Source organism: Gymnogyps californianus, chromosome 1, assembly GCF_018139145.2.
Source record: "Gymnogyps californianus isolate 813 chromosome 1, ASM1813914v2, whole genome shotgun sequence".
Classification (NCBI taxonomy): domain Eukaryota; kingdom Metazoa; phylum Chordata; class Aves; order Accipitriformes; family Cathartidae; genus Gymnogyps; species Gymnogyps californianus.
The window spans coordinates 29147775-29276815 of NC_059471.1; the positions used below are offsets into that span (position 1 = coordinate 29147775).

At 41.8% G+C, this 129041-nt stretch overlaps 5 protein-coding genes across 7 annotated transcripts in view; 3 read left to right on the forward strand and 2 right to left on the reverse strand.

Annotated features, from left to right (window-relative positions):
* The first annotated feature begins 1606 nt into the window (after positions 1-1606).
* Positions 1607-15265, forward strand: NEK3 (NIMA related kinase 3). The gene is made up of 17 exons (XM_050900332.1): positions 1607-1633; positions 1892-1956; positions 2737-2965; positions 3785-3878; positions 4095-4192; positions 5219-5302; positions 5964-6031; positions 6151-6237; positions 7326-7380; positions 9354-9554; positions 9908-9977; positions 10581-10627; positions 11540-11639; positions 12039-12185; positions 13244-13378; positions 14034-14160; positions 15108-15265. Exons 3-17 carry the CDS (start codon positions 2849-2851, stop codon positions 15172-15174), a joined length of 1497 nt encoding a protein of 498 aa, XP_050756289.1. The 5' UTR covers positions 1607-1633; positions 1892-1956; positions 2737-2848; the 3' UTR covers positions 15175-15265.
* Positions 15266-18920: 3655 nt separating this feature from the next.
* NEK5 (NIMA related kinase 5) lies at positions 18921-46756 on the forward strand. The gene is made up of 22 exons (XM_050910456.1): positions 18921-19037; positions 20841-20937; positions 21952-22049; positions 24025-24108; positions 24216-24286; positions 26618-26704; positions 27811-27865; positions 29383-29583; positions 29675-29756; positions 31372-31505; positions 34961-35160; positions 37078-37144; positions 37522-37641; positions 38896-38979; positions 39084-39188; positions 40917-40997; positions 41829-41897; positions 42716-42842; positions 43042-43173; positions 44243-44380; positions 45973-46087; positions 46502-46756. Exons 1-22 carry the CDS (start codon positions 18921-18923, stop codon positions 46752-46754), a joined length of 2517 nt encoding a protein of 838 aa, XP_050766413.1. The 3' UTR covers positions 46755-46756.
* A 1552-nt stretch (positions 46757-48308) lies between these two features.
* On the reverse strand, positions 48309-53739 carry ALG11 (ALG11 alpha-1,2-mannosyltransferase). The gene is made up of 4 exons (XM_050902817.1): positions 53702-53739; positions 52367-52600; positions 50713-51644; positions 48309-48602 (listed from the first exon to the last, which is right to left on the reverse strand). Exons 1-4 carry the CDS (start codon positions 53737-53739, stop codon positions 48331-48333), a joined length of 1476 nt encoding a protein of 491 aa, XP_050758774.1. The 3' UTR covers positions 48309-48330.
* A 22184-nt stretch (positions 53740-75923) lies between these two features.
* On the forward strand, positions 75924-101233 carry ATP7B (ATPase copper transporting beta). 3 transcript variants are annotated; one of them, XM_050915005.1, is made up of 20 exons: positions 75924-77152; positions 78711-78925; positions 80074-80237; positions 81155-81316; positions 82801-82877; positions 83243-83417; positions 83995-84228; positions 84421-84512; positions 84652-84779; positions 85909-86063; positions 86276-86410; positions 87139-87333; positions 88879-89061; positions 90619-90769; positions 92165-92311; positions 93626-93768; positions 96232-96435; positions 96546-96663; positions 97452-97554; positions 99025-101233. In XM_050915005.1, the coding sequence occupies exons 1-20, from the start codon at positions 75927-75929 to the stop codon at positions 99287-99289; spliced, it is 4272 nt and encodes a 1423-aa protein (XP_050770962.1). In that variant the 5' UTR covers positions 75924-75926; the 3' UTR covers positions 99290-101233. The 3 variants fall into 3 exon arrangements, with proteins under 3 accessions (XP_050770962.1, XP_050770970.1, XP_050770954.1); XM_050915013.1 differs by having other exon boundaries at positions 75924-77106; positions 78689-78925; positions 86276-86356; XM_050914997.1 differs by lacking the exons at positions 78711-78925; positions 80074-80237; positions 81155-81316; ... (3 more) ...; positions 84421-84512; positions 84652-84779 and having other exon boundaries at positions 75924-77106.
* Positions 101234-127949: 26716 nt separating this feature from the next.
* CCDC70 (coiled-coil domain containing 70) overlaps positions 127950-129041 on the reverse strand; it is a 1574-nt gene continuing 482 nt past the window's right edge. The window contains 1 exon segment of the mRNA XM_050915146.1: positions 127950-128617. Within this exon segment, the coding sequence (XP_050771103.1) occupies positions 127950-128617 (668 nt within the window).

Here is a 129041-nt window from a genome sequence, read left to right on the forward strand (position 1 = left end):
ATGAGCCCACGCTGGAGCAGGTTTGCTGGCAGGACTTGTGACCCCACGGGGGACCCACACTGGAGCAGTCTGTTCCTGAAGGACTGCACCCTGTGGAAGGGACCCACGCTGGAGCAGTTTGTGAAGAACTGCAGCCCATGGGAAGGACTCACGTTGGAGAAGTTTGTGGAGGACTGTCTCCCGTGGGAGGGACCCCACGCTGGAGCAGGGGAAGAGTGTGAGGAGTCCTCCCCCTGAGGAGGAAGGAGCAGCAGAAACAACGTGTGATGAACTGACCCAAAACCCCCTTCCACGTCCCCCTGTGCCGCTCGGGGGGAGGAGGTAGAAAGTTTGGGAGTAAAGTTAAGCCTGGGAAGAAGGGAGGGGTGGGGGGAAGGTGTTTTTAAGATTTGGTTTTATTGCTCATTATCCTACTCTGATTTGACTAGTAATAAATTAAATTATTTTTTTCCCCGTAAGTTGAGTCTGTTTTGCCTGTGACGATAGTTGCTGAGTGATCTCCCTGTCCTTATCTCGACCCACGAGCCTTTCGTTACATTTTCTCTCCCCTGTCCAGTTGAGGAGGGGAGTGATAGAGCGGCTTTGGTGGGCACCTGGCATCCAGCCAGGGTCAACCCACCACATACTACAAGGAGTAACACGGGATCAAATACATCCCAGTCAGGACATGGCCTAGGCAGGCACTTCTGGTTCTCTGTTGTGGAGGATTTAACTACTGCATCTCATGGTTCATGTGCTGACCAGGGCATCTATGTTATGCCAGTTCTGGTCTGTCATGGGCGGTGACTGGGGCTGCATGGAGTCAGGCTCAGGATGGGGGTTTTTTTGTTTGTTTGTTTGTTTTTTTAGCCTGGAAGTCTGTGAAGTGGCAATGCTTTTTCCAGCATGGAAAACAAAATAGTGGAAATCATTCTGTCAACAGAACTGCTCAAGACTTCTATGTTTTGCAAGCAGCTTTAGCCATTTTTGTCTGTCTTGAGACATTTCCTTATCTTTTGTTACAGAATATCTTGTAGTTAGTTTACTTACACTTCCTTATTTACTGGTTACGCTTCCATAGATAAAAACCAAGGTTAAAGTACAATTCATGTGGCCTAAGGCTTGCTTTATTTCAGTCACTAGTGCTAAGCTCTGGCACAAATTAGTCTTGTCGCTACAGTAGAGAAACTGACTGTGAAACTGTTAACAGGGATTTTACCCTGGCTTTTGTGCAACATGGAAGCCCAAAGGGACTCTTGAGGTATTCACAGGCCTCTTACTGAGGTGCTGGGCGTCTGGGGGTGCTGTTTATTGTTAATAAATACAGGGTATAAGCCCCATTAGCATGTTCTGAGGAACAGAAGTGAGAAAACCTCCCTGCAGGGTACGGCCGCCATGGCCGCACCCGGCGCTGCCTCGGAGGCCGGGCGGGAACGGGGACGCGGGCGGGGCGGACGCCCCGCCCGCGTCCCCGTTCCCGCCCGGCCTCCGAGGCAGCGCCGTCCTCTTTCCCGACCCTCCGCCCCTAGCCCAGCCCGTCGTGGGGAGGCTGGAGGTGCTGCCCGGCCCGAGTGTGGAGCAAGCGCCGGGCCTGGCCGAGGGCCTTTCCTCAGGCGCCGGGTGGAGGCCTCGGCGGTTTGCGCGGCCTTCTGAGGTGAGTGTCGCCTCCGCGCCTCGCGTTGAGGGCCCGGCGGGGCTTGAGGGGCTTGGGGCGGGCTTCGGCTTCTCCTTCTCAGGGTAAGGGAGCCGTAGCTACCAGGTGTAACTGCTGTTAATGTGAAGCACACACGGAGTGCGCCCGTTCCCCTGAAAAACTTTTATTCATCACTTAGGTGCCTTCAGAGTTTTCAAGTAAATTAATCAGTGTGTTTATTTTTCAGGCTCTGAGTAAATTGGCATTTTATCCTTTCAGAAACAAGCCCTGAGATGCCTTCTAAAAACAACCTATCAGCCCATTAAAACACTGTGTGCGCACAGGTATATACATAAAGTGACGTTTGAATCGTGGATCGCTATCTTAAAAGTACCAACGTTTTGAAGAAAGTACATAGTCTGTAAATCCAGTGATAGGATGTGTGGGAATGGTTCAAAGCTGCATCAGGGGAGGTTCAAACTGGACATCAGGAAGCATTTCTTTACCAAGAGGGTGGTCAAACACTGGAACAGGCTTCCTAGAGAGGTGGTCGATGCCCCAACCCTGTCAGTGTTTAAGAGGCATTTGGACAATGCCCTTAGTAACATGCTTTAACTTTTGGTCAGCCCTGAAGTGGTCAGGCAATTGGACTACATGATTGTTGTAGGTTCCTTCCAACTGAACTATTCTATTCTATTCTATCCTAAATCTGCCAATTGTTGACGTCTTTGTGTATGAACATGAGTAACTTTTTCCAGTTTGATTCTGCTTATGCTGTTTTAGGTGAGAATTGTCACTGGAAGCTTCAAGCTTATTGTTTATTTTATCATGTCTGTGAGTTTTGTTTAGCCTTATGAAACCACATGCAGAAGTGCAGGTAACAAAAAGAAGATGCTAAGTTGTAGGTCTATAATTTACATTTTCAAAGAGCTTTAGCATTCAGAATTAAAAAATGCAGAGATATGCTGTATGATACTTTGAGTTGAACTTTCTGAAGGCCTCACTTTCAGCAAAGTCACGGTAACAGTGGTTGGAATTGTATTTATGGTAATGCTGAACAGTTGTACGTACCCACATTTATCACCCATTCTCATTATTTTGTGTGGTTTTTTTTCCTCATGCAGCTTATATTGACAAAAAATTTCAAAAAATGAATCAAGGTCATGACAAAGTTTAGAGGATCATCCTGTGAAAGAGAGTGTTTGAAGAGAAGTGTTGGACCTAGGCTTATAAAGCATGGAAGAATACAAAGTGTTGAAAGTACTAGGAGAGGGATCCTTTGGCAGAGCTCTTCTAGTTCATCATAGAATCAGTGACCAGAAGTATGCAATGAAGGAAATAAGACTTCCTATGGTAAGCGTGACATGTACATCACCTCACCCACCACTTAAAAATTAGAAAAAAAAAGATAATTCTGGATATATTTTTGAAACGCTGAACACTTTTGCTGAGAGTTTTGTGTATTAGACAGTTGCATGGTATGGCTGCTCTATAGCTATGTCTGAGTCCATGTTGGTGATAATAAGTAAAGTAGCAAAATCTGATCCGTTCCAGAAGGTGCGTGGTTACGTTTGAGGAAGTGTAGCACATAGGAAGACACTTACAATGAAACCCTGTTCTTCTGATGCCCTTGGCTGGATTCCCATTGATTTCACTGGAACGCAGATTTCATCTGCAATACCTTATGAGGAAATTAGCCTCATATTATTGCTGGTAATGTTATTCAGGTTACCTTCTCTGCACTTAGCTAACCAAAAAAATCACAAAATGGGAGGCACTGCCTTCATCAAGGCTGAAGCTCAGTTAATACCTGTGCACTTGGCTTTATACTGAGTTCATGCAGTGTAGACTGTCAGCTGTTGCAAAGTCAGTGTGTGCTGCTTTGTTACATAGTTCTGTGTTGTTAAAATAGAAAAAATCATTAACTGAAGTTGGAAAATAACCTCTCAAATTAAAAAAAAAAACAAAAAAAAACCCCAAACCGAAGAAGTCTTCAACTAGTAATAAACGATAGATTAAAAAATGATGGGGTTTTCAGGTTTCTAAATGACTTTTTAAAATAAATGAAGAACAATTCTTAAAAATATTTTCCTTTTGGAAAGTGAGGTGCATCATGTGTATATATGAAAATCCATTAGTGTGACATTTATATAAGTGTACTTACCTTTTCAGTCTTCATCTGCTGTAGAGAACTCTAGGAAGGAAGCAGTTCTTTTGGCTAAAATGAAACATCCAAATATTGTTGCCTATAAAGAATCGTTTGAAGGTAAATATAAAAACTTAGAATATCTTTATTTTGTTTAAAATTGCATAATCTTGAGGGATCAAGATTACTTTTTGTGTTTTTTTATAGTACATTATAAACAAAATACGTTTACTATAATACATAATACATAGCATGTAGTTGGAGCTTTATAGTAACAATAATATACTTACCCTGCTAATGAAATTACTAATCATTCTTAAATTACCTAAAATTTAGCTGATGGACATCTGTATATAGTGATGGAATATTGTGATGATGGCGATCTAATGCAAAAGATTAGACACCAAAGAGGAAAGTTGTTCCCTGAAGATACGGTAAGAAAAGACATTGTTTTGAACCAGGGACCTAAGAATCCTTTTTCATGTAAACTGAAGCACCCTGCACCACATAAAACAAATTATAGATATACGAACACCTTCAAGTACCTTAAATGAAACAAAGTCACTTATAAATAGAATAGAAGCATTATTTCTTTGATAATTTCCAGCAGAACAAGATGAAAATTGGACTGAAAGGAATAAGAAGGAAATTGCTGTCTGCATCTGAGAAATGTGCAGGCAATGTGAAAAATACAGTCAGGTTTGCATGCATAAATTTATGCAATTAAGTAAGAATTTAACACAAACTTCAGCCTTCAGAATTTAAGCACAGTAAGAGGTACTGCTAATGAAAAGTAAATATAGCACTCTGGTGAGATAAATTAAACTAGCCAGGAGACTAAATGCCTGCATATTATGTAGCAGTTACTTGTTTAAATCATTCAGCAGGCATTAACTCCTTTTGTCACAGAGGCTATAAAATTACTTAGGAGAAGGTCCAAAGTGACATTGTAGTGATTGAAAACTACTTCCTGCCACAGTTAGAAGCATCATCTTAGTTAAAATGAAAAGACCAGAATGCTCACCTAATCTAATATTTAGATCGGCCAAGCATCTCTAAGAACTTTATTTTGTACTCGTAAAAAGAATACTTTTCCTTTTAGAAGCAGTATGTTATCTCAGTGTGGTTTTTTGGTTTTGTAATTTGCTAATTTACTGTGAAATTGTAATTGGCATGCTTATAAAGTGCCATGTAGTGACTCCCTAGCTTCATTATAGTTATATATTATTAGGGTTTTCTAGACACAGGTAGCAAACATTCCTTCTGCCATGTTAAAATATACTTTATCTTAAAGAACTCAGTCTTGCATGCTGACTGGAAGCCATTACGCTAGTTACTTTTAACTCCCAGATATTCTGAACATGTTTTTTTTTTTTCTTTCTTAATGTTTTTTTATCTGTTAGTAAAGTATTCATTATATACAGCGTTGAGCTGTTATAACTCTTAGTTACTCTTTTCAGATCCTTCACTGGTTTGTGCAGATGTGCCTGGGTGTGAAGCACATTCATGATAAACGTGTGTTGCACAGGGATATCAAATCCAAGGTGAACAGAGCAAGTTTTGTTGCCATTAATAAACTCTCTTCTGCATGCAAAAGTTCAACTCCCTGTTTCATAACTTCCTGTTACTGCTATGTGCTGTGTTTTTCATTTATGCTTAAGAATATGAGGTTAATGAAATTGTTGAGTGTATGGGATGATGTAATACTGTGGGCATAAACATCATCTAAGTATAGCTATACCCTTCATATCCACACTGCTGATAGCGCTAATTCCTTGTGACAGACTGCATATAAATTAAAACAATAACAGAAGTATAAAATGTGTATGGAGTATGCAGTTTGTAAATATCTTGCCTCTAATTTTTTCTTTTTTACTCTTTCCTAGCAGAAAGATAAAAATTCAGAAGAAAGTGTGACCTTAGTAGTTTGAGTACAGCATAGGGATTGAGGCATTTCTAAGCTCTGATTCTTCCTCTGCTACTGATGCTGGGGCTTTAGGCCCATATAACCTTTCCATCTCCCTTTAAATACAACATAGTTCTTAACTTTTGTTTGGTAGAAGCATTAGGAGAAGCAAGTAAAAGGAAACACAAAGATAAAATATCAGAAGTGATTGTCACTGTGTTTTCTGTATATACAAACTACAGAAATGTTTCCTAGAAGAATATTTAAGTATGTAAATCTGTCCTTCTCTTGAAATGCAGAACGTCTTCCTCACTCAAAATGGAAAAGTCAAGTTGGGAGATTTTGGATCTGCGCGCCTTCTTGCACAGTATGTGGATATGTTCACTGATCTCAGTGGTGTAAAGTTTTATTTTACTATTGATAAATAGTAGAGATCTCTTCAATAATTGCTTTTCATCTGGCGTTTCTTCTTTGTCGTTTTAATAGTCCAGTGTCATATGCTTGCACGTATGTGGGAACTCCTTATTACGTACCTCCAGAAATATGGGAAAGCATGCCATACAACAACAAAAGGTATTCGTGTTTCAGTGGTCATAAATAATGCCTGACCAATGTGCGTCTTTTTATTGTTGTCTCAGTCTGGCTTTGTGGCTTATCCATATTTGGTTTGGAGAAGATATTGAGCTGAGGAATATTTAGAAAGAGGTAATTACAGTTTTTTTAAGATGAAAAGGCCTAAATTCCTCTTTACTTAGGTAACAGTGTACAATATCTTGAGTCTTAAAAGTTTGAAAACTGGTGTGCAGACCTCTGTGCATTTGGGAGAGTAAATATATACATACAAACATACACACATGTATGTATGTATGCACATACATATGTATGTGTTTGTGTCTTTTGGCTGGTCTTATTTTTTAAGCTCTTCTTGCCACTCCTGATAATGTAGGGATAATGGCTACAGAACTGATGACTTACAGAGCCCAGTTATTCTGGTCTTTATGCAAGAACTTCTGAGAGCGTCTTGATAGTACGGTGCTTACAGCTTCCTCCTAGACTCCAAAATACTAAGTCATTTTATATCCCCTCCCCTAGATCTGTTCTGTGACCCTAGTTGTACCTGAACCAAGTGACTCATTTTCCACAGAAGGGAAGAAGCCTTCTAGTGCTGAAGTTTTTTCTGCTTCTCTTGCAAGAAAGGCATCAGTTGCTGCTTGTGCAGGTGGCAGTACTCACGTTGGGTGGAAGGTGATGGGTTTTTTTCTCAGTAGGAGAATTCTCATTGGCAAGGCCAGAATTCCAACTCTCAGAATTAGGATCGTGTGTCTGCCGTCTGATGTTAAGGGCTGTGGAATACAAATGCTTTGAAGTGTAGAAGGATAAATATTGTTGCAGCAACTTGCTTAGGAGACATTCTGGGAATAAAAAGCCAACCACAACTGTATGACAGTCATTCTTTTTTACATCAGGGTGGGATAAAATAAGCAAGATCATTTCCACTGGAGAGGTTAAACACATAATTGTATTGTATTTTATGGTTACTTACATTTGTTTTTAGTTTATTCAATTCAGTTATGTACATGTAATGAATTTCACTTTTTCTAGGCAGGATATTAAATTGTAATTTTTGGCTCAAAATTTCTCATCTTTCTCTATGCCTACAGTGATATATGGTCTCTGGGATGTATTCTATATGAGCTGTGCACTCTTAGACATCCAGTAAGTATAGCTTTATTGCTATCAGAAAAGTTTTGGGATTCCTTAAAATTTAATTAGCAGTTAGCTGGAGTTTGATGGATTCACAGTCAATTATATATTTGACTGACATGTTTGCTGCTGCTTCTGAAAGAGGGAAGTATTGCTCCACCCTTCCCACCCCTCCTCCATTATATGCTTTCTGTTTTTCAGCAGCTCTTCAGACCTACTGGACCCTTCTGTAAAACACTCAATTTTCTAAATTGTTAGAAAACAATTCTTTTTTTCTTTCTCGGTTAATTTTCCTCAATATCAGTGAGGTGATCTGGGGCTTATTAAGGAGTCCAGCAGGTGCCAGACTGGTTCCAGATATCTGCAGGGATGTTGCAATGAGCATTGTGTTTTACAGGATCAAGATGACCACAGAAGATGGAGGCAAGGACACTCAAAATCTTTGCTAATGAGAATATATTGTGTGCAAGTATAGCAAAATATAGTAAGGAATAAGCAATTTTGTACTTCGCATCAGTGATATACCTATTTGCTTATTCTTCAAATCAAACAAGTCACTGTCCAAGCACTATCCTCCTATTGGGACAGCGGGAACCTTGACGGATGGTTCTGTCTTTCTGTCATTTCTGGGACACTGTCTTTTACAGTGTTGATGCTATGCTTCTTATGTGTTAACTTCCTCTGGCTTCTATATACAGACACATGGCTAACATGAGAGCCCTTATCAGGATATGTTTGTTTTGCAAGAAAATGAGATCACCCTAATTTAAGGTCATTTTGTCTTAGTTTTTTATAAGCAGCAGTTTCCTTTCATTGAGCTAATACTATACCTTGAAATCCTGTGTATCAGCAGAAGGTTCTCTACAGCTGCAACTGCTAGCAGTACAAGAGTTTAGAAGTTTATACTGTTCGTGACTGAGTGATAAAGGAGTCTGTGCATAGGTGTGTGTTAGCCTAAGTAGGTCTGTGGCAAGGCTTTGGCAGTGTCACAGCTGTTCAGGGCAGTGCTCAGAGCTGGGATACCAAGGAGTGGAGTATTCTTCCCTTTTTAGCAGCAGTGAAATGTTATGTATCTGGTTTTATGTGATGGTCACGTATGTTCTTGCATAATCTGTCAGAGGTGATATAAAAGGATGCCACACGCTGTGGATGCTTGGCACTTTGCAGCCATGCCAGCGGGGTGTACCGTAAGAAAACTTTCTGCATGGAGATAGAAGTTCTCAGCCATTTTTGCTCAGGCTGTTGCCATCCATGGTTATAGCTGTCCCTGCTGATATTGCCGTCATCTGATGACTTGTACTTGGAAGCAGTAATTCCTGACTGAAGACTGGTTAACAGTCAGCTGAGGAAAATAATAACTTCAGCCATTTCATGTAGATTTGCAAGAGGATATTTGTACCTTGATAGGCTACTTTTGATTATTATTCTTTTTTTTTTAAATTGGTCTGCATCTTTCCTGGCTTACAGTTTCAGTCTTGCAGTTTGATTCTGATCTCAAGTATATGAAGTAAAGGACACTAAGATGATCCAAATTTTCTCAATGCTATATTCCTACAAAAATAAAATTTGAACAATCCTGAATTTATAGGAGTAACTTCCACCTGGTTTCCAGTTGTACAGGTTATTGTTTGCAGTGTCCATTATGATCTGGTTTTAGTCAGAGTTTTTATGCAAACTGTGATGTTTTCATTCTCAGCAAATTATATTTCTGTCATTGTTAACATAAATAAATGCCTATGTGATAGCCCTACAAAATGTAAAGGAAAGTTACTGATGTGTTCATTCAGGGTCATTATTCCACACCTGAATTAGAGCCCTGAAACTGTCAAACTGGGAGCCAAATCAGTATGGTAATAGCGAGCCTACATAGATACACACCATGCATTTTTATATAATAAATGTTAAAGTTGCTCTTAAATTATGTCAGCTTCCTTTTACCTTATGCTTAAACTTCATGCTCTGATGTTAATTTATTTTTAATGCAGTTTCAAGCCAATAGCTGGAAACATCTCATCCTTAAGATATGCAAAGGGTCCTACAATCCACTACCATCTCACTATTCCTATGAACTTCATTACTTAATAAAACAGATGTTTAAGAGAAATCCCAAGAATCGTCCATCAGCCAGTACTATTCTTGCAAGAGGTTGCTTAACCAAACTTATCAAAAATTGTTTGCCTTCTGAGGTATGGTATATTCTTTGTCTCTAGATTTAAACAATAGTATCTACATTTTAGATACTAAATCAGTTTCTTTTGTAGTTTGTTAGTGTATAACAATATGAAATGTAGTGTTGTGTATGTCCTACTCTAAAACCGTAAATACAGTTGTAGACTTCTCAGAAAACTGAGTTTTTAGAAGGGTTTGTTTTGAAAAGAAAAGTTGAATATTGACATGATGCTGCTAAAATTAGATATTGTTAGCTGTTAGCTGTAACAGTGCTTTTGTATAGTATGTCTATTTTTAACAAATAGCATACACAATAATTTGAGAAAGGTTAAAATGGTACAGTACTTGCATCTCTTCATACACATTTCAGATGACAAATGAGTTTGAGCAGGTATTAAAGGAAACCAAGAAACATGAAGGCAATGCAGCAAGACCAAAGGGTAAGTCAGCAACGTTTTTCTTGGTGTAAGGAATGACAAAATGACTAGGAATTGTAAGATCTTAAATACAGCTATAAAACATTAGTGTTATATGTTCAAATCTACTTTTAATTATTTCAAAATCTAATATTATTGAACTTGTATGGAAAAATGCTTGAAGGGCGTAAATTATATTCCAGCATGAGAAGTACAGTGCAGAGCTACAATACATACATGTGAGTCTTAAGACTTGTGCTAGAATTAAACCTTTCAATTTTAAAATGAGCAAAACTTTTAGCTGTTGCATATATTTTTCAATATGACAGTGCTTTCTTTCCCAGAATATGGTGAAACAAGTTATTTTCATTATTTAATTTTTAGAGAGAATGTTGGATTTTCTTCTTCTGCATAAATTTAGCTACACCAAAATCTGTACACATTTGGAACTGAATAGTAGAGGGACTCCCTCTTGAGAATGAGCTATGTTGACAGAAGTGTGAAGAAGCTTTCACATAATTGTCATTGCTTGGTTCAGTGGTGTTGCTGTCACACCTCTGGAATACCACTTTACCACAAATGTTTGCTAAAGGTATTAACTCTTGAACCTGTTCCTTAATGTATCAGGTAATGTCATGGCTGGTGGAAGCTCAGATAATAAGAAAGAAAATAGGGTAAGTATTCAAATATAAACATAATATTTGTATTTTAGTAATTTAGAATGTTCTGTATTATAGAAAAGTTCATATGGAAAATGCTATTAGTATGCTAAACCACAGATCAGCCTACTAGGTCAGCTGTCATCTGTGTTCAGATTGCAGAGTTTTCCTGTGCATTTCCCACCGCTGTAACTTTTTGATGCTTCCCACATTTAGTTTAGTTCCAAAGTGGATTTCCTTATAGCCCTGTCAACCCCCCCCCCCCCCCCCCCCCCCCCCAAACCCATCTCCTGTTTTTCTAAGTTTTGGGACACTGCAAAAATTGATGCATTTTCTTTGCTTTAGGGACACATTTTGAACAGGCTGCTGTGGAAACAGTCTAGTCTGGACATAATTCACCCTAGGTTTTAGGGCCCATGTGAGATTTCAGGTGAGGAGAATTAAGTCACATGTAGCCAAGAAGTCACCCATGGGTACATTATAGCACAGCCTGGCTCAGCCATATTGAGTGTATTTTTCAAAACATGTTGCCAGTAGGGCTTTTTTTTTTTTCTTTTAATAGACCTGTCAATCTGAGAAGCTTAATATTTGGGTACGTCTTGTTGTCCCTGGCAATATGACTTATCTATCTTTATATTGCTACTGTTCTTAAATGTAAAAAAATAAAACCACAAATTGCATCAAGTAACTACATATGTGCTTAGCTTCAAAAACTGAGATTGTCAAAAAAGGGCACGCAGCATGAAATGCTGTGCAGTAATAGATACAGTGCAATTGCAGTCGGCTTCATGGTGTCAGTGGTTTAGCTTTCAGATTTTTAGGCGAGCCATTTAGTAGCAAAACTAAAATAATTAATGCCATGTTAACATTACTGCTTTTTTTTTCTCGACAAGGATAATGATTAATACAGTCTTTATTCTTTTAAAGCAAAGTAAAGGTGAAAGCAAGCATAGCCCCTTAGAAAGGAAAAATATTACTAAGGATTTAAGTGAAAGCACAAAGGAACAAAGGAAATCTGATGACGAGGGTAAGTTTTATAGTTTTAAGGCTGATGCATTTCCTTCTGTGTAGTGATATCTAAATGTCAATGATCCAGCCATTTAAACAGGTAGAGCATACAAGTCTGCACCTATAGAAAACCATGCCACTGTCTGTTACTTCTGCAATTATATTGATTCTTACTGCTCATCTGAGATTAAAAAAAAAAATTAAAAAAAATAAAAAATCTTGGCCAAAGTGTTAAAAAATGACTGTTTGAAAACATTTGGTATAGAGTAAATGTATGGGGAACTCTTACCAAGTTCAGACTTGTACCCACAGAATCAAACGTCACTGTTAGTGAAGTGCTGTATGCTTAGAACTAGTTTGCATGGACAGAGAATCAAGTTAGATGCTGGTTATCATCCTTTTTTTGTTGCAATCACAGTAGAAACTTCTGATGTCCTCCCAGGAATTACTGATTTGTCACATCCTCATAGGAGGCAATGGGAAAAGAAGATATCCAATACTGTAGTGGATGTCCTGGAAAATGCATCCTTGCTTTCTTCTAGTTTTGCATCTGAAGAGGCTAAAAGTAAGATTTAATTAAATGTGGTTTTAATTCAAGTAATATCAGTGGTTCTTTACAGCTTTTAAAAGCCAAAACTTTACAGGGCATATTTAAAATGATGTAAAAATAATTTTAAAATATTTTATTAACAAACACTCAAAAAGTCCACTGTGCTGAAGAGAATTTCTTAGTGGTCTTGTGTGACAGGAGGATTGCAGAGAGTGATGAAAGCTATTAGCAACCCTAAAATTATAATAATTGCTAAGAAATTATCCTACCAACCCTCCTCTTAATATGCCGTTTGTGGGGGTAACACTGAGGAATTCACTTGACGTAGAATGCAGCTGCCTGTCTTTCAAGTACAGCATACTATTGGGAGCACATAACATCCGTACCTCTGCTTCTGTTGTCATGTAACATACAGATAATGCCAATGACAAGAACAATTAATGATGTACCTCAGATGTGAGGCAGAGATTCTTCTTCCACATCAACAGCTTTTAATTAGAACACTTAACATGGGGTTTCTTCTGAAAAATGTTTCAATTTTAAAATGCCCCACACTCTATGCGATTGTTACAATTATTTCATGTGATTATGGATATATATTCTAAGTAAATGTGAATAGACGCTATTGAAATAAATAATCAAGATATGAGTAGTCAGAAAATTCCCAAGCTGTAGTAGGAGCGTTACATGATAATTATATGCAGGGCAAGGGAAGAGGACAGAAGAATGCATGTATTTAGGTGTTCTGCTATTAAAAGGCACAAAAGTGGCCACAGGCTCCATTTTGTGAGATTTATAGAGCCACCAAATACGCTTGCAGAGACTCTGACTCCTCATACCCCTCAGCCAGTTTCTGCTGGCTCCCTGCTAGCAGAAGGCTCCACTGTGGCCTTCTGTAATTTTCTTTCCTCTTAATGCTGATGGTGTCAACCTCAGCATGTTGAGAGGTCAGCAGTGCTACAGATGGAAACATCTAGACTCTTCCTGTATTTCTCTCTTGAATGTGATCTTTGTAAGCCACACTGCTAATGCAATTTTGTCTAAGTAGTATTTATTAATGATTTTATACCTAGGTGGCTGTGTTATAAACTACAGTGAAAACAAGCCACGTAAGCAGTGGAATAAGGAAACTCCTCACACCCTGATGAACATTCTCAGTAACGCAGATGTCAGCTTAGCATTTAAAACATACACAATTTACAAACCAGGTAAGTCCCCAGTTTGCGGGCAAACATTTTTGCAAACAGGTTTATTAATAAATACTTTTTTTTTTCCCCACATACATAGCCCCTATGTATAGAGCTTGTGCACTTGAGTTCATGTGACAAGAGGCTGTTTTGTTTTTTTTAAAGTTTGCCAAATGAAATGTGGGCTTACAAAAATCCAAGCTGAGAATTCATGAGTGATTATACATCTCCACTAGATCTCTTTATGAAGAACTGTCACTTGCAGCTCAATAGCTGAATAAGGATGTGACAAAAATGCAGCGACTGCAGAGCCATGTGTTCTCCATCCTGCTAAGCGGTCTGGTGTATCCGTTAAGGAGGTGCCATAAATAGGCTGTAGCCCCATCAGCTAAATCCATCTTCACGAAGTCAGTAGTGCCCTGTTTTGAAGACAGGATGGTAAGATGGCATGGCACAAGATAACTGTAGTCTATAGATGTGCACAGCCACAGTCATAAATACTTGCTCTGCACCTCAGTTGCATTATTAGTTTATCTCCCCACTTAAAATAGGTAACAGCTTGTATTGGAATCTGCTAAGAACTGGGGACAAATTAGAAAGACTATATTGTATTATATTCTAAATAATTTTATTTTTAAAGTACTTTGGTGACATTTTCATCTTTATATTTTCAAAGCTTCTGAAAATATATTAAGAGGTCCGCTTTCTGATGAAACTGAAGCAGCTGATGAAGTAGATGGTGAACATGAAGCTATTGTCATAGATTCTGAGAGACTTGAGCCTAGATCTGATGAAGATGACACGTATGTCCAAATGACATCCTTGTATTTTTGTTTTCTTTGGTTCCTCAAAGTGATTTTTCCAAAAAGACATTCCCCTGGGAAAAAAAAAAATTCTCAGCATCTAAATCCATCCTTCTCTTACATAACGATACTAAAATTTAGTAGCATTTGATATCTTACAGGTTTTCTTTGCTATTTTTATAGTTATTGATGGTGTTGAGATGAAACAGGTTGCTTGTTATTAGCAGATATGCTAATAATTTGCTGATGACTTTGCAAAAATGAAAGCTTGAGATGAAATTAGATCCACAGTAAAGTGCAAAACCTTCTTGCATCAAACATCTTTGTACTCTGACCTTAAAATCGGATAACCAGTGGCAAAACCACTTGCCTAGTGGTATGTTTGCTGTGTTTGTTATTCTTCCTACTCTCTCATGCATAGTGCAATAAAGTCACTTTGGTACCTACTTATTGAGACATATTTCTAGAAACTTTAACTTCTGTGTTCAATTTATGTTAGTGACCCACTTCTGTTTTTGAAAGAGCAGAGTGTACATCAACACATTCTGAACAGAAATACTGTATTTTACAGATGTGTGTATGCTTTGGGGGGGTTCTTGGATTCTCAGAATCTCAGTTTATGTCATTGTTTATTTTTGTGGCACTTGGAGATGAACTACTTAGGCATGTGTTAGTGCAGTTCAGCTGCAAGCTGTTAATATCAGCACATTTGCAGTCTCTTAGTATATGCATTTGTTTTTGCTTTTGATAAAACTTATTTGGGTAAATTCAAAAGAGAACATCTATTGGTTCCTTAATCACAATGGTGCAGGAAATAAGTCTCTCGTGTTGATATTCTTAACATAATTTCTCCTAGTTTTAGGGTAATTTTAGGGGGAAAAAGGCAAATAAAGCTTTATAAAGTTGTATTTTGCTTTGCAAAATAACGTTTTGAAACCTATTTTCAGGGACTTCGAGGAAGATGACCCAGACTGGGTGTCAGAACTGAAAATGATATTGAAACACAGTGACTGAAAACTTGAATTTACCTACAATAACAGAAGTTAAGCTTGCCAGTATTTATAATCCAAATCGTTGTTAACAGTTGTATTTATTAATAAAATTATTTCAGTCAAAAAATTCTGAGTGGGCATGTTTTCTGTATCACAAAACTGAGGGTGGAAAATGCATAACAAACTTTTTTAGCTAGAACACTTGCAAATAACTAAACAAGTCTAGATATTAAACGTATTTGGAGTTGGTAGTAGCTTTGCAGAAATGTTCAGTCAAAAGCATTAGTGCTAATAGCATTGTTCAAATTGCCTCCTTGTCATATTTCAAAGAGGTGGTGTAACACTATTGGAATGTGTAAAGTTTTTCTTCCTGACTACATACTGAAATACTACATTGTGGTGGGTTGACCCTGGCTGGACGCTAGGTGCCCACCAAAGCCGCTCTATCACTCCCCTCCTCAACTGGACAGGGGAGAGAAATAAAATGAAAGGCTCATGGGTCGAGATAAGGACAGGGAGATCACTCAGCAATTACCGTCACGGGCAAAACAGACTCGACTTGGGGAAAAATTAATTTAATTTATTACCAAGCAAATCAGAGTAGGGTAATGACAAATAAAAATTAAATCTTAAAAACACCTTCCCCCCACCCCTCCCTTCTTCCCAGGCTTAACGTTACTCCCCATTTTCTCTACCTCCTCCCCCAGCAGCACAGGGGGATGGGGAATGGGGGTTGTGGTCAGTTCATCACACGGTGTTTCTGCTGCTCCTTCCTCTTCAGGGGGAGGACTCCTCACACTCTTCCCCTGCTCCAGCGTGGGGTCCCTCCCACGGGAGACAGTCCTCCACAAACTTCTCCAACGTGAGTCCTTCCCATGGGCTGCAGTTCTTCACAAACTGCTCCAGTGTGGGTCCCTTCCACAGGGTGCAGCCCTTCAGGAACAGACTGCTCCAGCGTGGGTCCCTCGCGGGGTCACAAGCCCTGCCAGCAAACCTGCTCCAGTGTGGGCTCCTCTCTCCACAGGGCCACGGGTCCTGCCAGGAGCCTGCTCCAGTGGGGGCTTCCCATGGGGTCACAGCCTCCTTCAGGTGCATCCACCTGCTCCGGCATGGGGTCCTCCATGGGCTGCAGGTGGATACCTGCTCCACCGTGGACCTCCATGGGCTGCAGGGGGACAGCCTGCCTCACCATGGTCTTCACCACAGGCTGCAGGGGAATCTCTGCTCCGGCGCCTGGAGCACCTCCTCCCCCTCCTTCTTCCCTGACCTTGGTGTCTGCAGAGTTGTTCCTCACATATTCTCACTCCTCTCTCTCACTGCAATTGCTGCTGCGCAGTAACTTTTCTGCTTTCTTGACTATGTTATCCCAGAGGCGCTGCGACCGTCGCTGATGGGCTCCGCCTTGGCCAGCGGCAGGTCCATCTTGGAGCCGGCTGGCATTGGCTCTATCGGACATAGGGGAAGCTTCTAGCAGCTTCTCACAGAAGCCACCCCTGTAGCCCCCCCACTACCAAAACCTTGCCACGCAAACCCCATACATACATAGTAGGAATAACTGATCTTTTCTGAAGGGCATATTATGGAAAACATTTAGCTATGCTAAATATTTGAGGCTTTAGTTCATGCAATTATTAATCCTCTGAAAAACCTTGAGCCTGAGCTTTTGCCTTAATTACTTCAATGAAAAGGTTTTTATATATGCCATTGCATGTGTGGAAGGACGCTAATTTGTTCATAAATAAGGGCGAATTTTCCGATTTTGATGAGACACATTTCTGCTGCAGAAAGCATTATGGGCAATGTCATATTTGGGCTCTGTGCTGGGTACTGGGTACTAGTCATTTTACAAAAGGAGCATGGCAGGGGAGAGCAGAAACGCTCTCAGCAGAATTCTCCTGGGGAAGCTGTTCTGGACAGTGTCCATGTAATAAATAATATTAAAGAATAATATATAAGAAAAGCTTTAGGAAATCTGTAGATTTGGTATGGAGCTATTTCATACCTCACCTGCGGTGTTGCACATAGGCTGGTACGTGAGGCTCCGCCAAGGATTCAAAAACTTGAGGCAGCCGAGATTTTCTTTTGGGCCACCCTACTCCTGTTACTGACCACCCAAAGCAAAAGACGCTCGTCGTGGGAGGAAGGTGCGGTTTGCGTGAGGGAAATAAGGCTCCGGCTCCTTCCCACGGGCACTCGCCGTTCCTGGCGGCCGCTCCGTGGCTGCGGGCGCTGCCGCCGCCCGGGTTCAAACGCCACACCTCCGTCCCGGGGGCGCGGAGCCCGGGGAGGGCTCCTCCTCCTGGCCCTGGGGGCTCCGGAGCCGGCTGGGCGCACGCAGGTATCGCGTCCCCCCCCGCGTTGGGCCAGGCCGGGTCTGGCCGAGCCGAGCGGAACCGGGCCGGGCCGCAGGGGAGTGAGGCGCCGGCAAGGGCTGCCCGGCTGGTTCGCCCCGTCGCCATGGCGACGGCACCACAGCCGGGGCGGGAAGGGCGGAGGAGAGCGATCCCCCGGGGGGGCGAGCAGAGCGGAACCCCGCCGGCTTCCCCTTCCGGTGCCACCTGAGGTGCCTCTCCCCCAGCCCCGAGCACCTGTGACTCGTAGACCACCACCCGTGACTTTGTGTAGGTCCTGCTGCGAGGGAGGCGGTGGCCGCCTCCACCGTCACCCCCGACGGGTGGTGGCGGTCGAGCCCCACCACCCTGCCCGGGGTCTGGCCCTGCCGCCCTCACCTCCCCAGCGCCCCGCTTCCATTAAGCTGCCCGCTGAGGCAAGGCCCTGGGCGCTGAGAGGCCTGGATGTATCGCAGGCCGAGGGCAGCCTGGTGGGCGAGGGGGCCGGGCCCTGGCAGGCAGCACACCCCTGTCCGAGGGCAGCTCGTCACGCCTGTGTGAGAGGCCCACCTGTCCCGAGTGGCTGCTTCTCACCGCTGACTATGAACAGGAGCTGGCTCTGACCCAAACACTTAAATTAGAAATGCCTGAAGGTCACCCTGCTTGAGATGTCAAAGTGGTCCTTGGAAACTGCCGGTCATGGAGCCCACACAGGCTCCCGAGGTAGCCTGTGACAGAGCTTGCCTGGCCTTCCTGACAGGGAAAGACTAGTATCTTAGCAAATCTCCCTTGCTAAAACTCAGGCCAACTAGTAAGAACAGTTTTATAGTGTTTGCTCATATCTAGCTATGTAAGTTTGCTTATGGATACGTTGCAAGTACCCAGTGACATTACCGTTCCTGCCAGAGGTTTCCAGACGACTGCTCGTGCCCGAGTGCGCTTGGCTGTGGTCTCCTGCAAAATGCAGTGGCTTTTCATTTTGCTGCCAACATTAAATCACATTAGTTTAAACTAAATCAACATGAAATAGATTATAATTGTATTTTTTCTATTAAAAGAACAATTCTGCAGTATTCTTAACTTCAGGAAATAATGAGTCAGACTTTCCAAAATCCTATCATAATCTTACATAGTACTTTCTCCTACCTTCTCATGTTTTAACTTCAGAGTGTACTAGGACTAAGCTTCAAGCTTTTCTTATGAGACACTCATAAACTTCCTGCTTATTTAAAGTTCAGATCCGCAATAATTTGCAGACTTCCAGGAGATGACATTTTTAGGAAGAAGCAGCAGCAGTAATAAAAGTGTGATAAAAATGACAGTCTTAAAAGGTAGTGTCTATTTCAGTAGTACAAACTCAGATATTACAGCACTGACTACATGCAATACTAATTTGGGGACTTTTTTATTTTAGACACTGCTTTAAGACGAAGACATCATGGATAAATATGAAATAATTAAAAAAATTGGAGAAGGATCTTTTGGCAAAATATTCTTGGCAAAAGGAAAAGTGGATAATGAGCAGTGTGTTATCAAAGAGATCAATTTAACTAAGGTAAAACAATAAAACCTGGATGATAACGGTAGTCATTTACCTGATTGTGCTAATTGTGTTTAGCTGGGGTATGAAATTGGGTTATGTTTTATCTCCTTTGTAGTTCCATCTCGATTATATAAACTTTCCAAAGACTGTACTCTTTGCTAATTTAGTGGTTTTACAAGCACAGATGAAATACGTATTTTGATATTAACAGTGTTTACTCTTTACTGCATTTTTGTTCTTTTCAAAGCTTCTCTCTACCTACAATACGTGACACTACCTAATTCAAATTTTATAATAGATGATTTGACTACAATGAAACTATTGCCACTGAAATAACAAATCACAATTTTGTGATACATTTCTCTAAACTTTTTAATTTCCTTTTTTTTTCCACATCCATATTTTCAGATGTGAGTAATTCATAGCGGAGTCTTTCCAATCCTCATGTTTATGGCAGTTTGATTCATCTCATCTAATTTTAAATTTCCATTCTGTAGCTGTCAGCATCTGAGCTGCTTGGCTAGACTCACTTTCTAGGAGAACAAGAGAAATACTACATGTATTTTTAGGAAGCTGTTGATTGTGTGTGTTTTAGACTTCTGTTTTAGAATGAGCTGAATCAGGCCATAAAAGCACTCTCTTTCTTTCTGTTGACTGTGAGGCAGGTTAGGGTCACTAGCTCAGGTATCAGAGGAATACCACTCCTGTATCTAGTTCCAGAAAGACAGGCAATTAAACTCCCTGTGATTTCAATACAGGGGTTTCAACAGTCAATTTCAATGAGTGCCTACATGCTTTTTACAGGTCTTTTGCTATTCTGGGCCACACTAGTGAATTTCTAATATATTAGAGAATTATAATAGAAGAATGAATTTTTATACATCAGTTCTAGAGAGAGCTGTATAACTTCCAGATTCAAACCCAGAAAAATTGATATGCTAGTAATGACAGCTAAATAAAAAAACAGTTTCTCTCTATGCTCATGACCAATAAAAACTATGCATTTCTAATTTTAGATTTTGATGTATGCAAAATAGAAAAATGGAAGTTAATAAAATATTATTGTGGATCCCACTTGTTCAAAAATCAGGAGCTGGATACAGAAAATTACTACTTTGAAGTAATAAGGTTTTTTATATGGTAGAGTGTGTTTCATTCACTTCCTGATTTTTGAATCTTTGAGGATTACATTTCAAAATTATTTCTTAAGAATGAGGGTAAGAAACTTTTTATAAATACAAGAGGACATTTTGATGGATGGATACTCAGAGACATGAATTTTTAAGAAGTAATATTGATGAAAGTGTGATCACAATGAACGATACAGAAGTTTTCCATTTAGTGTAACAGGGCAAAGAGTTTGCCCAAAATGTTGCAAGAACTCATAACACCAGTAAAACGAAGGACTTTTTTTCTTTTTACTTTATTCTTTCGAGATCGCCCATATTAAGAATACAGAATCATCTAGATCCTTATTCTTCAAATACTTAAGGGAAGTTTAACTTTAGAGTTTAACTCTATTTGTCAGCTAGCTTAGCAATAGCATTTATGTAAAATGCTTACAAACGTTTACAAACATTTGCTTGCTTGTAAAATGTCATAATTTGGTTTGACCAGTAACATTCCAATATATTTCCAAGCATACACTGCAAATTGATATTTTACATTATATATACATCATATTTTATAATATTTCTGCATCACATTGGTACACAGTCTTTTTGTATTTGCAGGAATGGTTTCATAATGATGCAACTGTTTTTGAAACGAGTTAAATATATCATTGCTAGCATATAGTTTCTTAATTCTTTGTAGATGCCTGTGAAAGAAAAAGAAGCCTCTCAGAAAGAAGTCATTCTTCTGGCCAAGATGAAGCATGCAAATATCGTAACCTTCTATGCTTCTTTGCAAGGTTTACTTTTAACTTTTTTGTTTTATTTGTGATTATAGGAGTGTAAGGCAGCAAAACCTACGTTGTTAATATTGCCCAACCTTAAGCCTGTCCCCAGCCCTTTACTTACCAGCGGGGACAGGTCCCAACTCCTATCAAATTCAGTCATCACTTGCCCTCTTCATGTGCGTGGGTGGGACCTAAGGTATTGTGGCATGAATGCTAGATCCTGGGGTGTCTGCATTGCTTAAGATGAACTTTAGTCTTGATCTTCTATAGGAGTCCAGAGTTTAATGAGACTTTTCTAGGAGTTTCAATAGAAGAAGAGAGCTTTTGAGTATAGCAAGAAATAGGTCCTGTTGGCCTTTTGTCTTGAGCCATATTTTGAGGTATCACTCAAGGATACAGAATTCTTCAGGACTGAAAGAGAGAGAAGGAAGTCTGTTCTCCATAAAAGCTAATACCCTATATTTATTTTTCCTGCTGACATCTGTCATAAGCAGTGCCTTATGTAATAAATGCTATAGTTACAGCTTGTGTTCAAATTGTTTTCTGTGATCAGGACTGTAAATGTTTTAAGGGACACGTAAATCTGGTAGTCTTCTGGACCCCAGAGAGGTAAGAATAGGGTGAATTTCCATATTAAGTAGCCCCTGCTGTTTATTTCTACTGTTTGGACACTGTCTACTTTTAACCTTTTCCCTAAGCCTAACTGCGTACTTAGTTATTATTGGGGAACAATCCCAACTATGAAGCATTCTGCTAAGAATTGCCTGTAAGAACATCTATCTTGCTATCAGTGAGGGTTTTCTCATGTATTTAATATTTTGGTGAATCTCCATTTAAATATATTTTCACGTCTTAGTTTTGCATGAGGTTTCACTGGAAGTATCCATTTTTTCTCAGTTACTCTTTGAAATGGAGGAGTAGGTAGAGGATTAACTACTCCCTTTTGAAGAAAGGACCATATAAAGTAAAAAGAATTTATTGCTGTATTCATGAGTAATAAAGGAAAATTATACTTTCCCCTTGCAGAAAAGAACAAGCTATATATTGTGATGGAATACTGTGATGGTGGAGATTTAATGAAGCGGATAAATATGCAGCAGGGAGTGCTGTTTGACGAGGACCAGGTGAAAGAAGTTATCTTTAGAGGAAAGGACATATTATGTAAAACACATGGTTTGAATTATCCAGTACTAGCTACTGTTTCTTTTCTGGCCTGTTAAAATAATTGAATGTTTTAAAGAAACTTCGGTAATTTTAATGGGAGTTTAGAGTTTGCTTTTTACATTGCTTTAAGATCTTAAATTAATTCATTAGCAGTATTTTGATGCCATTTTTATCCCCCCTCCCACCCATTGCTCCTTCCATTGTGGATGCACTTTTTCTTTGTATTAGTAGTATACCTACTAAGCCATAAAGACTTTCTTTTAAACGGTGTTTTAGAACTATTGGGGGGGATATATTATATACGAATTCTTCATTTGTTTATGCTGTTTGCATCATGGCATATCCTGCTTTATACTGAAGTCAATGGTAAATCTCTCATTCATTTCATTTGAGTCAAGACTTCTCTGATGCCATTTAAATTGTTAAACCAGCAGAGAAAAACAAGCCCAGACATCTGACTGCTTTTGGACCATGTTCACATATATTTTATTTTGTAAATAGGTGAATATGATAGGTATTGCAATTCACAGAAACAGAATTTCCCACTATTCCTTACTTATTCCTTTATTTTTTTACTAACTCTTAGCTTTCTGAAGGAAATTTTCTCTTATATATTGGACTTAGTGTACTGAACTCTGAGGTTATTTAATCATGCATAGTTTTCTACTTTTGCAGGTACAATGAAAATTTACCTAGAAACTAGATAGATAGTATCCAACCTGTTAGTGGAAATACACTCTAAAGCATAAAAGTGGAAAAAAAGAGAAGTATTGTGACTTTTCTTTTTGCTTTAGTAGTAAAAGAGGAGCTCCTTAGGGTAGAAGTCAGTTGGAAGTGAATTACTGGTTCAGTAATAATGAATTTTAAGGTCCTATTGGGAGTCATACTAGAGGTAGAGAGAACATGAGAGAAAATAGAGAGGACAAAACCACAGATCATGAAAAGACAAAAGAGAGAACCAACATACACAAACCCCTTGACAATGAGACAGAATAATACATATCCAAAGAAAGGCAAAGGAAGTATAGACAGAAGAATGGATTACAGAAACTAAAGATACATCTGCCAATCAAGAAAGGAAAGCAAATTGCCCAATTTAACATAACGTTGTTAAAATATCTTCTTATTTTCAAATGTATGCCTAAGAAAGTTTCATTTGTGGCATCAGCCCTATCCAGGAAATCATCTGCTTAATATGAAGCATTACTAAATAGAAGATTATTACTTGAATCAAAGTCTTTCATGACCATCAATTTTCCTAAATAGAGAAGCATATAAGCACATTGTACTTTTATTTCTGAATTGAGTCCAAAGGCCCTTATTCAAGAAAACACATGTCTGTTTGAAGTTAAATATATATTTAAGAGCTGTACTGGGTCAAGGATAAAGGATAAATCTGTGTGCTTACTTATTACCCAAGTTTCTTCATATCTCCCTTCTTTCACCATGTTTCAGTCCTTCATTCTTTTTTTCTGTTTTTTTCTGGACCACATTCAGTAGACTACAAATACTACAACCGAGTGGTATGACTTCCACCACTGGGGATTAAGAAGATACTTCCCATTTCTGTCTTAGTTGTTATTTGAACTCACTCATTTCTAAATAAAGGTCTAGTATTCTTACTGTCTTTTGATGTGATTCTTCAGTCCTTGTTCAAGTACTCGTCCTGTCGCAGTCAGTGAAAACTTGATGGGGATAAGGAGAGTGGAGCAGGTATCTGTTTCCATTTAGTTTTGTGATAGCACTAAAAAAGGAAAGGAAAAGTCTATGGCATTAATTTAAAAAATGTTATTTCTTACTGTTTTATATTGTATATGCTCTACATATTTTAGATTTTGTTGTTGTCTTTATTTTATGTATTTCAGTAAGATGCCCCATTGGACATTAGAGTCACACAAATTTATAGATATCTGTTCCCTTTATCTTTCACTGCAGATTCTGAGTTGGTTTGTGCAGATCTCCTTGGGCTTGAAGCATATTCACGACAAGAAGATTTTACACAGAGATGTAAAAGCACAGGTAGTAAAACTGGTACTGGAGAGGGGGTGATTTTGTCTTGTAAAAAATATGCTTAAGAAGCTCTGCCATGTTTCATTTTCACATACCAGTTTTGTTTTTATTTGCAGAACATTTTTCTTAGCAATAATGGAAATGTAGCAAAGCTTGGGGACTTTGGCATAGCAAGACAGTTGAACAGGTAAGCACCTTTTTTAATTAGTCTGTGACCTACACCAAATAGGACTGTTTCTGAATATTCAGAATGCAACCTGAATGTGCAAATTGTTTGTGGATTGTGCTTGTTCAAGAGGTCTGGGATACAAAGGGTCTGATACTACGTTTTTTTCTGTTATCCTAAAACATGCCATCCTGCGTGAAACCACAGATGTATCTAGCCTAGTAACTGGACTTCTGTTATGTATGGGACATAGGGTGGGGGAGCCTCGATCTTTCCATATTCTCTGAGGAACTGACATAAAGAGATTCTGGAGGCACAGCTCCTGCTCTTGCAGCCGTTAATAATCACTTCTGGTGCCTCATAAAAAAGAAAGTGAAGAGCATTAAAAATGTAGGCAAGAGTACAAGAAAAGAGTTTGTACAGATTTTCTTTGTATGTCCTCCCAGACTGTGTCTATATTAATTTTTAAAAAAGGGCCAGAACCCACTCTCTGGGCCTGAAAGAAAATGGCAGGGCATAGCTTGTATCCGTATGGCTAAACTCTGTTCTCCCAAAGAGGGTGGCCTTATCTTTACTGCTTTGGGGACAAGATTGGCCTATCCTGCATAGTGGCCAGGTGTTATCTAGGAGAGTGCTTTTTGGTGTGGCCAAAACATGCCAGGGGGCATGCTAACAACAGGACAATGCTTGAATTTGATCTCTTTTTGATCTGCTTGATTATCTTTGACCATGGCAGGGTATTGTGGCAAAGAAGTTCCACAATTTAATTAGGTATTGTGTGGAAAGGTAATTTCCTCTGTTGATCATTTTGCAGATTGTCCCTCTAGTATCAGTCCTTTTCAGTTGCTTTGTACTCCACCTGCCACAACTCACTTGTTAAAACTTTTCCTATCCCTGAATTAAGTCAGTGTAAGTTTAACCACATTTCTGTCTACACAGCAACAGTAAAGAAAACAGATAACTTTAACCAACATAGACAATTTGGTCATTCTCTTCAGATGTACTTAACTGTGTACGTGTATTAGGTACCCTTATGCATTCGTCACATGGACACACAGTCCATGTAATTTCTGTCAAGGCGCCATCAGATTGGCTTTGGATTTAGGCCTACATAACCTTGCAAGTTCAGCGGTACATCAGAGCTAGGAAGTCTTGCGGAGAGTTGGAGTATATTGAATTAGCATGTTTGGATAGTACCTTGATCCAAGCCTGCTCATCTCCAGGGATATGCCATGTCGCTGTGTTAGCTGCAGTCTCTGCCAGCTCTTGTACCTTTGTGGTGCGTTCCTTTGTGGAGCATAGACCTACTCTCAGTGCCTCAACTCTCCATATGTAAACTACTTACGCAGAAAGTGCCTACCTTCAGAAGTGTTCTGGGGATAATTGCTTTAAGGATTGCTCCTACACAGCAGAATAGTACATAGCAGATAGGAAGTAAACCTCAGAATTTGAATGTCCAAGTACAGACATTTTAAAGAGTATTTAATAGGTTTATACAACAAAATAATTGGTGCTTGATAGTACTTTTCCTCATATAACAAGTGAATTAAGTTTCTCGGGCTCTCTTTTCCTCCTCCCCTGGGGTATACAAAGGCATTTTCATCTCCATTCTCCACTTCAAAATGCAATAGCGTCCAGTACTTTCACTTGCAGTTAGGTGTCTGTGGCACCTCTGGCACTCAGACTTCATATACTCTATAGAGAGTGTAACTTACAACTTTTATTGACATCTAGTATAGAGTGAGAGGAATCACGCTCTGTGAGTACCTGTTTCTCTCCACTGACTTCTCAGTGACTCTTGATGACATCCACAGTGTAGATATCTAAAAGCAAGTGAAATGAATGCAACTGGTGCTATTTCGCTACACCTTCACAAGTCAGCAGCCAAGATGGAACTAGAATTCCCTTATTCCTGCTTTAGTTTCTGGACAGCACTTCCTCCTTCCACTGTTTCTGGCTTGCGTGACTGACTACCACCTACAATGTTCTTACTTCAATGAGTATGTTGGAGACTTTGAATATTTTGGAGTGTCTTTGACAGCTTTCAGAATTCTGTGTCAATGATAAATATTCCTTGAAAATGTTGATTACAACGCTGGTGAAAACTGGGGAAAAGAGAATTCTTGTGCTTTCTGTTGAAGTGCAAATGCTCTCCACTATTAAAATAGTTGGTCATTTTTACACAGAAGTGGGAAATACTTTAGTTTTTCTTGGGGTGTTCTATTATTCAACTATTGGAGAACAGAAATAATGTCCCCCATGGGCTTTTCAACTGGGGCAGAGAGGCCTCTACTTCAATTGCTTGTAAACTTTTTCAGTGTGTAAGCCTTTTTGTTCCTTGTGTTTCATTAGCACTACGGAGTTTGCCCATACCTGTGTAGGGACCCCCTATTATCTGTCACCTGAGATCTGTGAAAATCGACCATATAACAATAAAACGTAAGTCTTCGTCTTTCCTTCATATGCTCGTGCATGAGGGCTTGCAGGCATGTGAGAACTTATTTTAGTAATATCATGGTTTAAATCAGTATTTCTGCAGGGTACCAGGAATTTCGCATGTCACCCTTTGTGAAGTTTTGTATTATTGTGTACGATAATTAGGTGCATCAATCATATACAACAACTATGCTATACTATACAACACTGTCAGTTGTATTTTGACTCACAGTGTCCAGAGTATAGCAATCATGAATTTGTTGTGATTCATCTACAGGCCTAACATAATTATATTTTTTGTTTTTATAAAATTACTTGTACTTTAAACTTAAATTTTAATCTCATTATCTTTTAATACTGCTTGTCAGTAGTGGCGTGAAATGTAAAATATATATTTTTTTCCTTTGCTTTATCTGGTTCTCCATCAAATACTAAATTACTCTCTGTGTTTCCAACATGTAATAACCAATGCAAGTATGGATCTTTTCAGTTCCAAGTTTATGAATTTTTGATACACTCATTTGTGATTTATAAAAATACACTAAAATGAAAGCTGCCAGGTTGGCAATTCTGGAACTTTGCAGTAGCCACCTGCAGAAAAGACAAATAGGTCTGAGAATTGTAAAGGCTCACTCAGGCTTAACACAAAATACCAAAATAACAAGATGAACTGAGTGAGCTAGACCCCCTTCTCTGTGTGTGGGATGTGATCAGCACCAAATATCCTGGAGCCCAGACTAGCATCTCAGCTCTAAGGTGCTATTCACACAAATTTACTCCCTTATTGTCTCCTTAACTGTCAAGTCGGCCAGAGATAGCTTTGCCCTTCATCCTGCTAGGAATATTAAGCAGGCATTCTTTATGTCATGTGCCTTTTCCAATGATAATGACAGTGCCTAGTTAGGTATCATAGAAACATTGGTACCACAACTAAAAAGAAATTTCTAGTTGTTCTTTTCAGTGCATCTTAAGAAAAATTAAAAGTTGCACCAATATTAATCTGTGATGGAATAATGTTAATAAATTTGAGAGCTGAGAAGACGTGCTGATTACATGTATGAAAATATTATAGTCTTTTCCCTGAAACTTTAATTACTTTTTATTCACAGAGATATTTGGTCTCTTGGCTGTGTGCTTTATGAGCTATGTGCACTAAAGCATCCTGTAAGTACCATAGAATCAGATCATTATCATATTATTAAAAAAGATAGTGGACAGCCTGGAATAACTGTAGTAATAATAGTATTCATAGTCAGCTGCCAGAATTATTTTCAGCTTATTTATTGATAATGAAGAATGACTGCTAGTGTTTAATTTTTTGTATTGTGTCTGTTTTGTGCATACTAAAATACAATGTATTATGTTGTATTTCTACAACTTACATATATATGTGTGTGTATACACACATCGAACATATATTTACTCTTTAATAAGTACTAAACTTTTTCAAAAGGCAGATGAACAATGGAAAGAATTAAAGCCAAACTTCAAGGTTAGGCTTTAGGCATATAATTTTACTCATTTCTATTTGAAAATACCAATCTATACTTACTAAAGAGTTTGAAACCCACATTTCCCCAAAAAGCAGTTTGAGTCCCCAGAAGCATTTTCCTAAAGGTTTCATTTTGTTTGGAAGCACATTCATGTCAGAAAATAACTGAGATATACAGCATCTTCAGGAAGCTGTGTTGTCCTCAGCCTGATCTGAGCCTCAGATAATCCTCAGGCTGTGAGCATTATGTGAAGAAGGGAACACAGCAGAGACTAATCCCGACAACAGGAAAAGGATCAGATTCCTGGGCCCAGCAGAAGTTGACCTGCTGAGCTTGGATGCGGGAGAAAGCAGAGCAGCACTGATAGGGAGAGAAATTGTGCTGAGCTGAGAGCGAGGGAATACTGCTGAGCAAAAGTCCGGATTTCACGAAGTGAGAAAACATTAATATTACTTCTTATGAACATTAGCTGTTTTATTCTCTATTGCTGCCCATTTTTTTAATTTGAAGGCAGGGACTAGATGCTGATGTAGACAGGAAATGCAAATGAAGCTAAGGCAAGTTTTGGTTACAACGGCTTCAAAATACTCAACTAAATAAAATGGCAATTTTAAAAAGAAGTTGCTTTCAAAATTAGTTTTGCCTGTCTGAGGCCTTTAAAACTATATTGATGCTGACCTGTTAAGAGATCTGCTGAACTGAGAGGGCTGAGTTATCTGAGTGGCATGAGTTGTTAAAAAAATCAGATTGTGCCTTGGTTCCTGAGAGAACACAGAACGCAGAGGCTAAGTTGTGTGGAGTGAGGTTTTGAAGTTGAACACTGTGAAGATAGTATGTATGCAGGTTTCTGTTGAACAGCTTTTGGCAAAATAAATCGTCTTTCATTCTGGAAACATTGCTACTGTATGACAGCAGAGTATGAATAAAACTCTTCCAGGTACAAAAGCTATCATCGGACCTGCTGAGTTGTGCAACTGAAACAAGGAGAACATAACCAGAAAATATAATCAGAGAGTGGTTATATTAATTTTCCACAGCAAACTATGGATAGCGAGAAAGGATTTGCGAAGAGATTGCATAGCACAGGGCTTCTGTCAGCAAGTACCTTTTTTCAAGTTGGAGTGTCTAGTCCATCATTTCCAACCAGCAGTACTTACTGTCCTCTTTTTACTGTTTTCATTGATTAAGTTTGAAGGCAATAGTTTGCACCAACTGGTGCTGAATATCTGCAGAGGACATTTTCACCCAGTGTCTCCCAACTATTCGTATGATCTGAGGATATTAATTTCCCAGTTGTTTAAAATACCTCCAAGAGATCGACCATCTATCAACTCTATTCTAAGGAAGCCCTTCTTGCAGAAGCTCGTTCTCAGGTATTTGCCCCCTGAGGTGAGTGCCTTTTACTGCTGCTTGCTGAGAGAAAAAATGTATATCAGAGTAGTATAAACAGTTCTATCAGACGATACCTTTTTGCTTATAGATAGCACAGGAAGAACTCAGTCACACTGTGATACATAGAAAAAGGCCTTCAGCATCACAGCCTGGAGCCAAGCTGATACAAGGTAATGATAATAATATTATTTAACATTAGTTCTACACTAACATTTGTTAGTTATGATATACTTGATGGCTATAACTTCCTCCAGCAGTCTTTCAGGCACATTTGGACACAAGAGTTTCACACAAAGTTGAAAAGAAAAAGAGGAGAGAACTGCAACAGCAGAAACATTCACTCCAGACAGTGCATTGCTGTTCTGTTCGGGAAAAGACAACTTTAAGACCTGCTCATTAGCAACATTCAGCTAGAAAAGCTGCCATAGGAAGGTGCTGAAATGTTCATCTTAATTCTTTTAAGAACAGAATTTACAAAACTGAGAGGCTTTGGTCTAGATGCAGTTTAGGTCTGTCACATGACAAATATCCTTACTTAATTTTGCCAAGCTATGTGCAAAAATGCAAAAATCTTGCAAAACTTGCTCCATGGTATTTTACAAAATAATAAAAATGTATTTTACAAAATATTATAAATTAGATTAAATTGTGAGAGACAATGAACTCTATTTGGTTTAGTGCTCATTGGTAGATCAGGTTGTGTATGCACGTTCTTAGAAAACACAGATGAGACTAAATGGTATCTCTGTATGAATTGCTGAACATCTGACATGTTTCTGGCAGCATAACCTTTTCCTAATTTTGTATTCTTCAGTGTATCATAATTATTCCTCAAATTTATCTTTGGAGGTATTAAAGTAGTTTAAAAACATTTGTGAAAATAAACCTATGTAGTTACTTAACTATGCTGTGGACTTCCCCCCCCCCCCCCCCCCAAGTTCTTCAGTAGTGTAGGAACCCATGTTATTTTGTAAATAACAAATTTCAATGTGATTTATCTGCCCTCAGGTCTAATGCAATTTGGACAGAGGCACCTGAACACCTAAGTCACTTAGGCATTTTAAAAAATATCTATGGTCATATACTCATAATTTTCATATATTTTTTCTTCTAGACATGATACTCTTAACAGTCATTACTCAGGAAAAATTTAGAACTCCTTTAGAAACTACTTAATCCTAGCAAGGACACTTTTGCAGATAAGATCTTTGCAAAATACTGACTGACCAAACTGGAATGGTGTGTACTTTTATTCTCCTACCTGGGGAACTGATAAGTTAATTTTTTCCCTTTGCAGCCCTTCTTTCCAAATTTCACAAGTACTGCAACATTGTATAGTGATTTGTAGAATACTGAGGGCTAGGTTTAGAAAGGGGATGCCTAAGGAGCTAGACATCTAGCCTCCAATGAAATCTGAGCCTAAGAATCAGACCTCCTGTTTTCTGTTCTTGGTCCTAGCATCAAATCAGCTTTCTAGTTTATAGAGGTCTCCCTTTTATTTAGTGTGCTTCTTTGCAAAACTAATCAATAAGATCCACTTTACATGAGTGTGTTAAATCATAATGTTTTCAAAAACATGTCATTCTAAGGATGAAAGGCAGAATGCCTAGGAAGTGTGAAGTATGGCGATGATGATGATGGTGATGATGATGAAAGGACATAACAAGTGTTTGTTAGCCCAGACTGTCAGTGTTAGCTGTATGCACCCTACTATGGTTTGCAACTACATGATCAATCATGTAGAGAGCACAGAAGGTAACCTTTTAATCTTTTATTGTTAAAAAGCACATAAACTTCAAAAAAGGAGAGTCCAGGACCAAGTTCCTCCAGAATCTGGAATGGTGGTGCCTGTCAAACAGGGATTATTTCAAAGGAATGAATGGAAACCTCCTTCAAGAGGGCAACAGCCTATTTTTCAGGTACTGTGCATCCACATTCTCATAATATTTAATCATCTTCAGAAGGCAAATTCCTGCTCTTAGAAAAGATCCTTTAAAAGGCTTCATTAAGATGTATTAAATTCAGCTGAATGCCTACACTAAGTCAGTGGAGACAGTTAAGCACTCCTGAAGCCTCAGAAGAGGTGTTTTAGAAAGCGTAAGTGGGAAACACTGAATTTTGGCTGCTTCAGTATGGTCCTTTGTAACAAAAGGAGTCAGGCATGCTTTGCATTTACATTGCACAAAGGCAAATAAACTCTGTGTTTGCATTTTTGCTATAGAAGCAAATACACTGATTCTCTTACCTCAGCCCTTCTGAGAGCCCATTCATGGGCAAAACCACTGGCAGCCAGTGCCCTTGTCTCAGATACAACAAACTGGGATCAAACCCTACAGCAGAAAACCCCAGTTCTTCGGAACCATTTGTGTCCCTCACTCATTTTCCACCTCCTTCTTTCCTCAGGCTGGATATCAGCTGTATGCTGTCTCCAGCCTCCTACTTGGCATCAATTCATACCTTTATGTTTATCTTCAAGAGCATGTAGTACTGCCTTGGGTGCTGATGAACACAGAGCAAAGCACATTTAGGATCTGGGAGCTCCCAGCAGTAATTGGACATTGCAGTTACAGTGGATTAACTGACGGTAGAGTCTTGTGGGGTTCCCAGAACTGCAGCCCTCAAGCAGTCACTTGCACTACCTATGGGTAATACCTATGCAGAATATAGGACTTAGTTTTCCTCATAGTTACCTTTGTGCATATCCAATACAAATCCAGAGATACTGGTTAAGTTTTCTTTCACTGTGCACTGCTGTAATCAAAGGCAGAATTTTGTCCACAGCATTTTTATCTACAAGACGTGCTCTCATATTAACACTGGGAAAGTTCCCACATTCTTTCAGCACCCCAATGGAGCAATCAGTTTGAAGGGTTGCAGGGATACTTGCACAGTGTCATACTTTGAATGTGTTGCTTCAGGATTCACAGAATCAAGAAGGGTTGAGGTTGGAAGGGACCTCTGGACGTCACCTTGTCCACGCCCCTGCTCAAGCAGGGTCATGTAGAGCCGGTTGCCCAGGATCATATCTAGACGGCTTTTGAATATCTCCAAAGATGGAGACTCCACAACCTCTCTGGGCAACCTGTGCCAGTGCTCAGTCACCCTCACAGTGAAAAAGTGTTTCTTGATGTTCAGAGGGAACCTCCTGTGTTTCAGTTTGTTCCCATTGCCTCTGGTCTTTTCACTGTGCACCACTGGAAAGAGCCTGGCTCCGTCCTCTTTGCACCCTCCCTTCAGGTATCTACATACATTGATAAGATTCCACCTGAGCTTTCTCTAGGCTTCACAGTCCGAACTCTTTCAGCCTTTCCTCATATGAGAAGTGCTCAAGTTCCTTAATCACCATTGTAGCCTTTTGCTGGACTCTCTCCAGTATGTCCCTGTCTCTCTTGTACTGGGGTGCCCAGCACTGGACACAGCACTCCAGGTGTGGCTTCACCAGTGCTGAGTAGAGGTGAAGGATCATCTCCCTTCACCTGCTGGGAATACTTTGTCTAATGCAGCCCAGGATATCATTCACCTTCTTTGAAGCAAGGGCTTATTGTTGGCTTATGGTCAACTTGGTGTCCACCAGGACACCCAGGTCCTTTTCTGCCAAGCTGCTTTCCAGCTGGGTGTCCCCCAGCATGTACTGGTGCACGGTGCAGGACTTTGCACTTTCCCTTGTTGAACTCCATGAAGTTCCTGTCAGCCCATTTCTACAGCCTGTTGAGGTCCCTCTGGATGGCAGCACAACCTTCTGGTGTATCAGCCACTCCTCCCAGTTTTGTCATCATAGAAGCTTACCAAGTTGGTCAAGCATGACTGAACCATTGGTGAATCCATACCGACTACTACTGATGATTTTCTTCTCCTTCATGTGCCTGGAAATGGTTTCCAGGATTAGTTGTTCCATTGCCTTGCTAGGCATTAAGGTGAGGCTGACCAGCCTGTAGTTCCCTGGGTCCTCCTTCTTGCCCTTTTTGAAGGTAGGAGTGACATTTGATTTCCTCCAGTCCTCGGGCACTTCTCCCAGTCACCTCTATAATCATTCAAAGATAATAGAGAATGGCTTTGCAATGACATCTGCCAGCTCCCTGAGTATTCATGGGTGCATCCCATCAGGGCCCATGGACTTACGTTTGTCCAGTCTGTTTGTGTATTCTCTAACCTGATCCATTTCCACCAAGGGTACGTCCTCCTTGCTGCAGACTTTCCCCCTAGTCGCAGGGGCTGGAATTCCTGAAGGCTGGTCTTGCTAGTAAAGACTGAGGTGAAGAAGGCATTCAGTACCTCAGCCTTTTCCATGGCCTGTGTCACCAGGGCACCTGCTTCACTGGTCACAGTTCTCAGTCCTCTTACATTTATTTAGAGGGCCTAATTTATTCTCCCTATTGCTTGGAATTGCCATGCTTCTGGATACCATACTGTAAAACTTATTTCAGTGAGGGACAAGATAAACACATTTTGAGTTTACCTCTTCCTTGGAAACATAATTGTCAGTGGAAAATTTTCTTCTTCTATAGATATGAATTTTTATTCTACTATAATCTGGATTATACCGTAGGTAGATGAGCCTATTTTCAATGTTTCTAAGAAGGAAAACAGGGAAGAATAGTTTATGTATTTACTATCTAAGGAAGGGATACTTAGATGCTTTTTAATTTATGCAAGAAAATAAGCCAAATTCAGCATTTTTCTTATACACCATATAGTGGTTTTTAGTCTCCCACCATGGAAAAGTTTGTGAATGTCTTACCACACTTCTTTTATATCATGCAGTGGCAGTTAGACAATCACCTTCTCTCCATTGTTCTTATAAGAAATGGAAAAGGCAGTCTTGTCACAAAGTAGAAATACAGGGATGTTTCATCACAGTAAGGACTTTGAGAAATGAAAGGCAAGCTCCCACAGGCACATAATCAAAGAGATGGTGACATGAAGTAGCACAGTGCTCCCCTGAAAGCAGCAGTCAATGTGTATACTGCCCAAAACTACATCCCAGATTCCCCTTGCTCTCACATGTCAAAATAAGATTCTCCTGGAATTAATTCAGTGCTTTAGGCTTCGGAACAATGAAGGGACTCTAGGGCAACGACACTACAGGGTACAAAGCCCCATGCTGATTGACTCACACAATAATATGGGCTGCTGCTTAATGACAGGAGCTGCTGGAACATGGGAAAAGGAAAAGACAATGGTAAGATGACATACGCCCTGAGAAACTAGAAAGTTTCTGGGTTATATGGTGAAAGGATTTGGAAAACTTATACTAACTATACTGTAAACTATATTACTGTGCAACTCAGACTGGGGAGAAGGACAGGAAGTTAGTTCAAACTTGTACTGATACAAATGAGAACAGGTAAATTAACATCCTTTGTTATATTTTCAGCCACAGAGCTCCAGATTTAAGATGGCAGAAAGGCCAGAAAGTATTAGAGTACATGGCCATTATGGTCATTACTATGATAAGCTTGACAACTTGCAGAGGAAAGCTAATGCACATTATGACCTTTCTCACATCAGCCAAAGAGTTGAGGAATACTATAAACTAAAAGGACAAGTTGCACCTCCACCCCCACCACCCGACTGGTAAACTTTTCTCACTCTATTTATTAGTAGTGAACTGTCATGCATGTTTTGAGTTATCAGCCTTCCTGATTAGGTAACACTGGACATAGCTCATTCACTATAACTCCTTGTCTGCTTGGTCTTTGATAATTTTTTTACGTAAGTTTATTGCACAACAACGTAACTCCTGTTCCCGTCTATCCAGAAGTTCCTTCTGAATTTATGGTCCTGGTGTTCGAAATTTTGTTGTCAAAATGTCTCCCAAATCTCAGCATTTTCTTGGGTGAGAAGTCAAACACAGGCTTTTTGTAGACTTTCTGATTATATCAAGGATAAATGCTGTCTTTCCTTCTGTCGTGGTTTAACCCCAGCTGGCAACTAAGCACCACGCAGCCGCTCACTCACCCCCCCACACCCTGTGGGATGGGGGAGAGAATTGAAAAAAACCCAAAACCTTGTGGGTTGAGATAAAGCCAGTTTAATAGGACAGAAAGGGAGGAAAATAATGATAATGATAATAATAAAATAACAATACTACAAGAATTAGAATATACAAAACAAATGATGCACAATGCAATTGCTCACCAGTTGCCGACCGATGCCCAGTTAGTTCCTGAGCAGCGATCCCCCTTCGCAGCCAACTCCCCCCAGTTTATATACTGGGCATGACATCATATGGTATGGAATATCCCTTTGGCCAGTTTGGGTCGGCTGTCCTGGCTGTGTCCCCTCCCAGCTTCTTGTGCCGCTCCAGCCTACTTGCTGGCTGGGCACGAGAAGCTGAAAAATCCTTGATTTAGTATAGACACTACTTAGCAACAACTAAAAACATCAGTGTGTTATCAACATTATTCTCATACTAAATCCCAAAAATAACACTATACCAGCTATTAGGAAGAAAATTAACTATATCCCAGCTGAAAACAGGACACTTCCCACTAGGATCAGAACGATACAAAGACCAAAAGCAGTTCTCCACTTGAGGGAACAGAGTGGGAGGCAGGCTGTGAAAATGTTTTTTTCCTGCAGAGCTTGTATTTTGGTTTCAGATATAAAGACCCTTTCTGCAGCAGTTTGTTTACTTGAAAGCCTTTCTCTTACAAAGTCGAGGGACAACCTTTTTATTACTTTAGAGATTGCCAGTCTGTTCCATGATTGGCCATTTTAGGTGTGGATGAGCTTTGAAAACCTTGAGAAAGGAAGGTAAGGAATTTTTAATACTGCCTACTTTGGGATCCTTCCTTTAAGGTTGACTGAATCATTAATTTTCATTCAGTAACGACAGTGTTCAGAGTATTTCAGTTAAGGATCATCAGGTTTAGAAAGTCTTGTCTGAGCTAAGTTTCTAGTGCCTTATTTAAGGACAAATTCAATTCAGTTTGGCTCCCTGGGGCACAAGTGGATTCTGAAGATAGGAATGAAATAAATAGAAATCAGGGAGCTTACAAGTGACTGCTGGTTATTTTATACTAGAAAAAGAGGTAAATGTTTAGAAACCACAAAACTACATAAATACAAAGTTAGGCTGACAGAACTAGGCACAGAGGAGAAAGGAAACAGAAAAGTTGTTGAATATACAACCTCCGTTCTGACAATTTTCACTGATTTTGAGGATCTGGAAAAACAACTTTATTTTCATTAACACTTTCACATACCATTTATCAAATAAAAGGTGGAGAAGGACTTTGCTGCACTCTTCAGAAGGCTAATGTAACTGAAGTAATAGGAAGGAGAATGCCTGAAGTGCATATGTTTTCTTTTTGTTATTTTACTGTTGTTCCATATTTATACATCTCTTATCCTTATTTATATATTCGTGTAGTACAAAGAGAGCTCTGTTTGTCGTATGTGATAGAACCTATAGAGAGTTATTTGTGCAGAAGATAGCAGAGTCTGTGAAACAAAATGTAGTATATGAACATCACTTTCTTCTCTCAGGCGTGCAGAATATCTTCAAAGGCGTTTTGAAGCCCAACAGTACAAGATTAAAGTGGAAAAACAGCTGGTAAGTAAATACTGAATCACAGAATAAAATCTGTAAAAAACAAAAACAAAAACAAAACAAAACAAAACAAACCCCAAACTGAATGAAAATCCAAAAGCTGAATTGATGTCTTTCTAACAGCAAACTATAACACGGACAGGTAGAAAGTTCTGCTCTAGCGAATTCATTGATCTGCTCCACAATGTTCATCTTGAGGTTTTATTTTCTGATACAAAACTGTAGCAATGTGAAATTCTGCTATAACTTTTTCCTCCAAAAATACACACTTGCGTTACTGCACTCTTCAGTGGAACAGGGAGAGGGAATTGAGTGAGCACTGAAAGAAAGGATTCTAAATGGAAATTCCTTTGCTCTGGGATTTATTTGTACATCCGTAGGGACTGCGACCATCCTCTGCTGACATATATCATGACCAAATACAGCAGCAGAAAATAAAGGAAGAGTATCTCAAAAACCATCAGCAGGACATGTCTAGAAAGAATGAAATGAAAGAACAGGTAAATGAAATATCTTCCTTAGCTGCTTAAAGCTGTCTTCTTACACTTCTTGACAGTAGTATTCTTTACATAAGAATTGATTCTTTTCCATCTGACCACTAGGAAAATATAAGCTGTTTTCATCTGGTTCCATCTTACATAAACTGGTGAAGACTTGCACGAAAGCTGATGTCCATAATAATTTCATAAACTATGGCCTTGATTTTGATTTCACTTCTACTGAGATTAGAGGAGTTACACCACTGAACAAACTAATGTTGGAGGACAATAGATCCTCACATTTACAAATCAGAGAAATAGTCATACATGCATTATTTGTGTATGTATATTTATTGTTCATAAGTTATACTATGACATTTAGAATGTGATATAATAGTATGTGATGCATACTACTTCCCTGGTACGTTATAACTTTTGGAGATTATTTTATACAGAAACAATATACTTTTCTGGTTTTGCTTTTGGGTGACAGAGAAAACAAACTAGTACTTCTTTCTTACATGAACACATGTAAATACATTTAATCTTTCTATCTTTGATTTATAAAAAAATGCCAGAATAAATATGAATATAGTAACTTTTACATAACGGTCAGACTTTGGAATAAGAATATACTCATCATGTACATTCTTCAGAGACTGTTGCTGTTTAGTTCCACTAAGTCTGTACTAAATATGTGAAAAAATGAAATTTTACAGATTTGTCCATTTGTAACATGGGCAAATTAGGATAGACTCTCATATAAACAGTAACAGAGGTGTCCTTAACACAAAAATTATCTTTTGGTCAAATCTGAAGTTTTTGCTCTAAAGCATAGGAATGTTGAAGCTTCTCTAAGAAAAGATTAACAGGTTTTGTTTCATTTTGGGGAGCAGGTTGCAATACAATAAATATTACATAATTTTTTGTCTTCCTAATTTCCAGTCCTCTATTTTTGGATTGCAACCTTAGCATCATTACTCAGACAGTCCTTAGGTTATTCTTGGAATTAGCTGTTTTAGATATAATTCTACAGAAAAGGTAGCATGAAACAGTCTGGAAAACTTCAAAAAAGTTAAAGTCTGGAAGATATATAACTCCAAAATGTCCTCTAATAGGAAGTATCAAGCAATCTTTAAAATTGGCACTAAGGGACACTGATCCCTTTTTGTCGTATATACACAGTTTGGTATCCCTAGAATATTTTGTTTAGCTAGTGTTATTTCTGTATGTATTTCTAATACATGTGTATTCTACCTTACTGTTCTTTAATAGGAGTACCTGAAACAATTGCAGAAAATTCGGGAAGAATACCACAGCGATATAAAAGAATTCAGACTTAAAGCTGGCGTACTCCAGGTAACAAAGCTCAAACATACACACATTCATATTTCCTTTTTCTTTTTTAAGCTAGTACACTTAATTAGAAATTGAAATAAACATTTTATAAAAATGTTCCCTAGGAGCATCAAAAAATACAAGATAAAACCTATCTTGTGAGGCAAGGGAAAGCTGAGGACCAGTCTGAAACCAAGGATACAGCTGGAACAGGAGAAGGATCACTTCAGGTATCAGTACCATCTCCTAGTCTAAACAGAACTTTTTATGCAAGTCCCGCATGGTCTTTGATTCACTCTCTGTGACAAATCTGAAAAACAGTAGAGCTTAAATCTCACCTGATGCTTGCACTGTATGTGAAAGTATCCCTAGGTTCCCTTCATGAATAGCCTGGAAAGTTTCTTTGGCTGAGTCCTGACTTGTTTTGGTAATTCTTCTTCATCTGTAAAGATTAGGATGTACTTTTACTTAATTTCTTTTTGTGGTATGTTTGTTTTCCTTGCTTTCTGAGTGAAGTAAAGAAGAAGCCACTCACAGTGCAAATCTTTGTGAGAATTCTGTGCCGAAGATATAGCAATTCATGACAGCCCAGAGTAGCACTGTGTGGGAAGTTAGAATCCAGTTTTAAGTGGAGTCCATCCTTAAACGAAAATTTGGGAGAAGCGGGAGGAAGAGGCAGAGCCAAAGCTTTCCAGCTACACTACTCCTTCACTTCTTTCTCATCGAATACTACCAAAGCAGCTACTGGAATGGAGTTTTGGAATTGTTCCAGTTTTACTTTGCAATATTGGCATTGTGAACAGCAGATGAGGTTTCCAGACCACATGGAGTTCTTCAGCAAGAAGTCCACTTTTCTTCAAGTGAAATGAATGACAGCCTCAGTTTATGAAAATTAATCCCAGTGTGCAAATTCCCAGTCTATTCTGAAGGGAAAACAGCCCTGATCTAGCTACTAGGATTCTTCAGCCAGGATTTGCCTCATGTGGTGTAGGACTTCCTGCACTGTTCAGTAGCAAGGGGCAGACTTCAACATCAACTGGTGACAGACATTGCTACCCTATCGCAGCTGGAACTTGCGCCAAACCTGCCAATATTAGTAGGATTCTCTTCAGTGATTTTCTTGGATCCTGGATCTGGCCTTTACTAAAATGAATTCACACATCACTTGATGGGTTAAAGTAGGTTATAGGCAGCCAGAGCCACGATAGGACAGAAATTATATTCCCAGTGATTTAATGGGAAGTGCATGATAACGAAAAAGAAACACTAGATTTTGCACCTGCTTGATGTCACCTTAGTTCATGGGCACTCCATCTACTGGAGAAACTGCATAGATATTTTTAAAAAGTAAAATCTGTGAATTGTTGTGGTTTCACCTGAGGTTGAGGACATGCCCCAATTGCAGCAGATCACTGAAGGAGCTGCATACAATTATTTACTTTGCTTTTATCTGACAGGTTCTAACATAGGACATAGGAATATGAAAAGGAGTAATTAATTAAATTTTTTTTTAGATGTTACCAGAAAACAAGATACTATGGAACATGCCTATACTTTCTACAGGCATAGGTTTCCATTATAATCTTGATTTTCATCACTTCCAAAGTTTTCCAGAATGAAATCAGCCTGAGTCATCTTGCATATGATCATAAAAAATAGAAGATGTATTATTATTTTTTGACACAGTACTGTATCCTCCAAACATAGGTTTTTGAAAAATCAGAGGTTTGCACTTTATGCAAGGTTTCCTATTTTTCTTTTTGCCAGATAAGCCAGAATTATAATGTCTTTTACTATTAGAATCTAAATAAGGCAACGAATGGAATATTCTTACAGTTATATATACAAGGAAATCAGTGACTACATTTACTACTTAAACAAGTCTTTTTTTACAGGGTGTACACATATTCTGGTTCCAAAGAGTGTGTTTTAAAGTTGGGGATTTTTCCTCCTTCCAGGACATGGAAGAAAACTTTAAACAAGTCAGACTCCAGGATAGGCAAGACCAAAAAATCTTAGAAAAGAAACATAACACAAAGGTATCCATCCTTATTGTTGTATTTTTTTCCATTTTCTTCTTACGTCTGTATGTTTCAAATGATTGTGTTATCACGGTAGCTCTGGAAATCAAGTTATTTGAGAGTCAATTAAGAGTGCTGGTCTACTGTTTGTTAAAAGTTTATATGAGAAGATAGAATCACTAAGACAATATATGAGCTTTTCTGATCATTTGAGGGAGGCTCCCTTTAGATACTCCCAGATAGTAATCAGTCCCTGCCTACTCATCTTTATATCAAACTGCATTAGTAGTGTATGGGAACTCATGTTTACTCAAAGTTTAAGTGAAGTCAAGTTAGGCTGCTAATTTTTTAACATTTTGTTATAAAGCATTATCTCTATAGTGCTTTTTAAATTGTAGAAGGAGATGGGAATTGAATGGAAATGCACAGAACATATCAGGAAGGTTTCTGACCATAATATCATTGTGAAGTGGACTAAAGGTCTTTCGTGAACCATTGCATGGAAGCAGTACAGTATTCAAATTTTAATACTCATTGAGAACCAGCTGTAAGAACCAACTCTGTGTATTGCTAGGATTTGAATTAAATGATTATCAAAGACACCTTTCCTTAAAATCAAAAGTGGATGCAATCATTTGAAAATATCCATAAACTATATTTATAGAAGTCTATTTTTGTCCCATTTGTTCAACTTTGATCTTGTTAAATAGAAGAAAAATATTGTTAAATAAAAGTTATTTTCAATAGAAGAATAATTTTCAAGTTTGTAGTTCCATATAAACCATGTACATTAAATTAAATGTTTTTATTTAATAAAACAAATTAATGAAGCGTGTACATTTTCTTTAGGGAGGAGTAAAGTTTGAAATTAATTTAGATGTATGTGTTCCTGAGGAAGACAGCATTCAAGAAGCAGAGGTACATTGTAGTTAGATTCAAAGCATTTACATTAGTAATCTGAAACCATGACAGTAGCTCCATGATCTAAGGTTTGTTTCCATTACCATCATCCTGCACCTTTGTTATAATGAAGCTTCCTATTGAGGATTTGTTGACATATTGCATATATCTGATCTTCTTCATGAGGATAATTGCTTAGAAGAAAATTGGATGATATCTGGGTCAATCTTTCACATGGTAAAAGATGAAGGAGTGCAGATATCTAAATTTTGTAAATTGGGCTTGAGGGGAATATCTCATCTCAAAATTGAGTTAGTCTGCAAATGCCAAATTTGATTTGTAAATTGTTTAGTACATTTCCGTTTCTTTTCACTAGTATTGTATCACAAAGCAAGAATAATATTGTGGTGAACCAGCTGTTATTTAGAAAAAGTGGAAGTGAGACTACAGACAACATTATGTGATTTCATTTATTAAAATGACATTTGTGGCCAATCGACATATAATAGCTACCTATTAATATTTTTATTAGTATATTAGTATCTTTTAAAATATTTGTAACAGCAACATCAAAAATATAATTTCTTTCTAGTATATATATTCTTAATTTATAAAGCACTGTCTTGTCATTCTGTTGTTTCACATCTCTACAGAGCCCCATGCAGCCCTCTGATACACAAATCACAATGTGACTTTCGAGTTCTGCTGCTTCACTTTTTGTTACACAATTTTCCTGTGCATACATGAGAATGGCTGGCAAACACAGTAAAATGAGAAGTGATTGGTTATTGTCCCATATTTGTTTTCTCTTTCCGGAGTAACCTATTTTTTTTCAGGTACTAGATGATAAAGTCAGTGAGACTTTAACTTTTGTGGATGGTGAGAATCTTAAGGAGAAATTGGTGGAAGTTTATGAAGATCATATGGACAGAGCTTTGGAAGAACTGTCTGGATACCAAACAGGTATTTCCTGGGGAAATGCAAGGCTGAGTATTAATCCTGAAAATTACATAGGAGTTAGGTAAATTCAGTAACTCCAGGCTATAGCAAGTTTATCTATCTATCTGATGAGCTCTCTCTTTATATCACATAATATTATAATCACACTGAAATCTACTTAAAAAAATGAAATAACTTTGCCTCCTCTTTTTCTTCCCCTTAGAGTCCAATAGCATAGATGACACAAAAGAAAACAGAAAATATTGGCAAGCTGGAGCCCCTCAAACACTACTGAATTTTTTAGCTGATGCTGATGTCACATCTGTATGTCCTACTATGGCTGAAAATGAACTTGGTAAGAAAGTTTTGTTTTTCAGTGAAGGTAGGGAGCTGCTAAAATTCAGCCAGACTACTTACAGACCTTTGCCAAAACAATTCCATACCAGAACGTTCACATGATCTGGCAGGCTTTTAATTGCAGGACTTCATAATAACTGAGGTTATTGTATGTGTTAAACAATAGAATACAGTTGTCATTTTCCTGTGTCTACTATTGCAGTCATGTTGTGCTGCTCATGCATATTAAGAGGGCTGCATTTTATGAATCACTCTGTGGCCTGGGTAACAACGGCTAAAAATGCCAGTCTCTGCAACTAATCAACACCACTTTCTCGGGCCTTGAGTTGATGACACACAAGAACTAGGGCAGTCGGTTGCCAATGCCATCCCAGAGTGTGGTGGAGTTCTGGTTTCCCACTCCACGTGCCAGTGTTGCTACACAGTCACAAGTGCATGTTCACACAGGTGTGGCTGTGGTGGTGCTCCATTTCAGAAGAGGCTAATCGCTAGGTTTCTTACAGTACCAGTGCATATACTCCCAGGCAGCTAGGTATCTCCAGTGACTGGTTGCTGCACACAAGGAGCTCTTCCAGCATTCCAGCATGCTCCCAACACCCCAGACATACAGAAATAACCTGAAGAGTTTGCATGGACAGTGAAGACAAAGCAGAATATTATTAAGATGCCACTTCTTGTTCTTTCTGCCTTGGATGAAAGAGCATAGGGCACAAAAGAACTTCTTTGAAGCTTTTTCAGCGCCAAGAAGCCAACAAGTTTGAGAGCCAGGACTGCTCAGTGATGCTGCACCTGTGTATTCCAGGCTGAATAAGCAGTTACTTGAGCATTAAAACTGGTGTTAGAAATTTTTAGTGACAAATAGTCCAAACTATTTTTTCTCTACAGTATCCATCAGATCAAATACTTATAAAAAATTTAGGAGTATTCCACAAAGGAAAAAAAGTACAGGTTCCAACATTACCCAAAAGGAAGAAATCAGTGTCAAGACTAGAAAGTCTGAATCTGACAAAAGACAGTGCCAAGCTACAGTCATGCTTTAGTGACCTGAGAATCTTGCTGTTCTTCAGCTGACCATGCTATTCTGCCTGAAGACATCACGGAAAACAGGAAGCAGTGGAAACAAACACTACCAGGGACACTCCTGAACATCTTAGCAAAAGCAGAGCTGTCTAATGATTCCTTCATCTGTCTTGAAGAAGAAACAGGTAGGATGTTTGTTACTGTAAATTCTGCAAGTGTTTCTTTAGTGTATTCTTTCTTCTGCCATTGGCAGAGGGTCTGTGATGCGAACCAACATTTTGAAGCAGTTGGCAAACTAGAACACGGGCAGCCTGTCCCAGCAGCCACTGCTCTGTCCTGTAGCAGTGAAAGGCCTCTTTCAGGACGTTGCTGTTTTCAATAGCAGGGAAAAGGGCAAGCTCTACTTACTGACTATTACTTTCATATGTAATTCTTTCATTTGCTTGGGTAGATGGAGGTAAGCTCCTACTGCCAACAAGCTGCCAGGTACCACAAACCTGGATCTAGCCCCTGCAGCTGTTGAGGTTGAAGAACCCTCAACCTGTAAAAAGGATTTATACAAATAGATGTATTTCTGTAGAACAGCTGTAAATTGTAGTACATGGTGACTTACTTAAACTACAGTGGTGACTTACAACATGGTCCATGCTGATACAGCTGACACTGAAATTGATTCGAACTCACTTACGCTGCAGTGCACTTTCCTACAGTAATAGACTGTTTTAAAAATGACATTTACTTTGCATCAAAGTTGTTAGCTAAAAAGCCAGAGTATTTTCCACAGAAAGATGCTGTAAATGTAACTGGATATTGTGGTTTTATGCACAATTGCCAATCTACTGAACGTATAATTGGATTACAGGACTTTTAAGCCAGCTAAATTGTACATGCCAAGTTTCAACAATTTTAATGGATCGTGAGGAATATCTTTCATTTGCAACTGTGCCGTCAGCACTCTCCTGCTAATTATGCCTCACATACATGTTTTCTCATAGCATAACAAGCTCTTTTAAAACTGCCCCATCTTGAAGGCTAACCCAGCTAAATGTACCAGCTAAATTCCTCTCCTAAGACTAGCTTTATTGCTTACACATTAAAAAAACCAAACCCAAAAGTAAATTGAAACCACTTTTCACTAATGTCAGCAGTTCATAAGAGCTAAAGCAAGAATAAGTCACACAGGTATTCTAATTGCTGTGCTTTTACCAGTTACATTTATTATAATATGGCATTTTCTCAGTACCCAGTTCTGCCCTGCTACTCAAGCTGACATTGTGGAGTACAGTGTTACCCAAACTGACAGATTTCTGTTGGATCACATGCAGAAGTTAGTCTTTATACTAAAACAACAACTCTTAGCATTGTTCTCCCACCTTCAGGTTAGGGTTGCCCTTCAGTCTTTGAAAGCGTACCCATCTTTTACTACATCCAAGTAGTAATTTTCAGTCTTTGCCAAACAGTACTTCCTCTAAGTTTTCCACTGAAAATGCAGATCCCTGTATTGGGAACTTAAGCCTTCTAACATCAGATCGCCTTTCTTACTTAAATTTTGTAGTCCTTTCGTTATGGTCTACAAACGTACTAGGTTCCACTAAGCAGAAGTTACAAACCACTGACTAAAACGTGTGATCAAGAATAACAGAAGCATGATATTTACATTGTTGTAATTTGAACAACAACAACAAAAATTCAAGCATTTACTTATTTGCTATTACTTTACATACACTTTTATAGTTAGCTAATACACAAATTAAGGAACGTTTCTCTTCCTTTCCAGAAGGGAGATTAACTATGTTGCCTCCAAAAGAAAACAAGGAAGATGATTCAGAAACATACTCTGCTGTTGCTGTTGATGAAGGCAGACTTGAGCCAAGATCAGATGATGAAGACACGTAAGTCAAGCACATCAGAAGAAAAATCCGTACAACTGAACAGTTTTCATGAAATGACAGGTTGCATTGCCTAAAGCTTTTCCTCTGTTCTTTTAAATTCATAAATGAAGAAAACTTACTTGTTTTACAGTCTGCTAATTTAACTTTTAATTCTGTAATTTAATATGTCACATGCCAATGCTGTCATTAAAAATGTTATGCAGAAGTATTAACATGGCTTTTGCAGCTCCTGTTCTCTTACCTTATAAATACAGGTAAACAATCTCACAGAGAAAGAAGAAACAGTTCACATTATGTGTGTCACCTGTATATTCTTTATAAAGTGCTTTAAAAAAATCTCAAAGACCTTGAAAGGAGAAAAGCTTGTAACAAAGATATATTTAATTAATATAATTATCTTGTTTTACTTTACAGAAATTTTGAAGATTCTGAAGATGAACTCAGACATGAGCTGGAGGAATCTCTGGAAAAAGTGGCAACTTCTCCAGCAGAGAGAACCATGGAGTCTCCCATCCTTTCAGTAAATAAAGGTCAAAGAGATGAAGAAAAGATGAGTTTACCTCGCAAACTACTTGGAAAATCTGATGATGATTTAGAAAATAACCATGGGTCATTCAGTGTTGACACACATAATGAAAAAGGCAAGAAGGAAACAAGAGCTACCTAGAACACCAGCACAGTTAGTGTTTCAAAACTTGAACTTGCTTTAAATTTCAGCCACATCAGTAACAAAATTTAAGGATAGCTGACATTAAATGCCAAGTAAATCAACTGCTTTTCAACAGTGCTAAACGCTCAATTAAAATTAATAGAAGGTTGTTACTATTTTGTTTAAAAGGAAAAAAAAAATCAGGCTACTTTTCAGATCTCTCAATGTTGAAAAATCCTCATCCAGACTGAAATGCACTTTCATCTTTATTATTCTAAACTACCTGGGACATCTCTGACACCACTTGCTTGAGCAAATTTCTGCTTGCATACTCTCTAACCATTGTTGTATCATGTAAGAAAGTCTCCTAGTCAGTATTTTATATTTCCCTAGCTCAATCAACTCGTTTTAAGCAGCTCTCCCAGGTTTTTGTAATCTCTGTGTACTGCCAATACAGCTTTATAATCCATAGTTTCATTTACACAGTACTGACCCTACATATAGTATCACCAACTGCTCAGCAGTTTTATATAGTAGCAGTAAAAGGGTTTATTAGCACCATAAGAATTGTGCATTCCTCAATTCCTAATAAAACATGGGAAAGTAGGTTCTTCCAAGCATATTTTTTCATATACAAAATTTCATATAAGCCAGGTGAAACTTAAATAGAGGGAAAACCACATTCTAAAGTCTTATTTCAGTAGCTTTTTGCACTTCTCTTAGTTTGCTAAAATATAAAATACTGCTTTGACGGCTCAAAAAAGGACTATATGTTTTTCCATTTTTGATACAAAAGCAGATGTCCAATTTTTGAACATTTTGTTCACAGTGTTCTCAGTTTTATAATAAGCAGTAGTTTAGGGCTTTAACAGTCATGTTTGTATAGCATTTAATTATGCTCTCTAATCTAGACCCTTCTATTCCCTAGGAACAGAAAACCTTTCAATAGAGTGGGGTTGGAGAAACACCATTAAGTTGTCATACTGTGAAAGAGCATGAGGAAATAGCTAATATAAGGATCATAGACACGTGCAATTGTTACACTTATTAAAAAGCAAGCTAGGAAAAACACCATATGATTAACCTAAAGGAATCACTGTAGGTAATGAAATCTCCAGAACCACAATTAAAATCCCACATAATAGAATTTTGCCACACAACGGGGGACAGCAAATTGAAAATGTCCTACAGATTCTGGAAGAAATCTTCTGGGTACAAAAGCTATCCAAAAAAAGTGTTGACTTTAAAAAATGTGACTGTGGGTGAAGAGTCACGAAATGGGTGGAGACTGAAAGTATTCAATAAATAAAAGAACTTCCAGATGTAGTTCTGTTACCAAGGAAATGTGATGGTTCTCTGAATCTAGAAGGTTTTGCAGTGCACCGTACTGTCATGTAGCCAACACAGAAAATTTTCAGGAGCATTTCTTTCCCAGTAAAAAAATCTCTATTACATAAAGCAGATACCCTGACAAAGAAAAAAAATCTCTTTAGTGAATGGGACCAAGGGATCATAGATTAGATATATTTACAGGTGACACATAGTCAAATATAAAAATTTAATTTTATTCACATACATTTTTATTCATATACATTTATTTAAATAATGGCTCCACAGATAACAGGAATGTCTCTTCAAAATGCTGGTCAGAAAACCTGTGCACAGAGCGACGAGCATTTTCTCTGATCTCTAACCTTTTTTCAGGAGACAAAGAGAGGATATAAGCCATCATCTCAGCATAACTGTCCTCGTTTTCTGCTAGGAAGCCTGTAATATGTCCTCCATAGGGTACCACAATATCTAATTTGGGGCCTCCAGAATTGTGAGCCAGAATAACTGTGCCAGCTGCCATACATTCAACTACTCCTGTAAAAGATACAAAACATGCTGATATGAATGTGCACATCATGTACTTTGGCTTTCTATAAGGAACTGGAAAGTTGAAACTGCAGTAGAATTCACCCAGTATTATAAGCTACTATAAACTGCCGTTCTAGATCAGCTTGAAAAATACAGAGTAAATGGTCTCATAAGAAAAACAAATTTAAGTTTTTCAGTCCTAAGGACTGAAATTATAGTTTCTCTTAAACACATAAAATTGAAATTAGAAATCAGATATAATTGGTTAAGTTGTGGTTCTTGTAATATATTTGATTTACCCGAGATAGATTGTATCACCAGTATATAAGGTGGAAAAAAAGCTGAATATTGAAACAAATGTAAAGGTAAACATGGAAGGTAGCTCTGTGACAGAACACTGCATAGTTCTGTTCCGCTCTGTAACAGAACACTGCAACACTGGTTTTATGGTATGGTGGCAGCTGCAAAAAATAAAAATTAGAGCTGAACATAACTTAATTTTCTCATTCACACTGAAGACTTAACATTTAGAAAGATACTGAGAGAAAAGCTGACTATACACATTTCAATCAGATGATATTCAGAAGTTCAGTATTTTGCAGATTAACAAACCTTTATAGCTTTTGACAACTCAGCAAGACAAACTAATAAAAATTGTTATTGCTACATCTGTATTTTTGATGGAAGAAGTTTTAATGAAACGGGAATCTGACAGTAAGCTTTCCTCAGCCAAAAGCAGCAGGATAGGAATAGCATATAATGTATGCATCAACTTCAGTTCTCCTCCATGGTTCCAGAACAGACCTTAGAAATCACTTTAATTGCTGATTCTTCTCAGTTCTGATTTGATTTTTAAGAAGTTCCCCTAGCTCAAAAATTGCCAACTATAAATAATGCTCCAAAGTTTTGGAACACGTGTTTTACAGGTAAAAAGCCATTGGAGATGAAGGTGAAATCATGCTGAAATTCAAAATCACAGTGTGATTGTATCACTTTAAAAAAAAAAAAAATACTTAAACTGTTTTGTGGGGGAAAAAATATAAGAAACCATTATTTCCATTTTACGGTAGTTGCTACTGGGAGACACTTCAGAGTAAATTTTTTTATATCCAGTTCCTACAGACTATAAACTACTACTCCTGATACTTAACTTGTATTCTAATAAAGTCTGATGACATTAACTGCAGTTTAGTCACATTATAGCCAAGTAGGGCATCCGTCTGCTTGGCTGCTAACTTACCCTGTCGCAGATTTATGGCAGAAGGGCAATCTTACATTCCCTTTCAAGGTCAGGACTCAACTAATCCCAATAAACTGAGCCAATACATTAATTCTGTATGACAGCACATGGCAGACCAGGTCCCAGCTCCTCTTTGGCATTCTGCTCCATGTTACGGTGACTGATTTAAGGACTTAATTGCCTTGGCAGAGGTGCCTAGTGCAATGAGATGACCAAGGGTACCTGGTGGCATCTACGTGCGGCTTACAAATAAGAGACGGGATCTGTGGGAGACTCACACCTCTGAAACACCAGCTAGAGCCCCATGACGTATGCTAGACATTTCAAATGGCAGTTGAGGCAGGTGAAACGTGATCAAAATCTCTACACATGGATGTCTACATGTGACCTGTGTCTAAACTCCCCCAGCAGTCAGTGGAGCCAACAGGGCACAATCTAAGGTGCTTAAACAGAAGTACCTGCTGCCTTTTGAGGCTCCGTGGGGTATGGAAGGCATCTGTGTAAGGCTGGCAAACCTAACACAGGACCTTAGGGTGACCCATGACCTTGCAGAGCGATAGCGGGAGGTCAGGCAGGACATCTTGGGCAGAACAGACAGGACTAGCTGTCTGTTGAGGTGACTAGATGATGCCCGTAATTAACAGTCTTGGACGTCTACAGCGCTTCAGCTTGCGCTACAGTAGCACCTAGTGGTTAGTCATCTGAATTGGTCCTGTAGGCTTTACCTCAGCTAGATTCCCTCTGACAAGAATGGGAGCTGGACACCTGCTTGGCATGCAGACTTCTATGCTTAGACACCTTAATCATGAACCGAAGCCCTCCCCAACTGTGTCCCCAGCTGGGACAAATGGCTGAACACTGAAGAAAGATACTGACCGATCCCGAAGTGCTCATTCCACATCGTATGCAGGCCGATGGTGGCCTTGGCCAGGTGTCTCTTTAGCTCCTCAAAGGGAATGTTTATTCTGAACTTCACGTCGTTACTAACTCCCAGCTCTTCACAAAGACCTTTAAGGTTATTTACACGCTCTTCATCTTGCTGGTTACGACAGCCTCCAATTAAGATAAGCTTCAATGATGGCTGCTGCCCCAGTCTCTTCTCTTTCAGCAATTTAGCAAAGGCTCTGATTTGCAAAGGATGATCTTTTTCAGGCCTAAACTGGCTGACAGAAACAATGGAATATTCAGTGGTGCTCTTTTCCTCTTCCAGTGGAATATCCAGGAAGGTCTGAACATCGCACGGTGGATACACAATGCTAGTGTAAGCCCCAGCTCTCCAGAGGGAAAGGATGTGATTTAGCGTCCAAGAAGAATTAACCATAATCACATCACTGCAGGAACCAACCAATCCGTACATGAAAGCAAAGAAGTAGTAGTAGACAAGTTTAAATTTGCTGAAGAGAGGACTGTTTGTAATGAAGGCTGCATTGTTAAACCTGGTATCTTGATTCCTAACGACAGAAAGCATATCGGTGCTGATAGTGGGATAATGGACATAGCATCCAACACAACAACCTCCTAAATATTTAAAGAGGGGAAGCGTGAAGGCATAACCCATTGAGTCAATATAAATATCAGGAACACACTTTAGAAGAGCTTCCCAGCCAAGAAACACTGATCCTAAACTTTGTCCCAGCAAAGTAAAGTGAGGGTAAAGAGAAGCTTCCACAAGGTAGCGTTTTTCTAGAAATACAAACTTCACAGGATGAGTTAATTTAATATTGAATCTTCTGAAAGCGCCTTCTACTATTTCTTCTCCAGTGGCATCTCTATCACCAGTGTAAACAACACACGTTACATTTCTGTATCTGCAAGAGTAAAGAAAAAGAATTTCATACATTCTTCTCTTCAAATTTTTTAACGTGAAACTAAAATATTATCCATTCAAAATTACTCAAAAAGTATGTGACAACAAATGTCCGGCCTAGCTCCGAAATGATTTTAACTGAATTATACTTTTCCTTATACTTCCACAGTTTTTTCTGATCTGCAGAAAAACATATGGCTGAGGACTTGGGGAATATTTTTTTTGAGTAAAACATAAAAGGAGGTCAGTATTATTCTACAGACTTAAGAATGCCTTGCCCTACATTAGGAGATGTCTGTCTAGTGCATAGCATGAGTAAAATGCAGAAGACTGTGCAAGCCAGTGGATGTGCCAATGTTAAATCCACTTTAGATATTAACTTGTTTTGCCTCCTGCACCAAGAGGCAAGTATCAAGATTATCAGTTATCTACTGATGAGTTATCCCCATACAAAGTTCCATGCCAGTAGCAGGAAACTGAGGAGGCAGGAGGGGTTCTCCCAAGGAGAAAGAAAACGTGAGAGATGCCACAGCAGGAAAGATCAAAATCTGGGTAAAGGGATGAAGTGGAATGGTGCAACCAGGTGAAACTCAGATGTAAAAAAAATGTAGGACCAGTAGATTAATGATACCTATTTAAATACGCAAAATGCCAAAATGTTCATAAATAATACCATTGGTAGCTGAGAATGAAATACGGTATTTGATAAAGAGATATGCTTACTTTTTCTGGAGCGTTCTTATGGCACACCACAAGACTCTCTCCCCTCCACCACCTGCATTGCAATACGGGTGAAAAAAGGCAACTAGCAATGGCCGCTTCCCATCTTTTCCTGCTGAGGTCAACTGTTTTTTCCTTTGTTGTATCCAGAGCCGTATTCCCCACAGTAGTACCACCAAGCAGATACACAAAATTCCACTTAGAAATAATGCAGGGATTAACAGTGAGCACAGCAATCTGAAACAAGGCGGAAATTTTAAAATATAAAACTGCTTTAAAGAAATACTATGTATGAAATTGAGAGAGAACGGCTTACAGGTACAGCTACAGGGATTTCAACAATTTCTTGAGTTCTTCTAATCTCAGAAATCTGAGAATGATCACAATCAGAAAGTGATCTGTGTTTCATTTCAACAATTATGGGGAAAAAAAAAATCACTATTCTACATTGTTTAGCCAAAGATTTTTTTTCCTACTGTTACCTCACAATCATTTATTGTTTATTCGTGCCATATATCTTCATGTGCTAGATACACTATAAAGGTTGCATGCCCTTAGCAATCTGGCAAAACACAACTAGCAAAGCTATTTCTAAATAGGTTTGTAAGAGTTTTCTTCAGTCCAATCTCCTGTTTGGCCTGCCTTAGTGTGAACTGCTTTGGTGCAGAGCTACTTGGGCCAGCCTGCACTGTATGACCCAGAACATGCATTTTCCGTTTCCCTGAGATTTGAAGAGCTATGTCAATTGTCCAGAAAAGCTCTGAGCAGTTTCTCTGTTTAGAGACACCTGGTTCCTCAGATTTCTGAAGCACTCTCTGACAGGGGCATTCCCTTTGCTCACCACCACGTCCCTGCACAGCTCTCCTAACCCAGGAACGGGAAGTTTCTCACAGGAGTCTCTTCTTGGCCTAGAGAGCTTCACAGGCACTAGAGCCTCGGTTCTGATGCTGTGCTACGCGTTATGATAAACATCATTTACTCGACATTGAAGGGGTTGCCCACGGAGAGCCACGCATCACAACTGACACGTCAGGTAAGAAAACACTTTCATTTTCGGGATGAAGAAGCGGAAAAGCACATTAACCCATCCGAGGCCGGCGGCAGAGCGAGAAGGAGCCGGGTAGGCACCCGTCCCACCTCGTCCTGCCCGGCGGCCTCCTCTCCTCGGGGGGGGGGAACGGGGGGGGGCGGGTGCGTGACGCCCGGGTAGGCTCGGGGGGGATGGGGGAGCGCGGCCGCAGCTTGGCAGGGGGCCATGGAGGCGCGGGGTCTCCTTCTCCCCTCCCTCTCCGCTGCCAGGACGCGCCGCCCCACACACGACCCTCGCACCCCCGGTACCTGATCAGCCCACACAGACACAACCCTCCCGCCACCATCTTGGAAAACGCCGCGACGTCTTTCCGCCGGAAGGGGTGGCTCCTGGCTGGGCGGGGGCGGGACCAGCCGGGCATTGTCTCCCTCTCATTGGTTCCCGCGGGAGATAGACGGAGGGGAGGGGAAAGGGGCAGGGCCAGGAGCGGCGCGGCCCTGCCGAGTGGGAGGGAGTGGCGAGTGGGGCGTGGCCGTGCCGGGGGAGGGGGGGCCGTTGACGCGGGCTGGCAGCGCCCCCTGAGGGGCGGGAGCGGCGCTGCAGCCGGTGCCGTCGCTGTAGCCGTTGCCGCCGCCGCCACCGCCTCCGCCGCCTGCGCCGCCTCCTCTTCCTCCTCCTCCCTCTCCTCCTCCTCCTACCTCCGCCGCGGCGGGTCTCCTCAGGGGACAGCGCCTCCCTCCCGTCCCTCCGGGCAGAGCCCGGGCCGGGGGCACCGCGGCCCCTGCCGCGGGGGTTATACGGTGTGGTGTGTGAGGAGGCAGAGGGGGCTTCTTCTCCTGCAACCACCACATGCAAATTTTGTCTCTGTAAATACTGGCCCCTCTCTTTGGCCAGAAGAGGATGGTATTCGATGTCCTGTCTTCCAGCCCTGCCTTAATCTCGTGCTTGTAAGTGAATCCCTCTTTATGGAGACGTACCTGTCCGCTCTCTGCTAATGTGTGCAAGGTAACTCTGTGAGGCCGAGGGCAGGGTGTCCAAAATACCCTGCGCCTGGCGCTGTCTCTAAAAGGATCGCCGTGAACATGCTCACCACAGACAACTTCTACTGCAGGATGTCCAGGCTGTCTCTGGCTAATAGACATTGTTTCCTATTTTGTCTTGATTGGGGAGTATGTGCACAGACCAGGGGATTACTGTAGAGATAAGACTGAACAGTGCTGGTTTTTAAAATGCTACTAATGATGTGTCATTAAACAGAAAGACTTTCTATTTCTAAAATGGCTTCCCTTGGAAAAATGTGAGAAACTCATCCTGCTCTCCCAGATGCTGGGAAGTATTGAGTGAAAATACCAGACTGTAGGTGAGGAGGTGCTTAGGCAGAACAGGCCAAAACGTTTCTGATTTCCTGTCACGTCCCTAGGTGCTTTTTTTCCCCACTACATTCTCCATTAGAAAAAAAAATAAAGCTTTATGTGGCAAATTTGATCTAGATAACTCAGTCTCCACTCTCTTGCAGAGTTGAGGTTGTCCAAAATTTGAGACCATTTCAAGCATACTTTCTTTGAACAGGACCTCTCCAGAACCTGTGATCTTTCAGCCTCTTTGAGGTCAGCGTGATCTCTTTCATGTCATAGCTGCCTGTGCATTTTGAGGTCTTGAAGCTGTTAGGGATGTTTATGAAGGTCATCCTGTGTCTTCTTCATCAGAAGAGCGCTGGTTGGAAAATGCTGAATCGTTAGTTTATTTGGCCATTGCTATAGCCCAAAGCAGAGAGACAAAGTCTCTACTGTAGTGGGAATGAGAAGAGTTCAGCTTAAGTAATGGTTATTTGGTTCTGACCTGCCTGGATTGAGTTTTCCACTTACGAGGACTCACCATGTGGGAATGGAACTGGAAATGTGTCAGGCCCTCAAAGTTAGAGTTTTATTGGTTATTTTACTGGTGTTTTTATTTAAATCTTTTCACTGTCCTAAGTACCACTGACTATAGGTTTTACCAGGGCATCTCTGGCTTTATGTAAGCAGGTAAATTGGAAGAATTCTGTTGGGAGGTCCAGCAAGCATGACCTAACATTTGTTTTCTGAACCAACAGCTCTCATTAAGTAGGGTGCTATAGGCATTGGTTTCTCTCCCTTAATCTTTTTCCTCTTCCCCGACAGAGCAGTTGCCTGAGAAGCATGTGGGATGTTTGCAGAAGAGACCTTTGCTGGATTCACATCTCTCAACTAAAGACACCTCTCCTGTAATGTCAACATTTGAAGATAATTGCCTGGGTTCAGAGAAGAGGCACAGTTCTTCTAGGGAACAAGAAGTCCGGTCTGTTTTAGATGGTGAAATTTGTGTGTCTCCCCACTGACTTGAAAAGGAGCTTATGGCCACTCCCTTGGAAGGTCTGAATCTTAGATTGAGTGTCTTTATGAAGCTGAACGATCACAGGTTAGCCATGGCTTAATTAACATGAGACTTAAGTAAGGCTGAAGAGTTCCAGGAAGCAAGAAGAATAATTAATGAGGGAGGCACCAACATACCTGGCTTTTGAGTTGCCTGGGCCATAAATAGCAGATGCAGTGTTTTGGGTTTAGATTCAGCTCTCTGTTCAGTAAATCATACAGCAAAAGTACTTGGAAAAGCCTTTGGCTTCATGTGGCTAGAAGAGTACAACTTGTTCTTTCCAGTCAAGGCTCATTGCAAGATTAGCTGTACTGAAATCAGGATTTAACCCATGAAGCTTCCAGCACAAGTCCAACACTTTTCTTCTGGGTTCCAGTCCTAAGTGTCGTAAGTATGTTTTAGCTTGAGCCCAGCAAAATATCTTGCTTTTCCTGAAACCACCTAATCAGTTTCTTGGAAGTTCCCCAAATCTCCTGTTAACGAATGTGTATGTCTGTGCCTGTGGCAGCTGGAAGAAAAAGACTGATTTGCACAGTCACAATGGAAACAGCTGCCTCCTGGCAGCATACTGTATTTCCAGTGCATGAACTTTCCGGCAGGGTGAGCCTCAGACTTTATTCAGCTAGCTGTACAGTCAGACTTACTCTGCGTGCACAGCATAGCCATTGTGAGACGTAGGTCTGGCACTTCCCTGAAATATTGAAATTTTGCATGAATGCAAATTAACTGTCCACCATTAGTGTTGCACAGCATGTACAGTCACATAATTTTACTAGTGACAGCAAACTGAGGGAGTTGTTGTTGGGAGAACAATTCATAGGTACTGTTCTTGTCTTGTTTTTGCTCCCAGGGCAAACAACAGATAGGCCAGAGGAATTGTTTTGGTAGGAGCAGCCCTCTCTGATTTATATTTCTTTTTTTTTTTTTTTAAGCTTCATGGCCCTTTCCTTAGCATGTGCACTCATTTCTTGATGGGTACTTTCAGGTGGAGTATGCCAGGAAACATGATGTCCTTGCAGGCTGTGTGTGACCCGTAAGTTGTAGCTCAGGCACATGGTAATAAAGCATCTGCATAAACAGATAGATATTCTGGATCTGGATAACTTTTTCAGATCCTTACCAATGCTAAACAGGGGAAAAGAAGAGTTCTTCACAAGACAATCAGACTAGATACAAAAGGATGTGAAGAAAAGCTGCGGTGCATCTGCTTGTACTCCCTGCCTGGTTTAGATGTGTTTTTTGGTTTTTGTTTTTGTTTTTTTTGTTTTTTTTTTTTTTTCAAAAACTACGTGAGTTGCTACAGACACAAACTGTCACACAAGTTCAAATGATAATTTTGAAACCTTTGCCAGTCCTGGCACAAATTCCTCAGACCTGACTTTGCAGTCAGAAGATGTTTTGTTTGATGGCCCCTGTTTGTTCTGCAGTTCTTCCTATGTGTTTTGTAGTCACCTCCGATGGTCTTCTTTTCATGGAAGGCTATTTTTATTTTGGAAGCAGTGTTCACTTGCTTGTTGTAGGGAGAAATCTGCGTGATGATGGGAGTATCAAATAGTTTTCTCAGTTCTAATAATTTATAGTTCACAGACTCACAGAATGGTTGAGGTTGTCAGGGACCTCTGGAGGTCATCTTGTCCAACCCCCCTGCCCAGGCTGGGCCACCTACAGCCGGTTGTCCAGGACCATGTCCAGACAGCTTTTGAATGTCTCCAACAACGGAGACTCCACAACCTCCCTGGGCAACCTGTGCCAGTGCTAGGTCACCCTCACAGTGAAAAAGTGTTTCCTGATGTTCAGAGGGAACCTCCTGTGTTTCAGTTTGTGCCCATTGCCTCTGGTCCTGATGCTGGGCACCACTGGAAAGAGCCTGGCTCCGTCCTCTTTGCACCCTCCCTTCAGGTATTTATATACATTAGTGAGATCGTCCCTGAGCTTTCTCTAGGCTGAACAGTCTCAGCTCTCAGCCTTTCCTCATAGGAGAGGTGCTCCGGTCTCTTAATCATCTTAGTTGTTTTATTTTTTCTGTAGTCCATCTAGTGGTAATTAAAAAAAGACGTATTAATACTTTCAATGTTCTTTTGTTAACTTTTCTTTAATCACAGGCTATTCAGCTTCTCATTGAGCAATATGAAAACTGTGTTGCTGACAGCCTTACAGACTGCAAGGGATACCTTTAATGTGTGAATGTCCAACACAGACTAATTGACTTGTCACCACGTAACAACTTCCCCACCTTAATGCATATGTAGCAGAAGATATTGTATGCATGCATTTAGGGTATTGGCAATAACTTCAGCAAGAGCAGCGCTGAGCTCTCTGTGGTGTTCCTACTCCAGCGGTGAGAATGCTATTAAAAACCTTGTCTGTAGAAATTCCATGTGGCTGACATGCCAACAAAATTAAACTAGCCTTGTCATGAAGTCAGCTTTGTTTTCACCTTCCCAGAGATGTACCAAGTTTTTAATCTTTTGCTGCCTCTGTAAGCATTTTTGTCCTGTTTTAATTGCTTTCCTTATTAAGGTCCTTACTCTGAAGGAAAATCCACGCAAACAGGCCTTCTGAAGTGAGTGGTATTCAGAACAAATAGCAGAATCCAGTCACAGTGTGTTCTCCGCAAGCCTGCAAGGTATTTGACAGTTTTAAAGTGTGTTTTTGTAACTCTCATTCTTGCTGAGTACTCCACATATGAGTAACTTGGTAAGATAAAACCACTGGCATGTAATCACACAAAGAAACTGGATTAATATTGTGTAAGGATATTCATATGACAGTCATGTGGTCTTTTATACTTTCTTGTACAGTTGGTTACTTTCTTTCAGAAACATGCACTGTGTAGCACTGAGTGTCTCATACAGGGCTGCTGTCTTAGCTACCAAAATGCCTGGGACTGTTTTTAGCAGGAGTCTTAGATCATTCATATACACAGTAAGTTTTTCCTTTTTGCACATGTCTTGTGATAGGCTGTTAAATATTACAGTACATTTGTTCTTCATTGCATAGTAACAGGAGGCAGAAATAAAGTTGCACCAGTTATGTACTAAATATTTGCAAAGCAAAAAACAAGTATTGGAAATAAATTGTGGCACTAATATGGCTAGGGCAAAACACTATGGGGATGTTTTTACTGATATGTTGTCATATTAAAGTTGCTAAATACAAGCAATTCTACTAAAATTTTTTTAAATTTTTTAATCTGTACTTTTGAGCTAGATGTTCTACGGCACGGGTGCTCACACCATGTAACTGAGCAAAAGCTGCCCTTTTTTTTTTGGCAGAAGCAATGAAGAATTAAGCAGCTTGGATCTACACAGAATTTTTGCAAGAGCTCCTATAAACCACCTTTATTTGTATCACCAGGCAATTTAAGCAGGTTGAACCCATAGCGTTTGATTAACAGAAGATTATTTTCACACGAGTTGTCCCGGTTGGGAAAGGACCGTGTAGGAAAACAAATCAGTTCCACTGTTGGAGTTTAATCCTGTAGATTGTGCCAGTGTTTTAGCCTCCCATGGACTCTTCTGTCAGTTCTCCTAAACAGTTACCGGCAGGAAAAAGCAAAATGTCTGCCATTTTTTAGGGTGGGTGAAGGAAATATGTTCAAGCAACTCAGAGCACAGGCAAAAATGGGATGGCAAATGATGTAGCCCTCCTGATAACATCACTGAGCTTGCAAAATAACGTGTAGACTCACCTTAAGTCCCAGCTTTTTCAGCTGGAAGTTTGGGATTCTTGAGGGGCTGGGGACTATTTTTGAGTGTCTGTGATAGCAGACCCAAACCCTTCTTGCTTTTCCTTCTGCCTTATGCAGATACTAATGTCTCTATGGCCATTTGCACCTAATCAGGACACGAAGGGGATCATGAAGGACCACCTATTTCACAGTAGTACCTTAACATCTTTTTAAATCAACTATGAAACTACTCAGGAAGCTGCAAAACTTCACAGTGTGAAATTTTTACTGAGATGGGCACCTCCATCATCAGACTTTAAAGGGTTCACATATTGAAAAAGAAACACCCTGCACTAACTTGTTCAAGGCACATTTGTGCACATGTGTTTATGCGTGCTTCTCTTTGCCTGTTTCAGGAAGCAAGGGAGAGTGCTATTTGGATGAAAATCCAATTTGTTTCACATGAAGCCAGGATGAGGCAGGATTTGCATTCTGTGCTCATGTCTGGCTCCTTGGCACTGCTCAAAAAGAGAAAGGAGCCAGAAACGGGCTGTGGAGCAGGACAGAAAGGAGTTACAATTATTGGAGGAGACTGTTTGGCTAGTCCAGACATGAGAGATGCAGGCACTGTGCCTCGTCACCTCCTCTGACTTATTTCTATTCTGGGGATGAAAAAAGCTTGAAAGGTCGGTGATTTTCCCATGGGGTAGATTCAATCAGATATGCTCTTCTGGGGAGTGAACTAGGGCTGCTTAAAAGTAGTTCCCTGCCGCACTACTTTTTCTTTCAACAAGCAAAGGTACCAGGAGGGAATGATAAATGAACTAAGCCTAAATTTCCATGGATTAGCATCTCTGCTTCCCAGAAATTGAGGGCAGTTAATAAATCTCAGAAGGTTGCTCAGCAACTCTCAGGATGTTTACTTTCTTTTATACTGAGCTGCAGAATGCATCAGTTTTGACTAAATGTGTCCTTGGAAGAAACATTCTTTGTCTGGAGAACAGACTGATGTGAACTCTGGAAATGACAGGATTGCCAAGAGCTGAAAAAATCCTCCATTTCACTGTCGGAAAGCTCTTTTGTATTTCCCTTTTCTCTCAACTGCAGGCTCCCAGGAACTCTTTCTTTCGGAGTCAAATGTCTCCAGTTTCCTCTGTGTGCTCATGCAATAAACAAACACTATTTTCACGGTGAGTTTGAGTCATGATGAGCCAGTATGCATGCCGCAGAAAACAACCTGAGAAAACCCATCTGCATTTGAAAGTGGGATTTCAACTGCATATTTCAGTCCAGATGTTAAATGTTTCAGATAAAAATACGTGTAAACAGAAAGAGGTTTACTCTGTATTGCCATTTCCCTTAGATGTTTCTCAAAGCATCTGTTTGTATGGAAGAAATTGTGTAAAATTAGTAGCAGAGTTTCCTGTGTTGATACTTCCATCCCTGACTGTCACTTTAGTTTTGACATTTCCGCCTGATTCTTCCCCACTACTTGTTGTAGGCTGCTGGTGTTATTTGAAGTAATAGGGAATTATTATCAGGTATTCCAGCAGAAAAAAATAACAGCAAATACATTTTCATCTTTATTTTTTATTTCTCTGCTCAGTTTCTATAAGCCTCTGCAGTGAATCAGTATGGCTCTATCCAGGCAAGCTCCACGTATTTTCATGGTCACTTGGAAGTATGTTTTGTCCACTGATGGAAACTGGCACCTCCCTGCCTGTGGCTCTTGCCTGAGAGTTGACTGTAAGTTCATGTGAGATGTTAGACCTGGACAGGGCAGTGCTGTAATAGTTCCTAGCCCTGAAGAGCAAATAATTAACAGGATTTTTGTAGAAAAATAAGTTGGCTAAACAGCAGCTCACATACATTACAGTTTGGACCTCTGACAACTGGGAACAGCAAAGACTCTACCCCATGCGCTTGTAGTGTCTTCATCAGAGGTTTCCCTCCTCACTTCTTGCCTGCTGTGGCGGAGGGAGACAGCCAGAGAGCTGGCAGATCTTCATCCATCTCCAAATCGGGAAGAAAAACCCGCCTAAGGGCAGCGCTGTAGTTAGGGAGACCCTTGCTGCTGGACGACTGGACCCTCCTGTCCCTTCAGTCCCACCGTGAGTATGGTGATGCCGAGGTTAGTGGTGTGTCAGCAGTGCCCCGGTTTGTTCACTCATGGGAGGGCAGTAGCCTTGTCTTGGCAGCCTGTGGCAGAGCCCAGAAGGGCAAGTAGCGGAGGATAGGTGAGAAGGGCCTTCGTGCCTGCCCGGGTGGGCTGTGGCTGAGCCCCTGTGGCCATAGGGTCACCTGAGAGCCTACCCTCTCTGCAAGGGTGAGATCACAGAGAGAGCCCTAACACTCTCGTACCTTTTTCTGCCCAGTAACTGCAACCAGTCCACAGGAAGATAGGGTAAAAAAGGAGTAAAAGAACCAAACGGATGATGTAGAAAGCAGAAACGCTACTTCCCAGGCAGAGTTTTGCCTGGAACACCAAGAAAGCAGATAGGACTTTGCTCAGGACTCTGTGTTGGATGAGCCCAGGTCCTGTGGTGAGGAGTGCTGCTATCAAGCTTTCTTAGGGATTTGGGAATTGCTGGAAACTCCTCTTTCTGTATAGAGGTGGTTTCTGCCAGGATAAGATAGCCGGAAACAACTGTTAAGAGAAACTGAATTTGGGCTTGCCTTTACATATCTAGCCTGTCCTAACAAAGGCAGTATGTTTGTATTTTAGACATGGCATCTGTAATGCAAACACAAGATGCTGTTTTGTCTTTTTTTCTTGAAATGAAGGTGATTGTGATATTTGTAAATGAAATGGGATGAAATAACCTTTTATTCAGAGGCCGAGCAGTTTGACTTGGGATTAAACACTGGCTGTAGAACCAGAAATACAGGCTTAAATCAGAGTTACATTCCTTTTCTGGTTTTTAGGTCATTTTTCTTTTTTTGCATGCTTTACAAATATGATGTGCTTTATGTTATTTACATAGTGTCAAGTGTCTCATCAAAGTGAAATATCTCTCTCTGGCTGTCAAACATGACCACAAGAATGATTTGAAACAAGTGCTGGCACAGAACTAATAGCAAATTTAAATGGTGTGAACTCTACAGTCAGGGACAGTTTAGAGGATATATGTTATATGTGAATGTCACTTAATACACAGGCTTACATTCCTGATCTGTATAGGGAAAAAAATAATTGCAGATTTGGTAAGGCATCTTAGGGTCTGCTATTAGTTTGCCTTCTACAGGGTAAACAGCAGCTTACTTTGGGAAAAAAAAAAAAAAATCAGTCTTCCCATTTACTTAAATCACAATTCAGAGACTTACCACTTTGTTTATTCAAAACAAGTGTGAAAGATATTTTTAAAAATCCACAACAAATACTGAGGAATTTACAAAACAAAACTGGAATTAAGAACTTGAGTCTTATTTCTAAATGTGGATAGAAAATGTAGGTGACAAAAGCTATGATCTTTAGCAATGACTGATATATAGGTCTTTGTCTTCTCAAATTAGCCTTTAAAAATAGTTACTTTTGTAATATTACTCATTCTCAAATTATATTTGAAATACTGCAGTTAAGATGGATAAAATGTAGGTCCTTTTTCTCTGTATGGAATTCAAAAAAGCTTTTGCTCAAACTTTACAAGCCAAAACCAGCTCTGAGCAAGAGCAAAGCATGGACAATGGTCAGAAAATTAAATTGGAAACACAGAAGTGAAAATACTGGTTTTGTTGTGGCACTGCCCAACAAGTTCTGCCAGCCTTCTTTACCTGCTAGGTGAATGAACGTTACTGGAAATCTGGACTCTAATTAATTCATGCAGATTGCAATTGTTCTTTGCACTTAAACCCTGACCCAAAAGGTGTGCCTTTTCCTGTGGTAATACGATCAGCCTGCTAGTTTCCAGGCACTTGAAAACAAATTCCTGTAGTGTAAATAGACAGATAACAGAAATTAATAATGAAATCAACACTGCTAAAAGCAGACAAAGTACCAAGTCCACACAATTTGCAATCATATTGGAAGCCGTGGAATGAAAAATTTAGTACGCATTTTGGGGCCCTGTTACAAAAGAGATACTCCGCTGAGTTTTGCTGGTTTAGAGCAAACAAACCTTTTTTAAATATTTAGAGAAGATTGAGTCTGCTTCCTGAAAAACTGAAGCCAAAGTCTGAGCTGATTTGATTTGAAATGAGGCCATCAACTCTTAAGCAATTTTATTCATGGCAGGTAGGAATTCGATTCCTTGTATTTCAGAGTTATGTACAGTTTCCTTTTTTCTTATAGTGTAAGAAATAATATTACTTATGATTATGCCGCTTCATCTGTTGAAAGAAATATGTATACCATTCATGCTATAGAAACGCTTGTGTATCTGATGGCTGCCAATTTTCTTAGGACTGTAGCCAAAGAGTTATCTTTCTGATTTCATGGCTCAAAACTAGGAGCAAATGTAGGTAAAGAGGGAGTTTTGTTGCCTCTTCAATGCTAAAAAGGTATGGCCTTTTTTTTTTATTTTCTGTAATAAGTGTGTCGGTTTGGAGAAGTCAAGGACGTCGTTATGTACCATGAATCTGACCAAGCTTCCACTGAACTTTCAGCTGACTTCATGGAGGAAATGTGAGGCTTGTGTTGCTTAGTAGGACTGAAAATGGCTGTTGAGCAAGTGCAGGGATTTGCTTGAAGAAAAAAGTGCATACCTTTACTAACTACTTCTCTTTTGGCTTAAAGAGGACACTGACAGAGGAGAAATAGTTGTTTCACACAAGGGCTGGGTGTTTCATCGGTTCCCCCCAAGCAATGTTGTTAACAACTTGTTGATAACTGTGAGTTACCAGCACTGTTGTTTGTGATGTTACTAGGAGCTTTGCAATACTTTGCTTTGTTCCCTTTTTTTTTCTTTCTTAAAGCTCCAGTTCCTGCAGTTGCATTATATGTGTAAAAACCAAAGTCAATCTAACTCTGTTATGATGGGGAAAAAAATTAAAAAATTTTAGCTGACTGCATCCTGAAGACAAATTAAAAAGAACTGAAAATACTGTCAAATGTGAAATTGCTTGGGTTTTAGCCTCATATCATTGTTTGTATGCCGCAGGATGGATTGTATTTCAGTGGTTTAAAATGACGTCTGAGGAGGAGAGTAGGAAAACGATTAACGTTCAAAGGCAGACTGGATTTCTAGAGCGATGTGTTAATACTAATACATCCCTCTTTGCATTGACATGATGCGCATGTATCTGAACCGGTTCCTCCTGTCTGTCAGATTAAGGCAATATGACCCCTCTACCTCCAGGCCCCCAGTTTTTTCCTTGAACCCAAGCGTCTCATCTTTCAAGGCATTGTTAAGACTATTTTAAGATGCTTTCTTTGGGCAAGGAGCCAGAGGGATTAGATGCAGGCCAGAACATCCTATAAAGCCAGGGATGAATGCACCCAGGAAACATAATTTACCTGAAAACACATAGTTCTTGTCTGTTTATCATATTCTCCGATAGTAGTGGGTAATGTAAAGGGCAAAACTCATGTTTTACCAGCTTGTGAGGCTTTAAGTCAAAGGGATTTAATTTTCTTGGGATGTTCTGCATTTTCTGACATGAAAATGCAAACATCTCTGCCTGACACTAGCAGAGAGCTGTGAAGGCAGCAGGCATATTTTCTATTTGCCATCTAAATCTCATGCTACCAAACCTGAGTGATTCTTCCTGGTGAAACTCCTAAGCTGTGCAAAATCTAGCCTTGAACCAGGGAATGATACTGTTATCAGATGAGACGGGCAACATTGCCTTTCTCATACCAGCCTTAATGAAAATGCTCACCCCCAATTCGCAGCTAACACAGTTAGCATCAACTCTAAAGGGGCAATTAATTGAGTCAGAATGGGTAAAATAATTTGGAAACCAGTAGCAGTCTGTTGGAGTTCAGCAGCAGGCGATCGCAGCAGTTAACTCCAAGCAGCTGCCTTGCTCCCCTGGCAGACATTGCCACCCTTGAGGTGCCGACATCGGATCCCTTCCCGAACTGCCTCCTGACCCATAAGAGAGTTGTAGAGTGGTTGGGATGGGGCAGGACCTCTGAGCTTTCAGTCTGGTGTATTAAGGTAAATGGAAATTGGTTGGTTTTACAAGATGCTCAGCAGTTTCTGCTTTGTGAATGGTACCTCTTCTCCAACAGCTGCTTGTAAGTCAGTCAGCTGCACAGGTTTCATTTGCCATTGCCATATAGCTCTGCTTGAGCCTGCAGCTAAACTAGGTATTTTAAATCAGCTAGACTGGTTGAAATATATCTTATGCCCCTTTCATCTGAGGAACTATAGCAAACTTTTTTCCCAGCCAAATAATACTTTTTAATGTGGGTAAATATCTCATAAACTGAACATGTTCAAAGCACAACCTCGTGTGTTTCTTCTCTACCGCCAAATCAGTATTCAGGACTGAACACTGCTGAAGGCAAAGGACTATGGGGCACTAAGTAAGAACTTGTCTCCATTGCTTTTAGAAACAAACAGATTTTTACCTTAGAATTGCTCAGAAATTTGGGGAAAAAAAGGATGATTGAGGGGAATCGCAGAGAAGATACTTACTAAACATCTCTTTATTTTGTCAGCCTAAGTTGAGCTTTGCTGGTGAACCTGAAATGAAGAAGAAAAAAAAGCAACTTGTTTTTACAGTACGTTTCATCACATGATAATTTCATGAATGTTAGTTACTTGTAGAAACAAGCTAGGTAGGGTTTAGGATATTTTTAATAGTAAAGATACTGTCGGAGATGAGTGGATCAAGTGTATACTTTAGAGCTGGCCAGAAACTGGAATTTCTGTTCCCTAAGACAATCTAGAATTTGAAATTTCTGTTATTTGGAATTAGGACGCAGAGCTGAATTTCTGAATATCTTTGATTTGGGATCAGAGAATTGTTTTGTTTTAGAATGGCAAAAAATAGTTTTTAACTTTATAGATATATATTTAGTATGTAGATGTAGCTTTAGTATTTAAAGACATTGTACTGAAATGTTTTCATGTGAGTAAGTCAAATTGTATGATTTTCAATTGCTTGTTTCAAAACCAGTTAAAATCAGTAATTCCTCAAAATATTTTACCTTTAACACAGTTTTCTTTTTCAGAAAAGTGTTCCAGCTGAAGTCAGGTGTGTTTTTAATTGGTTTCATTGATAAATACAGACCAAACACAGATGCTTTACTCTTTGTAGTAATACTCTTTAGAAGGGCCATTTCTCAAAATGTTTTCAAAATAACCCTGTTTTTTAAGTTTAATATTATCACTGGTCTTGTATATTAAGACAATGATACAAAATAGTGCTACAACAGTATTTTGAGTTTCGCTTCATTGGCAGAAGACCTTGTTTTTCCAAAGATGGTTCTTAACTCTGGAGTCAAGAACTGGATGGTGTGAGCAGAGCGGAGGATTTATCTTTGTGGGGAAGTTATGACACGAAGACAAACCCAGGATGCTAATGTCCTGCATGGTGGCTTTCTGGACCACTGTCTTTGTGGCAGGGGTGTGAGGGATGTACCTCTGCTTTTGGAAGTAAAAAGAATCTGAATTTGTCCTGCCAGACAGATGGAGCGTCTGTCATCTATTCCCTGAGGTTTTCGTGACGTGACAGAGATACGCTGAGATTTTGACCCTGTGTGCTAACCTCTGCGTAGGATTAAATTTGGTGACTTTTTCCAACAAGTCCAAGAGATTCTGATTAAATGTAAAACAATTATTTTAAGGCTTGCCTGTGCAGTGAGGTCACTGCATAGCCAGGGAGGGTGTGAATTGATGACACATCAACTATATTGTAAAAATTCCCTGCATAGCCATTCTTTAGGTGTCCCTGTTCAGGGGTGTCTTCAGAAGTGGACTGCACTACTGTGGGGTTAGGGAACTAGAGATCCCAGTCACCAAGTTAGCACAGCGCTGTGAATTTGCTGCGGGCAATCCCAGAGGAATCTATTCAGGCTTGGCTGAAGGCACTTCTAGTGGTAGTACCTGTCATGTGTCCTGTGTATGGCTGTCTGAATTAGATGTTCCTGTAGTTGCCCACAGGACTTAAGGGGAACTGAGTTTGCCAAAGGGAATATCTTCTTTTTTTTTTTTTTTTACTTTCTCGCACTAATTGCTGGTTTAATTTTGTTTGTTTGTTTTTCAGTAAAGCTTGCTGATGGTAAAGAGACACATTTTAAAAATATTGTACTCACTCTTTTTTCTTTTCCCCTCTTGAAACAAAGAATGAATGTTCTTATGCCCTGACTGAGTGAAAGACCTTCAGTCTAGGAACCTTATCTAATGATATAATCACAGACAGGTTTTCAATGTTAGAAGGGACCACATTTTATCTGAGAAATCCCTGATAATTTTATAGAAGAAGGAAACGGAATAGCATTGCCCTTTGTAGGAGCTGTGATTATGCACATGGCCACAAGGAGCTAATGCCTGGCTGGCTGAGTTAATTATGCACTGGCTTGCTGCACACAGGTCATGTTTGACTAGCTTGTGAAAGGCAGCCTTGGCTGAGCTTGCTGCAACGCCGTGTGCAAAGATTAGCAGTGCTGAACGCAGTTCGGTAAGCACAAGGGATGCCAATTGGTGGGAAGCATTTAAACTGGCAGGAAGAGCAGGTAGCTGAGTGCAGCGAGCAGTGTACACAAGGATCACAGGTTACATCTGAGATTTCGTGATGAATGCCTAATGAGCACGTTGATTAGACGGGCAGAACTCTTCAAGCTGTTGTAAATGTAGCTGAAAGAAGCGTGGCTGATAAGACACCAAATAACCGCTCTTGTAAAGCTTTCCTTTGGCGTTGCAGTATTTAAAGCCCAGAAAGATAATGGAGAGAAAACTGGACAATAAAATGAAAAGGGAACTGTCCTGCTTAGCTACTTTAAACAACAAAAACATAACCCTGGTGTCTGTTTGTAAGCGGCAGGCAGCTCATGATGTGCCTGAACTACTGATTATTGGTGAAAAGTCCAAGACAGGATCTCCGGTAAAAGCAAGCAGTAACTTGCAGAAAGAAGAGAAACTTTTGCAGAGTTACTCCATGGGAATGCCAGAAGTCAATACAGTTGAAAGACAGGTCAGTGAGCTGGTGTGTTTGTGTTGAGACGAAAGAGGTGTTTCTGAACTGCAGAATTTAAAACAAAGCATGCTAGACATGGGTTGTATATTAAAGGAGGTTAAACCTTTTTTATCTAAATTGTCTCAATCCCCAGCATGGATGCCTGCCCTGTAACAAGCAGTACACAAATGCAAAGTCCTCTGGAGATCCTCTGAAAGTAATCTTTGAAAGCAGATGTTAATGATGAGTTATGTTGTAGTAACTGATGAGCATTTTTTCAGCTCCACCTCTAATAATATAGAGTGGTGAGTCTTAGTAAGGAAACATATTAATATTTCTCCTTTTGAATGGCAATTGCTTGAGTAGTTTGACAGCAGCTCATACCAGGCTATTCTCTGGAATAATAGAAATTGCAGAAACATTAAAAGGTCCTAATAGTAGGTAAGTAGTTTATTTGTAACTACTAAGTGGATGCTAGTCAAAGTTCTTGATAATACATCTGTGGCAACATTTTTTTTTTTAATTATTCAGTGTTGTATATAACTGTGGTATTTTTGGAGATTAACTGTTGTGGAGAAGAGGCTTAGAAAGATCAATGCTGATAAAAACATGATGAGGGTCATTATTTTAAAAAGAGGTTTTGCTATTTAAAAGGTATGTAAATTACAGTAATGTAGTTTGGATCAGTGAATATTGTGAATATTTAAGGAAAGGAAACTCTCAGAACAAATTTTGTGTCCTTTGAAACTGCGTGTGCTTAGACTGGCTTAAATAGTTAGCGTCAGACTGGAATGAAATAACAGCCGGGACAGACCAAATATACCTGAAGGCGTTTTCTGCCTCGAGTTCCTTCTTATATTATAAATGTTTGCTAGAAAACAATCATGACATAAATGACTTTGTTCTACCAAAGGATCTCTTTTCTGTATTCAGTTCACTGGGATATACGCGTTGCTTGTACTGGAGCTGTGAAGAACATCACAAAGTGTTTTGCTTTGTTTTAATTCTAAATTAGAAACAATCCGTTTACAACAAGGCTTTCCCCTTCCCCACTAAACCAAGCATGGTTTACATAGCTCCCTTTAATTTAAAAGTACCTGTTAAGGTCTCTAAGGTTTGTTAGCTACGGCGTAGGTATCATTTCAGTAAGACTAGCTGCAACTGCCTAAATCTTTCCCCATCATCTGTACTGTCAGAGAAACCTGTGCCCAGATGGGGAATAGCAGTCCCTTGGCAGAATCATTAGGGCAACTAACTTAGTATTTTGAAAACAAAAGCACCATAAAGGCTGCTTTAAAGTACTGTTTTCATTGAATCTTGATATCCAGGTGGGGAGGGTGGTTTTTCCCTTAAGACTCAGGAACTGTTTGAAAAATAACACGTTGTGTTACAAGTAGTTACTGAAAATAGTAGCTAGACGTTTGTTAATCTTCACTAAGCTTGGGGGAAGAGGGAAGGAAGAACAACCCATTAAGATCTAATACATTTAAACAATATGTGCTAACAAGATGGATGGACAAGTTGCACTGAAATTTGTTAAGGAGGATGAGGGTTGAACTTCTGCCCACTCAAAAGTGCTGCTGTTATAGGCACAAAATTGAAGACTCAGAACCTTTGATGTTCCTGAGGCTGCTCTGTCCTCATTTTGTTGTTCACTGGCTGCCTATAACAAACTGGGAAAGCATCTGAAGTATTTAATTAATAGTATGTGGCTTTTCAGTTGTGTGTTACTGCCTGCCTGAATCCAAAGCCATGAATCAGCGGGTTGTGAAAGAACAAAGCAGGAAAGGTAAAACAGCAACACAGATAAGATAATTCTTCTGCAGTTGTGTGCTTGAAGGTGAGAGGGCGATAGCTGGTTTCAGCCTGTGGAGGTACGGGGAGAGGAGCAGCCCAAAACCTTCGGAGACACAGGGTGAGAGGTTCAGTGAGAGCCGGCATTTGTGGATGAGCAGATGGGGAGAGGCAGAGGGGAAGGTGCTGAACGGGACGAGCCCTGTCTCCTCGCTGGCTGACTGCCTGGCATCGCGGTGAGGAGTCTGGCTCTTGAATTTCAGGATGTGAAAATTGGCATCCCTGCAGGCCAGGAGAAGGAGGGCGGGAGGACAGTGCCAGCCCTGGGGGGGAGAGCCTTGCTGGAGCACCAGAGAGGAGCAGCAGCCGTGTGGGATCTCGGTGTGGGTGATGCTCAGGGAGCTGTGGGGTGCACCTGGCACGGCCTCAGCCTCGTGCTGCAGAGGCTGAGCGCTTTACACTGGTGTTTCAGAGGTGGCTGCACCTCTTGGGAAGGGGAGGTGGGGGGGAGAGGGATGGCTTTCCCAGAGACAAGCCACCCCATGAGGTGACCATGGAGCACAGGGGTGGAGGGAGCATGGGGACCCAGCCAGGGGCAGCTAGCAGCCAGGGCGCAAAGCTGAGGAGAGCACAAACCTTGTTGAATTTACAGCCATGGGGTTGCATCCGTTGTCAGGGCGCTGGTCACCATGTGCACGTACAGGAGGTTGTCACCCAGTGCTGTGGTTTCTTGTTCTTTGGGTTGTTTTTTCCCAGTTCAGTTGATTTTCTTACATTTATTCTGTATCACCTCACTGCTGTGTTAAACCCTTGGCCTTCACACTTCTGAATGGGAGTACACAAAAGAAATAGCCATTTTAGGGGACGGTGGGGCAGCCTGATGCCAGGCCTCTGAGGGCTGCCCTTGATGGAGCGGTTTTACCCCATCAGTCACACAGGCCATGGACAACGACCACCTTTCCCACCGGACCTGCCACTGAACTGTGGATGCCATAACGCCAAGAGCTGCATGTCAGGCCAGGGCTTGAGACTTAGTGCTCCCAATCCAGCAGTATCTCCCTGCCCTGCTCCACCTCCATGCTTTCCCAAAAAGTTAGTCCAGCCCCGGGGCATATTCCTGTCAGATGATCTCCTTCCTGCTGGCTGGAGGCGGTCAGGATGGGGAGCAGGAGCCTCTGCCTCTTCCTGCTGCCCCCAAGCCCTGCTTTGCCCCAGGGCAGGCATGAGTGCTCCAACTCCTGTCTGGGGCAGCAAGGGTTGCTCTTCATGCTGGTGGGTTTGCTCTGAAATCTTCATATTGGGAGCTGGGCTTTAGATGCCATGCTCATGCACATCAGCAGTTTCAGTTGCTACTCGTCTTGGGTCTGGTTTAGAGCTGTCAGATAGGAATGTTTTCCATTCAGCTCTGGCACTTCCTTTAAAGCGCTCTCCAGCTACTGCTGCTTCTGTGTCAATGAGTCCCTTTTAAATTTTATTCTTTTCTTTTTTTTTCTATATTGTTTAAATGAGCTTCATAACACTGCTTTCTTTAGGGATTCTTTGCTTTCAGACTAGACCCTTGCTCTTCTGTGCATTTTGAGTTGAAACTTTTATGTGCAGAACAGGGGAGGGAAAGAATTGTCATAATTTCATGTTTTCATTATTTACATATTTTTTACATAGTTACTGTAAAAATATGCGCAAGACTGGTAGAGCAAACAGACTTGGTGTACACCTCCCCTTAAAAGTAAGCAGGCCTCCTTTGGTGTGAGAGACAAAACAGTTGGTAACTGCGGCCGGTTCTTTCACACTCCCATATGGATGTAGAGTCAGATGCATTTTCATTATTTCGTTAGGATTTCTCTCGAGGCAGAAGCAAGCAGGAGGGGCAACACCTGGGAATCCCAGGCACCTTTTTTGGTATTTTTGGAGGTGATTGCTTTTCTGATCCTCTTGCAGATGGTGTCTCACTATACAGCCTCATAGATGCCATTTTATGTGTGGGTGTTAGCTGGTATCAGGAAACTCTCTTTTGAGACCTAGGATGTGCCTGAGGAAAACATTTCTGCATGCCTCGTCTTTGTGTCCTTATGTGAACCTGCTGTTTTCCTCTGATCTAGCATAGAAACACCCCTTCTCGCCAATACACACATAGGTGTATTTGTGCCCCTTCTTTTTTTCTGAAGCTGTTAAACAATACTAAAAGCTTTGTAAATATTGTATTTGAACCTGTGCACATTTCTGGTTTTGGGGGGGAGATTCTTCAATGATTTGGCATTTGTGGGTTTTTTTTCCCTGCTTTTTTGTTTTTTTTTAAAGGGAAATAAACCTTTTTTTTTTTTTGTATCCACATCCCTTCTCTAATTTTTTCCTTCTCATTTAAAAATTTGCGTGCAAGGATTTTTCTCCTACAGAGCGTAAACATCTGGTTTTGTCAAGTAACAAACAAAATATTTTTGCCAGTTCTTCTGAACGTTGGGATAGCTTCTTATCCAAAATAGAAAGCAGCGGCCAAGTTTTGATGTTTCTGTGGCTTAAAATGCATTGAAATAGTAGAATCAGTCCTTGCTTTTATGTTTTTCAAAAGACTGGAGGATGAGAAATACCCTTTAATCTTTTTATACATTCAATTTGAATTGCCTTTATATCACTGGGTACCTAGGAAAACTGAGACGGTTGGTGAGCGTGGGGGTGGCGGGAATGCAGTGGAGGACATAAGGCCTGTGATGGTTCCTGGTTTTCATCTGCAAGTGGCTGCCAGAGACACGGTAAAGGGGAGCAGGAGAGCAGAGGATGTTCGTCTTGCCCGTCTCTTACGCTCTATTTTGCCAAAAGAAGCAGAAGGCAAATGCCTTTGTGGTATGAGCCAAAGTAAACATACAGGGTGGGATCCTGTAACTTGCCCGCAGATTTTCACTGTGCCGGGTGTTTGTGATAAGAAGAGCTGGCCACCGTGAGCAAAGTGTCCTTGGGGGCTGGGGACAGGCGAGAGGGAAGAGGAGACGATGGACAATATTGAAATAATATTTCTCGAGGTAGACATTACAATAAATGCAAGTTTGAGTTTAAGCAGCATTTGAAATGCGGTGGGTGAGAGAGTGTTTTCATTTTCAGATGGCTTCTTTTCCATATACAAAGCCATATTATTATTTTAAACTGTGGGAAGGCACAAACAGGAGGAAATAAGCATGTGGTCCTCTTTGTGTGCACTTAAACAGGGAACCACCTTTGCAGGGAGGTCCGATTAACTATTTACATTTTGTTTTGAAAGGAGGGGCTGGCTGTGCATTTCCACGTATGTTGGGGATTTCTGTAACTTCTGGGAAGGAAAGTGCAAGGAGAGGGATACATGCCCAGGGTGCTGCCAGGCCTGTGGGAGGGAGAGGTAAAAGGGTGTTGTGGTTTAACCCCAGTCAGCAGCCAAGCACCACACAGCCGCTCCCTCACTCCCCTTCCCCGCCGCCCCCGCTCCCGGTGGGATGGGGAGGAGAATCAGGAAAGAAGGCAGAACTCGTGGGTTGAGATAAGAACAGTTTAATAACTAAAGTAAAATATAATACTAACAATAATAATAATGAAATATAATAATAATAATAATAGTAATGAAAAGGAATATAACAAAAAAAGGAGGGTGGCGGGGGAGGAAAAAAAACCCCAGTGATGCACAATGCAATTGCTCACCACCCGCTGACTGATGCCGGAGCCGCGATCCACCCCTCCCGGCCAACTCCCCCCTGTTTATATACTGGGCATGACATTCCTTGGTATGGAATACCCCTTTGGCTAGTTCGGGTCAGCTGCCCCGGCTGTGCTCCCTCCCAGCTTCTTGCACACCTGCTTGCTGGCAGAGCATGGGAAACTGAAAAGTCCTTGGCTTAAGATAAGCGCTACTTAGCAACAACTAAAACATCAGAGTGTTATCAACATTATTCTCACCCTAAATCCAAAACACAGCACTGTACCATATACTAAGAAGAGAATTAACTCTGTCCCAGCCAAAACCAGGACAAAGGGGATGCTGGGGCTAAAATATTCCCATGACTCTTCTTTCCCAGCATCCCTGGAGCGTACCCTTGAGGCCAAGCAGAGAGGGAGGGGGCACGGGGGGAGAGCTTGTTGTCAGGATAGTGAGGAGCTGCACCGCAATGCTGAAGAAAGTTGCTCATTCCTCCTCCTGTTCTAATAAAAAAAGTACAGGGAAGGCTGAAAGCAATTTTCTCATTGGCTTGATGCATTTTTTTGGAAAAAAAAGAAAAAAGGCAAATTTTTGCTGCTTTGGTCATGAACCCAGACCTCATTATTCCCAGGCTGTCTAAGCGTGAAACAAAATCAAGTTAATGAATTTTGAATACTGCATCAAATGAACTGGATGCAGTCTAGTGTTAATAAGCGGTCTAAATGCTTCTCATCCGCGCTGCGGTACAAAGAAGGGAGTTTTCTTCTTGGTGGTAGGAATAAGATTTGTGGTACTGAGCCTGATCTGGTGACCCCCTCCCTGCAGTAATACCTAGCATTAGGTGCTTTATTGAATGGTGGAGAGCCCATGGCTTCGCAGGCAAGAGAATAGATTTGTCGTAGTAGCTTGCATCTAGATCTTTAGTAGTTAAAGCTGCCTTAAGTCACGGACATGAATTTTGATGTTCTTCCCATGAAACCTGACAATCTGGGGCTTGTCCCTCACCTTCTCAATCTTCCTCATCACTTGGCGCTACCAGTTTCCTTTGATGACAGAGTCTGTGCTCCGATTACCTGTTCTGCGAGAAGCATTGCCTTTATCACTAGTTTTTTTTTTAATATTTCATTTTTAATTGAATTGAGTGTACTAAATGCTAGAGTCCCAATACTGTGGAGCCTGTGATCTGGCTGACAGATAGTACACTTCTGGCTGATCTACTTCAATACTGGCCATTACATCCTGAAAATCAGTATTGCATCAAACCAGTGAGTTCTTGCAGCTCAATATATGGTCTTTCTTAGGTGCCTCGCAAAGAGGCAGATGAAACTAAACCGTAGTGGAATTATCTGCATATAGGTCTGTGTCTTCTAAAATCTTTGTCAGATAGAGATTTTAACTTAAAGATCTGTATATATGCAAACAGTCCAGGCCCTCGTGTGCACGCATATAGATCTTCAGATCATGCAACTGGTCCTCTCTGCGCCAGCTGGTTGCAGACATTTGTGGAGAAGCATTCAGCACACTCTCTGCTGTGACCCTTTGTGCAGGTGACAGTGTGCTCTGAAGAGCAGGGCTCGGGGTGCATGGTGAAAGTGCTCCGTGGCTGCAGAGAGCTCAGGTTTTAAATGATTGGATTGGGGTGGGAATATTGAGACCATTTTACTTTTATATCCATAGTGAATATTTTTTAAATTGCTGCTCAAGTGAAGTGTCAGGGGCCTGATTCATCATTGTGGGCATAGCTCAGTGGTAATACATTCAAAGTGTAAGTTAACATTGTGAAGCATTTCGGCAGTATAGACTGACTTGACAGCACTTCCAGTATGTGCCTGAGAGCACATGCAGAATATTGATGCTTTTACAGTACTAAAGATACATATATTTTATTTTTATTTTTCCTCTTACTCGTTAGGCTTTGTCCAACACTGATTCTCCTCCTGGCTGTGAGCTGGAGCCTACAATGAAACACAATTTTGCTTTTGACAACATGGGCTATGAGGAGAGCTTTGAAACCATGCCCTCTCCGTCTTCCCAAGAACACACTGTGGCAGTCAACATTGTGGGAATGACTTGCCAATCTTGTGTGCAGTCGCTAGAAGGCCGAATTCCCAAGGTGAAGGGCATTGTGAGTATTAAAGTCTCCCTTGAAGAGAACAACGCTGTAATAAAGTATCTGCAGTCAGAAATAAGTCCTGAACAGATTTGCCAAGAAATTCAGGATATGGGTTTTGATGCCAACATAGCAGAAGAGAGACTGACACCAGCAACTGTAAGTTTGTCATGCTTGAGAGAAGCAGTAGTTAAGCTTCGGATAGAAGGCATGACATGCCAGTCCTGTGTCACCAACATTGAAGGAAAGATTAGGAAACTGCACGGTGTGGCGAAAATCAAGGTGTCACTTGGTAACCAGGAAGCAATTATTGCTTACTATCCTTACATCATTCAGCCTGACGACCTCAAGAGCCATATCAATAACCTGGGGTATGACTGCACCATTAAAAGTAAATCAGCCCCTTTGAAGCTTGGTGTGCTCGATCTCGGGTGCCTGCAGAATGCAAACCCCGGGGAGACACCAGCAAGTCTCAAGAGTGATGGGGTGGATCCACCGGTCGCCAAGATGAGTGGCACAGCTATGGTGGCTGTACGGATAGAAGGCATGCACTGCAAGTCCTGTGTCAGAAACATTGAAGGAAATATATCAGATCTTCCTGGCATACAAAGTATTAAAGTGTCTTTGGAGCATAAATGTGCTGTTGTACAGTATAGCCCAAATTTAATTACCCTGCCAGCTTTGCAGCAAGCTATTGAATCCCTTCCACCTGGAAACTTTAAAGTATGTCTCCTTAATGGTTCAGAAGTTAATAAGGGAGCATGTCCATCACCTGCTTGGCTATGTGATCTCTTCAGAGAGCCGCTGCAAGACACAACACGCATGGCTGTTATTAGGATTGATGGCATGACCTGCAATTCCTGTGTACAGTCCATAGAAGGGACCATATCACAGAGACAAGGAGTGCAACGTATAGCAGTTTCTCTAGCTGACAGAACTGGGAACATACATTATGATCCAGCTGTTACTAATGGAGAAGAGTTAAGAGCTGCCATAGAAGACATGGGGTTTGATGCTTCTGTGCTGACAGGTAACAGTGTTTTTTCTTCTGCGGGTAATGTGACAAGCTGGGCCATGCGACATCTGCGTTGAGACTCTCTTCTGGAGAGAAACTCTTAAAACATCACATTGGCTTTATCTCTTCTAAGGGACTAGCCTGATCTGATCTCACTCAGCAAGGGAGAGAGATTTCAGCTGTGAAGCACCTTATTTCAGCCCTTAATAACTGCACTAGTGGGTGAAAGAGTTGAGTTACTTTATGAAGCCAAAAGGTTTGGAAGTTGGTACAAAGTCCTTCAAATAGCCGATCCTCTTACCCACTGAAGTAGGTTCCCTACTATGTCTACAGGCTGCTGTGAGTAGATCTATCAAATCAATGTTTTTGTTTACATTCCAAAATTCTAAAAAAACCCAAACCACTTAATGAAATATCTTTCATTTAAAACCACTTTTTACCAAGATAAAATCTCTTTTTAGTGTCCTAATCCTTTGACCTTTATTTCTTGAGTATTTTTACTAGCCCTACTTTACAAAGCTTTACTTTCAGCAAGGTAAGTGCCGAAATGCAGGTACTCTTTGGTGGGAGCAGGTGCTTTTACATGTCAGCTGCAGAACAGTTTGTATGTTTTGTACATGTACTCAATGTTTAAGAAGCTGCTATGGTGCACAATCTCCTCTCTAGCGAATTTCAAACGTGGCAATATTTATCTGCCTCAACTCAACAGATTTGCTTTGAGATACTGATGTAGTTTACCTGGAACGAATTAGTTTGATTGCAATAGACCACATCCTATTTGGTTTTCTCATAGGTCCAATCCCTCTGAATCTGTGGTACTGCTACAAATGAGGAGGAGTCTATATGTGGTGTTTAATTATGATTTGTTTGATTTATAATTTGTTGGTGGGAGACCTCCTGATCCATGTGTGGAAAAGGAGGGAAGTCCCTGTGTTTAACCTGTTCAGAAGCAACTCTTGCTCCTTTACACAAACCTCTGCCCAAGGGAGGCAGTTTGTGAACGCAGCTGGAGCTGTTGGGTGTCTGTTCAGTATCTGGTAAAGAACAAAAAGGATTGCAACAGGCCTGTATGTGTGGAGGTCTTCTGGGTGGTGCAAATCCTTCCACTACTCATTTTGCAGTACTTGCAGTGTAAATATTGTGCCATAAAGAGAAACCTGTTGAGAAACTTGTCCTTTTCCTTGTTTGAGATGAAGTGCTATGAGTCCTGCAGAGATGACAACAAGGACAGAATGGATGTGAGGCTGGATGGCATTCTCTGTGCTGGATAATGACCCTCTAGATACCAATATATCTTTATTGAGTGGAGGTAGCTGTCAGGTCTAGGCATTGAAATTGGAGGGAATCATTTGCCATCTGAAAGTGGAGAACCAGTTCTGTAGAGTTAAATGGTCGTGCGAGTGGTACTGGTGAGTGTATTTGTTATACACATAGTAACAATCTGTATTATTTCCACGAAGAGACCAAGATTACCATTATCACCTTTCAAACAACTAAGAGACTTTGCATGATTGATAAATGTGACCTGCTTGTAGTTTTACGTTATCCGATCGCACTGTAAATAGTATTTGTTCAGTTTATTGTGCATTTATTCAAGATACCGCCGCTGGAGAATGTAGGCACCAGCCTGACGCCAGCAATGCTGCCGTGCAGCCTCGAGCTCCAGAGCCTCCTCGCCAAGGCTGTGCCTCGGATGCTCTTCTGGACAGTCCTCACCTTGATGGGCCAAACCAGCCCAGCGGAGCGACAGCTGAAAAGTGTTTTTTACAAATCACAGGCATGACCTGTGCATCATGTGTGTCTACCATTGAAAGAAATTTGCAGAAAGAAGACGGTAATAAATTTAAGATTCCTATAATGAGTCTATAAGGGACTACAGGATGGAAAAGGTATTCTATGCAATTAACGGAAGAGGCTGTAGTACAACATCTGGAGATTAAATAGACTTAATGCTCTTTCTTAGTGCTAATGTAACTATATCACTGTTTAACTATCCTACTGCACTGGTGGACAAACCCAATGGACGTACTTGTAACAGTAAGTTGTTGTAATGTGATAAAAATTTCAAACAAGTCTCAAGACAAGAACAGAGAAATGGTTCTCATTTAGTTTTCAGGACCTTATTGCTTTACACAGCAATCCATCTCTTCCAGAGCTGTTGAGAGCTCTGACACGTTTGTGATGTGAAACTTACCCTTCAGGGCACATTTGCACAAGCAGATACAAACAAATGTGTGGCTCCAGTGCCTGGGTAATTATATTAGCTTAGGCACAGCAAAGCTTATTAGGTTAGAAGTCTGCAGACTGGAGCTGCCTTTCCTCTGGCCATATAGAAGATGAACAGATGAACCTCAGCAATGTCTGATTTAATTTGTGTAGGCATGCCTTTGGAGGGTTTTGCTTATTGATTCCTGTGCCCCCAGTCTCCCAGTGATGGTCTCACTGCCTTGATTTAAAAATCCAAGAAACCATTAGCACTTCAGAACAATTTTTTTGCCTGTGATTTTTATGTTTTGCTTTTTAATTCTAAATGTAGATTTCTGTGGGTTTATTTATTTAAAAAAGAAGAAAAAAAACCCAAAGGGAAAAACAAGAAAAGAAAAAGGCCTAGCATTGTGCTGTGGGGTTTGTTTAGGGCTTTCCAAACTTAGAGAGTCCAGGGTAGAGCTTGCAGCAATGAGTGCAAAGATTGCTTCTGAACATCCTTTTTGTCTCATTAGATCATAGCAAAACTCACCTCCTTCCCTGTGTAACTCATGCGGTTCCTCTCATTGCTAAAGGGAACCGCAGTGTGGCCGGATCTCAGTAAAAACTTTGCTGTTGTGACTAGGGGACAACACTAGAAGGAGGCAGAGAGAAATCATTAGGCTTATAACATCTCTAAGTTGTTACAGCCCTCATTGACAATCACTTGTAATATTTTATTTTTCTTCCCCTCAAAGGAGCTACATTGTCTAATATTTTTTATTATTGCCACTGCAGGAATTGTTTCAGTGTTGGTAGCACTGATGGCAGGTAAAGCAGAGATAAAATACAAGCCAGAATTCATACAGCCTCTTGAAATAGCACAGCTGATCCAGAATTTGGGTTTTGAAGCTACTGTCATAGAAGATCATGCAGAAACAGAAGGAAATGTGGAGCTTCTTGTAAGTCATATGTATTTGAAATTATGTGTTGATTTTGGAAAAGTCAGGTCTGGAAGAATCATTTTCTTGCAAATGCTTTTGTTGAAGGAGTTGTGGCTTCAGCAGGTCAGTTCTGGCTGGTGACGCTATTTTTTCTTAATTACTGGAAAGACAAAATCAATTTGTCTTAGAATAACCTGTCCAAAGGCGCTGAAATAAAAAGTGATAGTTGTATGTACAGAATAGACTTTTCTTAGCAAGAATAGACTTTTCTTAGCAAGGAGAAATGAAACAGAACTTTTCTGTGAAGGCACTTCAGTCAACAGTACAGGCTCTGAGCAACTGAGAATGTATCACCAAATACGTGTTGATAATGCCTGGGGCTTTGTATAGAGGTCTGAGAACTTTGGGTAAAATTAGTAAATTGTTTATGTGAAGGACAGATTCTTCAAAAGTCTATTTTTATTCTCTGACATATAGCTACTACAAGATAGGTAACAACAGTCTGCAGTTGTGCTAATAAATCAGGAAGTGGGAACATGCCTTATTGAAGCCACAGGAAAATTTAAGTGAGATGGTTACACATGCAGATTTTGACTTTGGCAATGTTAATATAGCTGTTGATAGAACTATATTAGCTATACTATTACAGTTAATACAATGTATGAGTGCTGCTATACAAATATATAGCTGTGACTATAACTGCTGGTTGCAGAATTTTATAATAAAAGTGGATAATTATGTTCTCAGCTTTGTTTCATTTAAGACAACTCTATAGAATCTTCATGCTGAGGCCTTGGGTCAGTACCAGCAGAGCTTGAATAGTCAGTAGTACCATTGTGACATGGGGAGATGGGGAGGCCTTGTCTCAAATTCATCCACAAATGTTGGGTGAATGTGGGGGACTGCTAACTGTACCTAAATTGTCTTTTCTTTAGATTACAGGGATGACTTGTGCTTCTTGTGTTCACAATATTGAATCCAAACTCATGAGAACAAATGGCATATTCTATGCCTCAGTTGCACTTGCTACTTGCAAAGCTCACATCCAGTTTGATCCTGAAATTACTGGACCTCGAGATATTATAAAAATAATTGAGGTAGGCTTTAGAAATTTTTTATGTATGATCAATTATAAGGTGAAGTTAAAAAGGAAATAAAGCAGCTGATATTTGAGAGGTTTCACTGGCTTTTGCAGATGACATGGTAATTGCTGTATCTTTTTATGCTCTTGTGGTGAAGCTGCTGTGCTCCACAGCAGTGCATAGTGTCCCAGGTTGTTAGTCTAAAAACACACCCTAAAAACTACAAAAAGAAGCCTTTTTTATCTATATCTGGTAGAAGTGTCATATATTCATTCTTTGCGGTTCTGTGTGTAGAATCATATGTGTCTGATTTCCAGTCATTTCAGTGAAGTGTTGATACTTCAGAAAAAAACCCTACTTTCTCTTGCCGGTGAAAGAGGCTGTAAAAGAAGTTTTGCAAGAGCTTATACCACAAGTATTACACATCTCTGTATACACTGGCATTTATTCCCACATCAATTCAGAGAAGAACTTTTTAAACTGAAAGAGCTTGTGATACAGCCACTAAAGGAAAAAAAATCCTGGCTTACTGGTAACCACACAGATCATAAAATCTGCCGTGATAACCCAGGTGTGGACAAAACTTCTTCCTTCTCTGCCCCACCAAAAGGGAAGAGAACTTACTGTATGAGGCGCACACAGTGAGTAGTCAGGAGGACAGCAGGGACTGTTTGCCTTTCACGTTCTAGAGTATTTACTCAGAAAAAAGCTCCTAGACTGCAGAATTGATGTGGCAGCAGTGATTAACATGTTAACATGTAGACTCTTCAGGCTGGCAGAGTAGTGTAAAGTGCATCTTGCCACAGGAGCATCTCATGATGCAGAGACAAAGTTTAAATGTATCGTGCTTGCAAGTGTGCTTTGGGTTTTTTGTGTTTTTTTGTGGTTTTTGGGGGGTGGTGGTGGTTCTACTGCAGTAACTCACTGAAGCGTCAGTCAAAACTGGCTTTTTGCATATATATGTTTCTGGGATGCTTTGCCCTGCAGTTTGTTGTTTTACAGGTTTAAACTGATTCTAACCACTTTGATTTTCAACTTAAGGTGTATCTACTCAACGGTAGTGTTTAGGAGATGCTTGCAAGGTTGACTAGCCCAGTGGCTTGTACATTTTTATCTTCTTTTGTGGTATTTCCCATCTCTCATACTTATTCCAGTGGAGATGAAAGGGCATAAATTTCCCTTGAGGAGGAGGGCAGCAGAACTCCAGCTGTCAGTGGGAGCTTGCTGTGCCTAAGAAACCAGGGACACTTACTGCATCTATACACTGCATCTATGTATAGGTAGCAGAAATCCTTTGCAGTCCACATTTTGAGTACTGTCTGAAACATCCTTTCGTGTTGGCAGGATCTAAAAATAAATAAGAAGTTGGCATTTGTTAAGTATGGAACAGTGTCCTTTTCCGACATTTCTTCTAAAAGTAGTGTCATTTAAATATGTTATAAGTAATATGGTTAGATTAATCAAAACTAGCTCATCTTTCCTCCCCTCTCAATAAAAAGGAAATTGGCTTTCATGCTTCCGTGGCTAGAAGAGTTCCAAATGCACATAACCTGGATCATAAAAAGGAAATACAGCAGTAAGTATTTCTCTTTCTTTCTCACTAATGAACATGTATAGATCATCTCTTGTAACTCACCTCCCCCTGACTCTTCTCAGTTAATTTAGCTTATCCTTGTGTAAAGCATATTTGATTTTACGATTTGCCATTTGGTTCAAGTACTTTTATTACTTTCATTAGTTTCAGTTTTTAACTGATAGAAGTCTATACAGTTGAACATGTAGGAGACACTGAAACTGTCGCGACATGTTGGATCTTTCCCAAATATCCTGAAGCTGTGTGTTAGTACAGTACTAATACCCCAAGCTCTGCACTGCAAGCACACTATTTGGCCTGGGTACTGCAGGGTGTATGACCAGGGATTTACAGTTTCTACTTTTCAGGTGGAGGAAGTCTTTCTTGTGCAGCCTACTGTTTGGTATCCCTGTCTTAATCCTAATGATTTATATGCTAATACCCGACGGTGAGCACCATGGGTCTATGGTGCTGGAACAGAATCTCATTCCTGGATTATCTATTTTAAATCTTCTCTTCTTTGTCCTGTGCACTTTTGTTCAGGTATGTTCACAGTACTTCCTAGGGGTTTGCTTTCTGTTCATCTCCCATTTATGTAATCTGATGTGATAAAGACAGGAGACTGGAAAGGTTTAGTGGATTCGCCCTGCCCTCTTGTCTGTACCATCTACCCAGAATGAAGTGGCACTTTTCTGCAAGTTATCCATTCTGTAATTGCTCACAGCACTTACTCCTGCCAAACTTGTGTCAGATAGTTTTCCAAGTGGGGAAGGTAGTGTTAAAATGAAGAAATACCTGATCAGCTGCAAACTAATTGGGTAGCTGTAGGTAAATCCTTTCAACTTCTGTGCCTTGTTTACTTTGCATTGCTGAGGAAAAGGATGATATTTAGCTGGCAGAGTTGTTTTGAGAACAAGGGAGGGCAAGTAAGAGGATGACAGTGGAGTCAGCCTCCTAGTAGGCTACTCCACTGAAGTTATATCAATATAAAATTTGCATAGGACAGCAATGCCTTCCCTTATCTACTACGTGTTTATAATTCTGCTACAGGCACTATCATGTTCTCTCTGCTTTCGCTGCTGTGATCTTAATACGAGTCTGTCCATGCTTATACCAACAGTTTCTTGGTGGATGGTATTTTTACGTCCAAGCTTACAAATCACTGAAGCACAAGACGGCCAATATGGATGTGCTCATTGTACTGGCCACGACAATTGCTTATGTGTATTCATGTGTGATCCTGATGGTAGCAATAATTGAAAAGGCAGAGAAAAGCCCTGTCACTTTCTTTGACACTCCTCCGATGCTGTTTGTGTTCATTGCCCTTGGGAGATGGCTGGAACACATAGCAAAGGTAACTCATCTTCACACTAATTATTGTGTATTTATGATGAGGGTAGAATAAAACTATTCAGAGGAATTTTGTGTCAGATGTTTCTGATGTTTCTGATGTAGCCTATATTACACAAGGTCATTTAGAGTTCATTGTGTTAAGTAGACATTTATATATCTCAATATATCTTAAACATTTATGTCTGTTTCTTAGAGTAAGACCTCAGAAGCTCTTGCTAAACTTATATCTCTTCAAGCCACAGAAGCCACTGTGGTGACTCTTGGACCTGACCACTCTATCATCAGGTATATATTTATGAACCAAAACCCCTTCAGCCTGCCTGGGAACACAGACTAGGGTTGATGCAGTTAATGTGAAAGCATTATTATTCTTTTGAAGCTGATGGTGTAAATAATCTGTCTGTTCTACTCGTGTCTTTTGCAGGGAGGAGCAGGTAGCTGTCGAACTGGTTCAAAGGGGTGATATTGTAAAGGTTGTTCCTGGTGGAAAGTTCCCGGTGGATGGAAAGGTCATTGAAGGCAGTTCTATGGCAGATGAGTCTCTCATTACTGGTAACTTCCCTTACACTTATGCAAAGAAGTGAAATCTTCTAGAACACTTTCTTACAAGAAAAGAGAGCAGACCCAATCCAAAAGCTGCTGTCTGAATAACTTCCCACCTTAATGGACGCTGTGCCTAGCCTTTGTGAGCTTGAATCCAAATCCCATGTCTGCACACACCCTAAAAAGCTGAAGAATTTCCACTCAGTTTGGTCACTTTTACTAACGTACTGATGGGATGGGTAGGGTCTAAACACTATTGTCATTATTCCAGAGATCTGGTGGGAGTTTCCCCTGGAATGTATTTGTAGAGATGGTACCTTCTCAGACATAACTTCTAAAGGGTGATGGGGAAATATTGCTGAGATGTTGGGGTGTGTATGCATGGGCACTGAACAGGGCTTCTGACAGGGATCTCCCAGTGAGCAAGAAGAGGGAAGGAAAGCCTCACAACTTGATGCTCATTAAGGGTCATGGGACTTTTTCAGAGCTTCTGAAATTTTCATTTCGTTTTGTAAATATAAGGATTTAATGCATCGTGCAATTGTTATAAATAAGGTAAAGAATATAAAAACTTTACATTGGCATTGGCTTACTTGTTTTAGTTATGTATTTACTTTGCTTGGGGAACAGGGACACCCTTAGTTTAAGAGAACCAGTCATTATCACTAACCCTAAAAAGAGAGAAAATAAAGATTTTGTAGAGCTAGTATTCTTGGAGAGGCAGCATAAGAACAGGAGCTTAGCCACAGAGACAATTTTTCTAGTCTTTGAAAACTGAGGGTGGTGGAAACAAAGACAGATTGCTCAAACTCCCATGGCTATGCAAAGTGTTAATTGGAGAAATTCCTAGAAGTTCCTTTTACAACCAATTTGCTGCTGGCCCTTTTGAGGGATGGCATACTGGAGAGTTAGGACCGAGGAAACAGCATTTGCTTTGAAACTAAACCTAGAAAAAGGTTTATAGAAGTATGACACCACTTACACCTGTCTTTACTAGACAGACATATACAATATGCTATTTCTGGTCATTATTGCTTAGCATACTGATTGTGCTAGCATACAACAAGCTGTGTGCTAATGGACTATGTTCACTGTTATTAGGGGTATTGGCTTATTTATTCTTACCTTTTCTTTCTAGGGGAAGCTATGCCAGTCACTAAAAAGCCTGGGAGCACAGTGATTGCTGGTTCTATAAATGCACATGGCTCAGTTCTTGTTAATGCAACTCATGTTGGTAATGATACCACTCTGGCACAAATCGTGAAATTGGTGGAAGAAGCTCAAATGTCAAAGGTAAAAATAATAGAAAAGAAAATTTTATTCACAGATTTTGATTAAATAAGAAAAAGATTCTGTATTTTGATATATTAACTTGTTCAGCAAACTGTGTGTTTTTCCAGACTTCAAAAAAGAATCAGATAAAGACTACTAGGTATTTTCATGAACTCTGCATATTTATGTGTTTTGAACATGAACATGCAAATACCTGTTTTTCTTTTTTATAGGCACCCATCCAGCAACTCGCAGATAAGTTTAGTGGATATTTTGTTCCATTTATCATCATCATTTCAACAGTCACGTTGATAGTATGGATCACAATTGGTTTTATAAATTTTGATGTTATTCAAAAATATTTTCCTGTAAGTAATGTCATTAAGAGCTGCATTTTGGTGTTAAGATATCTTCCAGTATAATTAACATACCTTCTCTGTGTAGGGTTTGATGTTGCAACCTGGCAAATACTTTTGTACAATGTGGTGTTTTCTACAGAGAGCAGATAATTATACTAAATAAAATCTATCTATCTGCAGGTATAAATATACCTTTGCATTTACCCCTCAGTTCTGCATGGATTCCTACAAACTGAAATTATTGGCAGTCTTTCTGGACCGAACATGATCTATAGCTGCATTGCAAGGAGCCGAGCCGTTCCTATCATGCCTGAAATTTTTTTGGATGTCCTTGTTCCTGATGGCAGATAGTGGTTTTGGCTTTCTTCTGTTATCTTTAGGATGTGTATTTGCTATGCTCAGCAACTGTGGGGATCTGTGTACCTGGAAATAGGGTTCTTTGCTAAGCTATAAAGGAAATGCCAACAAGTTATATTATCATCCGGGAGCCAGAGAGCAGAGTCAAGCATATGTGTGCTTAGGCAGCAAAAAATCCAGAAAATACTGCCATAAACAATTCATAACATTGACCTTTTTCTACCATTACAGTAACAATAATAGATTGCTTTCCTATACTGGAGGTTTCCAGGTAAATGTGTTTTTTGAAATGACTATGATTGATTGTACATCTATGTTATCTTCTATCAGCAATCATACATCTTTCTTTCCCCCCCCCCCTCTCTTCCCGTTTCTTGCAGAATCAGAACAAACATGTTTCAAAAGCTGAACTAATACTGAGGTTTGCGTTTCAAACCTCAATCACTGTGCTGAGCATTGCATGCCCCTGTTCTTTAGGCTTGGCTACCCCCACAGCTGTGATGGTGGGCACAGGAGTTGCTGCGCAGAATGGTATTCTCATCAAAGGCGGAAAACCCCTGGAAATGGCACACAAGGTTAATAGTTCATTCTGTACTTTTGTAGCTTACCCAGCTGTTGCTACATGAAATACAATTTCCCAGGAAATCCTGCTGGTCCAGAGAAAGACTGCAGAATGTTGTTTGGTTTTTTTTCTATTGGTTGCTGCTCATTAAGGTAAAGAAGACAGATCTGACCTTCTTTCTTCAAAGTAGTCACAGCAAAGTGTTGAGAGCCAACAGTTCCTGCAATCTCATGCCAGTGAGGCTGCTAATCTTCTGCATGACCTCACAGGTTTCTACTTTTGCGCTCTCTTTACCTCTTCTGCAAAAGAGCTGAATAATCCAGTGTTTTCCTTCTTTCCTCAGAGGGCTGTTGTGAAATGTATATTGTTCATGATCAGTAGTTTAAAATGTAGGATGTAAGAGAAAAACAGAATGATTTGAAGTTGTTTTAGTGTATAGAAAAAAGATGGAAGAGAGGCAGAAAAGCCCTTCAAAGACAGAAAACTGATGAAAAGAGGACAAGCAGATTGAAGGAGGAAGAGGTTTGACACGTCCACAGCCAGTGAAAAGAATATGAGTTTAAACCATGCTATGGTAGACTGAATTAGACGTATGCAGAACATTTTAAGTGAAAAGGATGATAAGAATAAGTTAATCAGACTGGTAATTCTTGTTCTTACTGGACATTATAAAGCATAGGACAGAAGTTTTTCCAAGGCTCTGCAAAAAACCAAAAAATGACTGCTAATTAGTGTCAGGACTTTTTATCTTTTGAATCTAAGCGAGGCTAGGGTCAGAGCTTGGAAAATTAGGTGACCTGCTGGATTCTGCAAGGTTGGTGGATTGGAATAGCTGGGAATTGAAATAGTGCCTACTTTGCTGAGTTTTTTAGTTCTTGTCTTTCTCTGTGCTATGTTTATTTTCAGGATTAGAATTGACTTTAGCTTTGGGTTTCAGTGTATGTGGGGCTGTGTTTTTTGGTTCATTCCCAATTCCTCAAGACCCATTGGGCTGGCTAACAAGTGATTACTGCATTTGGTGAATAGCATGAGGTTGGTTTTGGTTAGGTTGTTGTGTCTGGAACAACATTCTTGCATCTTCTTGCACTCTTCCCACCTGATCTATCACGAAATAACTTCCTGAGTCCTCTTTCCTCAGTGCTATTGTTAATTGTTTAGAAGAGCATTCGTAAAAGCCCTCCTTGCATCATATACGTTGTGGTAAAAGTGATTAAGGTGCCATTACATGAATCCTGCATGTGAATACATACATGCACACACAAAGGACAGTACAAGTCCTACAATGACTCTGTTGTCTGAGATCCTCATATAGGTACAGGATGATGATGTACCTTCAGTGAAATCACCGTATGGGGAATGAATAAGAAAGCATAAGGAGACTTACTGTACAGATAGTTGAAGGTACATACAGGAATCCCTACTTTTGTAGGTTTATTATGTCTTGGTGTGGATATAGTCAACTGATTATTAAGGTCTTGCCTGTATTTATGTGCCTAAAGCATATGAGCATCCCTATGCTTGCAGACCTTAGGCAGTAACTCTGGTTTATTTCTTGTAGATCAAGACTGTGATGTTTGATAAAACTGGGACCATCACCTGCGGAGTTCCTAAAGTCATGAGGGTGCTTTTGCTGGGAGACACAGCTGTGCTCTCTCTGAAGAAGGTACTGGCGGTGGTTGGCACTGCAGAAGCCAGCAGCGAGCATCCTTTAGGAGTGGCAGTCACTAAATATTGCAAAGAGGTACTTAGCCTTCCTATTTCATCTAAGGCCTGAAAGGATCTGTGCAAATGCAGCAATGTTGTATAAAATGAGCAAGTCCCAGAGGGTCAGGCCTGCCTGAAAAGTAACAGGCTGGAAAGCTGGGAGATTTTATGATTGTGCATCTTAGTCTGGACAATACCAGAAGGCATATTCTAAGCTTTGCTTTTCTGGTAATGCTGTGGAGTTCTCAAGCAAGATCTTACAAAGTTTTTCCTGAACTAGTGGGAAAATAAGGATTGTGGAATATGTGCAGGAGGAATACTTATGCTTAAAATAGCATCATGAAGCAAATGTGTGTGGTAACATTTCATATGTTACCTGACTGTAGTCACTTCTATTAGTCACTTGTTTATCTGAATAGATTAGGCAAAAAGCTTTAAAACCTGAATATTAAACTGTGATATTTGTGAGTTTCACAAATTAATTAATAGATCACTCAAGTCTTTGCAATTTTGCAAATCCTCAAAGGTCATTTATATATTGCATATGTTCCTCAAATGTTTCAGGAAGAATGAAAGCACAAATAGTAACCAAATAGGAAGCCTGGTTTAAATAAACAATTTATTTCTGCTAAGACAAGTCATTAATTGATTTATGGAAAAATTCATTGGCAAGAATATATCAAACTTATTAGTGATAGATCTTTCAGTGGTAAAATTTAGAAGTTAACATATAAATTTAGAACGAAAAAGAGAGTATGGGTAATGATTCAATTGCCACTCATATTTTACATTTTCTGTTTTCAAATTTGTGTTAGTACCCTGACACTTCTGTAGTCATCCCATGCACCAGTTATTAATGGATCATGACTTATATGAATTGCAATGCTATACTGTTTGCTAATGTTCTTACCACCTGCCTTATCTTCCCTGTGTTGTAAGAAGGTCACTGTAATTTCAACTTCCAGAGACAACCCAGAATAACTTGTTTATAAATGAATATTTTCTCCATTCTTTTTGTAACTCATAGGGTCCTGGTAATCCCTTTTCTCATCTTGAAGGTACTTACTGGCTTCTCTCTCTAGCTCAACAGAAAGACCCAGTTTCCTTGTCATCCAGCTAGATCACTCCAGGAATTAGATAGAGTTTTTCACTGTACTTTTACATATGTATTAAACGCCTGATGCCCCACAGCCAGTTGTCTGTGAGGTTAATTAGAAGTTGCATCTTTTCAGAAGCTGTATGGCTTATTGTTATAGTTTTTCTCTTTAGTTCCTAGTCTTGGCTGAGGTCATGAACCACCAATGTAACTGCTTCATCCTTGAACTACCAGAAAAAGCTGTCCTTTATGGTTTGCTGGTGCTAGGGCTGAGACCTGGATGTGACGTGTATGACTGCCCCTTTCTAGAAGTCTAAACCACAGCATGTCCAGAACATCCTTAGTTTTAGTTCTGTGCTACTGATACTCCATGCTGCTTTTCAGTCAGACAGTCATTGTCAAGAGGAGGAATGAGGCCTCTTTTCGGCAGGAGTTATCTAATATTTGTACCCCATGTGGGCAGCACAGACTGATGATGAACTCTGGTTATGTCTGCAGGAGCTTGGCACTCAGAGCCTGGGATACTGCACTGACTTCCAGGCAGTCCCGGGCTGTGGCATCAGCTGCAAAGTCGGAGGTGTTGAGGCCGTCCTAGGCACGGCCGAGGAGGGTCTTGATAAACTGGACGCTAACAGGAGCAGGGACGGCAGTGCTCTTCTGGGAGATAACGCGCTAATCACACTCTCGGAATCACATGGTATGTCTGCCCCCGAAGTGACCGCCAGTTGCAATGCGAGAGCTAATGAATCAACAGTACCGACCACTGTAAAACAATCCTATCAGACTAGGAACAACAGAAAGGTGGATTTATGGCAGAAGGAGGCAAAGAACATGAGGGACAAAAATGTGCCTTAACAAAAATTGAAGCTCTCTCTTTCCCCTACTCTCGATCTCTCTGCAATTCAGAAACCTAAATAAGAATTTAGATGCTACAGTGATGGGTACTCAAAAAGTCCATACAATACCTAGGCAATAAGGCATATCCAGCAATGTTCCTTTCAGATAGAGGAATGGTCCAGCAGAGAGCAAAGTTTGCCAATTAGCATTATCTTCCCATTTAGAGCAGTTAGTTACCTTTAACATATGTTATCTTACTGCAACTTTTTATATCCTATCCTTTAGTTCCATATTAACTTGGACCTTTTGTTTTCTGTTCATATATCTTTCAAGGCACTTAATTTAAAAAAAAATCTATTCAGCAGATGCACAATAAAACGTGTTATATCTGCAAACCGAGTTTCAGCGCCTGATGTTTTTGATTAGGCCAATACATTTGCCTTTGTTTCAGGCTCTGTGGAAGCCACTTTGCTGTTCTGTAGTGTAGGAGAAAAGGAAAAAGCATTTAAAACCTTCCTTAAGAAGCTCATCAGTTCTCTTCAGAAGGCTGTGGCTCTCCTGACCTTTTTGAGAAAGCTATTAGAAGAATTAAATAAAATAAGAACTTTAATCATCAGAACTGTGCCATGTGTGAATGGTGTTAATGTAGTATTTTCTCACCTGCTTCATTCGGCTCTTGTGAAATTGGATTGAATTCATGAGGTGCTCTACGTACTGTTTCATTGTTTGGTAGAACAAAACTACTTTTTTCTTACCAGAAATAGCCTTTATATTTGAAAGAAGTCATTAGTTGTGAGAACAAAGCAGCATGGCATTTACGAAATGTGCATACTGCACTTATTCAGAAAAACAATGTCAACTGGCAAAGGCAAATACAGGCAAATACTTCCATTAAGTTCATGACGCAGTTCTGTGTATAAACAGGCACAGATTGAGTCATGAAGGAGAAAAGTTTTATGAGGCTGTCTTCAGCTAGTGCCTACGCATTTGTGTTTGGCCATGACAGCAGCACTTCAACAAGCCTCATTCTGTTTGTGTCTTGGGCGTGACTATTGCCAGTCTGGAACACACAAAAAAATAAATTAGGAAAACCTCTTCAGAATATCTTTCTATAGCTAATGCAGCCTGACATTGTCATCCTCAAACATCTCTGGCTTGTGTTCACTATTTTTGAGTTGCTCTTTTTTCTTTTTGTCTGTGCACAAAGGTCCATCAACTTCTCATACATACTCGGTGTTGATTGGAAATCGTGAGTGGATGCGACGCAATGGCTTGCATATTGCAAATGACGTAAATGATGCAATGACAGACCATGAAACGAAAGGACAGACTGCCATACTAGTGGCTATAGATGGTAACTGCTGTTCTTTGGAGTGACTTGATAAATATCAGTTGATCCTACGATGAAATGGATAAAAACAAACTCTGGAGCAGTTGATCAGTGGCTTAGTGTCAAGAAACTACTAATCTTTTAGTGCAGAACTGCTTGTGAACTGCAAAGTATCAAGGTGTTTTTAAAAGAAGCTTTCACCTCAGAACAGTGTTTATAAGATTTTCTTGGGTAGTTTTTAATTTAAGTATTAATTTCGGAACCTCCTGTTGTCTAGGACTGTTGTTCAGAAAAGCAGTGCCAGTGCAGTGCCATGTCCCATCCTGACTTTACATCACTTAAGGATCACAGGCCAACCTATTTCAAAACATTTCTTGAATAAACATGATGATTCATTAGATCATTAAAGTATAATAGATTAGACTAAATGAGTTTTGCCAGAGGGGTTCTGTTCTGCACTATGCAGAAAGAGATCCCAGACAATACCTGAATATGAGAAACTGCTGTAATGGTGATAGATTGCCAGTGCATCTGTGATCTTGAAATGGGGCCTCTGATTCAATTACTGAATAAATATTCTTAGTGCTCCTAGAGAGCAATTTTGAGAGGCATTTGCATGTCTCAGCCTGGGCTCCATCAGCAGTCCAGCAAAATCAAGTGCCCTTAACATGGAAATAAGGGCCCTGATGTACAGCTGGTGTTCCTATGTCTGCTAGTGATAGCAAACAGAGATACAGGGGTGCAAAACCTACTGAAGTCCCTACTTTTGAAAGGTAACATGCAATGGTAAACCAATGTGAGATTTTTGTAAGTCACGTGAAGGAAACGTGGATGCACCTTTGAGTCAATGTGTTGGAAGGCAGGTGCAACCTTCTGTATGAAAGTAATTAATTATAATAGAGATCCAACCCTGAAAGATTAGGGGACATAAAACCAGATACTCTATATACTTCCTCCTGGAGGAGTGGCTTCAACATCTGACCTGGGCACAAATAGCAAAACTTTCTCTGGCCCAGTATCGTAGTTGTCCATACCATAAAACCTAGAAGTCAGGCATGTTTAAAAGTTACCCTCCTCTTCTCCCCCTCCTCCTGGTCCCTAAATATCAAAGGTGTTTGTTGTTCTATCTGAAACAGATAAATGACAAAAGTGTGTGTGTGTGTAAGAAAGAGACCATAACTTAGAAAACTGTAGACAGCTATTCAGGCTTATGAGTGTCAATATTGCCCAGAATGTGTTATTTCACAAGCTGCCATGGTGTGATGGAGAGGAAGTCCTGTTCTTTTGCCGCCACTTTGCTCCACAGCTCTCTCTAACAGAGGACATTTCTTTGTGCAGGCGTGTTGCGTGGAATGATTGCAATAGCAGACACTGTCAAGCAGGAGGCAGCCCTTGCTGTGCACACGCTGAAAAACATGGGAATAGATGTGGTGCTGATAACGGGGGACAACAGAAAAACTGCAAAAGCCATTGCTACTCAGGTATCTGCTTCTTTGCATTTCAAAAAAATACATGATGAGGTTCTAAAACTCTGCTTACCCCAGTGAATTCAGAGCAGGAACTCAGAGTTTCCCTGGATACGTTAAATGAAGACTAACTTTTCTTGAATTGGACTGAAAATCAGGTCAGGTCCTATGGCATAGTAAAGGCCAGTGGCTGCATTAAGATCCACTGGAGACAAGCAGTCAGTACTTCTCCAGAGGTACAGAGTTTCTTGCAGTAATTAGTCTGTTGCTGAACTGAAGCCTCCTGCTTCCCTTCACTGAAGGGCAGTCGTGTTTGGTTAGTCACGAAGGAAAGTTCCTTTAAGGTCCAGTCCTGTTCCCAATAAGGGAAGTGGGGATTTGTCATTATCTTTAAGGGTAACATAGTAATAACAATAAGAATTATTGTTAAGAAGCATAGCAGTCTAAAAGAGGTTGGGTTTATAAGAGATTTCCTTGATCTCAAACTATAAACGTTGCTTCAAAGGCAAAGCCAAATTCTCACTCTACCTTGCTACATTTCCACCCTCTCCATCTTAATTTCCCTCTTTCCCTTTGCATCGGTCTACTTCTAATCTATCGTGTGCCACCTTGCTTTCCTCAGGTATCCCACCGCACAGCTAACTCAGCCAGCACTGTGGTATGCATGTTCTCGTATGTTGTGAGGTCTATTTTATTTCTCAGTGTGATGCTTTAATCCTTCTCCTATTTTGTTTCATGCTTTCACTTTTGTGTTCAATTGTGGTAAAGTGCTTTCCCAACCAACTTTTTTTGTTAAGAGAAGAAGTCTTTCAGAAACAAGCTTCCATTTATGGTTCCAGGCACTCAGGTGAAGTTTTCAAACAAGCTTAGTCTGTGCCAACCTACATTTTCATTGAATTTTTGGCACTTACTCCCTTTCCAATGGAAAAATGCTAAGCCAGTCCTACAAACTTTTAAAAATGTTACTTTTTGAAAGGTTGAAAGAGTGCTTCTACCTTGTGTAGTGAAAAGCTGATCTCTGCCTGGTGAGGCAGCCAAACCAGGGGCATTATACCAGCTCTCTTTAGTATACCCACCTGTTTTTCAACTACAGCGCTAAAGCCATTGGTAGCAACTCCATATTAGTTGAGATGTGGATGGGTAGAAGCATTTAGCCAGCCATCTGCTTTATTTTCACAGTATCCCTGCGACTTGCACATATTTGGCATTTCTGTGTTTCCCCTAGTGTAACTGCCTGATCATATATGGTTCCTGTTCTGCATTATCTGCTTGAGGGTAGGAAGGCTCTACAGAGAGATCTGGACAGGCTGGATCGATGGGCCAAAGCCAATTGTATGAGGTTCAACAAGGCCAAGTGCTGGGTCCTGCACTTGGGTCACAACAACCCCATGCAACGCTACAGGCTTGGGGAAGAGTGGCTGGAAAGCTGCCCGGCAGAAAAGGACCTGGGGGTATTGGTCAACAGCCGGCTGAATATGAGCCAGCAGTGTGCCCAGGTGGCCAAGAAGGCCAACAGTAACCTGGCTTGTATCAGAAACAGTGTGGCCAGCAGGACTAGGGAAGTGATTGTCCCCCTGTACTCGGCACTGGTGAAGGCCCACCTCGAATACTGTGTTCAATTTTGGGCCCCTCACTACAAGAAAGACATTGAGGTGCTGGAACATGTCCAAAGAAGGGCAATGAAGCTGGTGAAAGGTCTAGAGAACAGGTCCTGTGACGAGCGGCTGAGGGAACAGGGGTTGTTTAGTCTGGAGAAAAGGAGGCTGAGGGGAGACCTTATCGCTCTCTACAACTACCTGAAAGGAGGTTGTAGCAAGGTGGGTGTTGGTCTCTTTTCCTAAGTAACAAGTGATAGGACAAGAGGAAATGGCCTCAATTTGTGCCAGGGGAGGTTTAGATTGGATATGAGGAAAAATTTCTTCACTGAAAGGGTTATCAAGCATTGGAACAGGCTGCCCAGGGAAGTGGTTGAGTCACCATCCCTGGAGGTATTTAAAAGACGTGTAGATGTGGTGCTTAGGGACATGATTTTGTGATGGACTTGGCAGTGTTAGGTTAATGGTTGGACTTGATCTTAGAGGTCTTTTTCAACCTAAACGATTCTATGATTCTATGATTTCACTGAGACTTTTTTTGGTGCGTCAAGCAGCATGATTAGCTGAAAACTGGCTCTTTTAACGATCAAACCTTTATTGCCAGGGCAGCAGAGCTTCAGAAGCCTTGCGGGGCATGATGCTTAGCATAGAGCATGGTTTGCCAGCATTTCTGCAGTAAAGATGGAGGGGGCTGTAATCAGTCCCTTTCTTATGCCAAAGGCATGTTGCTCTTCAGCTTTCTGTGTAGGTTGCAAGTGTTGCCTCCACTGGAATCAGTTTGGTTGATCTTCCTTTGTTTCCCCTTCACCCAGAACAGCAAATGGCGCTTCCTTTCAGCATGAAGCATATCACCAACTGGGTGTGTTTCTTTCTTTGTACATAGGTTGGGATCAAAAAAGTCTTTGCTGAGGTTCTTCCTTCTCACAAGGTTGCAAAGGTCCAGGAGCTCCAAAACGGGAGGAGGAAGGTTGCGATGGTTGGTGATGGAGTCAATGATTCCCCAGCACTAGCCAGGGCCGACGTTGGAATTGCAATTGGAACGGGCACCGATGTTGCCATTGAAGCAGCAGATGTTGTTCTTATCCGAGTGAGCACTACAGTTTTGACCTGTCCTCTTTTATCACTGACACTCTTCTTTTTGGTTTGGTATTCTGAAGTCTGCATGTGGAAAACTTTCAATGCTCTTCTGTCTTGCAGAACGACTTGCTGGATGTAGTTGCCAGTATTCACTTATCAAAGAGAACAGTTCGAAGAATACGAATAAATCTGATTCTTGCCTTAATTTATAATCTGCTTGGAATACCCATAGCAGCAGGTAAGTGACTGCCAGAGCTCAGCTTGTCGAAGACAGCAGCACAGTTGAGCTCTGTGGTGCCTCTCGCAGGATTTCCTGCTCAAGGAACCAAAGAGGGGTTCCTAGAGTATTTAAAACTTGGCAGAAGGAGAACAAAATAAATACGTTCTTTTTCTTTTTTTCATGTCGTAGAAAAAAATCTTTGTTCCCCAAATTTTAAACTCTTAGGAATAAATTCTCATATGATGAAATTAAAACCATGCTCTTATTTCACGTAGCAGTACTTGGGAATTAGTTTCTGTATATTCAAACCCAGCTCTAAGCAGACATACCATCCCACTTCTGTGTGCTCTCTCTTTTATTCACCCTGAATCACACATTTTCTCTCCTACTACTTGCATTCTCTCGGCTTCTGTCAGACATCTTCTCATGCTCCAAATTTCTCCTTAAAACTTACTTCAAGCATTCGTCTTTTTCTTTATGAGTAGCTTCTCCCTCCTTTGCCTGGACTATTGCCTTGTCTTCCTGTTGCTTTTGCTTTGTTTCATGTGTGCAGAATAGCTGGAAGGAACAAATAGTCTGACCTTGTGGCCGCAGTCTTGTAGCTGAACTGGTGCAAAGGTCATCCCTTGCAACGGAAGGGACATATTTAGAAATAAGTGAGTAAATATATGTCAATCTAGTTGTGTTTATGGAGGTCTCAGCAAGTCATATTGTAGAACTGCTGATCTGTTCTATGATGTGCAGGGACAGAAATGTCTGTATTGGGACAGGCGGCTCTGGCTCATGTCCATATGTTTTTTTGCTAGGTGTGTTCATGCCTGTTGGCCTCGTGCTTCAGCCTTGGATGGGATCAGCTGCAATGGCAGCTTCTTCTGTGTCTGTCGTGCTGTCTTCCCTGCAGCTGAAATGGCAAGTTGTCTTATGCTAATCAGTCGGGGAACCATAGGCAGCACCGCTGCTGGGACTCAAGTGAGATGTTACTTTGGGCTTTGTATACCTAAAAGTACCTGACAGTCCTTTAGCTTGGGGTTGTTCTGTCTAATCCTTGGCTCCAAAAGAGACAGGTGTCACTATTATGAACACACCTGGACTAAGACAGTACTCAGCATTCTTTAACTAGCAGCTAAAAGTGTGACTGGATGCCACCTGGGCACCTGTGTTGGCGATCTCGTTCAATACCAAGTGAGGTAATGATCAGCATTGGTTTTGCTGTGAATATCAAGTGAACAAATCATTCAAAAGATAGTTCTTCATAATGTAGCAGTAGATGTTTTTTAAAAGATTTGTACCTGGTTTTATTTTTTTGTCTATTTAATTTAGCCAGAGAGAAACAGAGAAACAGTGTATTTATTCTTTTGCACCTTGCTACAGATAAAGTATCTTGCTCTATTTTTTTGGAAGCGAACGAATTTCTGAACTCTAACAAGATTTCTCAAACTCTATTAATTTTTTTATGCTACATTTTTTGGGTGCCCTTTTTGGGTGCAGTTACAGTGGACCTGTTTTTAACAGCATTGTGAGCAAACATCTTTCAAAAATAAGACTTTTTACAGTGTCTGAAATTAGTCCAAACCTTCACATATTTCTACTGGAGCTGGGGTCTTCTGTAGTGTATAGTATAGTATAACACAGTATAGTATAAACTAATACAGGAAATCTGTTGCTGCATCATGTTTCTGATCCTGCAAATGCTCAATAAGACCACAATCTAGAATAAAAACTACATACATGCTCATATCTGTTTGCAGAATCAGCCCTACCACTACATGATTTTCATCCTAAAAACTTTCTGTGTGTAGCTATCCAAAGGATGAGGAATTTCTATAAATGGATTCCTTTATTCTCCAATTCTTTTGATCTTGTGCCGATTACATTAAGTATCGGACACCATTGTGGTTAGATATTGAGAACCCCTCAAAACATATTTGGCTTCAGACTTATGGAAGCTGTATTACAGTATACTCTGTAGGACAATAATTTTTCTGAACAGAACTTCAGATTCCAAAGAACACAGTAATACATATATGTGAAGAAGATCATGCATACTTGCCATTGCTGGGCTTTTTTTGACCTAGAATACATTGAATCAGAAAGCGATTTTTGGGTCATCAGGTCCATTCCCCTGCAATTGTCTTCTACAAACCCTTTCATAATTCAGCTAACTCACAATTTTTATTAAAGAACCTCACTTTGAGAGTCCCTCTCTTTTACTATTGAAATGTCTTAATGCCATGTGACCAGTACTCTTAGCCATTAACATTGAGTCTGAAGTGCAGGTAACATTTAGGTTATCAGAAACTTCTGATTTGTTCCAATGCCAAAGACGCTTCTACTCATTGAGCTCTTGGTACTAAACATCTTTTCTCTTTCTCTTCTTAGTTATAAGAAGCCAGACACAGAAAGTTACGAAGCACAAGCTCAAGGCCGCATGAAGCCACTTACTCCTTCCCAAATCAGTGTTCATATTGGAATGGATGATAGGAGGAGAGATTCATCCAGACCAGCTCCTTGGGATCAGATTAGCCAAGTGTCTCTTTCTTCCTTGACTACAGACAAGCTGCTGAGACGTAATGGTTTTGTTGAGGAGGAAGGGGACAAGTGGTCATTGCTCATGAATGGAGGAGATGAAGAACAGTACATCTGAAACACTGTATTCTTAGTACAGGAGGAAATGTTCCTCCTCACCAGTGACGGGAGGGACTGACTTATTTCATCAAGAGCTTCAAGATTGTAAGTGAAGTCATTCCTTCAGTTCAGAAAACGATTGCAAGTCAGCTCGATGTGAGGTTGTATGGATTGTGGATTTTTTTCAGGTCACCAGTTATTTCTAGTCACAGAAATAATCTGTGGCTCTATAATGAACTGGCTCCTTTGCACACAGCAATTAGTGAAATAATGTAAAATTGTAATTTTCAGAGTCTAAAAGAGTTTCTCTCTTCTGGACTGTTTGCTGGGCACCAAATTTCATACTTTTCACTCTTTTTAACTTTATTCTTTCAAGAACACATGAAGCAAAAGTATATTCAGAGCTGCCAAATATTAGTTTCTGTGTCCAAGTGAAAATAGCCATGGCATCAAGGAGCTCTGTGGTCGGAAGTTGTATTTTTACACAGAATCCTAACTAGTCATGTCACTGTGAGAGCGCTTTGTATTTAGGATTCATGTGCGTCTCCTTGGACCAAAAATGCTTCAGTGTTTCACTGACTATAACTCTCAGAAAGTTCTCTTGCAAAGATTTTCACTTGCTTTCAGGTATTGCATCCTTTTGATGCACATTTCCATTGCTAAACTTGTTCTGCCATTCCCACCGCTCTCCTAGATTTTCTCTTTTGCTCCATATGAGCTCTTTTTTCCCCTTTCTTTGCACAAGATATCTTCTATGAGTTATTATTATGTTTACAGATATTCCTGCTTGGGACAAACTCCTTTAAGTCACCAGGAACTTTTCCGTTCCTATTGAAGTCCCCAAAGGCAGAGCAATTCCTGGTCCAAGTTAGCATATCATTTTCCTGTGGATACCTTGCAGGACCCCATGAAGCTCCTGACAGTTGGGCAGTTGTCTGTCTCTTCCCTCTGACAGAGTGAAGAATTTATGCCAGTGTGAGTGAAGGTGGTATTTACCATGGTGTGACTGAGAGCAGACCTAGCACTGGTGTGACTCCAGCATGGCTGAATGGAGTGAGTTTATTGCATAAGTTAACCCCAGCTTGCTGGTTGCTTAAAATGGAGCCAAAAGTTTAAATGGTGAAAGTGGAAAATGGCCTTAAAATGTGGGGCTTCTATTTGCTATTATATAAATAACCTTTTCTGATGACAAAAGGACTTGAACTAAGAAGATTTGTAATAGCTTGAATTTTAATGTAAATTTGTATTCATGTTTTGAATTGGTTTTAATTTCCCTCTTTGCTCTAGTTTAATGAGAAATCAAGGTGCTGAACAACCCTTTTTTCACTTTAACATCTTTACCAAAGCTTGCAGTAACTTTATCACTGTGAATGTCAAATTCATCCCTTAACACTTTTTTGAGTCAGGACAGTAGGAATCAATGGCTTTGGTGCACTGAATCCGATCCTGGGGTGCTGTGTTGCTCAACTGTGGGACTCTGAAGTAAGCAAACCGGAGTTTTATAGTCTAATCTAAAAGAAGATTAGATCTTCTGAAAGAAGAAGAATTACTGTGCTAAACAATGTGAAATAACCACTTACTTTCATTGACTTAAATATAAAGCTGTTTCCAACACAGGTTCAAACCCTCCTAATGTAAAAATGAAAAACAAGTCAGTGAGGAAAAGAATTGTGCTTAAAGCATTGGGCAGGTCTTCCTATTCTCTCTTCCTCTTAGTATTATATTTGAGCTCTCCTTAGCAAACATTGACACCACTGTCTCAAATATAATTATAAATCAGTTTCAAAACTGTAAAATCTCTTTATATGTGTAGAGATTACTTTCACAGCACAGACACTTTTCAAACATGCCGTAGGTGCCTATACATGTCCCTGTGGGGAAGATGCTCTACTGTTTCACTGTTTTTTGTTTTCCTACCAGTGCTTACAGTAAAAATATTTTGTTTTGTTTTGTTTTTTTTAAAACCAAACAAACAAGCAAATAACTTTGTGTCTTTGTTTTTCTTTTTTTGGAGGGGTACAGCAAAAAAGAGCGAGCATAAGCAGTGATTGTTGGATTGCAGGATACATATGCACAAGAGAGATTTTGTGACTTCTTTGTGATCTATTTCAGGGGGGATATATAGCAGGGAAAAAAGAGGCAGCGTTGTATTGTATGTTGAGGCAGGTGAGGTTGCAAGTATGTTGAAGGGTAGAATTAGAATTCAAAATAATCTTGAGAAATTGGACAGAACTGATAAAATTTGCAAACAGGAAAGAGAGGAATTAAAGGTCAGCTTGGCAGAAGAAGGTCAGGTAGTTGGCTGGCATTCGTTTTGTGACCCATTCTAACAACATAGTGATGCTGCAAAATGAACAGAAACATTGAGAAGTATTAAGACTATATCATCCATATGACATAAAATACCTCTTTCTGTTCAACTCTGGAGAGGCATCAGCTGAAGTATCATCAGGTCTAGTTTTATATGTCGTACTTGTTAGGAAAAACCAGAGACAGTTCAGAGAAGAGCAATGAGATTTAACAGAAATCTAGAAAACATGAAAACATAAGTACATGAGAATGAGAAATATAAGAAGATGTTCGAAGGAGTTTGAGTAGGTTTGCCTACAGAATACTCAAAGAAAATACAAATCTCCAAACACAAAGAGAACAATTTATTCCTTTCATCTTTTCAGTGTCTTTTATGCTCGTGGTGGCTAGAACAAGAAATAATAGGCTTATTGAATCAAAGAAGATTTAGATTAGTCACTAGGGAGGAACCATGTAACAGGAATGATTGTGGAGCACTGGAAGAGATCCCGGAGGGGGGGCTCTTTGGATGCGTGTGGCAATCAGGCACATATCTGATGACAATGCGTTAGCCAGAGGTGAATCCTGCCTTGGGGCAGGCGACTGCCCTGGACAATCTCCTGACCTTCTCTCCAGCCAGGCTTTCTCTTATTTCTGTGAACATAATACGAACTGGAAAATTATTGGAGTAAAGGACTGATCACACTATCCTGCTCTCAAGAGGTACCAAAGGACTTGAAGAAAGATCGGCTTTGACTTTATTTAATAACTGGAAATGAACTGGAAAATATGTTAAGGTTTCCTAACTATATTTGCATAATGTCTTAGACTGTAAACTGCTGTGAAACTTGCATAAATGCCTATAAGGAAGTTAGAATAGCTACACATAGTCAAGAAAAAGAAATATAAGTGCTAGTCCTGACACTTGTGATCACGTGCTCTTGTTAAACTTGAGCTGACTCACTGGAGGGGCGTATGAGATGGAGGACAGCATCTGCATTTCTGCATAACATAATTATGATCTTTCCTTGTCTTCACCGGGACCATCTGCCTGCAGAGCCCCCGGCAGAGCGAGGTGCTGGCCTGTGACTGGTGTTCCTCTGCACTATGAGCCAGGTCCCGTAAAAGGGCCGGAGGAAGGTGCCCGAGAGGACGGGCTCTTGGGGTAATCCCTAAGTTCGGTGCCCCGGCAGCTCGCCAGTGCGCCACGCTTCTCCTCTTTCCCAGGACTGAGTATTTTGATGAATTAGACAGTGTGGAGGAGATTTTCAAATCGCAGTTTTGGTCTTAGATGCCTACATTCTGCATGTTCTCCTGGCATGACTCAGTTACTGCCGATCTGACCCTAAATGTTGATATATCTGATGATTTGCATGGGATGTCTAGTTATTTTGCCCTGGGAAAAGTTTGTGAGTCTTTCCTGTGAAGTTTTTCAGCTATTTTCCTTCTCATGCTATAGTTTTGCCATAAAATCTTTTGGTGCCCTAAGTTCACAGGAAAGAAATTATTCCATTTCATTTCCTCCTCCTTTCCCCCTTTTTCAAGCAAATTAACTGTCTGATTTCTATCCGAGCTGATTACAACCTTTCTCTGACTAAATATTCTTCCAAGGATTGTATTTTCTCTAAATGCACTTATGTGTGAAGAAAACAAATGAGTAGGTGGTGAAATACAATGGTGTACAGGGATGGGAAATCAGATAGCACCGAAATGTCGGATTTAATTTCCTCTACTAAGACGCCAACAGCAAGAGTGTTGGTTTTCAGTGGGAAATTGTTTGAGAGTCACAACAAAAGAAGAAGTGACGAAGCGCAAAGCATCCTGCTCACATGTGAGTCTCAGACAGGCACAAATGCGGGAGGAGGCAGATTAATTCCTCTCCTTGTCTCGAGTTAAAAGCACCCAGGCTTTGCAGGCAAGCTTGGCCCATCCACAGGCTCTCTGTGCAATGATTTTATTTTTATGATTTGTTTATCTTCGTGCATAAAAGGATGATTTCTGAAGTTTCCCCCAGGTGCTGCAGGTGAAGGGGAAGGGATGTCGCAGGAGGAGGTGTGTGTTTGTTTCCCCGCTTGGGCATTCAGCCGCCCCAGGTGGAGGTAAATCCCCTGGGAGATTTGTGCTGGTCAGTGCTGTGGGCCAGGGGCATCGGTGCGAGGTTCGGGTCCGGGGGGGCTGTGGGCTGTGCCGCCTGGCAGCCAGCACCTCACCTCGCAGGGGACCACGAGATGTCACTGCAGGTCCAGCCCGAGCCAGAGAATCCCCTTAATCTGTAAAACATCTGAAGAGCCAATACATTCACTGCTGGTTAGCAGAGAGGGGAAAAAAAAGCAAAGAGGGCAGTTTAAGTCAAATAATATAGCGTGTCTAAAATTTTGGGCTGACTTGACATTATATAGCCCAGGAACAGATTTTAGTCTAGTGTTTGTTTTCCTTGAGCTCTGAATTGCTACTTTGTTTGTATTATTTGACACTTAAGTAAATCCTGAGCTCCACATATGCTGTCTGCTGAAATTATTGTTATCTTTCTTTTTCCTTTGACAAGCTGAGATTCAAGAAGAAAAGCAGTGCTGCAGGAAGGCAGAGCACGGTGCCTGCGCCCTCAGAACAAACCTGCACCTTGCGATGCGAGTTTAAACTCCCCAGGCAGCTGAGGATGCAAGACTGCTTGTTTGGTTGCTTTTTGTTTTAAGCAGGCTCTTACCTAAGGGGAAGTCACCGTGTAGACCCACCATAAGGCTCCAGGATTGTGTTTCTGTTCAGGGGAGCACCAAAGCATGAGTGTAAATCCTTTTGGAGTCAATGAAGGTAAGGCAGATGCTCAGCGCCCCTCTGAACTACAGCTGCATGCGTCTCATGATAGATATCAAAAAAATTTTAGGCATAAATCTGAATATTTGAGGCCTCCAAATACTTAGGGAGCTACCCAAAATCCACACGACTATCTTTAAAATGAATAAATAGACTGGGTTTGAAAGAAGTTCGCCAAACTGTTTTTCCTCCACTGCCACCTCTTTTTAAGATTGACACAGTGCGCGGCTTTTGTAAAAAGCAGCAGTGCCGCTGGCATGAAGGGCTGTAGCTCTGTATTATTATTTAAATCCCTGTAACCCTGCTCGCCTTCAGCCCCTGGCAGGTGAGGAGCTCCCAGGTGATACCGGCTGCTGAAGAGGAGCAGTCCCTAGGCAATGCAGGGCCTTGGGGCACCCATCAGGTGAAGCTTGCCAAAGGTGCTTTTGGGGATACACAAGATCAGTGGGATCACTCAAGCTGCTACTTTGGTAGAGGATGGTTTGTGGCAGTTTTGCTTAAAGCAAGTTGCTTTAAAATTAGCATTTAGCTCTCTGCTTCTTTTATTTTTTTATTTGTGTTGTTCGGGAACACCTGGCTGAGTGTCCATGTCCCCTCAGATCTTCACTTCTCTCCTACCCTCACAGCGTTAGGGTGAGCAATGGAGGTGGCACCCTGGGATGGGTGGCAGGAGGTGGGCACAGTCTCCTCTGGCCAGACACAAGGGGACTGCACAGCAAACCTGGTACTTTCCAGCATTCCTGCAGCTCTGCAGCTTTTTTCCTTGCCCAGCAGGCAGCAGGGAGCACAGGGGGCCTGATGTACAACACACACACGTGGTGCGGACTGGCAGCGAGGAGCGAGGTAGAATGGCCACTCTGTGCTGATTTTTATTGCATTTGGTGAGGGCCTGCTCGCCCACGCTCGAGCCTGCGGATTTAATCAGGCCCCTTGGGGGACCCAGTGTGGTCCTGCCACGGGGGCGTGAGCAGGAGCTGGTGCCAAGCCTGCTGCCGGCAAAGGCTGGGGGGCAGCCCCGCTGCGCAGGGGGCACCAGGGAGTTGGCTGTGGTTCTCTTGTGTGTGCTCTTTTTCAGTTTTTAGAGCCGGCTCTTAAATTCCCTGCATGTCAGTGGGCCGGTTTATGTGGCTGAAGCAAGGGACACAGCTAAGGGTCTTGGCCGGGGAGGGCAGAGGACTTCTGAGTTTGCAATGAAGATCGGGTGTAGGTGTTTTAGTGCACGGGTTTGTTCTGGCTTTTCCTGCCAGGCAGGGGATTGCTTCATCACGTGCTCCCGGTGACAGACATGATAAACTTTGTCCCTGGAGTGAAAATGTAACAGGCTTCTCTGCAGAGGAGTGCTGGATTTTAGATAGCCCAGAGGCGGCACATCCCTGGAGTGACCCGTGTTATGTCCCCATTGACTGGGATACACAGGATGTGCCGAGCAGCCCAGGCCAGCTGCATGCTCCGTGCACAGAGAGCATCGGCACCGCCACGCATGTCCTGCTGTGTCTCCAGAGGTGCCTCTGCATGGGCAAAGCCGATGGACTATTTTCTGGACACCTGCTAGCCCAGGGGCTGCGAAAATATTTGGTTGCTGTGAAAAGACAAGAAAAACCTTGGCTTTCCTACAGGACACAGCATCAGACTATACAACATAAACCACTGTGGGCTGAGCCGCTTGTAACCTGTGTGCAGGTTACAAGCAGGTTACGTCCCGGCAGCGCTCACATCCACTGCATCCAGCTCACGCAGGCAGAACCGGCAAAATTTTACTCACCAGGGCAAATCAGACCTGTGCGGGGGCTTGCTCCGAAGCCTGCCCATGCTTTCCAACAGTGCCGGGAAGGGCGTGCAGAGTCGGGCCCTGCTCCGAGAGACTTGCCTGCGTCCCCACAGAAAGGGGCATCGCTTCCAAGGGTTAATGTTATTTTAAGATACCTCTGCATTGCAGTTGCAAATCTGAGCGTCTGGGAGCAACCTGCTGAACAGGAAAGAGCTCATTAAATATATACTGTCACTGATTTATAAAAGAGTGCGGAGGCAATATAATTACTGTAATTATGTCAGATACTTGCTGCAGAGTTGCCATTTGTGTTGGGAATTTTATCCTCTCGCTATGGCAGGAGGATTAAAAAACCACACACACCTGCCAATATATTCGTGCCACAAGTAACTTACTCAGAAGCTGTTGTTTGATTGTTCTCTTTACAGACCATGGAGCTTGTTAAGTGTATCATCATCTTAGGGATGAAGGGGAGGCAAGGCTTTTGGGTAACGTGCTGCTTGCTTCACGCCCATGGGGGAGGCAGATTTTGGCTGTAAAGGTGACCCGGCCAACGCTACCCTGGCCAAGGCCATGTTGCAGCAAGAAAGTTTATACCTGTAGCTCGCAAGAAGCTGCTGAAAGGGAAGTTTTGGTGGAAGATGCCTGCACTCGCCTGCCTCTGCCGGTGCAGGTACCCACTGCTGGGACGGGTGGGCTGGGAAAGCCAGCAGTGGGTGCTAGGTGTAAGCTCCCACCGGGCCTGCCCCGCCGACCGGCAGCACTCGTTGAGGGACGCTGTGGCCAGAGCACCTCTGCCGTAACTTTTTCCCCTCCTCTGTGAAGGTTTGCTGTAGCCCCTTCCTGGCCTCGCTGGCAGGGTCGGGGACACCAGGCAACTCCTGTCTATTCTGAAAACAGGGTGCCTGATTTTCGCTCGTGTCTGCCCTGACAGATGACAGCTGTGCAGCCAGGAAAGTATGACTTACACGGTCTATGGACCATAAAATACAGGCTTATATGTTGGGTAAGGTGAGAAAGGGAAACTACAAAGAAGAGAAATATTTGCAAGGTGTACAGGTATCTTAAAGGGTGTAGGAGCTTCTCGCTATGACCTGTGATAAGCAGAGAGAGAAACTGGGACGTGAGGGTTCCTTTTGTAGGGAGGGGGCACCCAGATTTTCAGGCCACCGGGGCAGTTTGCTGGGGGATCCCAGAGGGTGGCAAGCCTCAGCCATTCAGAGGGGTGCTGGGGTCTGACCAGCACCCACCACAGCCTATAGCTGGAGCCGGGAGCGCCCCAAAACCTGCGAGTCCCAGGCAGGCTTCACACAGAACTGCTGCAGTGAAAGAGGCGGCAGATCAAGTCCCTTTCCCTACAGAAGCCATTAACCAGTTATTAATGGCTACAGCACCAACTCCGCGTGCTTAACGAGAAGGGAGGAAATGGGAATTTGAGAGAGCTTTCCCTTCTGAACACACTGGGCTGTAGGAAAAGATCCTCTTGCTTAAATAATAAGCAGGTTGGACAAATATAAGGCAGCAGAAAAATAGGCTTGCTCAAGAGAGATCTTCAAAGTAACAAGAAAAGCAGCTTTGCTCAGAGAGTTTCATCCCAGGATCTTGGCCCAGAGAGGGTAGGGCCTCTACGGCACTGCTGAGAGCGAGGGCTGGGGAGGGAGGTGAGAACAAGGCTGAGCCCAAAGCAGCCTCACTGTTTTCCTCCTTTGAAAAGTGTTAAATACTATGGAAAAGCACACAACTGATTTCGTAACACTATCATTGCTGTTATTTAACTCCCTGCGCATTTATTAAATGTAAGCCCTGAGATAAAGGTGCTTTACAGCAATAAAACACCAAGCCACTTCCCCGAGGAAAGTGCTGGTTGCATCTTACACAAGGCTGAACTGAGGCACAGGTGAAGTGACCTGAGCGGTGTCTGACCCCAGCAGGGACCGGGACGTTTTGTGTTTCAGCCCTGCCTCTTTACCACCGTCTTGCCTTGTTCTCCCAATTGCTTGTCTTGTTTGTAAAAAAACAAATAAAATAAAAATTGAATTTAAAAGAATTTTAGCTTTTAGCTTCTTAAAAACAAATGAACAAAAACATAACTCACCAGCAGACAAGTTATTAGTCTCTGATTCAGACACGTATGATTGTTTCCCCAACAACTTCTTCCCCCTCTCCATTCTCACCAGCTCTTCCATCATTTTCAATGTCTTGTATGAGTAAGTCAGAAAAGAGACACGTTGGAAAACCCTGTAATAAGAGACCTGAAGAGTAATGAAATGAGCAGCTTACAAGTTCTTCCAAGGTGTGTGTATTATCTGTGCATCATGTTTACCCATCTGCGCTGATGACAGCGCTTCCTCTGAATGCTCTTCTTCCACTTACTTCTTTATTAATTAAAACACATGGCAGTAGGTGGAATGAAAATGACTGCACCTATACCAGTATTAACACTCTCCTCATTTAATTTACTCTGCTGTATATATACACATCTGGTGCTGTGAATGGCCACAGCGTTTTTGCAACGTGTACTCTGGCTTCAGCAAAAAAGTGCTTTTAACACCCAAGCACCAAAAAACCAGAGACAGAAATGGCAAACCACGGCAAATGATATATTCTCTTTATTCTGGTGAGTTGTTCAGTCAGGCGCTGGGGCACAGAGCAAGCCATGATACTCCAAGCGATTCCAGCTCTTGACACCATCGCTTGCACACAGGGCAGTACCAAAGCAATAACTAGAAAGTGCTAGCACATTTCCTCTGAGGGCTGCTTCACCTGCATCAGCTGCTATCCCATTTTATCCTCTGTTATTCTGAGAGAACATTTGTCCTTCTTTTTCTTTTCTTCTCAGTTTTCTATTGATCCCAAGGTTCCTGTTTACAGAGTTTGGTGCTTTGATGACCATGGTTTCTTCGCGGCTGAGGGTCTCCTATTGCCTCAGAAAGAAAATTATCTTCCCATTTGCTTAATAAGGCCACTCCAAGCTTAAGTCATTGGCCTGGCAAGAGGATGCACATAGGTCAGTTAAATTTGCCACTTGTGACAATACTTTACTTCTCTGTTTCTCATCTTCCCCTACAGGTTTAGCTGGTGTCCTGTGTGTAACATGCTTTGCGATTTGTGTGTGGAAATGCAACAGAGGCCACACACTCACAGGAGCTCAAGGGCAGAGTCTGGAGAAACCAAGCCTAAGTCACCAGGGTCTTACGCCACCTCTCCTGTTTTACTGACTGAGAGAAAAAGCCTCCTTGCTGCCTCTGAAGGTGGCTTCCACCATCACCAGTGGGTGATGTGCAGTTTCAGCAGATCCCAGCGTCATCTTTATTTTTTTCAGTCGCCTGTGACGCACAGACTGGAGCAGTGCTGACACTGTTGGCCTGGGCCATCATGCACTGACTTCGGGTCCATCTCCCCTTTCTTCCCCCTGCTAAGGTTGAAGTGGACTAGTGTACCTTGTTCAGAAGACTCAGGTATATTATCCCCAGACATGTAATTGGGGCTGATATATGCCTGGGTCTATTCCACATGTGGCGGTTTCTTTTTCCACCTAGAAACTTGGGATGGCATTGGAAGATTTTGATCATTTGCCCAGAACCCCTGGATATCCAAAGTAATTCTGAGCCCCCTGTCAGAGACCTCCATGTCCTTGGTAGGTGGCCGTGGTCCATCTGCAGGTCACCTTCGTACAGGATGTGCAGTAAATCCCACACATGCATACGGTATCAAACCTTGTGCACATTTGCAAGGCATCTTTTAACATATTTCAGACCCAGAAATCCCAGGCAGAGAGATAGCTGGGGATGTGGAGCAGGGGAATGGGAAGGACTTTCAAACTGCCTGGTTTGAGTAATTTTAATTATATCATTCTGGCTAATAGCAGCCCACTGTCAAGGGGTGTGAAGGCAACTAGTTATTTCTCAATAACTTAGTATGGATTGTAAGCATGCTTTTTATTGGGGTGATTATACATTTCCCTTTTGTGGTCTTTACAGCTCTCATCTGTTTGTCCCCAGCAAGGTTGTCTGCCTTACCCTCTCCTGGACTCTGAAACCCAGCAATTTCACACAACTGATTTAAAAATAAAAGCTGTTTCTAATAGAGGCTGGATGATTTGGAAAAGAGTAAGATGGCTGAGCTTTCTTGAAATATGGAGGAGACATTGGCAAGACCTCTGTGTTGTTTATTTGTATATGAATGGGAAGGTTTAAGGGAAGATGTTATTCATGCCTAACAGAAGGTGTATAAAGTCATTTGGATCATAAAGATGAGGTGGGCATATTTCTATACAGCAAAAGCTCAAGAACCTGGCCTGCCTGATAGTAAATACCCATCTGCTGGATGAGCCATACATTTTGGCTGTTAATCCAACATAGGACTGAAAATCTTTGGGGAAAAAGAGCCGACAATCTACATGGTCTCATTTTAAATATACAGACTGCCAATCATCCCAGTCACTAGCAGTGTGTCAGCACGGGGGTTTCATCTACCACTCACCCCACCATCTGTCCCCTGGTAGCTCTGTGTGATCAAGCAATTCTCATGGCCTTGGCTCGTTGCTGCTCTTGCAGGTGGGCGTAGGGTCAAAACCACGAGACCCTCTCATTTATTTATCCTAAGACCAGTCATGGCAGCACAACTTACAGCCCTGAAAGCCCCTGTTGTCCCTACATCTCTTTTTCTATCATCTGGTGCTTAAAAAATATTAGGCAGTCCCTCTTGCATGGGTTTCTTTCCATTTTGCCTTTCTCCCCATCCTATTTTCCACACTAAGCAAGTTATTTCAGGCTAAACAAACTGTTTCTCATTCACTCTATCAATATTTTCAAGTTCTGGCTCAGGCTTACCCACTGCATGGCAGTCTCATCTTATATTAGTGTCTCTTTTAAAATACTAGTGCAGGACTTAAGTGATACTGTTTGTAGAAGGAATGGAGAGCTCAAGTGTGAAAAGTGACTGCAAAGGGCTGCAGAAAGATGTATCCATCTGGTTTTGTGAAGAAAACGATACAGCTCTTAAACTGCTAGCAAAGCTTTTTTGTTGCTTCATGCATGGCCCAGCTCCCGTTTCCCTCTGACTTCATTAGTGTTTGGCTGAATCCCAGTTCCTTTTGAAAATAATTAATTGCAGAAAAGCTATCCTTTTTAGTGTTATTCAGCCCCAACTGTATTTACCACAAAAGCAATTACCAGGGAGCTGGGAGATGGATTTCCTACTCAAAAAGATTGGTTTGACTACAGGAAGAGCCAGGAACCAGCGTTTCCCATGGCCTCAGAAAGCTGAGGAATGCGTTTCAGCCACAAAAGCCCATGTGGACATCCTGTCTCTCTGTCCACGTCAGATGTGCTGTTCCCACCATCGCTGGTCCGGTGCCAAGGATCACGCGGCACCGTGTTGGGAACATGCATTTCCCAGAGCCATATGGGAATGCGCTACTTGTCCCTGCCTCCAGAAGCTGAGAATTGGAAAGAGGTCATGAACATCAACCAACATTTACCAGCTTTTCTCCATGTCACTTCATTGCTGAGAAAGTTTTAATGTGAAAGACTAATGCATTAAGAGCACATGCCGGTGGGAGCAATTAGATTCACAGAATCGCAGAATGGTTGAGGTTGGAGGTCATCTGGTCCAACCCCCATGCTCAAGCAGGGCCACCTAGAGCCAGTTGCCCAGGACCATGTCCAAACAGCTTTTAGATACCTCCAAGGATGGACAATCCACAACCTCTCTGGGCGTCCTGTGCCAGTGCTAGGTTGCCCTCACAGTGAGAAAGTGTTTCTTGATGTTCAGAGGCAACCTCCTGTGTTTCAGTTTGTGCCCATTGCTTCTGGTCTTGTCACTGGGCACCACTGGAAAGAGCCTGGCTCCGTCCTCTTTGCACCCTCCCTTCAGGTATCTACATACATTGACGAGATCCCCCTGAGTCTTCTCTTCTCCAGGCTGAACAGTCCCAGCTCTCTCAGCCTTTCCTCGTAGGAGAGATGCTCCAGTCCCTTCATCATCTTTGTGGCCCTTTGTTGGACTCTCTCCAGTATGTCCCTGTCTCTCTTGTACTGGGGAGCCCAGGACTGGGCACAGCACTCCAGGAGTGGCCTCACCAGTGCTGAGCAGAGGGGAAGGATCACCTTCTTCAACTTGCTGGCAACACTCCTCCTGATGCAGCCCAGGATACCATTCACCTTCTTTGCTGTAAGGGCACATTGTTGACTCATGGTCAACTCGGTGTCCGTCAGGCCCCCCCGGTCCTTTTCTGCCAAGCTGCTTTCCAGCTGGGTGTCCCCCAGCATGTACTGGTGCCTGGGGTTGTTCTTCCCCAGGTGCAGGACTTCGCACTTCTTCTTGTCGAACTTAATGAAGTTCCTGTCAGCCCATTTCTCCAGCCTGTTGAGGTCCCTCTGGATGGCAGCACAACCCTCTGGCATATCAGCCACTCCTGCCGGTTTGGTGTCATCAGCAAACTTGCTGGGGGTGCACTCTGCCCCATCATCCAGATTAACCCTTTGCAGCGGCAATTCAGTGATACAGACTTGGTCGTCTCTGCTCTTTCCAGCACACTCCGAGGCCTCCCTCTTCTAGCAGAGACACCCGCTTCCTGAAATCTTGGTGATCCTGGAGCTTAGCCGTGCTTCTCCCACCAGGAGGAGCGTGCAGCCCCTTAGTCCTCATTTGAACTCCCAGACGTTACTTAATTTAAGAGTTGCCTGAATCTGCTGTTTTGCCTTTAAACGGTGCAGTTCAGCCCACTCTCTGCCACATTACCTGGTGTGGTGGGCTGACCCTGGCTGGATGCCAGGTGCCCACCAAAGCTGCTCTGTCACTCCCCTCCTCAGCTGGACAGGGGAGAGAAAATAAAACGAAAGGCTCGTGGGTCGAGATAAGGACAGGGAGATCACTCACCAATTGCCGTCACGGGCAAAACAGACTCGACTTGGGGAAAAATTAATTTAATTTATTACTAGTCAAATTAGAGCAGGATAATGAGAAATAAAACCAAATCTTAAAAACACCTTCCCCCCACTCCTCCCTTCTTCCCAGGCTTAACTTTACTCCCGAACTTTCTACCTCCTCCTGCCCCGAGCGGTGCAGGGGGATGGGGAATGGGGGTTTGGGTCAGTTCATCACACGTTGTTTCTGCCGCTCCTTCCTCCTCAGGGGGAGGACTCCTCACACTCTTCCCCTGCTCCAGCGTGGGGTCCCTCCCACGGGAGACAGTCCTCCACAAACTTCTCCAACGTGAGTCCTTCCCACGGGCTGCAGTTCTTCATGAACTGCTCCAGCGTGGGTCCCTTCCACGGGGTGCAGTCCTTCAGGAACAGACTGCTCCAGCGTGGGTTCCCCCACAGGGTCACAAGCCCTGCCAGCAAACCTGCTCCAGGGTGGGCTCCTCTCTCCCTCCATGGGTCCACAGGTCCTGCCAGGAGCCTGCTCCAGCACGGGCTTCCCCCAGGGTCACAGCCTCCTTCAGGCATCCACCTGCTCTGGCGTGGGGTCCTCCACGGGCTGCAGGTGGATATCTGCTCCACCATGGACCTCCATGGGCTGCAGGGGGACAGCCTGCCTCACCATGGTCTTCACCACGGGCTGCAGGGGAATCTCTGCTCCGGTGCCTGGAGCACCTCCTCCCCCTCCTTCTTCACTGACCTTGGTGTCTGCAGAGTTGTTCCTCTCACATCTTCTCACTCCTCTCTCTGGCTGCAACTGCTACCCCCTGTAACTTCTTTTCCCTTTCTTAAATATGTTATCCCAGAGGCGCTACCACTGTTGCAGATGGGCTTGGCCTTGGCCAGCGGTGGGACCATCTTGGAGCCGGCTGGCATTGGCTCTATTGGACATAGGGGAAGCTTCTGGCAGCTTCTCACAGAAGCCACCCCTGTAGCCCCCCTGCTACCAAAACCTTGCCACGCAAACCCAATACACCTGGTTGCATCCACGTTTCAGAGCCCAGCTGCAGTGCAGAAGGACTTGGCGTTTGCTCACCACAACGTGGAGGAGCATGAAGTGACACTGTCATGACGAGTGCTGCAGGTTTTCTTTAACACTCACCAGCATATAGCGAAGAAATGCTTTTACGGGTGACCACGTGCTTCGCTTTAGAAAGTGTTTACACAGCTATTCCCTTTTTGAATGATTTGCTCCCCTGGTCTTTCCCACTGGCACAACTCTGGGATGGCATCATCTCCAGATGGCATGGCCAGACTTGGAGGATGCCTGCTGGAGACCTTCAGGGCATCCTCCCCAGGCAGATGGTGCCTGCGTTGAAAACACTAAGTATTCCTGAAATCCTTTAAAAGTCCTTTTTAAGAATGAGAATAATAATGAGAAAAAAATAGTGTTTTAAGGCCATGTCTAAACCCTGCTAGAATCTTTCTTTATCTGTGCCCATAGTTACTATTCTCAGGTATTTGAGAAAACCCATAAAACATAGTAAGATCCCAGTTCCACTCTATTTTTAACTGTGTTATGGGACAGCTATGTTGCAGGTGGACTACTGGTGCGGCTTTATTGCTGATGTAGTATTTTGCCATCTGGACCTTCCCACACAATAAGGACTTGTAAGTACTCGCCTTCTCCCCTCACTTCAGGCAAAACATCTATGAGCTCTTTAACAACCGCAGAAGCTACCAGTATTAGTTAGGGTACGTAACCAGCTTCCAGCCTGGCTCCTTGCAAGCGTTTTGGGGTAGAGAAGGGATCCCACCTCTGCAGCTCTTTTTTAACACAGAACGACAGGTGGGCACAACTTGCTGGGTGCGCTTCTCATGGCCTGAAGAGTTTAACGGACACAAGCAGTCAGGATCCAGCTCTTTTGTCAAACTGAGTAAAAAAAAGAGAAAAGGACAATGCTGATCTAATGTAGTAAAATGTAAACAGTCCAGCATAATCCGTTAGATATGGCACCAGCAATTTAAAGTTTAATGAGAGGTCCGTTTCTCCAGCTCCTCAGAGGCTGTGGCTGATGTTTAAAAGCAGCAAGAGTGTTATTTTGTCTCTCGCTGCTGTTTTCTTCTGGCTGGCTCTGGGGAATAAGAGAAAAATCATACCATGGATGATCTCTCCCTTTGATTGCAATTGCAGTATTGGACATTCAGATGCCATGATGACAAACACAGCAGAGCTGCTTAGTGGGATAAACTGGCCAGGCAGATTTTCATTATGAACATTAATCGATGAATGAGAGGGACAGAATTACTGATAGCATATAACGCAAGAAACACTGACACCAAAGAGGTTGTTTAGGATATATAATAATCCAAACGATGAGAATTTACTGATGCCAGGGTCTGCCTCTTCCATATGAACCCGTAAAACTTTCCTGCTATTGCTGAGAGCAGGAATGCTTTTGCCGAGGCAGTAATAAAAATAATAAATGGGTTTACCTAAACTCCTACCAGGCTCTAACAAAAGCTTGTCCAGCAGTGGAGCAGTGGGAAATTGGGACTGCTGTATACCTGGGCTGCCCGGGAAGCCCCTGGGGCAGCCACCAGCAGGCTGCTGCTGAAGACTTTCTTGTGTTTCTTGCGTTCGCTGTCCTTGCACAGCCATGCCCCGTGCCAGCCCTGGGAGCAACGTGGCAAGGTTAGACAGAGCCCTCGGGAGCAGAGACATGGTACTGCACAGCAGCAGCGTGACGTTGCATGGATGCTCCCTTCTTCGCTTCTTTGCGCTGGCTTTTCTTTTTGTGGACATACAGTGGAGCTGGTTGTGGTGTTTGACATCCCTTGTGGTTACAGAAATTACCTTTTGGCGTGGGAGGATTTTCGCAGTACGGTAACCTAGAAATCATGCAGGACCTCTCTGATGGATTTCCAGGTGGTAAAAGATTTCTGGTCCCTTGGAAATGGCTGGTTGGCTGGCACTCAGTGCAAAACCCTGCAGGAGAAATTGGTTAAAGGGGAATTAAGGTTGCCTCTGGTACGTTATGTTTACAGTCACGTACTTCAAACCTCTGAAGACTTGAAAAGGGCTAGCGATGAAAACTAAATTTCTGGAAACTAGGAAATGCTGACCACTTAAAACAGGGAATACTGTTCATGCCAACACAGCTAGCTTCTTTCAATGCCTCCTGAATTTTGTAGTAGTGGAGATTAGCGGCTTCATCTGTGCCCCTCAGGACTTTACAGATGTTACTCATTTCTGTCTCCACTCACCTCTTTTCCAGGCTGAGCGGTACAGGACCTGTCCCACATTTCCTGCTTCTTGGGTTCCCATCACTGCATCCTTTCCGCTTCTGGAGATGGAGATACCAGACCCACACACACTGTCCAAAAGGCAACACACCATTGACTTCTACGGTGGCATACTTACTTACATTTTCTGCTCTACTCTGTTTCTTTCCAGTTAATTCCCAACATTTGTTTTACTTCTTTGGCCCCCTTTGGTCACTGCATTGATGTTTGAATTGCTCTATGTATTACAGCCCACCAGCTGCACTCCTGGCCAGAGAATTCAGTCCAGATCCCCAGGGCAGGGCAAGGGAGAGGGAGGAAGGACCGATATCCTTCCCCAGCAGCGCAGTGTGGGGAAGGAGTTGCATGCATGGAGCTGGCTGGTCTGAGCACTCCTGCTCTGCCCACCTGTGACCCCCCCCTTGCCCTGGCTGGGGCTTTCCTATCTCTTCTTGGCCCCACCGTCCACCCCAACCCTTCTCCTTGTCTGGGCTGCCCCTGGCATTCACTGCCCACTGCCCTTACCCTCCTCTTCCAGGGATCTGTTCCAAAAAAAGGGATAGACATCCAAAAATATCGCTAGCACCTCGTGCGCAGAACACCTTGACATTAAGTTCACACAGACCCATTGTTCCTGGTGCGTAATTACATGACTCTGACTTTTACATTCCTTGTTGCTAAATCACAGCAAACTGATAATAAAGGCACGTGAATGATTATTATGACTCTCAAACGGAAAACCAGCAACGTATCCTGGAACTGATCCAACAGGGACGATGTATTATTTTCAAGAGAATAGTCCAAGCCCTTTCCAAACATCACAGGGCACATTTCCCTCACATCAGTAAAACCTCCTTGACAGAAGTGAGCAGAACCATACTGCTGGCAGCCCTCTCTCCCAAGACAGTCAAGGATGAGATGGACCGACAGGCTGGGAGGTGTAGGCTCGAGTTTAATGATCCCACCACGCCTTTTGGACCCATCGAGTTATAAAGCAGTGAAAACGCAGTGCTTGTAAACCTGTGCACATCCATGTTTCCATGTTGGTGGTGCCAGCTGCTCCGTACAGACCATTTTAGAGACCTGAATTCTTGCTGTACTGTCTTCCAACACCACTTTCCTAAAGTCCAGGGCTCACTATGCACTAGCCAAAAATAAATGTGGACAATTTGGAGAGCAAGGTTGGGTCCTGCAATTTGCATGTACACCCAGGCATGCATGATTGTTTTAAGAATTGGTTGACTCTCTTAAAAAACTGTTTGTTTTTTCCCCTCTGTATCTCATGAATCCCCTTGTCAAAGGAGCCCAAATTCAGGGCATGAAAAGCATCCATGCATTGCAGGAGGAGGCGCTAGAAAGTTCATCCAGCTTTTAGAGCCCTTAGAGCAAATCTTTGAGCAAAAAGCACTTTTCAAAGCGTATGTGCCCTCAGGCAGGTCTGAGTCTGATTGTGGGTGTGATTATACACTCAGAGACACCTGTTTGCACATACGCATTTGCACACATGAATGCACACACATGCACATATATTTATAGATACTAAAACCCATCAACATGCAATCATTACATTGAGACGCTCACTGTTTAATCTGGAGATGAGGATTTTTGGTAGAAGCTGCTGAAAAGCTTCTCCACAACGGCAAACGCCTCATGTATAATGGAGTCATCCCTTGCTCTCACTGCCTCGCTCTCCCGACAAACCCTGATTTGATCAGAGATGAACCATAGCCTGAGTATCATCTTAGAAACCTGTCCCCAGCCCCAAGAAAGCTGTTGGGTGCGAGCATCCTTGCAATGGATGACTTGCAAGGAGCTGAGTGCTGCCCTCCAGCTTTCCCACTGCTCCTCGGTCCTGGAGGCTTGGCTTAGCCCTGCCAGAATCCTGCAGAAAAACAACATTATTTCCTGAACCATTTGGCACTGATCTTGTAGGAACTGTGAGCCTGCTACCCACTAAAATCGATTTTTCACAGGTTTTCTTTTATAACGAAATTAAAGCATCTGAGCTTAATTGGCTTTGTCCCAAGGACAGCATGCCTTCAGGGAGTGCAAGGGAGAAATCCAGCCCCTGCCTAAACATCTGTGAGTGAAATCTTCCTGCAACCCCTGAGGAGCACGTCCCTGCTTGAGAGCATGGTAAAATGGGCAGAGTCACGAAAAATGTTTCTGGCTGACATCGCAAAGCACTTCAGAGAGAAAGCAGAAGGAATGGCTGTGCAGCCTCAGATTTGCTCTTGTCCCCCCAAAATCTGCCCTGACCTGAGGGGAAAACACAGTCACTTTGTCATTTTTTTGCACACCGGTCATTATATCCCAGCTCAGGAAGCCATCTTCATTCCTGCTGGAAAAACGTGTGAAAAATCATCAAGGCACTTCGAAACAACTACAAACGCCTACAAGAGTTTAAAAATACGCAGCATTGACAATGTGTGCTGCACCAGTTATTGTCTCTGTGCTTGAGGCTGTGAACTGATAATTTCACATGCCAGCATTAAATTGAGGAGTCCAGCATCTCTACCTAAAATACAAAATCATTTTAGCAATGAAACATTGCATATGTCATCGTTGTTTGCTGTTCAGTGGGAAATAGGCACATCATGAGGAGGGTTCTGCTGGCCGTAGCTGCCACCCATTTGGGTTTTCCTGGCCCTGTCCTCTCTTTCCAGCCAGCATTTTTGCCTGCTTTGGTTTTTTTTTTCTCTGTTTCTCAAAGCATCTAGCTACAGGTTGTATGATAACCTGCCGCTTGCCTCCAGGCAGGCTGCCATGCATCAAGAAATCTCATGTGGAGGAGGAAGGGTTGGGGTTGAGCTGGGCTGGGCTGCTCCAGCGAGGGGAGGAGATGGGGCAGAGACAGGAGACAAATTGTAGCAGGGGGTGCGGGAGGGTGAAATTGGTGGCTCTCGCTGCCAAGGTGGGTCTCGGAGGGGTGAAGGTGGCATTGCCTGCTGCCGGGAGCACGGCTCTCTGTCTGATGACTGTGCTGTTCTTTAGGGAATCTAGCCCACAGGTTTCCCATAATGTCTGTGGTGTGCTATCAACAGTAATTGGGTTAAAAATAGCATTCTTCTTGTTACAGTTGTCATGAGAGAGACGTTGGCCCCGTTGCTGGCAGTAAGACTGTGAGCACATAACGTGTGAACAAGCTGCAGAGGTGTTAGGTGGATGATTAAATGGTACATAAGTGTCTGAAGTCAGGGGTTATCTTATCGCTTGGTCAAACATGAGCCTGGAAATCACTGTGTCACGTTTAGGAGTTCTGTACAGCACCATCTTGTTCTTACTGCTGTTTCTAGTGCCTCCACTGTGGCTGCAGCCAAGAAGCGGAGAAGGCGGCTGTGATCAGTGCACAGTGAAATGCCTCAAAAACCCCAGGGTCAGCCCTCTGAGAGCTGTCTTTCTGCTGTCAGACAGGCCGCCCCAGCCCAGACCCTTGGAGGCGTGCAGGACTTTCATGCACAGTGACATTAATCACATTTGGTGCCTGAATATCAACATTTAAAGCTCTGGACCTTAGTCCAGACCTAAGGTTTATAGTGTGATTGCAGTCCTGCCCCTGACATCCAGTCCCGCCTGTATCTCTCATGTCTGCCTCTGTTTCCTTCCCATGTAAACCAGGGCACTGGGCAAGGACACTGGTTTTGCCCTGGGCTTCCAGTATGGCATTAGGATGCACCCAGGCCATGCACGCTGGTAGCACAGACCCTGTACCTGCGTTTCCAGCCTGTTACACTGACATAGTAATGTGTATACATACCATAGTATGTGTCCTGACCACACAGAAGAGCTGTAGGATAAAACCACTGGAAGATGTCAGATGTTCACTAGTAGAAAGTTCTGGTGATGGGAGCTGAATCAATCACAAATGTTTTTTAGTGAGGCAATGCAAAGAGAGCAGCCTATGGAAATACGCATGCAGAGGTGTTGTAGGTACCCCCTCGCCTGCAGTCCTGCAGCCAAATCTGTTTGCCCTTCTACAAGGTAGCTTCTGTTTGGAGTAGACTATAAATGCTGTTCTATGAGATTCTTGAGTTGGATGCTAAAAATAGCAGGTGATCATAAAGACCCATTTCTAGCATTAAAATCTGGGATCGGTCCATCCCATCTGTTTATATGGAGCCATGGCCATGCCCTGACTCCTGGATAAGGCTGGCTTAGCTTGTGTCTGCCCACGCGAGACCCATACCAGTGGCAGCGTGGTGCTGCCCATGGATGGGGTCCTCTACCATCCCTGATGAGTGCACCAGGGCCGTGGACCTGTGCCTGCCAGAGGTGCTGACTTCCCATGCGTGGTGACACGTATTGCACCCAACGCTGGGTTTCACATAGGGGTGATAAGGCTTAATTAATCACGGGATTGGAAGCTAGTGGTTGCGTAGAGACTTGTGATCCTGAGTTGACTGTACTCAGCACGGGCAAATGTAGGACATTTCCAGCCAGTACATAGTTGGGGGCAGATTCAATGCAAGGGCTGAGGTCTTGAAATGACAATTAAGATCACTTGGAAGACAACCCAAAAGGTGGGTAGTAAATTCCTTGTATGTTCTGTGGGGCCAGTTACGTGTGGGGACCTGAGACAAAGCACCAGGAGCTGATCCTCACCAGCCCCAAACCCACCCAGCCAAGGATGCACACGAAACCCCATGGTCCTCTCTAGAGCTGGGGCTGCAGGAGGAAAGCATCTTTACTCACTCAGGATCAAGAGAGCTGTGCTCTGGAAAGCAGGGCTCTCTGGAGGACTCCTCAGGGAAAGCCGTGGACCATGACTCCAGTGCGGGCTGCAGTCAGCTGTCACCCTTGGACTGGCAAGAGAAAACTCCAGGTGTTGAAAAATGGATTCAGTCTCGTGAAAAAGCTATATCTTGAATCAGTGGCTAGAAACTGGCCTGTTGTTTAAATGGAAAATAAGAATATGCTGTAATTAATGGTCTAAACATGAGACTAAGGAGATGGAACATATTCACCTGTGATTGATATACCATAAGCTCCCAATTGATAAATGTCTGCTAACAGGGTGGGTCAAAAGTCAAAAGCACCAGATTTTTATCTGTCACAGGGATATGTATGCCAGGAGCCGAAAGAGACAGTGGTATGGATTAGGTTGCCCAGTTGTCACCGTGCTTTTTGAAAGATATTATCTGTAGGTGTTTTAAGTGCTGCTGGCAGGCTGGTGTCACAGATGCGGTGGAGATCTGGAAGGATGGAGTTATATTTCCTGGATTTGCCACAAAATCCTTTTTCAGCCTTAACCTCTCAGCCCCCCTTTGTGTCCTCTTCTTTAAAATGGCAATAACATCCTCCGCACAGCTCTCGAGAGAGCTGTGGGGTAAATCTACTAACGGCGTGGCATGCTCTGAGACCTCTGAACGGGAAGTACCATATACCAGATAAGTATACCATATAAGTACCATATAAATGCAAAGTACCCTGCTGCTGCTGCTGCTGCTTTTCAGCAGGCTGGTGCAGGGCTGATGGTTCCCTGTGGAGGGATCCTTGCAGGCTTTGTTATTTATGCCTTCATTAGAAAGAAGATCAATTTACACAAATTCCCTCTCTCCATCCTTGGGAAGGATGGGTGCTTCAAGCCCTGTTATCAGCTCCACCTCTATCAGCCCTTGATTGCATCTGCTCTCGGGGAAGTGCCGCTCCTCAGTGGATCAGCACGAAAGGTCAGGTCACAGAATCGTTTCTTCATCTCTCAATTATTTCACAGTATTAATGACTTTCCATCAGGCTGCTGCTTGGGCTGGCTTTTTAAATTAAACAGCGCTGCTAATTGCACAGATGCAAATCTGAGTGCCACTGAGAAGAAGAAAATATTGTGTATCTTGGTACGATGTAAAGCCAATGTAGGTCACTTTAAAAATTAAGTGCATATATGACAGGTATGAAGCAACTGGGGACATATAGCTTTCTCTTCAGGGGGACTTCATGTGTTTGGGCTGCAGCTTGAAATTGTGATGGAGTCTGCAGGGAAAGCTACTTTTTTTGTGAGTCAGCAGAGAGCGAGCATGTTCACAAAAGAGGCACCCACTGTGCTCCCAGCGAGACTTTACTTTGGTTCACACTTCTTTCCTCCTGCCTGCAGTATGGGAGTCAAGCCACAAATATGCAGGGCGATCTTGAAGAACAGGGAAGAAAACATGAATTGGAAATTTACTGGCAGGGTGAGCAGCCAAATAACAGCTTTTCAACCCAATTTCTATTTCAGTATTCTCAGGCTAGCTAAGCGGAGCTCCGGAAATGTGGCATTCACATGAAGAATAATAATAATAACAGTAATTCTGCTTGAAAAGCTCCCACGCCAAAATGCTCAAAAAGCTGCGCTGCGGGATAACAAAACCATGACGCTATAACTCACGTTAAAAATGTGGAGGGCCGACAGTTGCGTTTCCATTCGGACCAAAGAAATACGATCCTTATTTAATTTTTACATACTGTTCTTGAGCAACGTGGTGAGGCACGGGATGCTAATGAAGGTGATGGCATGAAAGGCATGTTGTCATGGCCCTGCGCTGAGGTCACCTGCTTCCACAGCGTTAACGCTGAGATTTGGTAAGTCAGTAGCTGCACAGCTCCTCCTGTTCGTAGTTGAAGCAACACTTCTAATAGCAGAGGCAGTGCAGGGGGATGACTAGGGCAGGGGCACAGGGTTTTGCCTGCACTGCACACACTGATTGGTTCCCGGCCACTTTTTCTCTCTCGGTATGTGTCTGTGTGTACACACACACACACGCACACCGGCGCACACACAAAAATCACAACTAAGAAGAGGACAATTCGCATCCAAGGGAAGGTGGTTGCTTGCTTGGTGGTTCTGTGTCATGTATTGCAAACCTGAAGATCCAAGATACAAGCTGTGTTTATCTTTACAACTCCAGGGCTGCCACCATGGTTTCTGAAGATCCCAGGTACAAATCTGAATTGTCTTTTATTTTGATAAAAGCCCACATCATCAAGCACATATGCTTGTGCTCAGATTCACCACCACCTCTGAGTGCTCCCCTTGCCTGCTTCTCATACCGCCTGTGAACTAGCGATAGCAGAATCCCAGTTTTAATTCTAACTACGGATTTATATGGGACTTTGGAACATTTCAGGTACTCTGAGGGACCGTATAGACTGAGTGAATTGCTGCATCAGGACCAAAACCGCCCCCAAAATCCCCGAATGTCAAGAATCTGGCATTCCCTCCCTTTCTGCAGATCATGCTCCTAGTTCAATCAATAAATAAAAGAAGATTAAAAAAAGAAGAAAAGAGGGGAGAGACGGAAAGGGAGAAACAGAGAGATTTTCAGCATTATAGAATTGTTTTAAAAACACAGTTTCTTCGTGGTTCCTCTCTTCTTTAACTGACATTAGATGTTAATTTCTGAAGGATGAAAGTGTGGTTATTTTTTCTCCATCTGATATTTTCAGCCATAGTATTCTATCTCCTCCTTCAATTTCTGCAGCACCCTCTGCACTGACTTTTCAACAATTCAGCCAGACTTCCTGGCAGAACAGCAGCAGGATTTATATTTGTGGCTGGATGCTCTCCATATTTCCAGTTTCCCATGAGTTACAGGCCTGCCTCCCAGCTTTTTTACATTCCTCCTATGCAGTGACTGACATGCAGAGTTGGAAATTATAGCTATATACACACACACACACATACACATACATATACTGAATAAATATAATTTTCTTCTGTCACTCCTACCATTTCGGTTTATGACATGTAGACATGTCAGTTGACATAAATGACTCTTTGCCATTTTCCAGGTTCTGCCTCTGCCACGAGTTAGGTCCACAGCTGCGTCAGGAATGCTTTCTGATGACAATGCTGCATTTTAAAAATGTGCAGGTGAGCTCAGGAGCTATTTCTTTCTCCCATTCAAATATTTATGCTGATTTGGCACTAATGACTCAATCTCTTTATTGCTCTGTGCGGGAGTTGTCGTCATCCCTCTGTAGGATGCTTTGGGCTTTGAGATGTTCTGTGTTTTTAGAGGTACAAAGCTGCAGTCCATAATTTCCGCATTTGTTGTGGCCTTGAGCAGAAAATAGCCTGCTGTGAATCGCTTGAGCAGAAACTTTGAAAGAAAAGACTCTTGAGTATCACCTAGAAATATGAATATCAGTTTTATCAAAATCTTCACTGGCTTGTGACTGAGGCCAGGGCTGCCTTTCAGTGTGGACAAAGTGGGACCCTTCTGCCCCGACATATATTTTCTGTAATATTTTCCATAGTATTTCCATATTTTTGTCCAGAGAAGGAGAGCAAGAAGCGCATCGCCTGCACCAGAAAGCAGGTGAGCGCTGGGCATGCAGCCCAGCCAGCCCGTCAAATTTCTGCATCGCGTTGTCAGATCTCTCTGTGCAGGACTTGCTAAGCCTTCAACGCTTTCCTGAGCGCACACAGCTCATTGACTTTAAATTAATTGCACTGCCAACACACAATGCTTGTTCGAGTTCACCATGTTTCCCTGTATTTGCGTTTTATCCCTGTGCTTACTCTGAAATTACACTAATTGTTCCGCTTTTATCTTTAATGCCTCTTTATTTGAACAGCAACCATAGGAAGTTTGATTATGGTCTAAAGTTACATCGACGCCTGTTCTGCCTGACTCTGTGCCACTAAGTCTCAGGTTTGCTCTCGGGGCTGAGACACGCCGGGACGCAGGACAGGGCTTGTTGTGGTGGCATCACTCTGCAGAAGGACCCACTGGCACCAGTGCAGCTCAGCACTGATGTTCGGTGTCCGAAGGGCTCAGCTGCGGCACTCCTGGCTGAATCTCTTCTGCAAAACAAGCACTGCGACCTGGACTTTCAGCATCTTCAGGGATTGTACCTGGATGCTGCAAATTATCTTGATTTTTCAGTCTTTTGGAGGGAGAGTCAGAAGGGAGGACAGAAGCCTTCCAGATACCTAAAGCACTTGGTCAGTGAAGAAGGCCAGAAGGAGATGGAGTGGGTTAGTCTAGGGAGACTTGGGTAGAGAAGACAATACCAGGCTTCAGACAGATAAATACAAGGCAAATGGAAGGGCTGTTCCCCATGTCCACTGTGGATAGGACTACAGATAAGAAGTCAAAACTGCAATTAGGGAGATTCACCTCAAACACCACGAAAAAATTAATATAAGTAAAGCCCTAGAGAGAAGGTGATGGTTGTGCAACACTAGTGCTGGGAATTAAACGAGTGAAACAGCTTAGAGAAGTGTTTGCACAGACCATTACAGGTACGGCTGCTTTTGAGGCACAGGTGGGCTTGGCAGCTTCTTTAGGTCCTTCCACTCTACTTTAGGTGAGTCCATGCTTCAAACATCTTCAGTTCTTCAGACATGCCCGATTCTTTCCTGATCCGTACAGCCAACCTATGCCAGATCAGCAGACTTCCTTTTCCAAGAAAAGTGTATTAATGTATTTTTTCACTCTGAATTTCACGTCTTGAAAGCCTCCATGTGCATGATGCAGAGGTGATAAATGTAACCAAGCTTTTCCTTATAGTGGTTATTTTATTTGTTCCCCTTGTTACTTTACCACTCCAGAGAGTTAGCAGAGACTGGCTTTGTGACTGAAATTCATCCTCAGTCCAGAGCTGCTGGATGCAGAGCATGTGCCCTCTAGCTTCCCACTGCAAATATCCAGCCCCGGTAAGCCTTTTGCATGTGGTCTCTCTCCAACAATGCCACCCAAGCAAGGGCCACTCTGAAGCTACAAGGTGGATGGAGTATTTTCAGGGGAACTACCAGCAGTCTAAAACCATATCGGTACATGCTTTTCTCTGGCTAAACTTCTGGCTTCTCTGTGCTGCATTGTGTAATGCCTTAAATTTCACAACTGTTGTATTATACTGACAGCACTCTCACCAGAGAAACATTGTTCTGCTCTCCTGTGAAAGAAGAAGTGACTAGGAGCTCTCCTAAGAGCATTTCATGCGCTTCAAGTTCTTTGCAAGAGAAAGCATACCTAATTTTAGTTTATATGGATGTTAATTTGACATGTGGATTTGAATAACTGAGATAAATTATTGGCTTTTTGACATTAAAATATATTAAGTGACAAGTGCTTTTTGCATACGGTTATTTTCTGAAAGGTTCTTTCTCTCTATAGCATCTAACAATAAAGCTCTAATGCGTAAGAGTCCTGAATTTGCAGGAGGTTGCACTGAATGGTCTAATAGGTCATTTTCATCTCTGGCTTACATGGTAATAATAGAATAATAATACCAAAGGTTGCAAAACATTCCTACCCTGGCTGAATCAGCTGGCTTTTTTTATGGGCTGGTTATTCATTGAGCAATAAATATTCATGGATTTTTCAGGAAAGATATAGTGCATAATTTGTCTTGAGCAAAATTAAACAGGACAGGCAGCCTTATCCAACAGCAGATCACAAAGGACTGAACTTGAGTGACAGGCCTGAGTGACAGCCTAAGTATGCCTGACAGTTGCAGAAGTCGTCAGATTCTTCAACAGCAATTGTAAAGGCTTCTTACATTGTGTCCTTGAGCCTTTTCAGTGTTAAAATCCTGTATCGAAGAAGAATGAGTTACTAATGCTACTATACCAAAGAAAAATTCAATGCCTGGTTTGACTCAGATGAGTACTTATCACTGTTGCTCTTGTCCCCCATGCTCCTGGATGTACAGGGGGGTCAAATGTAGATTTGCCTCTAGACCAGCCTTCACAGCTCAGCCTTCGAAAACGTGAAGCATCTGAGTTCAGTTCCTCAAGAGGAAAGAAAAACTGCAATTCCTGTGCCACAGCTCAGCAGAAGGCACTGGCTCTGTACTCACATCACATAAAATATTGCTAAATATTGACCGCATGTTGCACTGCAGTTATCAAGGATTTTCTGCTAGAGGCTCCTGTACCTGCACTGGCTATAGGAGCTCAGCAGGTGAATAATAATCCCAGTCTCTGTGTGCACCCTCTCCTGCTCTTACCCACATACATGCTCACACTGCTAAATTTATTTCCCCCTTACTGAGGGACTTGCTGCCAACTTTCCCTCCAGCTTGCATCTTTTCCCACATGTTGCTGCCCTCCCACTTCTCTCCCCGTCCTCTGCCCATGTCAGCAAGGCTGATGCCAAAGCTGCTCTCAGCCAGACAGCGGATGCGGGGGGCTCACCCGAGTGCATAAATGTTCCCATCACACTGGCAAGAGCAGCAGGAAGTTGAACGGGAAGTCAAAGCCCAAACCTGGTGGAACAGCACGAGTTGTCTCATTAAGACTCAGGAGTGTTAACTGTGACTCTTAAATATGGGGGATCCAAAGGTTATAATTTATCAGTGCCTTATTTTGGCACTGACTCAGTTGATATAAACTGCACCGAGTTAGGTGAGCTGTTCTGAGCTCCAGAAGATGATCTCAGCCATTAAGCCCTCACCTTCTTGTGGCTTTACCCACCCACCCACCTCCTGGTGACAAGCCAGGAAACCTGAGGTTTACCCCATTCCTCAGGCTACAGGACCTCAAAAGAATAAACAATGTCCTGAAAACATAAGCGCAATGGCTTTAAAGCAAATCACATTCAAAAACCCTACCCTGATTTACTCCAAGAACTAGAAATGTTATTTCAGAGAACTGGTGGAAGTGCAGCACTGCTTCCATAAAGTATCCACATCAGTATACGTGACTTTCCACACGTTTCTGAGCCTAGCAGAACAATTTATGCTTTCCCCCTGTGGACAGTGGCATCCCTGGAGATATCCTCTCTCTCAGGACCAAAGGTCTTCTCCCAGATCAACATTTCATACTCCTTGAGGTTTTTTTCACCTTCCTGGATGGCCTCTTCATCTTCCCAGAGAGCTCTTCCCTCTTCCAGGAGAGCTGTTTCATCTGCCCACAGAGCTTCTTCTTCTGCCCATAGGACTCTGTCCTCATCCAGAAGAACCCTGTCTTTCTCCCAGAGGAGCTGACCTTCTTTCCAGAAATCCTTATCCTTCTTCCAGAAAGCATTATATTCCTTCCAGAAGTCACTATACACCCTCCAGAAGGCTTCTGCTTCCTCCTGAATAGCCTTTTCTTCCTCCTGAAAGGCAGCTTCCTCCTCCCAGATGGGCTTTTCCTCTTTCTAGAAGGCTTGGATGGCCATCTTGAAATCTCTGATTTTTTCCCGAAAGACCTTGATCTTCTCCTGAAAGCTCTTCATTGTCTCCTGAAAACTCTGCATCTCCTCCTGAAAGGCTTTCTCAGCCTGCAGCTTCTTGATGAGCTTCTGCTGGCGGGAGGTGCAGCAGGGAGAGAGCAGGACATCAGCTGGCAACGGCAGCTCTGGTTTGGTGCTCGTCACTGATGGATTGGGCAGAGACTCAGCGCGGCCCCCTGCCTCTCGCCCTGTGGCCCAACAGATTGGGGAGCGATGGGTGTCAGTGATGACATCACCCAAACCTATGTGAAAGCTGGCTTGAAATGATGTTATACCACAAGTGAAGACATTTACCACACGCGAAAATGAAATCCCTGCCCAGGACTCAGCTGGCACGACCTGCAGTGGCAGCTGAAAGTCAGCCTGTGCCGTGCAGGGCAAAGGCTGGGATTTCTCTAAGTCATTTCCCACCGTGACTCCGGGTGCTGTTGGTTTGGAGAGAGGTGAGGGGCTGTGCCAGGACCAGCCTTTGGCACTGCACTGCTCCCCCCGGCCCCGATCAGCGGGTCCCAATCTGAAGGACAGACACCTCTGCCGTTTTCCCTCCGGTGCTCGAGGCAGTCTCTCATCTCTCTGACCCTTGGCTATGTCTCCTGCCCCTTCACAGACTCC

Excerpts from the sequence above, each read along its gene's own strand:
- NEK3 (XM_050900332.1), top strand. The coding sequence starts at position 2,849 with ATGGAAGAATACAAAGTGTTGAAAGTACTAGGAGAGGGATCCTTTGGC. Across the intron at positions 5,303-5,963 it reads ACAGGGATATCAAATCCAAG|AACGTCTTCCTCACTCAAAA; the intron begins GTGAACAGAGCA and ends CTTGAAATGCAG. Across the intron at positions 14,161-15,107 it reads AGATCTGATGAAGATGACAC|GGACTTCGAGGAAGATGACC; the intron begins GTATGTCCAAAT and ends ACCTATTTTCAG.
- ATP7B (XM_050915005.1), top strand. The coding sequence starts at position 75,927 with ATGAAACACAATTTTGCTTTTGACAACATGGGCTATGAGGAGAGCTTT. Across the intron at positions 84,229-84,420 it reads GGCTGGAACACATAGCAAAG|AGTAAGACCTCAGAAGCTCT; the intron begins GTAACTCATCTT and ends TCTGTTTCTTAG. Across the intron at positions 96,664-97,451 it reads TGGAATACCCATAGCAGCAG|GTGTGTTCATGCCTGTTGGC; the intron begins GTAAGTGACTGC and ends TTTTTTTGCTAG.
- ALG11 (XM_050902817.1), bottom strand. The coding sequence starts at position 53,739 with ATGGTGGCGGGAGGGTTGTGTCTGTGTGGGCTGATCAG. Across the intron at positions 51,645-52,366 it reads ATAAGAACGCTCCAGAAAAA|ATACAGAAATGTAACGTGTG; the intron begins GTAAGCATATCT and ends TTACTCTTGCAG. Across the intron at positions 48,603-50,712 it reads GAATGAGCACTTCGGGATCG|GAGTAGTTGAATGTATGGCA; the intron begins GTCAGTATCTTT and ends TATCTTTTACAG.
- NEK5 (XM_050910456.1), top strand. The coding sequence starts at position 18,921 with ATGGATAAATATGAAATAATTAAAAAAATTGGAGAAGGATCTTTTGGC. Across the intron at positions 39,189-40,916 it reads CAGGAGAAGGATCACTTCAG|GACATGGAAGAAAACTTTAA; the intron begins GTATCAGTACCA and ends TCCTCCTTCCAG. Across the intron at positions 42,843-43,041 it reads ACTGTCTGGATACCAAACAG|AGTCCAATAGCATAGATGAC; the intron begins GTATTTCCTGGG and ends TCTTCCCCTTAG.